A 122,309-nucleotide genomic window follows, 5' to 3' on the forward strand; every position below is an offset into this window, starting at 1 on the left:
ATTTTATGAGACCCCGAACACATCAAGATCAACAATAGTCTGTCAAGTGATATGGTGTGAAAAACATTTCAAGAGGGAGACTGGAGAGTTGCAGCTGCTGCCTTCAAAAAGACAAGACAGGGCCAAGGTCACAGCTGTGACATCTCTTTATGATCACTCATCACTATTTACAGTTACTGTAGATCTATACCCTCGGCCCCAGGGCTCTTAAAATTGTTCGATTGTTTTTTTTTTAAGGCATTGTCATTTCCATCTCACTTCATGCTGTCATATACTGTTACTGTACATTAGTAGAAGAAGACTGGTCCAATCTATTGTATCTTGACACTCTTGACTTTCTTTGCACAAAATATTTCTGGATGTATTTTATGGTAATGCCTATAATCACCCTTAGGCTAAAAACCTTTTTTATTCTTTGAGGAGTCAATCAATGAGTTCCCTTGACATTCTAATTTTGAGGAGCAGTTTCTCTGCCCGGGGTTACAGCTAATCAATCAGAACTCCTTATATGAGCTATCCGGGAAGGTTTTACTAACCTTGAAGGCGCATAGCACAAGCTAACATTCGTTACGTCTGCTCTTCATTATTAGCACCCATGAAGTTAAAGTGCATAATGTGGAACATCTTTGAGAAAAAAAAAAGTGAAACATTTTCTTTACTCTAGAGAACCTTTTTATGAAATAGAAAAGATAAACACCCCATTCAAACAATGGTAGGGAAAACTCAAAGTGTGCTGGCTGTGTCACTAATATTGGCACACTGTCCTGTAAATCAGTATTAGAACTCACAAATGAGAATTTCTTATTCTAAATTGTCGGTGATTTTAACTCTCGACTTTAATGTCAAACATCCAAAGAGACCTGAAGGCTAACCTGGAAAAGTCTGGGATCATGGTTTGAACTTGTACCATATGCCGTACACTGAACCGAGCAGTGCGTCATGGGCAAAGGCCATGGAAGACACCAATCTTGAGGCAAGCATATAAAAAGGAACAACTATGGTTTGCCAAGGAGTATCTGGACAAATCACAATCCTGCAGAGAAATGGTTACTGGACAGAAGAAGAAACAAAAATAGACCTTTCTGGCAGTTTATGCAAAAAATGAAGGGTACCAATACTGATGAGCAGGACCTCCATATCTCCACACAATAAGTGAGGTATATGAAAGCATGGATCTGCCAATGTGAAGTTTGTTTTTTAACCGGCATAACCATTTAAGGAACCTTTTTCAAATCTGGTTCAGACGTAGACTTCCCTGCAGAATTGTCATGCACATTGGTTTTTTTGGGAGGGGTAATTGCCGTTGCAACTGGAGTGCTATAACGTCAATGCCAGCACATTTAAAAGACAAAATTATAAACATAAAAAAGGAAGAAATAAATATAGTGCCTTTACAATAAATAAAAAATACAAATGTAAAAAAAACAATTTATAACTGAATAAAATTTAATTCACTTTGACCTTCACTGCTAGCTTCTATGCAAAAGCAGCAGAGTGCACGAGCCGTTGCCACAACATTGTACGTTTGAGTACAAAGATAACTTGTTACATTGCTCTTTGCTACCCCTGGGAAATTGTAAATTCAGAGGACAGCTTGGGGACACACGTTGACTTGATGTATTTTAATTGCTCCTCTGATTCACAATGACAGGTGACCACCGTAAATGACAATGTACATTGTGTTTGATCGGAAGAAATGTTGCGAATCACACCACATAATATACACACACAATAATGTACAAAAGGATTCTGGTATTTTCAAACATGAGAGCTCATTTGTCAGAGCAACTAATGGAGAAAAATGGCAACCAGGAAGTGAAATCCACACTGAACATTTGCAACATTGGCTGCTTTCCGTTTCAGAACCATCTTTGCATCTTTAAATGCTTGAATTTGATCACCTTTGTAATAAAACAAAAATTATGTCAGTCTTAGCCTGTATCCAGACTATAGCACTTGTTGCCTTCCATCCAAGGTCTCATACCCAGCTGTCACCAGTACTTCTAAGTTTGAGTTTTATAATGAGCACATAAAAGAAGGTGTGAAGCACCTTGTCTCACTTGAGTATGAAACACGAGCCCATGAAGCTATTAATAGTATTTGTTCTTTACAATTGTGAAATGTGGCTTTCAAGGGGGTGTTGAATTCAGGTGGAGGCTCACTGGACTTGATCTTTCTTTTGTCTTGGCTTTTCCTTCCCCATTGCTTAGTCCACGGACCTCAGTGTAGACTCAAGATATCTGTCGAGGAAATGCAGACCAGGAGAAGCAAACATGGTTAAGGTAATTCAATTAAAAGATCATTTTGCTAGGATGATAATGTGCAATAGTTGATGTTATTTTGACAAAATGTCTTATTTCAAGTCGGTGTCTCTTCCTTTCAGCACTCTTGAGAAGACGATGATCCAAACAGACAAAGAAAATCACCATTGATCTAAAGGTTAGTTGTTTTAGTTTGTTATAGCTTTTATTCAGAAAACTAAACAGAAATCAACCATGAACTCATTAGTGTTTTCACACCTAGCAACTTATCAAGTTAGCAAGTGCCCTCTGCTGATTGAATTTTGCAACATCAACTGAATTTTCATTAAATGTTCAGTGATTAAATGTTTTACACCAGAAAAATATAGTTAAATGTTTGGCATCAAAATATGGTGTATAATGATATTTTTAGTTGTAATTGTTAAGGATGTGTTCTTGTGCAACTTTGTATTATTCATACCTAGGGGGTGTAAATTGGAAAAATAAATAGGCAAAAGATCTATTAGTTTTGTATCTTAATTTATTGTAGTTTTCATCAATACATTGCAGAAGAATATATGTATTTTTAAATATGCAGGTTTTCAAAAACATTTACATGTATTTCCTTTAAGGCTATGGTATACTAATACTGTATTTTAATGAAACCTCAAGGTGGCACTCTTGGAATAAAAGTAGGGTAAATGTTTACTGGATATAATGTTCAGATTTGATTTGATTTGATTATTTCACCAAGTACATAAATCAATATTCATTACAATTTCGTTTTACATTATGTTGTACATGAAAACGGAGGCAGGTTGATGTATAGACCAACACAAAATGGCAAAGTATTGTTAAGTTGGGGGAAAGATACATGGTTTTCAAATAATTTTACAAATTCTCTGTACCGCTTATCCTGACAAGGGTTGTAAATCATCCACCTCTCCCACTTAACTTAATGTTGGTAAGGCAGAAAGTAGCCTAAAATAATTGATCAACAGCAAATTTTAATCAGAGCTGGCTTCATGTGTCCCTTAATGTATTTTGAATTAAAAAAAGACTTTTTTTTCAGATTTTGAGAGATGTTCATGTTTGTTTTTAAGTTTGACCTATGAAAGCTTGCGGATACAGATTTTATGTTGTAATTTATAGCAATGATGGAAAGAACTGTTGCTAAATCTAGCCCTTAAATAATAAATATTACTTACTTATTATTCAGGCAGGGGGAGAACATGCAGACTCCACTCAAGGAGGACCAGAGGTGGAATCGAATCCGCACCCTCTAAACTGTGAGGCGGACGTTCTAACCAGTGCCCCACCGTGCTGCCTCATATTATTATATAAATTTTATTATTATTTTGATATTATGAAGACCTGATCTGCGAGAGGAAAAACAAGGGGTGATTCGCAATTAGGGCAAAAAAATAATATTGAAAAGTTTAATTGCATCTCTCGTTAAAATATTTTGTAAAATGTCTTCACCAGTGTAATTAAATGCTCATAGTCAACACTTAAATTCCATCCAAGCAGTTAGCCGAACAATCCAAATTATTCCTTGCTATATGGTGGCATCACAAAAATTTTCATTTTTATTTAACTTTTATTTAACCAAGTAGGTCAGTTAAACATGATATCCATTAATTGTAAACTGTTGTCAATATATTTAAAAAAAACGAGATCTTTTAGATGCACACTCCAATTTATTCTACTGACCAAAAACATGCTTATGGAGACATTTACATAACATTCAAAACATCAGAAACAAAACAGCAGAAGATCCATCATGCGGTTGGGGTCACTCTCGATCAAAAGCTTTCTGTAAAAACAAAGAGACAAGAATGCTTCATAAATGAGTGTGGTCCAAGTTTTAATATCTGGTAACTCATTATTTGATCAATGTAATATACTTGTGCAGCTTTGAAATGAAATGTGCAAAATCAAAAAGATGGGTCACTTAGAGTGTGACTTAAATCTACTAACCTTTGAGCCAGCATCCCGACTCTTGGCACGTAACTTGTTGACTTGAGACTCGGCGATGTCAGCTCTCTCCTCAGCTTCATCAAGCTCATGTTGAATCTTACGGAACTTGGTGAGGTTGGTGTTGGCTTGTTCCTCCTATAGAAAATGACAAGATTATGCTCATAATTGTGTTTCTTTTGTGTAAATTGGCTTTAAATTTGGTTAAAACTGACTTTGTTCTACTTACTGCATCCTCAGTTGTTCTCTTGTAGGCTTTGATCTTAAGTTGAAGCTTATCCACCAGATCTTGAAGACGCACTAGATTTTTTTTGTCTTCTTCTGTCTGTTGAGACACAGTATTTTTATTTGATTTATTTACTTGACAACTTTCAAAGTTTGGTTAGTTACCTGGTATGTAAGTTCTTTGATGCGTCTTTCATACTTCCTAACACCCTTGACAGCTTCATTAGCCTTTTTCTGTTCAATGTCCACCTCATTTTCAAGTTCCTTTACCTACAAAATGGAATCATCATAAAACCCAATCATCTCTGAATTTCCTGACATTTGAATGAATCGAGATATTGAGGTAATAATTGTTACCAAATTGTGTGGTATACTCACCCGAGTCTCAAGCTTCTGTATTTGCTTTTTCCCTCCCTTCATTGCAATTTGTTCAGCTTCATCCAGTCGGTGCTGCAGGTCTTTGATGGTTTGCTCCATGTTCTTCTTCATACGCTCCAGGTGAGCACTGGTGTCCTGCTCTTTCTTCAGCTCTTCTGCCATCATGGCCGCATCGGTGATGGCCTTCTTGGCCTTCTCCTCAGCATTCCTGCATTCCTGGACGGCATCTTCTACTTCCGTCTGAAGCTGGGAGGTATCTGCTTCCAATTTTTTCTTTTGGTTTATCAGAGCAGTATTCTAAATCAACAAAAAATATATAAAAGTAATTATTTAGTAGTGAAAAGAAAGGTAGATTTGTAGATGTCACATGTTGCTCTCACTTGTGAGTGCAGCAGCTGCACCCTTTCGCTAACATCCAGCAACTCTTGCTCAGCAAGTTTGCGACTTCTCTCAGCTTGTTCGAGAGCAGCCCTCAGTTCCTCCAGCTCGGTCTGCATCAGGTTGTTCCGTCTCTCCACAATGGCGATGTTCTCTTTAAGATCATCATTGGCACGAAGAGACTCATCAAGTTGGAGTTGGGAATCCTTGAAAATGGAAACCCAAATGTTAAAGTGTGTTTTTGAAGGGGAGTCAGGAGGGCTTTTTCTTCGGCCAGTTCAAACCTTCAGATGCGCATGAACAGATTTGAGTTGCTTCTGTGCTTCGGCTGCCTGCCGGTTGGCTTGACTTAATTGGATCTCCATTTCATTGAGGTCTCCCTCCATCTTCTTTTTCAAACGAAGGGCCTCGTTCCTGCTTCGGGTCTCAGCCTCAAGGGCGCTCTGAAGGTTGTCCACGACCCTCTGTTGGTTTCTCTTTGCTTGCTCCAGCTCTTCATCTTTTTCAGCCAGCTTGCGCTCAATTTCAGCCTTCACTTGACTGAATTCAAGCTGGACCCTGAGAATTTTTCCTTCCTCATGCTCCAACGTGGCCTACAAAGATAAAATATTTTGGTGTTGGTGCACTATTCACACTACTCATCATCTATTCATGATGAAATGAATATAATATTTTTTTAATGCAACACAACCTACCTCTGCTTCTTCCAGAGCAGTTTGGATGTCAGACTTCTCCTGTTCCAACTGCTTTCGAATCTTCTCTAGCTCATGGATGCTCTTTCCACCCTCACTGATTTGTTCAGTGAGGTCAGATATTTCCTCTTTGCATTGAAAAGAAATAAACTGTACATGAATATTTTCTGAAAATATTTCAGACAATTTGAAGGACAGAATTTCTGTTAACTGACCTTGCAAGTTCTTATTTTCTCTCTTCAGAGTCTCAAGGTTCTCGAGGGATTCTTCGTAGGAGTTCTTGAGTTTGAAAAGCTCTGTGCTCAGAGATCTTGCCTCCTTTTGAGAACTTTCTAACTCTGTTTGAGACTCTTCGTACTTCTGTTTCCACTCTGCCAAGACCTGACAGATCATGTTTTGGTGATGTGTTTATTCAAGAAATGCAAATATCATCTTTTTGAGCTTTTAGTCATGTTAAAATAGTAATTAAAATTAGCATTTTACTCTTGTTAAAATTCCTCTGATAGCACATCTTGCTTTGGTACCTTGTCGAAGTTTCTTTGCTTCTTGTCCAGAGCAGCAGCAGCAGCATTTGATCTCTCCACATCCACCATGAGGTCTTCAATCTCATTTTGCAATCGGTGTTTTGCTTTCTCCAGAGAGGAACATTTGGCATTCACTGCTTCTACAGCTTCCTCGGCATCCTGCAGACGCTGGGCCAGCTTCTTCCTGCATTATGATAATTTATTTTAATTCTACTATAAAACTTAAAAAAAATCTTTGAGTATATTTTTTTCGTACTTAGCCTCCTCCAGTTCTTCAGTTTTCTGGATGGCATCAGTTTCATACTTGGTCCTCCACTGAGCCACCTCAGAGTTGGCCTTGGACATGCCGCGCTGCAGTTCGGCCTTGGCCTCTTGTTCTTCCTCATACTGCTCTCTGAGCAGGTCGCAGTCGTGGCGAGAAGACTGCACAGCATGGGCTAATGCGTTCTTGGCCTAAAATGAAATACGTACAGCTGGCTGTGACTCACGTTGTAATGTATATTACTATTCTCATCACACAGCTACCTTGACTTCCTCTTCCAGTTGCCTTTTAAGGTCTTCAATTTGTTGAGTGTAGGACTGCTTTCCTCTAGTGAGTTGTGACACCAAGGAATCCTTCTCCTCAAGTTGCCTTGCAAGTTCACCTAATTTTCACAGAGCAATGATTTGTGTTTTTGTTATTACATTTGATTATAATAGAAAATGAATTCAACAAACAATACCATTTTCAGTTTGAAGTTTGGCTTTGTGCATGGTGAAGTCATTGATGGTACGCTGTCCCTCTTCTGCTTTTGTTTTATATTCACTCATCTGGTCTTCCAGAGACCTGCACATTTTCTCCAAATGACTCTGAAAACAACCGATTAGAGAAAGGCTATGAAATAGGTGATTCAAAGCGAGCAAAAAAAAACAATTACTAACCTGTCATAATAATTACAGTACCTTTGCCTTAACAATATGTTCCATATTGGAGACAACATCATCCAGTTCCAGTCTGAGTTCACTCTTCTCCTTCTCCAGTTTCTGCTTGACTCTCTGTAGGTTGTCAATCTGCTCCCCCAAGTCAGCCACACTGTCAGCTTGTTTCTTTCTCAGAGTGGCCGCAGTAGCTTCATGCTGCAGCGTGGCCTCTTCCAGGTCTCGGCGGAGTTTCTGGAACTCAGCCTCCCTCTTCTTGTTCATCTCAATCTGGGCAGATGTTGCTCCACCAGCCTCCTCTAGTCTCTCACTGATCTCCTCCAGCTCTCTGGCCAAGTCTGCCCTCTGCTTTTCCACCTTGGCTCGAGCAGCTCGCTCTGCCTCGAGCTCTTCCTCCAGCTCTTCTATGCGGGCCTATATGCATGTGAAGTCAAGTGCCAAACCGGATGTTTAAGCTCAAGACCCAAAATATGATTGCGTTGTTCAGCAGACAACAGATTTTAATTAATACAACAACAAATATTGATCAAAAGGCCAATTGTACCTGCAACTCCTTCAATTTTTTCTGGAGCTGTGTACTCATGGCTTGCTCATCCTCTATTTTGCTCAGAAATTGATTAATTTCAAAATCTTTCCTGTGAGTGGACATAAACATATTTCCGTCACAATATTTAAAACATAATTGCGTGTTTGTTTTTTTTTTTTAAAAACCTGGAACCTCTTACTTTTTCAGCCTCTCTTCAAGTTGTTGCTTGTCATTTTCTAAGTCCATAAGACTCTCTTGAGTTAATTTTAAGTCCCCTTCAAGCTTTCGCTTTGCCCTTTCAAGGTCCATTCGCACTTTTTTCTCTTGCTCCAGGGATCCTTCCAGCTGTTGGCAAGTATTCACAATTAATTTGATTAGTTAGCACTGATTATTGAATTACATTTCATGTTGAATCTCACATCATCCACTTGCTGCTCTAGTTTCGACTTGGCCTTGGTAAGAGTGTTGACTTTGTCTTCTTCACTCTGAAGGTCATCCAGTGTTTGTTGATGAGCTTCTTGTAAGGCTTTCTTCTCTTTGGTCAGCTTGGCGATAATTTCATCCAAAGCAGCCATTTCCTCAGTCAGGTTCTTCACCTATTCATCGAAATATATTTTTAGTTGATTCATGATAGTCTTCAGGACATGGACTGTCGAGGTTGTACCTTGTTTTCAGTGGCATGTTTCTCCTTCTCCACTTTAGCAAGGGTTAATTCTAAGTCATCAATGTCCCTCTTGAGCTCAGAGGACTCATCTTCCAATTTTCGCTTCTTGGATGTTAGATCGGCATTCATCTCCTCCTCATCTTCTAGTCTTTCTAACAGTTCTTTAATTTTTGCCTCCAGCTGAATCTTGCTCTTAATCAGCCCCTCACATCTTTCTTCAGCATCACAAAGATTATCTTGCTCCTTTTACAAAAGACACAGAATTGATTAGTTTGAACAGTTTGCACATTAATTCTAAATCTGTTATTTTGATGATAGATTTTGAACATACAGCTTGAACTTGTATCTGTAGGTCATTTTTCTCTTGGAGAAGTGAGACCATTTTCTCTTCCAGTTCTTTTTTCCGTGCTTCTGATTTTGCAAAAGCTTCTTTTAATTTGGTAAATTCTTCCTTCATGTTGGCCATTTCTTTCTCAGTCTCTGCTGACTTCAGAAGGGGTTTGATCTTAAAGAACATCTTCATCCAGGGCCAATTTTTGACCCCCATGAAGGCACGGATGTTCCATTGGATAACAAGTAGTGCATCCCTGTGACGATATGGCAGACAGAGCAATCAAAGTGGTTTTGTCCTGAATCACTCATCTCGGTCATCTATCAATTTAAATATACCCATACAGATGAAAACTTTGTCAGACCTGAATACCACATACCTGCGTTCAACAATTTTCTGGAATTCAATTCTTGCCAGAACACCACGTGACCTTGCCTGGATTCGGGTAATTATCAGAGCTAAACGATCATCTCGCATCTCTTCAAGCAAACCAAGGAGCCCTGCTTTGAAGAACACCTAATAAAAACAAAACAAAACAAAACATAAAAACATCTGCAGTTTTATTATGTGTATGCCATGAGTAAATTCTACCTTGGTGTGCCCCAGTTTGTACTGGTTATGATCGATGTCCAAAGAGCCTAACAATTTCTCAGCTGCTTTCTTGTTATCAATGAACTGTCCCTCTGGGATAGAACTTGGGTTTAGGATGCGGTACCTTAAAAGAAATTGAGTCTAAGTTAAAATGACTGACTTATATATTTTGCGCGAATGTGTCTGCAAAGAGTATTACATTTAAGAGAACGGATAAACCCATTATGTAGACTCTTTATTAACAATACCTCTGTTTGAAATCTCCATAGAGGATCCTGTTGGGGAAGCCCTTCCTACAGATTCGGATGCCTTCCAGCACACCGTTACAGCGCAGCTGGTGCATCACCAGAGGGTTCTCCATGGCTCCAGGAGTCTTGGTCTCATTGGGGATGATGCAACGTACAAAGTGGGGGTGAGTAGACCTCAGGTTGGTCATCAGTTTGTTCAGATTCTCCTAATAATGTGGAGGGATTCATCATGGGTTCAGAAAACATATTGTCATCATTTATTAGAATTTAAAAATACTGCACAAGGTACATTGTAAGATTACCCTATGTAAGGCAGATACTGTTTGAAAGGATGAACCTTTCTTCTTGGTACCTTTACCCTTAGTGGCAGGTTCTTGAGGGGAATAAGATATGATGGTGTTATTGATCATTTTATTTGAGATAAAATTATCCAATCCACTGACTGATAGAACAACAAGCAACAAATTTATAAAATACAAACCTGAGTCCGATCCTGCATAATTTGCAAAGAGGAAAGCCAGCATCTTAACGGTTGATTTCTGGTAAAGCCCAACAACAGTTTCATTTAGAGGATCCTTGTTCTTCACCAGCCAGTTGTTGATATTGTAATCAACAGTGCCAGCATAGTGCATCAGGGCAAAATGGGCCTCTGGTCTCCCTTTGACTATTCTGGGCTTCTGGAAATTGTTGGATTTCCCTAAGTGGTTGTCGTAGAGCTTAGCTTTAAAGGTTGCATCGCTGGCTTTGGGGAACATGCACTCCTCTTCAAGGATGGACATGATACCCATGGGCTGAGGAGAACATGACATTTTAGATTTCAATGTTATGTCTGATCAGTCATAGCCTCTCAGAAAAGTGTCTCTCACCTTTTCAATTAGGTCAATACAGGCCTGCAAGTCCATTCCAAAATCTATGAAAGTCCATTCAATGCCTTCTTTTTTGTATTCTTCCTGCTCCAGCACAAACATGTGATGGTTGAAAAACTGTTGCAGTTTTTCATTGGTGAAGTTGATACAAAGCTGCTCGAAGGTGTTGAACTGAAATAGAAAACGAACAATAATGTAACTGAATGTCATCTTTGTACAAAGCAATACAAGACAAAGCTCACATCAAAGATCTCAAATCCAGCAATATCCAGAACTCCAATGAAGTACTGGCGAGGCTGCTTGGTGTCCAGCGATTGGTTAATCCTCATCACCATCCACAGAAACATTTTTTCATACACTGACTTTGACAGTGCACCAACAGCATAGTACACCTAAAAGTAAAGTAAGAATTTGTCTTGAAAGTAAGATTTAAAAAAACAAAACAAGACAAAAAACACTTTACCTGGGCGACATTTTGTCCCTTAGTTACCCACTCGTTTCCTACTTTAACTCTTGGATGACAGAGACCTTTGATGAGGTCAGCAGAATTCAGGCCCATTAGATAAGCAACTTTGTCAGCATCTGGGTCAGAGAATTTAATGGTCATCAATAAAGGAGCCAGTGCCTCACAATGCTGAACTTTTTTTTCTGTTGTATCACTTTATGAGATTTTTTTTTTTTACTAATACGCTCACCTTCAGTACCATCAGCCTCTGCCTGTTCTTCTCGTTGCTTCTGTTTAAACCTCATGTTACCATAGTGCATAATGGCACCTATTAGCTTATAAATGCTGTTCTTTTCTTCTTGGGTGAAGCCCAGCACATCAAATGCATCCTGGTGAGCAGAGAAGAAAAGGGATGTGATTTTTTTCTGCTTATTTGGTCTGATACTGTGAATTTAAAAATTCAGCCCACGTCAGTGGCCATGAGTTCCTCAGCATCATTGATGGAAGCGACAGTTGTCTCTCCTTGGGAGATGAATGCATAGTCGTAGGGGTTGTTGGTGATGAGCAACATTTCTAAAATGATATCGCACAGAAACCATCATATTTATTACAGTGCTCCTATAATAATGTCAAACTGTTTTATTCTCTGTAATTTGTTACTTACCCAGAAGTTCAGGTTTCACCTGAGACAAGATCTGGTAGAAAATATGGTAGTCTCTTTCAGCTTTGAGTTGGAAGGTCACACGAGACTTTTCCAAAAGGTCTAATAATAATAATAATAATGGAGTGTTATTGTGATACAGTAATTTGTCATTGTAAATAGTTCCACTCACAAGTTTCGATATCAGCAGAGGCCAGCTTTCCTCGGTTGTCAAAATGAATTCGGATGAATTTACCCTACATCAAAAAGAACCTCTAAGTCTCATGTTTTGAGAAATGACATTGCACAACCACTCACAAATCTGGACGAGTTGTCATTTCGGATGGTCTTGGCATTTCCAAAAGCTTCCAGAGCCGGGTTTGCCTGGATGATTTGATCCTCCAGGGTACCCTAAGTTATCAGATAAGACGAATAGCTTGTTATCCAGAAATCAAGTCAGACATTGTTTCATAACTATATATAGTTCATTTACACAACACATGTGAATTCAGTGAAATTAAAAAAAGAACATGTCACACAAACCTTCTTCTCAGCAGCTGCATCTTTCTTTCCACTTGGAGCCGCAGCAATGCTGGCAAAGTATTGTATTACTCTCTTGGTGTTGACAGTCTTTCCAGCACCGGATTCTCCACTGAGTTCAATCGTGACATCATCAGTTTAAAACAAGACATCGAAACCTTTTTAACTAGTACTTAAGAAATGTGTTTTCTGTGACTTACGTGATAAGAATGGACTGGTTTTCCCTGTCTGTAAATCAAAAAGCTTCCTTTCAATCATGGCTTTTACATTAATGCTTGAAATGTAGATTTTGTACCTGCCAGCATGTACTGGTAAGCGTTGTCAGAGATGGAGAAGATGTGAGGAGGAGCTTCACTCCTCTTCTTTCCTCTGTAGGCAACAACCACCTCTTGGTTGTAGACTGGCAGCGCCTTGTAGGGGTTGACAGTCACACAGAACAGCCCGGAGTAGGTCTAACAAAAAAAGTAAATAAAACCTTTTAAATTGCGTGACATCAAGAAATGACAGGAAAATGAAGATGATTATCTTACATAGATCATCCATGCCGCGTAACGCTCTTTGAGGTTAAACAGCACAGCGGGCTCGTGGAGAAAAGTGAACATGGCCATGTCTTCAATTTTATCAAACTTTGGCGGGTTCTGAGGATGTACGTCAATCTCCTTCACTGTCACAGTCTGGAGACAGATAAGTGTAAATTCAGATGTAATACTTTCTCAACAAAATGACTTTGAAGGAAATACCTTTCCAAACTCGGTCTCAGCAGTGACCTTGTCGCCATCTCGACTCTTAATAGATGCCTTGACGAACTCAACCTCAGGGTCAGGAACAAAACATTCCTTCTTCATGTCAAATAGACGAGTCTGAGCCTCCAAGCGCTCCCTGTCTGACTTTCTCAAATAAGGAGCAGCCGACCCAAACTCTCTCATAGCAGCGTCGCCCATTCTAACCTGTTTAACATTAATATGGGTATAAATAATACAATATGTATAGATATAATGTATAATTCAACAAATATATACAAACTGTCATGATAGTCAAAAGTTGTCAATTTAAAAGTAATTACACAGTGAGATTCAAATCAAATAAATACAACACACATGCCTAAAAGTTTCAGTTACTTATTTGATTGCTAAACTTTACATAGTATCAATAATATTTCATGTAAAATATATGTTAAAAAATATAAAAATAAATCACCCTTACCTTGGGTGCTTTGCTTGAAGACAGGAATTGTGTTTAATATAACCTAATGAAGAAAGCCAATCAACTAATGTTATGAAGAGCACAGTAATATGTGAAGAATATTAGTACTAGGTAAGATTCTTCGCTTACCTGTTGGCTAAGTGAAGCGAGGAGGCATGTCCTGTACCTTACAGCTGTCACCCCTGCGCTAATAAAGGGTGTTTGTCTGCCAAATATGGGATACAATTTTGGAGAAAGGTTGCACAATATAAAAAGCTTTCTCTTAATTGGGCGGGATGCTCTGCTGCTATTCGTTGCTTTCACTGGGGAGGGAGAGAGGTGAGGTGTCAATCATAGACCGGCTTGACATCATTTAACAGAACACAACAGAATTGCATTCATAGGTGATTATCAAGACTATGTAGGTGTGACATAAAATTATTAAACAACACAATCAGGGTTTACTTATTCATACGGTATGTAAAGTCCAATAACAGCAAAACTATAACAAAGCTCAAGACAGCCATCTTTAATTCTGTTACAAATCCAGTCAAAAGCTGAATTAGCGCAACATATGCATCATGGTAAATCTTATAAGTGCCCAGTCAGATACATTAATGATTACGTAAATGAATTTATTTTTGTTTTAGGTGTTTGTCATTTTGGAATTTATCTTTTTTTTTTATTATTATTGAATCCAAGATCTTCCAGGAAATGAGATTTCAAACATTCAGCTGGGGACGCCTCATCCAAAACGTTTACTGAAAGGTCAGTCACGAAGGTGGTAGCAACACGTTTGTGACACACTTGTGAGACTGAATTGTTGCAGCTGTCGTTGAGTGAGGCCTAAGGTCATGGAGTGACTTCACTCGCACAACTGCTGATCCCTGAGAGGTGTACACCCTTTATCTCATTCTGCCGTCATAGCATTGTTCTTTTTCCTTTGGCCTTGAGGACAAAGTTAACCGTGTGAAATTCTTGTCTGGATTGTTTGTCCCTGATTGAGAAACACAACAGCTGCCAGCTTTCGTGATGGATGAGGGTTAACAGGTGCTCAGAGAATACATCTCATCTTGAAATGTTATTATTCATTTTTGAAATAAGAATAAACTTACCGTTTTTTCCCATGTATAATGCGCCCCCATGTATAATATGCACCCTAAAAATGGCATGTCGATGCTGGAAAAAAGCCTGTACCCATGTATAATACGCACCCAAATTTTGATTTTTTTTTTTTTTTTTTTTTTTCCTTTTCCCAATGATCGTCACACACGCATCTGGGTGTGGTGAAATTTGTCCTCTGCATTTGACCCATCCCCGTGTGATTTTGATCCATCCCTTGGGGGAGAGGGGAGCAGTGACCAGCAGCGGCGCCGCGCTCGGGAATCATTTGGTGATCTAACCCCCCAATTCCAACCCTTAATGCTGAGTGCCAAGCAGGGAGGCAATGGGTCCCATTTTTATAGTCTTTGGTATGACCCGGCCGGGTTACTTAAGTCCGTAAACGTAAAATTATTTCAGAAAAAAGATCATCTTTGGGAACAACCGGATGTTATTCTGCCGGTCAGTATCACTGCGCATGCAGTAGCAAACTCGATAGCGAAGAAATATGTGAGACTCTCAACGGGATCACCAATATTTGAGTGATGTTCCAGTTATTTATCACAATTAGTTTACCAAGTCTGTGTTTTGAGTTCCTCCAATAAACCCTGGTCCAAGCTGCACTTGGTCGCCCCGCTCCTTTTCACACTCCATCCGTGACAAGATTTTCTTCAAAAATTGTTGTACCATGATTTTCTTCAAAAAAAAAAAAAATTGCACCCCAGATTTTAGGACAATAAATTACTTAAATTTTGCGCATTATACATGGAAAAAAACGGTAATACAATATCAAGAAATTAAATTAATTATTTTTATTTTCAAATTAAATTAATTCTTAGCACACCAGTATTCAGTATTTAGTTATACAAAGCACTAACTCATTTAAGTGCAAATTTTTATTATTAGCTAGATACACCTTAGTCAATCCCTGGTTTTCTCCTTCACTTTTAAAGTTTGTCAGTGCACAGCATAATATCTGGTTGAATTTGTTTTTTTCCTTTGTTGGCCTCATTCTCAGCTGTTTTACACATCTTCGCCGCTGATATCTCACCTTCAAACCTTGATTCCCTTCCGACGGCTGTGTGTGCACAAATTTAGACTCCCCCATGAAAGTCATATGTAGAAGACGCTTAAAGGTAACAACAGTCCAAATCTAAGCAGGAAGGGAGAAGCTCTTGAATAGCTGTGTGCATTTTATGTTAAGAATTCAGAAGCAATAGTTCTCCGTAATTGTTCTGAACATTTTGTGCAGACTGGACTCGGCAAGATTAGGATCAACAAGCAGTGGGAGACAAGTCTGATGGCCAGCTTTATCTGATCTCTGCCAGGAATGGAACTTCTGCACTATTCCTTACGGTAGAGTAACATATTTTGTTTTTTTCAAGAACTGTCCAGTATTTGCATGAAGTGTTCTTTAGATAATTTTTAACATGAATATTCTTCATGTCAACTTAATTATCATATTACCTTAGTTTATGTACTTATTTCACCAAATGTAGCCACAAATTGTTTTCTCCAAAACATTCTACAAGACTATAAATTGCACAAATGCCTCAAGATGCACCTAATACTATTTTTTAAATGTATACATTTTCTGGTCATTTTGTAAAAGTTAATTAAAAACAAGCAGCAAATTAAGCAGCAAGCTTGTGTGGCCTGAATTACTTGGACCTTTTCTGTTTTCTGCAAATACTATAGTGAAATCAATGCCTTGAGGTGCAGTGCATTTCCATCACACAATTACCGTTTTTTCCCATGTATAATGCGCAAAATTTAACTAATTTATTGTCCTAAAATCTGGGGTGCGCATTATACATGAGTACAATTTTGTATTTTTTTTTTATTTTATTTTTTTTTTGAAGAAAATCATGGTACAACAATTTTTGAAGAAAATCTTGTCACGGATGGAGTGTGGAAAGGAGCGGGGCGACCAAGTGCAGCTTGGACCAGGGTTTATTGGAGGAACTCAAAACACAGACTTGGTAAACTAATTGTGATAAATAACTGGAACATCACTCAAATATTGGTGATCCCGTTGAGAGTCTCACATATTTCTTCGCTATCGAGTTTGCTACTGCATGCGCAGTGATACTGACCGGCAGAATAACATGCGGTTGTTCCCAAAGATGATCTTTTTTCTGAAATAATTTTACGTTTACGGACTTAAGTAACCCGGCCGGGTCATACCAAAGACTATAAAAATGGGACCCATTGCCTCCCTGCTTGGCACTCAGCATTAAGGGTTGGAATTGGGGGGTTAGATCACCAAATGATTCCCGAGCGCGGCGCCGCTGCTGCTCACTGCTCCCCTCTCCCCCAGGGGATGGATCAAAATCACACGGGGATGGGTCAAATGCAGAGGACAAATTTCACCACACCCAGATGCGTGTGTGACGATCATTGGGACTTTAAAAAAAAAAAAAATTTTTTTTTAAAAAGTCAACATTTGGGTGCGTATTATACATAGGTACAGGCTTTTTTCCAGCATCGACATGCCATTTTTAGGGTGCGTATTATACATGGGGGCGCATTATACATGGAAAAAAAACGGTAAACCTTATTGCTGTCTAAAAACAACAAATAGATTGAGTGTGCAGGTCTATTTCGAATAATTTGACCCCTTGGGGCTAAAGTAGAGCTAAATAAAATAATGCATGAAAGTGTCTCAATAACAGTCCTTCAGTATAAGTTGCTATGCACCTGTCCAACATCATTAGATTGTCTCTTCTTGTACTAGTCAAAGTTGTGAGCACAATTCTTGAATTCTTGATTCATGATATTGAATGAAAAGATCTTTCTGACTTATACTTTATGCCTCCAGGTGCTTGTTGCATTGCCTTAAAATAAAAAAAAGATTAAAAAAAGCAATGAACATACATTTTATTGCACATTTGCTTTATTCTACAGATATTTTAGAGACTGTTAACTACAGATAACCCCAAAATTGTTGCATGGTTGTCTGTGGGTTTCACTCCTCATCTAGTCCTTTCTGTAATGAAGAATAGACAAAGTAAGACAATTTAGTAACAGATAACAACACTCAATAATAAAGAACATTTCAAAGCCCTGTAAAAAAAAAAAAAAAAAAACCATTTCTCTTGTGAACAGGGGTGCCATAAGGAGGAGAAAAATGATGTCCATGGAGCCCGTGATTGACAGCGGCCCAAGAAAACCCTTCCATCCATTTTAATGTTTGTCCTCATTCGGGTCATGGGTGAGCTGCAACCTTTCCCATCTAACTTTGAGCGAGAGGCCCAGATTGTTTGCCGGCCAATCACAGGCCATTACAAACCGTTCACACTCCTATTTATAGTGTCTTCAGGTAACCTAACGTTTGGGTTTTTAGAATGGATAGAAAGCTAGCGTACCCTCAACCCTTGGAAATCTGGAATGCCAAAAATAGAATGTACCGTATTTTCCGCACTATAAGGCGCACCTAAAAACCTCAAATTTTCTCAAAAGCCGACAGTGCGCCTTACAATCCGGTCCGCCTTATATATGGACCAATATTGAGCCACTACAGCAGGCGTGTCCAAATATATGGATTTATATATGGACAAAGTTTTAAAATGGGCCATTCATTGAAGGTGCGCCTTATAATCCGGTGCACCTTATATATGGACAGAGTTTTAAAATGGACCATTCATTGAAGGTGCACCTTAAAATCCGGTGCGCCTTATAGTGCGGAAAATACGGTAAGTGAAACCAGGATGGTTTAGACTAAAAATACTTATAGTTTCCTCCGAAATATCTGATTTAATAAATAAACTCCTCAGTTGTCTTATTACATCAAAGACCATCGAGAAATATGAGTTGCAATTTTGTGAAGACAGTCATCCATTACTTTTTGCCTAATAACATAGAAGCATCCTTTACCTTGGCGCCAACATCACGGCTTTTAGCACGCAACTTGTTGACCTGAGATTCAGCAATGTCAGCTCTTTCTTCAGCTTCATCGAGCTCGTGCTGCAGTTTACGGAACTTGCCCATATGAGTATTGGCTTGTTCTTCCTACAGGGATCCATGCAGAAAAGCACACGACACAAAATTATACACAATATAATCAATGAATTTTAACTTCATGAGGGTGTTGTTGCTTTAGTATGATGTCATTTAATTGTGAATGAGCAGAGGCTTATTGGCCAACATTTTGAAAACAACTTACAGCCTCCTCAGCAGATCTTTTGTATGCTTTGACTTTCAGTTGGAGTTTATCAACCAGATCCTGGAGGCGCACAACATTCTTGCGATCTTCCTCCGTCTGTAATTATAAGGACTAGGTAAGACACTCAAGTTCTCTCAATTTCTTTAATTCTAAGTTTGTATGAAAATAAACATTGAAAAATGTGTGAGGCATCAATGATGGATATCAATGATGGAATATATTTCAGTATTTAAGAAACTGACTGTATAAAGAGGCTTACATGCTATTTGAATTTATAATGTTTCTGCTACCTGGAAAAAAAAAGAAATCCCACCTGATAGGTGAGTTCCTTGATGCGCCTCTCATACTTGCGGATTCCCTTTATTGCTTCGCTGCTCTTCTTTTGCTCAGACTCCACCTCGTTCTCAAGCTCCTTCACCTGAAAGCAAAAACGTATTTTTAGCACTATAACAGGGAACTTGGTGAGTTAGGGTGAATCGGCTGAACTCTCGTGGTTCGAGGAAGTCTTACCCTGGCCTCGAGCTTCTGCACCTGCTTCCTCCCTCCCTTCATTGCAATTTGTTCAGCTTCGTCCAAACGGTGTTGCAGGTCTTTGATGGTTTGCTCCATGTTCTTCTTCATACGCTCCAGGTGAGCACTGGTGTCCTGCTCTTTCTTTAGTTCTTCTGCCATCATGGCGGCATCGGTGATGGCCTTCTTGGCCTTCTCCTCAGCGTTCCTGCATTCCTGAACTGCTTCTTCTACTTCATTCTGAAGCTGCGATGCATCATTTTCAAGTTTCTTCTTCTGATTAATCAGACCGGTGTTCTGTAAAATTGTTTGGAAAGTAAATAAGTGCTGTTGCAGAAAGTCATCTGTTAACCATTTTGCTGAAATAATAAAAGTCTCTCACCTGTGAATGCAGCAGCTGCACCCTTTCACTGACATCCAGCAACTCTTGCTCAGCAAGTTTGCGACTTCTCTCAGTTTGCTCGAGAGCAGCCCTCAGTTCTTCCAGCTCAGCTTGAATGAGATTATTACGTCTCTCCACAATAGCAATGTTCTCTTTGAGATCATCATTGGCACGGACAGACTCATCCAGCTGAAGTTGGCAATCCTTCATGGGACAACATCAGTCATAATTAGTAGTCTGTCGAATATTTTGTGAAAATGTGTTGCTCCAAGATTACCTTCAGATGTGAATGAACAGATTTGAGTTGCTTCTGAGCCTCTGCTGCCTGCCTGTTGGCTTGACTTAGCTGAATCTCCATCTCATTAAGGTCTCCCTCCATCTTCTTCTTCAAACGAAGGGCCTCGTTTCTGCTTCGGCACTCCGCTTCCAGAGAACTCTGCAGAGTTTCGATAGTCCTCTGCATGTTCCTCTTGCACTGCTCCATCTCCTCATCTTTCTCAGCTAGTTTTCGCTCAATTTCAGCTTTGATCTGATTGAACTCAAGCTGGGCTCTTAGAATCTTACCCTCCTCATGCTCCAAGGAAGCCTGGTAGACACAAGAATCCACTGAAGTAATTCACGATTGACATTAAGACGGTAATGTGTTGCTCTCGGGTAAGATTTCCTAACCTCTGCTTCCTCTAGAGCAGACTGGATCTCACTCTTCTCCTGGTCCAATTGCTTTCTTATTTTCTCCAGCTCATGAATATTCTTTCCACTCTCACCGAGTTGCTCAGTGAGATCAGAAATCTCCTCTGTAGAATATCAAGCACCATTAGGGATAAATATCTACTGTAAGCACAATCCAAGTAGAGCATACCCTGTAAGTTTTTGTTTTCTCTTTTCATGGTCTCCAGATGATCCAGAGACTCTTCATAGGAGTTCTTCAGCTTGAAGAGCTCAGTGCTCAGAGCTCTGGCTTCCTTCTGGGAGCCCTCCAATTCACATTGAGATTCCTCATACTTTTGTTTCCATTCAGACAAGACCTACCAGGAAAGAAAAAAGCCACATTGAGGAGGCATTTTAATGAACATACTGCTAACAGCTTTGTATTCACCAACATAATCTTGTATTATGAGCTCTGTTCTTTATACTAATACCTGGCATATATTGACTGACCATCAAATATTTCTGGTTTCATTCTCGTATTTTAAAATACTGTATTTGTGGTGTTCAAGTTTCTCCTGACAACTCTAAGTTCATGTTTTCATTTACTGTCAATGAACTGTATGGTTAATTAAAATGATGATTGATTACTTTATGGTTAATTCCCTTCCTCATCAAATTATATCCATCAATTCATGGGTCTCTGAGTTAGTTAACTCTCGATTTTAATTTATCGAACTGCCATGCATGAAGACAGACTTATTCAATTTTGTGGTCTGCAATTACTAATGTTGCCTCCGTATGAACACTTCACCTTGTCGAAGTTTCTTTGCTTCTTGTCCAGAGCAGCAGCAGCAGCATTTGATCTCTCCACATCCACCATGAGGTCTTCAATCTCATTCTGCAGTCTGTGTTTTGTTTTCTCCAGAGAGGAACATTTGGCATTCACTGCTTCTACAGCTTCTTCGGCATCCTGCAGACGCTGAGCCAGCTTCTTCCTTTAGAAATCATTTAAACGTTATAAATGTTATTGCTTCCATTGTTAAAATTTTTCATTCAAAACGATTCAATTAATGGCTGCTCATTTATCCAACAAATAAACTTTTTGTTCGTCTTACATTTTAGCTGGAACATAACACAAACAAAAAGCTGATCTGCCAGACACAGTGAAGTCATGGTGAAATGATGAGTCACATTTTAGTCAAGGTGGATCAAACGCTTACTTAGCCTCCTCCAGTTCTTCAGTCCTCTGGATGGCATCAGTTTCATACTTGGTCCTCCACTGAGCCACCTCAGCATTGCTCTTGGACATACCACGCTGCAATTCAGCCTTGGCCTCTTGTTCTTCCTCATACTGCTCTCTGAGCAGATCGCAGTCGTGGCGAGAAGATTGCACAGCATGGGCTAAAGCATTCTTGGCCTGTGAGAAAAATATTTTATAAATATATGGAAAACAATTACGAAACTACAAATCTCCATCTTACTTTAGTTTCCTCCTCCAGTTGTCGTTTGAGGTCTTCAATTTGTTGTGTGTAGGACATTTTTCCTCTGGTAAGTTGAGATACCAGAGACTCTTTCTCCTCAAGTTGTCTTGAGAACTCGCCTAACGTTATGGCCACATGTTTCATTAATGTCTGAACATAGTGGTGAAGAACAGTTTTAAATTAAAACAACACAATGACATACCATTTTCAGTTTGAAGCTTTGCTTTCTGCATGTTGAAGTCATTGATGCAACGTTGGGCTTCTTCAAATTTGGTCTTGTATTCATTCATCTGATCTTCTACCGTTCTGCATGTCTTCTCAAGTGTTGTCTGCAATTGCAATTTTTATATCAGTACTGTATCACCTTAAACTTATAAAATTGAAACTTAAGAAAAATGTTCAGCTAACTTTTGTTTTGACAATATGTTCCATATTGGAGACGACATCATCCAATTCCAGTCTGAGTTCGCTCTTCTCTTTCTCCAATTTCTGCTTGACTCTCTGCAGGTTGTCAATCTGCTCCCCCAAGTCGGCCACACTGTCAGCTTGTTTCTTTCTCAGAGTGGCCGCAGTGGATTCATGCTGCAGCGTGGCCTCTTCCAGGTCTCGACGAAGTTTCTGGAACTCAGCCTCCCTCTTCTTGTTCATCTCAATCTGGGCAGATGTTGCTCCACCAGCCTCCTCCAGTCTCTCACTGATCTCCTCCAGCTCTCTTGCAAGTTCTGCTCTTTGCTTCTCCACCTTGGCTCGAGCAGCTCGCTCTGCCTCGAGCTCTTCTTCCAGCTCCTCAATGCGGGCCTGATTAAACATTATTGGTTAGTCGTTTTAGAAAACTTCAAATTTCAAACCATTACCTGAAACATTTGTTACCTGAAGCTCTTTCAGTTTCTTTTGAAGCTGAATGCCAATTGCCTGCTCATCCTCTATTCTATTAGTGAGCTGGTTGACTTCAAAGTCCTTCCTGCAATGAAATATTTATCATTAAATAGTATAGGAAACAAAAGTTTCATTTGTACCTTGGCTATATATTCTTTGAAATAATAATTGCAATGGTATTTACTTTTTGAGCTGCTCTTCCAGTTGCTGCTTGTCATTCTCCAGATCCATGAGGCTTTCCTGGGTCAACTTTAAGTCTCCCTCCAGTTTCCTCTTTGCTCTCTCAAGATCCATTCGAATCTTCCTCTCTTGTTCAAGGCTTCCTTCAAGCTATTAGGAAATGCATCCAAAACCTTTAGCTCCAAGGTAGCAGTAACATGCCTTTCAAATAAATCATACTCAAGCACATACATCATCAACTTGCTGTTCAAGTTTTGACTTGGCCTTGGTCAGAGTGTTGACTTTGTCTTCCTCACTCTGAAGGTCATCCAATGTTTGCTGGTGAGCTTCTTGTAAAGCCTTCTTCTCTTTGGTCAACTTGGCAATGACTTCATCCAAAGCTGCCATTTCTTCGACCAGGTTTTTCACCTGGAAATCATCGTGATAATTCATAATTAAGTTATTGTAATTTCTATTTCTCATCTTTCTTGTAGGACATAATCAAGCAGTTTTCATACCTTGTTCTCAGTGGCGTGCTTCTCTTTCTCCACTTTAGCTAGAGTTAACTCCAAGTCATCAATGTCTTTCTTCAGCTCGGAACACTCATCCTCTAACTTCCTCTTCTTTGCTGTTAATTCAGCGTTCATCTCCTCCTCATCCTCCAGTCTTTCAGACAACTCTTTGGCCTTTGCTTCCATCTGGATTTTGTGTTTGATCAACCCCTCACATCTTTCTTCAGCATCGGCAAGATTATCTTGCTCCTAATTTAGAAACACAATGTCATATATTTTTATATAACTGATTATTTCTTAAAAGGTGAATGATGATATTAAACTTACAGCCTGGACTTGGAGCTGCAGGTCATTTTTTTCTTGGAGAAGAGAGACCATTTTTTCCTCCAGTTCCTTCCTCCGAGATTCTGACTTTGCATAAGCTTCTTTCAATTTCAGGAATTCTTCCTTCATGTTGGCCATTTCTTTTTCTGCCTCAGCCGATCTCAAAAGAGGTTTGATCTTGAAGAATAGTTTCATCCAAGGCCAATTCTTGACCCCCATAAAGGCACGAATGTTCCACTGGATTACCAATAATGCATCCCTGTCAAAGATCATCCATTGTTTTAACTCTTTGTTCAAACATTTGCACAAATATTAAAACAATCTGTAGCCCTAATTCCTCGAACCTCCTCTCAACAATCTTTTGGTATTCCATTCTTGCCAGGAGACCTCTTGATCTAGACTGGATTCCGGTAATGATGAGAGATAAACGGTCATCCCTCATCTCCTCGAGTTGCCCAAGGAGACCAGCCTTGAAGAACACCTTTTGAAAAATGTAAATCAATGTTACTATCTAGTTCATTAAAATTTTCAGAAAGATATTTATAGTAGATGTTAGGTGTAATGGTCCTATACTAACTACCCTTTATTATCAATGTTAGGAAATAATCTGAATGATGTTCATTTTTATTATGCTAAAATAAAACAATAATTATACAATAAAATTTTGTATTCTTAATGCTTTAACTCAAATATTAGATAAATGTTACACTAAACAGTTACATTGTTGTGACGCATTTGGATTATGTGCATAGATTGAAAATTCAAAAAAAATACTTTTGAATTCCTTTATAACTTGCCTTTGTGTGTCCAAACTTGTATTGATTGTGGTCAATATCCAAAGACCCAAGAAGTTTTTCTGCGCCCTTCTTACTGTCGATAAATTGACCCTCAGGGATAGCAGCAGGATTCAAGATCCGATATCTAAAAACACATGGATCAAATAATAATCCCTGTGAATTTCCAATTTTGGCGGGGATAAAAGTTATCTGGTGCTACCTCTGTTTGAAATCTCCATAGAGGATCCTGTTGGGAAAGCCCTTCCTGCAGATTCGGATGCCTTCCAGCACACCATTACAACGCAGCTGGTGCATCACCAGAGGGTTCTCCATGGCTCCAGGAGTCTTGGTCTCATTGGGGATGATGCAACGTACAAAGTGGGGGTGAGTAGACCTCAGGTTGGTCATCAGCTTGTTCAGATTCTCCTGTGAAGGTAATGATACAATGTTTGCAACTAACCTGGGTGATAACTGTAATCAATTCTTCATTGAAAAGCAAGTTTCTTGTACGTATACTGACCCTATGCAAGGCCGACACAGTCTGAAAAGATGAACCCTTCTTCTTGCTTCCTTTGGCTTTTCCACCATCTGTTAACGAGGGCCAACTTTAAGTACCCTTTTTAGCGACACAAGCAAGAATGGGTGGGGTGGATTGAGTTCAATTTTACCTGCGGTTGAATCTGATCCAGCATAATTCGCAAAGAGTAAAGACAATAATTTGAGGTTAGATTTCTGGAACAGTCCAACAACAGTCTCATTTAGAGGATCCTTGTTCTTCACCAGCCAGTTGTTGATATTGTAATCAACAGTTCCAGCATAGTGCATCAGAGCAAAGTGGGCCTCTGGTTTCCCTTTGACTATTCTAGGTTTCTGGAAGTTGCTGGATTTCCCGAGGTGGTTGTCGTAGAGCTTAGCTTTAAAGGTTGCATCGCTGGCTTTGGGGAACATGCACTCCTCTTCAAGGATGGACATGATACCCATGGGCTGAGGAGAACATGACATTTTAGATTTCAATGTTATGTCTGATCAGTCATAGCCTCTCAGAAAAGTGTCTCTCACCTTTTCAATCAGGTCAATACAGGCCTGCAAATCCATACCAAAATCGATAAAAGTCCATTCAATGCCTTCTTTTTTGTATTCTTCTTGCTCCAGCACAAACATGTGATGGTTGAAAAACTGTTGCAGTTTTTCATTGGTGAAGTTGATACAAAGCTGCTCGAATGTGTTGAACTGAAAGAGAAAGCGATTAAAAATTTAACCAAATGTCATCTTTATACAAAACAATACAAGACAAAGCTCACATCAAAGATCTCAAATCCAGCAATATCCAGAACCCCAATGAAGTACTGGCGAGGTTGCTTGGTGTCCAGAGATTGATTAATACGGATCACCATCCACAGAAACATCTTCTCATACACTGACTTGGCCAGTGCACCAACAGCATAGGAGACCTAGAAAAAAAGAAAAAACAAGTAATGAGTCCACTTATGGTGTGTGATCGTAATCAGGTGAGCTATACACCGTACTGTAGTAGAAATCATGTTTTGCAGCAAATCATACAATGGGTAAGCTATAGTGTACAGTCCTAATGCTACATACATCTTGATTTTACTAGACCAAAAAACATTTCCACCACTTTTGTAATATTTACCTGCTTATCATTTTGTCCCTTGGTGACCCACTCATTTCCCACTTTAACTCTTGGATGACAGAGACCTTTGATGAGGTCAGCAGAGTTTAAGCCCATCAGGTAAGCAACTTTGTCAGCATCTGAAGAAATTAAGTATGAAAAATCTGAATCATTTTTTTTTCCATCTTAATTAATCTGTTTTTGAAATCCAGTCAATTTTACCTTCCGTGCCATCAGCCTCTGCTTGCTCCTCACGCTGCTTGTTCTTGAATCTCATGTTACCATAGTGCATGATGGCACCCGTAAGTTTGTAAATGCCATTCTTCTCCTCTTGGGTGAAGCCCAGCACATCAAAGGCATCCTGAGATTAATATGCAAATGATTTTGATTGCCTGTCTCGATATGATTTTTTTTTTCTGCACTACCTCAAAAAATAGTAATACTGGAAAATGTAACAAGCAATATGTTTGATTTTCTCACATCAGTGGCCATAAGCTCGTCAGCATCATTGATAGAGGCGACAGTTGTTTCTCCTTGGGAGATGAATGCATAGTCGTAGGGGTTGTTGGTGATAAGCATCATTTCTACAAGAGTGGGAAAAAAATATTACTTTTTGAATCATGCACAGCAAAACAAGCCTTAGTCAGCTGTTTTTATTTACCCAAAAGCTCAGGTTTTTTCTGTGAGAGAATCTGATAGAAGATGTGGTAATCTCTTTCAGCCTTAAGCTGAAAGGTGACACGGGACTTCTCCAACAGATCTATAGACGCATATTGAAAACAGGTGTGACAATAAATACATACATACATACATACATACATACATACATACATACATACATACATACATACCGTATTTTCCGCACTATAAGGTGCACCTAAAAACCTCCAATTTTCTCAAAAGCCGATAGTGCGCCTTATAATCAGGTGCGCCTTATATATGGACCAATATTGAGCCACTAGAGCAGGCGTGTCCAAAGTCCGGCCCGCGGGCCGAATGTATATATCTTATATATGGACAAAGTTTTAAAATGGGCCATTCATTGAAGGTGCGCCTTATAATCCGGTGCGCCTTATAGTGCGGAAAATACGGTACATACATACATACATACATACATACATACATACATACATACATACTAGCTGTTGCTATAATCGATTATATGTATGAAGTGTTACCAACATGTCTCAATATCAGCCGATGCAAGCTTTCCACTGGCAGCAAAGTGGATTCGGATGAATTTACCCTGGTTTAAAAAAAAGAAATGTGTTAAAGTACAACACTTAGAGTACAAATACTTTTTTTTTTTTTTTATTACTTTTTATATTTTATAAGTGAAACTTACAAATCTGGAAGAGTTGTCATTTCTAATGGTCTTGGCATTTCCAAAGGCCTCTAAAGCTGGGTTAGCTTGAATGATTTGATCCTCCAAGGTACCCTGGAAACACAGTAATCTTATGGAATGCAATACACAAGAAAAAATTATAGATTTACAATTTTGCAAAATTAGGATAGACACCTTTTTCTCAGAGCCTGTTTCTTTCTTCCCACTGCCAGCTGCAATGCTGGCAAAATACTGGATGACTCTCTTGGTGTTGACAGTCTTCCCAGCACCAGATTCTCCACTGTGGAAAAAGCATGCGAAATTACACTGACATTTAATCAACAATGTCTTTAATTATGTCTTCCAAATGAGCAAACAATAATACCAGTAATGATGGCATTATAGATTAAATTCAGGCCTCATTCTGCTAATAAAGCCTTACAAAAACCAACCAAGAACTAAAATCCAACTTACGTGATGAGAATAGACTGATTTTCTCTGTCTGGAAAGGACATACAAGAGGGATTTCAAAACTACGTAAACAATCTCCATAAATTGTGTCCATCATATTGATATGAGCATAGTCCATAAAAATCTTTAATTACCAGTTAACATGTACTGGTAAGCGTTGTCAGAGATGGAGAAGATGTGAGGAGGAGCTTCACTCCTCTTCTTCCCTCTGTAGGCAACAACCACCTCTTGGTTGTAGACTGGCAGCCACTTGTAAGGGTTGACAGTGACACAAAACAGCCCAGAGTAGGTCTGGCAAAGACAGACAAAAGGTAATGGGATGGTCTGCTATCACTGGCACTTGAAGCTGACATCGTTCACATAGCTTTCAAAGCTCTTAACTCACATAGATCATCCATGCTGCGTAACGCTCTTTGAGGTTAAACAGCACAGCGGGCTCATGAAGGAAAGTGAACATGGCCATGTCTTCAATTTTATCAAACTTTGGCGGGTTCTGAGGGTGCACGTCAACATCCTTCACAGTCACAGTCTGAAGACAAAGAAAATTCAATGATTTTAGCATATTTTCAATACTATATTATATTATATTTACTATAATCAACAAAACCATCATTGCGAGGCCATCATGGTTTGCAACTTAGTGTGTTTGCCTGTCATTAAAGTAAGCCACTCCTTCTTTGGAGGCAATTAGATGGACAACAATTTCATTCATTTGTAGATTTTTTTTTCATTTAAACTGGAGATTATGTTGAAGTAGACAGTGGTAATCTGTATATAGTACATAAAGATGATTTGACAGACATAGATTAAAATTATTTATGTGCAGCTTGGAATGGGACGATCATCTGCCTCCTGTCTTTTCTTGTTTAGTTTCTCACTTAATAGGTAGCTTTCTTCACCTCTGAGATTTTGGGTCCTGCCAGTATGACTGACCTTCCCCTTTGCAGTTTGAGCGGTGACTTTGTCCCCCTCGCGGCTGGTGATGGAAGCCTTCACGAACTCCTCCTCAGTGTCAGGAACAAAACATTCTTTCTTCATGTCAAATATACGAGTCTGAGCCTCCAGACGCTCCTTGTCTGATTTCCTCAGGTAGGGGGCCGCTGCCCCAAACTCTCTCATGACGGCGTCACCCATTTTTAAGCTTGCTTAATACAAAAGGAAAGCAAAAATAGAGTTAAGCATTGTAAATTGTGGTTAGAAGAAATGTTGGATTTAGATTAATACTTACTTTTTTAATCCGTATAGAGAAGACTGAGGTGCTACGGCCCTGGATGGAAAAATAGAGCGCTGAAAGTGACTTATAATAAATATGATGAGAGTCAAACGGTGAAGCCTTACCTTGTGATAGAATGGTGACCTACTGTGGGTTCCACAATCAGTTCCCTTTATAAAGGAAGCCCCCTCCGCCATATATGGAGGATGCTTGTTAGGCCCAAGAATGCTATTGTGTCCGAGTTGGGTTGGTCAGTTTGAGGGTAAATGAAGGGCAGAGAGCAATATAGAAATCAGCGGGTCAGAGTCTTATCAGTGTCGGGGTCTCCTGACGAGGCCATATTAGGAGCTCATTGTAGGCTGGTGATTAATCATAGGTATCCTTAAGCAGCCAGGGAAACACGACTCGATCCGTAAATAGACACGAGGAGGAATTCTTTTGTCATCGTCCCAACATGCAACTGTTGGCTGGGGGAACAATGGATGTTGGGTAGAAGACCAGCATCCTCAAGACTTACTATGAATGTAGCAGTATTCAATTGTTTTCATCTGGGAACAAATGGACTAAATTTACTTGCATAATCCTTTTTTTTTTTTTGTATATCGGCGTCCTTTCATACAAACAACATAAACCACGGAAAGTAGCTCAGTAGATCTCCAAAAAACGTTATGCTATGAAGGGGTCTCAGTTACTCAGGGGGCTTAAGTGGTGTCTGTAATGTAATGTGGTGAGTTATCATAGGAGGGCCACTGTTGCAGTATAAACAGCATGAGATGGTAAGTGGGGGAGTTCTAAATAAAGAACGTTGGTTTGTGTGATTATCCAGGCGACGAGTGTGAGGCAACACAGACTAAAATCTTCAGTCGGAGACATGCCTGAGATTCACTGAAAGGCTGTAATGATGACAAATAACAGTGGGCTGTGCCAGTATGACAGACTCCACTGAAATGCCAAGGTCACAATAGAGTAGCCATCGAAAGATAACAGTGTGAAATGCCTTCTTAAAACCTTGCACTGATTGAGGAGAACAGCCACAGAGGCTTTGCTTGCATCAAGGATAACAACAGCACATGTTGGCCACACACACACACACACCCAGCCTGTTTCACATAAATACACTGAGAGTGACAGGTAGACGGCATTCCTCCTTACATTTTTATATTCCAGATTAGATGCCAGTCTCTTGAGAAAAAAACTAAGAGAGCATCTTTTAGCGAACTCCCCTCATTTATTTTGTCTTGATTTCTTTTTTGTCCAATTTGAGAACCGGGTGTGTGGTCTTGGTTACCGTAATTTTCGGACTATAAGTCGCGGTTTTTTCATAGTTTGGGTGGGGGGGCGACTTATACTCAGGAGCGACTTATATACATATATATGTTTTTTTTCACTTTTTTGGGCATTTTATGGCTGGTGCGACTTATACTCCGGTGCGACTTATAGTCCGAAAATTACGGTAATTTGATTTTTATGTACTTGACTGTGTTTAGGGACAGGTTACACAACATTGTTTTCAACTGAAATGGCTTGGCTGTTCTATTACATTATTATTATTATTTTCCAATTTGAGAACCGGGTATGTGGTCTTGGTGAATTTGATTTTTATGTACTTGACGGTGTTTAGGGACAGGCAACACAACATTGTTTTCAACTGAAATGGCTTGGCTGTTCTATTACATAGCAGCATTTGGAAACATGAAAAAGCAAATTTATGAGAATCAATCAGAGGGGCTGTGTGAAGTTAAACAAATGGAACTGAAGTGTTGTTTCGGCTGTGCAAGTGGGATGTTTTTGTTCCCCCTCACCGAGTGATTATGAATGTCTGTGACTATCGACCAGCACAAAATCAGATGGGATACTCCAAAGGATTATAGAAATTGGATGAAAAAAAAAAAATGCAAAGAAGTAAAACTCCTCCAATTTATCTCACCAACCTGCATCATAGATGTGTACTATAACAGGAACTGGACAGACAGTCCTAAGCACCAACAATCACAGTCCCTTCAAAGGTTAAGAGATAAAAAGAAGGTCAACAACTGCTGACAAGTGCTGAGATTATTTCTGTTCAAATAGGTGAGCGGCCCTCTTCCTGACAGCTGGCGTCAGGTTGCCAAATGGAAGCGAGAAATTCTTTGCAGCTGCTAAAAACCAAGTGAAGATATGTCTGATCATAGGTCAAACCTCTACTCATTAAAGGAGGCATACCTTGTTTATGCCATAACACATTTACGTACATCATCTCCTTAAACTTTAAAAAGGAGGAGCCCTCAAAAATAGAGGCGTGTACCATAGATCATTTTTCTTTTTAGCAGGAATAAGAACATAATCATATCATTTTGAAGGTTCAAATTTCTTTTTTGGTCAGTCTTTGGTGTTCTTCACTTGGGCCAAGACTCAGACGTTCTAAAACTTAATGCTGTTAGTCCTTAACACATATTGTTCTCCTTGTTATGTCGACGTGTGAATTTATTTTCATTAGCTCTTAGAGACGTGATTGCCACCTCGAGGATCCAAGGACATGTTTTGTAATGAGATACTAAAGGCTCCCAGAATGTCACACCAAGAGTGTCTGGGGTCTCCTCTATCAAATGATTATTCAGTCTCCAGCAGAAATTAAAATGACAAAGACGTGACAACAACGTCACCAAAAAACGGGAAAAAAATCATTCCATACTGACATTTTCGTCTTATTAAAAAATATAGCTATCGCTGTGTATACTGCAAAAATAGATCATCTGTTTAACATGTTGGTAAAAGAGATTTTAAAAACTGATTTCATTTCATCAAAGTATGATGATTAGGCATACCGGTAATTTAACACACAAATCGATTCACTGAAATCTGCCATCATAGCCATTTGGGGAAACAGGCAGACCTTAGCGGGGATTCACTGAGCAGCTGCTTAGGATTATATGTGCTTTATTGTTGACCTTGAGGCCCTGGCAGATGGGATTTCATTAACTCTATTTTAAGATCAGGAGATTTGTGCTCCCCTTTACTTAAACTCGGGCGTCTCGACGTCCAAAACTGAAATGAGTTGTCTTTTTCCATTCAGATCTAATAACAACTAATAAGAACTGATCCAAGAGTTAGACGCTTCTGTACCAAAACCTAAAGCGTGTTGTTATTTTTTAGGTGTGAGGTGCAAAATGCACAATAACTACGTATGTACTTAAGTGTCTACATGCTGAAATATAAATTACATTCTGAGTTGCAGAATTTATTATATCAACAAGGACATGATGTCCTTTTTATTTTATTTTATTGTAATGCCTTGTAGCCAAATTCCTTCTGTAAAACACAAAGATTATTAGATTATATTGTGATTGGTCAAGGATAACTCGTGTCGGGCCGAAGCCTTGTTCTGTCTACCTCCAAAATAGTCACTTTTCAGGAGACCCTAAAAACACCATGATTATTTAACTGTTAAAGTTGCATGAACAAAGACAGCAAGCCATTTTCAACAATTTTGAGTGGTCAGTAATCTGTATGTATAACACCCACACAAATCGATTGACTAATATTTGAAAAAATATTAAATTGACCAAATTGTGTTTTTTAGGTTTTTGTTTTTTGTTGTTTTTTTGGGGAGATGGGGTGTTGTTGTTTTAGAAAGGGAGCGGCGATTTTGGAATTTTGCAGGTAGTCAACCCCATTTTTTATGGAATATTTTTGTCAATATTCAATTTCATGGCAGGTTGGAGCTTTGTCATCATTTAGTTAAAAAACATTTGGTTTGAAAATTATTATTTTCCAACCTATTTCAACCTATTGACATGTCCAATACTACATATGACTAAACAAATATATCAACAGTAAAACTCAAGTATGGCAAGAAAATGACAACTACAGTAGAGGGGTGGTGCAATGCTTGATAAGCTTTTATTAGACACTACAAGTAGTGAATTGTGAGGGAGTGTTGAGGGAATCTACATCACACTGCAAGCAAAAGGTTTTGCTGAAGACTCCAAACTTCACTCCTCCTCAAAGCCTTTCTGTTGCAGCCGGGGCAAGTTGGAGATTGGGGGAACAAAAAAAACAGCTATGAAGTCTTTCGGATTAGTATTGCTTTAGTTTAGTACCACGAAGCAATATACAGTATTGAACAATCGACTACAATCATATGAGGTGCTGAAGTAGCGTGTTTATAGTAATGACTCAATTTTAAAGCAGCATAGAAATTAAATGCAGCATGTGTAAAGGCCGGGCAGTGTATCAGCTGCAGGGTGCATCATGCATCAACCTTGGGGCCAGCATCACGGCTCTTGGCGCGTAGCTTGTTGACCTGAGACTCAGCAATGTCAGCACGCTCTTCAGCCTCGTCCAATTCATGCTGCAGCTTCCGGAACTTTCCCAGATGAACATTAGCCTGCTCCTCCTGTTTTAAATATAGGAAAATAGATGTTTACGGGCTGATGGTAGGGGGAACAAGTGCATGTTTTCCACCAAATGTATTCACACATACAGCCTCCTCAGTAGCTCTCTTGTAGGCTTTGACTTTCATCTGCAGCTTGTCTACCAAATCTTGGAGACGAGCAAGGTTTTTGCGGTCTTCCTCAGTCTGTCAAAATCAGAGCAAAGTTTAGATCATTTAGAAAGAGTGTGTCCCTGTGGTAAAGAGAAGTGCCTTAATCATCAAACCTGATAAGTGAGTTCCTTGATGCGTCGTTCATATTTCCGCACACCCTTCACAGCTTCACTGCTCCTCTTCTGTTCCATTTCCACCTCACTCTCTAGCTCTTTAACCTAATCAAGGACAACCATCTTTAAAAAATATATATATTTGACCATACGAAAGCAAGTTTGAACAATTTTGTGGGAATATTGTTGCTACGGAAAACAATATTTCCTAAACATTTTTGTGACATATTTGCAGGCCCTACTTTATTGTATAAATTATTGGCAGAATCGATGAAGATTGATTACAACGGTAGACGAGCAAGCAGTTGATTCAGTGCCACCAGTCTGTGGCATAAGTCCACAAACCAAGACAAGCTCTCTTTTTCTGATGTGCAACTACTGTATTAGGATTGGAGGCACTGTAAGTCATGAATGCTACCTTGTGGGGAACAGCAGTATTACAACTAATGGCTGCTCAGCTATAGTCAACATGTTTATTTATAAAAATCAATCTAAGACCATACTAATCCTGCCAGTTGCCTATCCTTGCAAATGAAATATAGATACACAATGAATGAACAAAGCAAACCTAAGTGACACAAATCAGAAATTGTCTTACACTCACCCGAGTCTCAAGCTTCTGTATTTGCTTTTTCCCTCCCTTCATTGCAATTTGTTCAGCTTCATCCAAACGGTGCTGCAGGTCTTTGATGGTTTGCTCCATGTTTTTCTTCATACGCTCCAGGTGAGCACTGGTGTCCTGCTCTTTCTTCAGCTCTTCTGCCATCATGGCCGCATCGGTGATGGCCTTCTTGGCCTTCTCCTCAGCATTCCTGCACTCCTGGAGGGCATCTTCTACTTCTGTCTGAAGCTGGGAGGTATCTGCTTCCAGTTTCTTCTTTTGGTTTATCAGAGAAGTATTCTAAATCAACAAAAAGGGATTATGTAGTAGCAAACAGAAAGATGGTAGATTGGTAGATGTCATGTGTTTCTCTCACTTGTGAATGCAGCAGCTGCACCCTTTCACTAACATCCAGCAACTCTTGCTCAGCAAGTTTGCGACTTCTCTCAGTTTGTTCGAGAGCAGCCCTCAGTTCTTCCAGCTCAGTTTGAATGAGATTGTTACGCCTCTCCACAATAGCAATGTTCTCTTTAAGATCATCATTGGCACGGACAGAGTCATCCAGCTGAAGTTGGCAATCCTTCATATGATAACATCCACCATATTAATTTTAGCAACCAGTCTGTAATTTCTTGTAAACCATGTCCATGAGGTATTTTTACTAGTTTACCTTCAGATGTGCATGAACAGATTTGAGTTGTTTCTGAGCCTCAGCTGCCTGCCTGTTGGCTTGACTGAGTTGAATCTCCATTTCATTGAGGTCTCCCTCCATCTTCTTCTTCAAACGAAGGGCTTCGTTCCTGCTTCGACACTCTGCTTCTAGAGAACTCTGCAGGGTGTCGATGGTCCTCTGCAGGTTCCTCTTGCACTGTTCCATCTCCTCTTCTTTCTCAGATATTTTGCGCTCCATCTCTGCCTTGATCTGGTTGAACTCGAGTTGGACTCGCAAAATCTTGCCCTCCTCATGCTCCAAGGAGGCCTATGATGGATGCCAATTTTTTTTAATCATTTGTACAGTTGGGAATGGTTGTAAAAAAAACACACAAAGAAACCAAAGTTTAAATGAGCTTGTACCTCGGCTTCCTCAAGACCAGACTGAATTTCACCCTTTTCCTGCTCCAGCTGTTTACGAGCTTTCTCCAACTCATGAAGAGCCTTCCCTCCTTCACTAAGTTGCTCAGTGAGGTCAGAAATCTCCTCTATTAAAAGGGATTTGTTAACAATTAATTGGTTATTTAAAAACTAATTTATATATCATCTGCGTAGGGAAGCTTCCCTTATCTTACCCTGTAAATTCTTGTTCTCTCTCTTGACAGTTTCGAGTTGATCAATGGACTCTTCATAGGAATTCTTTAATTTAAAGAGCTCAGTGCTCAAACTACGGGCATCTTTTTGGGCACCCTCCAGCTCACACTGAGATTCCTCATACTTCTGTTTCCACTCAGACAGAACCTGAGAATTAAGATGTAAAGCAAAGATTGTAATCTATTCATGTTGCAAGAAAAATATTTGAACTTTTGGAATTCCATGGATTTCTGGATAAATGGGTTAGAGAATGTGATTTGATCTTCACAATTTAAACGAGCTGTTTGTTTATTTTTGTGACTTAGAGCATATTTTGTGACCTTATAGAGAAGTAGAAATTCTATGGAATTCTAAAGGGTTCACATACTTTTCCTTGGTACGGTTTATAGGTCCTAAAAAGATAGTGGGATGATGTAAAAATTATATATGTACTGACCTTGTCAAAGTTTCTCTGCTTCTTGTCCAGAGCAGCAGCAGCTGCGTTTGACCTCTCAACATCCACCATGAGATCTTCAATTTCATTCTGCAGTCTGTGTTTGGTCTTTTCCAGAGAGGAACATTTAGCATTGACTGCTTCCACAGCTTCCTCTGCATCCTGCAGACGCTGAGCTAGCTTCTTCCTGCATTTTGAGCCAAGGTCCTTAGTCTACTGTGACACTCTCTGTGTTACTGTTGAATATACAGTTGTGTTTTTAACTCACTTAGCCTCCTCCAGTTCTTCAGTCCTCTGGATGGCATCAGTTTCATACTTGGTCCTCCATTGAGCCACCTCAGCATTGCTTTTGGACATGCCACGCTGCAATTCAGCCTTAGCCTCTTGTTCTTCCTCATACTGCTCTCTGAGCAGGTCGCAGTCGTGGCGAGAAGACTGCACAGCATGGGCTAATGCGTTCTTGGCCTAAAATGAATCGACTGTTTCAAAGTGGTTCTTTGCAGACACACAGTGACATCATTTAAGTGTTCTGCAGTATTTTCATACCTTTATTTCTTCCTCCAATTGTCGTTTCAGATCATCCAGTTGCTGGTTATAGGAATTCTTCCCTCTTGTCAGCTGAGAAATGAGAGATTCTTTCTCCTCTAGCTGTCTGCAATACTCATCTAGAAAGGTATTGTGCATTTCTTGATTCTGGATTCCAAAATTTTCATATCTATATCTCTAATATTTCTCTCTGTGTGGTTCTACTGACCGTTCTCAGCTTGGAGCTTTGCTTTGTGTGTGCTAAAGTCATTCAGGGATCTTTGATGTTCTTCACATTTATTCCTGTATTCATTCATTTGATCCTCCAAAGTTCGGTTAGTCTTCTCCAAATAAACCTACGAGAAGAAAATTCTACAGGTCACGATCGTTTGTCACTGTTCATTTTGTGAACAAAAAAAAAAAAACAGGTGACAAAAATGCTCTTACCTAACCTTCAGATTCAGGTTAACAGTCTGCTGACAAAATTCTTATCCATGTTTATGTTGAATGTTGCAACTCTGTTAATGTTGCTTCTGGTAATGTCAAAACATGACTTACCTTAGACTTTACAATGTGTTCCATATTGGAGACGACATCATCCAATTCCAGTCTGAGTTCGCTCTTCTCCTTCTCCAGTTTCTGCTTGACTCTCTGCAGGTTGTCAATCTGCTCCCCCAAGTCGGCCACACTGTCAGCTTGTTTCTTTCTCAGAGTGGCCGCAGTGGCTTCATGCTGCAGCGTGGCCTCTTCCAGATCTCGGCGAAGCTTCTGGAATTCAGCCTCTCTCTTCTTGTTCATCTCAATCTGGGCAGATGTTGCTCCACCGGCCTCCTCCAGCCTCTCACTGATTTCCTCCAGCTCTCTGGCCAAGTCTGCCCTCTGCTTTTCCACCTTTGCTCGAGCAGCTCGCTCTGCCTCGAGCTCTTCCTCCAGTTCCTCGACACGTGCCTGTTGGTTTTAACAGTGAAATATTAAATAATAATTCTCAATACCTTTCATGACTAGTTGCGCAATTTTTACCTGAAGCTCTTTCAACTTTTTCTGTAGCTGCATTATTATGGATTGCTCATCTTCAATTTTCCCAGTCAGCTGACTAATTTCAAAGTCTTTCCTGAAATACACATAAAGAAGGATTATTAAGGCTTCTTAATCAGTATATTGGTCAGGCAATGGTTCAATGGATTTCTACTTTTTCAAACGTTCATCAAGCTGCTGTTTCTCATTTTCTAGGTCCATAAGAGTTTCTTGGGTCAACTTTAAATCTCCCTCAAGCTTCCTCTTTGTTCTCTCAAGGTCCATTCGAACCTTCTTTTCTTGTTCCAGAGACCCTTCGAGCTTAAAGAAATCACGAAAAAAACAGATGTTGATATCTGGCAGTACGTATATTAGTAATTATTAAAAATTAATCATTTGAAATACATACATCATCCACTTGCTGCTCCAGTTTTGACTTGGCTTTGGTCAGTGTGTTGACTTTATCTTCTTCACTCTGAAGGTCATCCAACGTTTGCTGATGAGCTTCTTGTAAGGCTTTCTTCTCCTTGGTCAGCTTCGCAATGATTTCCTCCAAAGCTGCCATTTCTTCAGTCAGGTTCTTCACCTATTCATAGAAATATATCTTTAGCTGATACATGATCATCTTCAGGACATGGACTATCTGGATTGTACCTTGTTTTCAGTGGCATGTTTCTCCTTCTCCACTTTAGCAAGGGTTAATTCTAGGTCATCAATGTCCTTTTTCAGCTCGGAACATTCATCCTCCAGCTTCCTCTTCTTTGCTGTTAATTCAGCATTCATCTCCTCCTCATCTTCCAGTCGTTCGGTTAACTCTTTGGCTTTTGCTTCCATCTGGATTTTGTTTTTAATCAGACCCTCACACCTTTCCTCAGCATCACAAAGATTATCTTGTTCCTGCAAAATGATCATTGTTAATAAAAACAACCTTCATGTATGGTTAACATGTTACATATACTGTACTAACTGCTTGAACTTGAAGCTGCAGATCATTCTTCTCTTGGAGAAGGGAAACCATTTTCTCCTCTAATTCTTTTCTTCGTGCTTCAGACTTTGCATAAGCTTCTTTCAATTTCAGGAATTCTTCCTTCATGTTGGCCATTTCCTTTTCTGCTTCAGCAGATCTTAAAAGAGGTTTGATCTTGAAGAACAGCTTCATCCAAGGCCAATTCTTGACTCCCATGAATGAACGGATATTCCACTGGATCACTAGTAGAGCATCTCTGGATTTTTTAAGCACAAGTATCGGCTATGTTAATACCATATGAAATAAAACACTAATCTTTTCTATTATTATTCTAGTTTGTGCCAGTTTCAAAAGCAAATACCTGCGCTCCACCATCTTCTGGTACTCCATACGAGACAAAAGACCACGAGATCTTGCTTGAATGCCAGTGATGATTTTGGAGAGACGCTCATCTCTCATTTCCTCAAGTAGACCCAAGAGTCCGGCTTTAAAGAACACCTGTCAATGTCATAGCATACGTACATGAATTTCATTTCTATATAGGAATAATATTCAATGATCCGTAAGAAGCAGAAGAACCAAGAGTCGTACCTTAGTGTGACCAAACTTGTATTGATTGTGATCAATATCCAGTGACGCAAGGAGCTTTTCACCTCCCTTTCTGCTGTCAATGAACTGTCCCTCAGGAATGGCAGCAGGATTCAAAATGCGATACCTATGAAATCAAATTAGGTCCATTTGAGCCATTATTGTATAGAAATATATTGTATGTAATACCTCTGTTTGAAATCTCCATAGAGGATCCTGTTGGGGAAGCCCTTCCTGCAGATTCGGATGCCTTCCAGCACACCATTACAGCGCAGCTGGTGCATCACCAGAGGGTTCTCCATGGCTCCAGGAGTCTTGGTCTCATTGGGGATGATGCAACGTACAAAGTGGGGGTGAGTAGACCTCAGGTTGGTCATCAGCTTGTTCAGATTCTCCTAATAATGTGGAGGGATTCATCATGGGTTATGTAGCAACCAATACTTTTCATGTCAAATCATTGTTAAAGATTGAGGAAATCCGGAAAAATACCCTATGAAGGGCAGAAACAGTCTGGAAAGATGAACCCTTTCTCTTCTTCTCCTTCTTGCCTTCACCACCTTCAGCCATAGCTGTTCAGGGCAGATTAAGACATTATAATAATGTTTTTAATTTGATAAAATCACAAATGTAATTGCCGGTACCTGAATCTGATCCAGCATAATTAGCAAAGATTATCCCCAATAATTTGAGGTTAGATTTCTGGTAAAGCCCAACAACAGTCTCATTTAGAGGGTCCTTGTTCTTCACCAGCCAGTTGTTGATATTGTAATCAACAGTGCCAGCATAGTGCATCAGGGCAAAATGGGCCTCTGGTTTCCCTTTGACTATTCTGGGCTTCTGGAAATTGTTGGATTTCCCTAAGTGGTTGTCGTAGAGCTTAGCTTTAAAGGTTGCATCGCTGGCTTTGGGGAACATGCACTCCTCTTCAAGGATGGACATGATACCCATGGGCTGAGGAGAACATGACATTTTAGATTTCAATGTTATGTCTGATCAGTCATAGCCTCTCAGAAAAGTGTCTCTCACCTTTTCAATTAGGTCAATACAGGCCTGCAAGTCCATTCCAAAATCGATGAAAGTCCATTCAATGCCTTCTTTTTTGTATTCTTCTTGCTCCAGCACAAACATGTGATGGTTGAAAAACTGTTGCAGTTTTTCATTGGTGAAGTTGATACAAAGCTGCTCGAAGGTGTTGAACTGAAATAGAAAACGAATAATAATGTAACTGAATGTCATATTTGTACAAAACAATACAAGACAAAGCTCACATCAAAGATCTCAAATCCAGCAATATCCAGAACTCCAATGAAGTACTGGCGAGGTTGCTTGGTCTCCAAAGACTGGTTGATTCTGACTACCATCCACAGGAACATCCTCTCATAAACAGCCTTGGATAGCGCTCCAACAGCATAATACACCTTCAAGACAGCAACCGAGCACAACATTATGATAACTTGCACAATCTAATTATTAGATTAGATTCTAATAGAACCCAAAACTGCGGTATCAAGAAAACATCAATTAGATGTATATCTTTTTTCCTTCAATAGACAAAGAACAAGTTGAATTCCTAGATTTCTTACCTGGGCGACATTTTGTCCCTTAGTGACCCACTCATTTCCTACTTTAACTCTTGGATGACAAAGACCTTTGATGAGGTCAGCCGAGTTCAGGCCCATTAGATAAGCTGATTTGTCAGCATCTGAAGGCAAAACTCAAATTAAGTCAAACTTGTGTAAGATTGATCTGACTTGACAATGGTTCGCTCTGACCTTCAGTGCCATCAGCCTCTGCCTGTTCCTCACGCTGCTTCTGCTTAAACCTCATGTTACCATAGTGCATGATGGCACCTGTCAGCTTGTACACAGAGTTCTTTTCCTCTTGTGTGAAGCCCAACACGTCAAATGCATTCTGTCAAAGAGAATACAAGCATAACCATTTTAATGATAGATCATTTATAAGATGTTAGGTTGAGACATAAGTACCGTATTTTCCGTACTATAAGGCGCACCTAAAAACCTCCAATTTTCTCAAAAGCCGACAGTGCGCCTTATAATCCGGTGCGCCTTATATATGGACCAATATGGATTCGTGGATGAGGACTATCTTATTAAAGTAAGCTTTACGTGTTTATTTTGTGTGTTGTGTGATATTAACGTTTGAGCAACGTTGACTTATTGATATATTGTTAGTTTTCACTATTTCGAGTGTTACTATATTGTGATTGCATTAACGTTTGAGCAACGTTGAGTTATTTATTCTATGCGCCTTATAATCCGGTGTGCCTTATATATGAACAAAGTTTTAAAAAGGGGCCATTCATTGAAGGTGCGCCTTATAATCAGGTGCGCCTTATAGTGCGGAAAATACGGTAATAACATCCAAAATAAAATAAAAGCCTGACATCTGTTGCCATCAGTTCATCTGCATCGTCAATAGAGGCCACTTGTGTTTCCCCCTGAGAGATGAAGGCGTAATCATAAGGATTGTTTGTGATCAGCAGCATTTCTGAATGAGAAGGGGTGTGAGACAAGGGCACAAGAGTAAGACAGTTGTAAAGCAGAGTGCATGAAACACAACAAACAGAAATTGGCCTTATAGTGTTTCAGCCAAAACTGACCCAGAAGTTCTGGCTTTTTGTTGGACAGAATCTGGTAAAAGATGTGGTAATCACGCTCAGCCTTAAGTTGGAAGGTGACTCGAGATTTTTCCAGAAGGTCTAAAAGGATGGAAAGGGGATAATGATGCATTTGGTCAAATGGGCATTATTAAAGAGAGAATTATGTACAGTGTTTTTCTTACATGTTTCAATATCAGCAGAAGCCAATTTTCCTCTGGTATCAAAGTGAATTCGGATGAATTTACCCTGATTCATGGAGTTGGTATACATGTTGACATATTTAGTATTTAATAGAATTGCTATGTATTGTTACAATAAAAAAAAATACAAAAGCGAAGACTTACAAATCTGGAGGAGTTGTCATTCCTAATGGTTTTGGCATTTCCAAAAGCTTCCAGAGCAGGGTTAGCCTGGATGATTTGATCCTCCAGCGTCCCCTGTTGGAAAAGAGTATTAGGGTATGCTGATTGCATATAAAAAATTTACACACCCCCCCCCCCTCCGGTTCAACGTGAAGTTAATAAACCCTTTTATAATGTTGTTGCCCCATTTGCCATTTACATTTTAGAAGTCTAGGCCGTGGCATACACTAAAAATTACTTTTTTTTTTCAGGTGTTTTTTTTTTCCATTAACAGATAGGTAGCAATAATTATGTCCACATGTAATGAACAAAATTACCTTGCCTAACATGGCATTGTCTTATGTGATATTTTTTATATTAACATGTTAATATGTATCTATTTAATAAATTCTGGCTAGGAATCAAACATCTCAAACCTTTGACATAGCAAAATTTGTGTACCTTGTCTTTGACAGTGGAATCTTTTTTAACACTTCCAGCCGCAATACTTGCAAAATACTGGATGACTCGCTTTGTGTTGACAGTCTTTCCTGCACCGGATTCTCCACTGTAATTACAAAGTGTGCTGTCAGTATACCATACGTACATAGCTCTGAAACTCACCATTCATATTGTTGGGAACACATGCACTATCTTATGAGATGAAACACATGTTAATAATGCTCAGTTTTGGCTGACTAGTAATGTATTTTCAGGAAGTATTTATTCTACTGTACGTTTTATATTGAGTGATGTTCACAGGGTAAGAGAAGTAAAAAAAGTATTTATTTTTATATTTTTTGACCCTGTCATGTAGAAACAGTAACATTAGAAACAGTATTGAAGTTCTATACCAAATGAAATTATTGTACAGTACAACTATATTGTTACATGAATAGCTCTATCAGTGTCAGTCAAAACTGAGCATTTTAATTGCAGTTTTGGTACATCTTATGCATTGGGTCAAAATTACAGAAATAATGTTGAGGTCAACATGTTGATACTTATGAAGTAAATACTTACGTGATTAAAATTGACTGATTTTCACGATCTACAAAACAGGTTTTCAGAAGTTGTTAGTAATACTATTTGGCCAAAATATTGGCCAAAAGATTTGTAGACAGTTTGTACCTGCCAGCATGTACTGGTAGGCGTTGTCAGAGATGGAGAAAATGTGAGGAGGAGCTTCGCTCCTCTTCTTTCCCCTGTAGGCAACAACCACCTCTCGCTCGTAGACTGGCAGCCACTTGTAAGGGTTGACAGTCACACAGAACAACCCGGAGTAGGTCTAACGAAAAAACAACTTTTAAATTGCGTGACATTAAGAAATGACAGGAAAACGAATATGATTATCTTACATAGATCATCCATGCCGCATAACGCTCTTTGAGGTTAAACAGCACAGCGGGCTCGTGGAGGAAGGTCAACATGGCCATGTCTTCTATCTTGTCAAATTTTGGAGGATTCTGTTGCAGAATCTCGGAGCTTTTGACGGTCACCGTCTATGGAACACAGTATGATTGTATAACCGTAAAATGTGTACAATGTTTTTTATTTGATTGGGGTTTTTTTTTTTTTTATAAATCAAGCTTCTACTTTTAAGAGTAAAAATAGCATTTTTAGATTGGCTCAGATAATTTTCTAACTGCTGCTCACTAGTCTGGAGAATAGTTCTCGCTAACAAGAATACACTCATGAACTTTATCTTTCAAGTGTAACTTTAATTTGTCTTTATTTTTAGGCCACTGAAGAAGCATACTGGGAACCACACAGGTCAAACGTCCAAGCATGCTGGGTAATTAATGTCCGTGGAGTTTTAAATAATCACCTTCTCACCAAACCATATTTTGTCTCTTTCTTTTTTTTGTCAATGTTGGCAAAATTCAATTTGAGTAGCCATTAAGCTCACTAACCTTTCCATTTTCTGTCTGCACAGTGACATTGTCCCCGTCTCGACTTGTGACGGAAGCCTTTACAAACTCTTCCACCGCATCAGGGACGAAACATTCCTTTTTTATGTCGAAGGTGCGAGTGGAAGCCTCCATCCGCTCCTTGTCTGACTTCCGCAAGTACGGGGCTGCTGCCCCGTACACAGACATCTCTGCATCCCCCATAGCTTCACTTCAAATGAAGAGAATACGGACATCACAGATGGCAAATATTTCCCCTTCACACACAATTTAATGTTTTATGTTAATTACAAATATAAAAATATCAAACAACAATCATTTTTATTATTTGTTATCATTTTGAGATTTCATTATTTGTAATTAGAATTAATAATGGAGTCAAACCATTTAGATTCAGTGTATAATTTACCAATGCGTCCAACTCAGAGAAAGTCAGAAGTCTTGAGAATAAAAACAAAGGACTTCAGCTACAAAGAAAGCAAAGAGAATAGTTAGTTTTTTGTGTATATTTCTAAATTCCTTGTTTGTTTCACTTATATTTAAGCTCATGTTCTAAGAAAAGCTCCATTATATCTGAGCTTATTTTCTGATCATTAGCAATAGTGTTGTATGGTAAAAAATGGTAAAAATTGAGCAAACTTACAAGATCCAGGTGAGGAGGACACAGCTGTGCAACCTGCAGGGATCAAATTTATAAACCCTGATAACCCTGCCTTAATAGGCCACCACCCTAACTTACACACATACACACACACACACACACACACACACACACACACACACACACACACACACACACACACACACACACACACACACACACACACACACACACACAAACAGCTCTCCATCACTTGTGACATGACTCTACAGCTTTCATCATGTTTGGCTGACCCCTCACGCTCAAATAATGTGACTTTTTGGGAACGGCGCCAGGAACTTTCTCCAGCATAACTCATCTATGAGTCATCCAAAGCACACGCTCTCTCTCCCCCCACTATCTTTGTTTTGACCACGTTTGTCAATCAACTCTTCAGGGAAATCATTTTTTCCAAGTGAGGCTAAAACAGAATGGAAATTTCTATGATGATGCCTGTGAGAACGGACACACACTGTGCGTGCATAAATAGTGTACCCTCCATTGAGTAAATTATCTTCCAAACACTACCAACACAATTACCAATACACACACAATAAACACAATAAATAATTTCACTCCCACGTCTCTCACTTGCTGCTTGTTTGTGGATGCTTCGGCTTGAATTAAGGCCACTGAAGAACATTGCATTGCTTTTTTTTATTTTTTTTATTGAGTTTTTTGTATGAAATAAAATTTGCTGAAATTACATTACATCTATTTTTTGGGGAAAATGTCATTGTCACCATAAGAAGCAGAAAAGTGATGGCAATTATGAAAACATCAAAATGTTGTGGCCCAAATAGATTTTTTTTTTCTCTCACATGCCGCCAAATCCCTGACGGCGTCTCTATTCTCATCAGTGAGGGAGGATGTGGGAGTAAATGTTGACACCAGAAATCCTCCATGGTATGCATATGTGTTACTTCTTCAGTGCTTTCCGAAGCAAGTGTTGTGTTGTCATGTGTTAATTGACTTGCTAATCACCTCGCTCTGACAGCACTATGACAGATTTGAGAGGTCGGCCCAAATCAGTAATGGCATCATGTCCTTTTATTATACACAAAGTGCAGGCTTTCCTTTCTTGTTACTGTTTACATATTGCCGCTGACAGTTCTTCTGTCGTCAACTGTAATCCCCTCACACTGATGAAATAAATATAACTCATGGACATACTTAAAATGAATCCTGAATGATGCACATTTTAATATGTGCTACTGTTGAATGTTGGGCATGTCATACTTACACTGAGCTGTCCAAGTGCAGCTGAAAGAAAATATTGACCCTCATTTGCTGTAATACTCAACTTTAACCATAAATTGAATTACCAACGTGGTCATTTATGTATGATTTCAATTGTCTGTGTCTCTATGCAAAGTCATCAAGTCTTGTTCAGAAAACCAATGTTCAGAATGCAAAAAGTTATAATATCCTTCGATGTATCTTTTGATTGTTGATTGTTACGATGTTTTATTAGTTGTATTAAAAGTAGGGTCAGGGTTTCACACTAGGGTTAGTGTGTCTTCAACCAGTAGGTGTCAGTAATGCCCATTGAAGCTGGTGCCACCTCGCCGTAAAACAAAACGAAGAAGAAAATGACGTAACTTCCCGTTCACGAACGAGTCGTGAATTGCATTTCCCGTTCACCAATGAACGAATCTGTGAGTGAACAAATCAGTGAGTGAGTGATTCGCATTTCCAGTTCATCGTGAGAACGGATCAGTGAGGGAATGAATCCTGACTTTCCCGTCCGCGAACGAGTCAATGGGTCAACTGCCTTCATTCCCGTGCATCAACGGATCAGTCAGTGAGCGTTGCGTCAAATCCCACTTCTGACAAAGTTCTTTTACTGAAGAATCAATGAGAATCCGTAGTTTCGTTGAGAATCACACACTCGATGAATGTGGTAACTAACGCTGAACCTTATGTGTCAGGATGCTTGAGCAGTCTAAAGCGCTGTGTTCAGGGTGCAATCTCCACTGGAGGTGTGGGTTCGAATCCCACTTCTGGCAAAGTTCTTTTACTGAAGAATCAATGAGGATCCTCAGTGATCGTTGAGAATCACACACCTGATGAATGTGGTAACTAAAGTTGAATCTCATGTGTCAGGATGGCCGAGCGGTCTAAGGCGCTGCGTTCAGGTCGCAGTCTCCACTGGAGGCGTGGGTTCGAATCCCACTTCTGACAAAGTTGTTTTACTGAAGAATCTATGAGAATCCTTAGATTGTGATCATTGAGAATCACACACCCGATGAATTTAGTAACTAGCGTGTTTGCTCATGTGTCAGCATGGCCGAGCGGTCTAAGGCGCTGTGTTAAGGTCACAGTCTCCCCTGGAGGCGTGGGTTCAAATCCCACTTCTGACAAAGCTCTTTTACTGAAGAATCAATGAGAATCCTCAGTGATCGTTGAGAATCACACACCTGATGAATGTGGTAACTAAAGTTGAATCTCATGTGTCAGGATGGCCGAGCGGTCTAAGGCGCTGCATTAAGGTTGCAGTCATGATTGGAGGTGTGGGTTCGAATCCCACTTCTGACAAAGTAATTTTGCTGACGAATCAATGAGAATCCTTTGCTTGTGATCGTTGAGAATCACACACTCGATGAATGTGGTAACTAAAGTTGCATCTCATGTGTCAGGATGGCCGAGCGGTCTAAGGCGCTGCGTTCAGGTCGAAGTCTCCACTGGAGGCGTGGGTTCGAAGCCCACTTCTGACAAAGTTCTTTTACTGAAGAATCAATGAGAATCCTCACTTTGTGATCGTTGAGAATCACACACCTGATGAGTGTGGTAACTAAAGATAAGTTTTATGTGTCAAGAAGGCTGAGCGGTCTAAGGCGCTGCGTTCAGGTCGAAGTCTCCACTGGAGGCGTGGGTTCGAATCCCACTTCTGACAAAGTTCTTTTACTGAAGAATCTATGATAATCCTTTGCTTGTGATCGTTGAGAATCACACACTCGATGAATGTGGTAACTAAAGTTGAATCGCATGTGTCAGGATGGCCGAGCGGTCTAAGGCGCTGCGTTCAGGTCGAAGTCTCCACTGGAGGCGTGGGTTCGAATCCCACTTCTGACAAAGTTTTTTTACTGAAGAATCAATGAGAATCCTCACTTTGGGATCGTTGAGAATCACACACCTGATGAGTGTGGTAACTAAATATAAGTTTTATGTGTCAGGATGGCCGAGCGGTCTAAGGCGCTGCGTTCAGGTCGCAGTCTTCACTGGAGGCGTGGGTTCGAATCCCACTTCTGACAAAGTTCTTTTACTGAAGAATCAGAGAATCCGTAGTTTCGTTGAGAATCACACACTCGATGAATGTGGTAACTAACGCTGAACCTTATGTGTCAGGATGCTTGAGCAGTGTAACGCGCTGTGTTCAGGATGCAATCTCCACTGGAGGTGTGGGTTCGAATCCCACTTCTGGCAAAGTTCTTTTACTGAAGAATCAATGAGGATCCTCAGTGATCGTTGAGAATCACACACCTGATGAATGTGGTAACTAAAGCTGAATCTCATGTGTCAGGATGGCCGAGCGGTCTAAGGCGCTGCGTTCAGGTCGCAGTCTCCACTGGAGGCGTGGGTTCGAATCCCACTTCTGACAAAGTTGTTTTACTGAAGAATAAATGAGGATCCTCTCAGCGTTGAGAATCACACACCTGATGAATGTAGTAACTAAAGTTGAATCTCATGTGTCAGGATGGCCGAGCGGTCTAAGGCGCTGCGTTCAGGTCGCAGTCTCCACTGGAGGCGTGGGTTCGAATCCCACTTCTGACAAAGTTGTTTTACTGAAGAATCAATGAGAATCCTCAGTTTGTGATCGATGAGAATCACACACCCGATGAATTTAGTAACTAGAGTACCTGCTCATGTGCCGGGATGGCCGAGCGGTCTAAGGCGCTGCGTTAAGGTTGCAGCCTCCCCTGGAGACACACCCGATGAATTTAGTAACTAGCGTGTCTGCTCATGTGTCAGCATGGCCGAGCGGTCGAAGGCACTGCGTTAAGGTCGCAGTCTCCCCTGGAGGTGTCGGTTCAAATCCCACTTCTGACAAAGTTCTTTTACTGAAGAATCAATGAGAATCCTTTGTTTGTGGTTGAGAATCACACACCTGATGAATGTGGTAACTAAAGTTGAATCTCATGGGTCAGGGTGGCCGAGCGGTCTAAGGCGCTGCGTTAAGGTCGAAGTCTCCACTGGAGGCGTGGGTTCGAATCCCACTTCTTACAAAGTTCTTTTACTGAAGAATCAATGAGAATCCTCACTTTGGGATCGTTGAGAATCACACACCTGATGAGTGTGGTGACTAAATATAAGTTTTATGTGTCAGGATGGCCGAGCGGTCTAAGGCGCTGCGTTCAGGTCGCAGTCTCCACTGGAGGCGTGGGTTCGAATCCCACTTCTGACAAAGTTCTTTTACTGAAGAATCAATGAGAATCCGCAGTTTCGTTGAGAATCACACACTCGATGAATGTGGTAACTAACGCTGAACCTTATGTGTCAGGATGCTTGAGCAGTCTAAAGCGCTGTGTTCAGGGTGCAATCTCCACTGGAGGTGTGGGTTCGAATCCCACTTCTGGCAAAGTTCTTTTACTGAAGAATCAATGAGGATCCTCAGTGATCGTTGAGAATCACACACCTGATGAATGTGGTAACTAAAGTTGAATCTCATGTGTCAGGATGGCCGAGCGGTCTAAGGCGCTGCGTTCAGGTTGCAGTCTCCCCTGGAGGCGTGGGTTCGAATCCCACTTCTGACAAAGTTCTTTTACTGAAGAATAAATGAGGATCCTCAGCGTTGAGAATCACACACCTGAAGAATGTAGTAACTAAAGTTGAATCTCATGTGTCAGGATGGCCGAGCGGTCTAAGGCGCTGCGTTCAGGTTGCAGTCTCCACTGGAGGCGTGGGTTCGAATCCCACTTCTGACAAAGTTGTTTTACTGAAGAATCAATGAGAATCCTCAGTTTGTGATCGATGAGAATCACACACCCGATGAATTTAGTAACTAGAGTACCTGCTCATGTGCCGGGATGGCCGAGCGGTCTAAGGCTCTGCGTCAAGGTTGCAGCCTCCCCTGGAGACACACCCGATGAATTTAGTAACTAGCGTTTCTGCTCATGTGTCAGCATGGCCGAGCGGTCGAAGGCACTGCGTTAAGGTCGCAGTCTCCCCTGGAGGTGTGGGTTCAAATCCCACTTCTGACAAAGTTCTTTTACTGAAGAATCAATGAGAATCCTTAGTTTGTGGTTGAGAATCACACACCTGATGAATGTGGTAACTAAAGTTGAATTTCATGGGTCAGGGTGGCCGAGCGGTCTAAGGCGCTGCGTTCAGGTCGAAGTCTCCACTGGAGGCGTGGGTTCAAATCCCACTTCTGACAAAGTTCTTTTACTGAAGAATCAATGAGAATCCTTAGTTTGTGGTTGAGAATCACACACCTGATGAATGTGGTAACTAAAGGTGAAGCTCATGGGTCAGGGTGGCCGAGCGGTCTAAGGCGCTGCGTTAAGGTCGCAGTCTCACCTGGAGACGTGGGTTCGAATCCCACTTCTGACAAAGTTCTTTTACTGAAGAATCAATGAGAATCCTCAGTTTGTGATCGTTGAGAATCACACACCCGATGAATGTAGTAACTAGTTTATCTGTTGACGTGTCAGGATGGCCGAGCGGTCTAAGGCGCTGCGTTTAGGTCGCAGTCTCCACCGGAGGCGTGGGTTCGAATCCCACTTCTGACAAAGTAATTTTGCTGACGAATCAATGAGAATCCTTAGTGTTGAGAATCACACACCCGATGAATTTAGTAACTAGAGTACCTGCTCATGTGCCAGGATGGCCGAGCGGTCTAAGGCGCTGTGTTAAGGTCGGTCTCTCCTGGAGGCGTGGGTTCAAATCCCACTTCTGACAAAGTTCTTTTACTGAAGACTCAATGAGAATCCACCGTTTGTGGTTGAGAATCACACACTCGATGAATGTGGTAACTAAAGTTGAATCTCATGTGTCAGCATGGCCGAGCGGTCGAAGGCACTGCGTTAAGGTCGCAGTCTCCCCTGGAGGTGTGGGTTCAAATCCCACTTCAGACAAAGTTATTTTACTGAAGAATCAATGAGAATCCTTAGTGGTTGAGAATCACACACCTGATGAATGTGGTAACTAAAGTTGAATCTCATGGGTCAGGGTAGCCAAGCGGTCTAAGGCGCTGCGTTCAGGTCGAAGTCTCCACTGGAGGCGTGGGTTCAAATCCCACTTCTGACAAAGTTCTTTTACTGAAGACTCAATGAGAATCCACCGTTTGTGGTTGAGAATCACACACTCGATGAATGTGGTAACTAAAGTTGAACCTCATGTGTCAGCATGGCCGAGCGGTCGAAGGCACTGCGTTAAGGTCGCAGTCTCCCCTGGAGGTGTGGGTTCAAATCCCACTTCTGACAAAGTTCTTTTACTGAAGAATCAATGAGAATCCTTAGTTTGTGGTTGAGAATCACACACCTGATGAATGTGGTAACTAAAGTTGAATCTCATGGGTCAGGGTGGCCGAGCGGTCTAAGGCGCTGCGTTAAGGTCGCAGTCTCACCTGGAGACGTGGGTTCGAATCCCACTTCTGACAAAGTTCTTTTACTGAAGAATCAATGAGAATCCTCAGTTTGTGATCGTTGAGAATCACACATCCGATGAATGTAGTAACTAGTTTATCTGCTGATGTGTCAGGATGGCCGAGCGGTCTAAGGCGCTGCGTTTAGGTCGCAGTCTCCACCGGAGGCGTGGGTTCGAATCCCACTTCTGACAAAGTAATTTTGCTGACGAATCAATGAGAATCCTTAGATTGTGTTGAGAATCACACACCCGATGAATTTAGTAACTAGAGTACCTGCTCATGTGCCAGGATGGCCGAGCGGTCTAAGGCGCTGCGTTAAGGTCGGTCTCTCCTGGAGGCGTGGGTTCAAATCCCACTTCTGACAAAGTTCTTTTACTGAAGACTCAATGAGAATCCACCGTTTGTGGTTGAGAATCACACACTCGATGAATGTGGTAACTAAAGTTGAATCTCATGTGTCAGCATGGCCGAGCGGTCGCAGGCACTGCGTTAAGGTCGCAGTCTCCCCTGGAGGTGTGGGTTCAAATCCCACTTCTGACAAAGTTATTTTACTGAAGAATCAATGAGAATCCTTAGTTTGTGGTTGAGAATCACACACCTGATGAATGTGGTAACTAAAGTTGAATCTCATGTGTCAGGATGGCCGAGCGGTCTAAGGCGCTGCGTTAAGGTCGCAGTCTCCCCTGGAGACGTGGGTTCGAATCCCACTTCTGACAAAGTTCTTTTACTGAAGAATCAATGAGAATATGAGTTTCTGCGTTAAGAATCACACACTCGATGAATGTAGTAACTAAAGTTGAATTTTAGGTGTCAGGAAGGCCGAGTGGTCTAAGGCGCTGTGTTCAGGTCGTAGTCTCCATTGGAGGCGTGGGTTCGAATCCCACTTCTGACAAAGTAATTTTGCTGAAGAATCAATGAGAATCCTTAGATTGTTGAGAATCACACACCCGATGAATTTAGTAACTAGCGTGTCTGCTCATGTGTCAGCATGGCCGAGCGGTCTAAGGCGTTGCGTTAAGGTCGCAGTCTCCCCTGGGTTCAAATTCCACTTCTGACAAAGTTCTTTTACTGAAGAATCAATGAGAATCCTCAGTTTGTGATCGTTGAGAATCACACACTCGATGAATGTGGTAACTAAAGTTGAATCTCATGCGTCACATATTGGAATGCGGCCCCGAGGACTAGAGCTTGACACCTGTGACCTTTGACCATGATATTTCCCTAATAAAGTGGCCTGTTATTAGGTACACTTGAAAATGGCGGTGTACCTAATGGAGTGTCCGTCATTCCCTCGTTAAGTGCAGCTGCGTGAAAAGTTTTAGCTCCTGCAGAACGTGAAAGTGACCAAAAACTTTTCACGCAGGTGCACTTAACGAGGGAATCACACGGACACTCCATTGGGTACACCGCCATTTTCAAGTGTACCTAATAGGCCATTTTATTAGGGAAATATCAAACAGCAAACAGTGATCTTGGAAAACATGTTGGAATGCGGCCCCGAGGACTAGAACTTGACACCCGTGACCTTTGACCATGATATTTCCCTAATAAAGTGGCCTGTTATTAGGCACACCTGAAAATGGTGGTGTACCTAATGGAGTGTCCGTGTGATTCCCTCGTTAAGTGCACCTGCGTGAAAAGTTTTAGCTCCTACAGAACGTGAAAGTGACCAAAAACTTTTCACGCAGGTGCGCTTAACGAGGGAATCACATGGATACTCCATTTGGTACACCGCCATTTTCAAGTGTACCTAATAACAGGCCACTTTATTAGGGAAATATCAAACAGCAAACAGTGATCTTGGAAAACATGTTGGAATGCGGCCCCGAGGACTAGAGCGTGACACTTGTGACCTTTGACCATGATATTTCCCTAGTAAAGTGGCCTGTTATTAGGTACACTTGAAAATGGCGGTGTACCTAATGGAATGCCCGTGTGATTCCCTCGTTAAGTGCACCTGCGTGAAAAGTTTTAGCTCCTGCAGAACGTGAAAGTGACCAAAAACTTTTCACGCAGGTGCACTTAACGAGGGTAACTTGGAATACATATTGGAACGTGGCCCCTCGAGGACTGGAGGTCGACACCCCTGGTTTAAGTGAAAAGTGCCACACCCACCCTCACCCCCACTTTCTGATTGGCTGGTTGATTTGTGACATCGCTTGGACACACCACCATTGTCAGGTGTATCTAATAACAGGCCAGTTTATTAGGGAAAAATCATGGCCAAAGCTTAACTGAAAGTGAAAAGTGCCACACCCGCCCTCACCCCCACAAAATTTATCTTTACATTCATCGGGTGTGTGATTCTCAGCGATCACAAACTCAGGATTCTCATTGATTCTTCAGTAAAAGATCATTATCAGAAGTGGGATTCGAACCCACGCCTCCAGGGGAGACTGCAACCTTAACGCAGCACCTTAGACCGCTCGGCCATCCTGACACATGAGCAGACATGCTAGTTACTAAATTCATCGGGTGTGTGATTCTCAGCGCTCTCAAACTCAGGATTCTCATTGATTCTTCAGTAAAAGACCATTGTCAGAAGTGGGATTTGAACCCACGCCTCCAGGGGAGACTGCGACCTTAACGCAGCGCCTTAGACCGCTCGGCCATCCTGACACATCAGCAGGTTCTCTAGTTACTGAATTCATCGGGTGTGTGATTATCAGCGATCACAAAATCAGGATTCTCATTGATTCTTCAGTATAACAACTTTACCGGAAGTGGGATTCGAACCCACGCCTCCTGTGGAGCCTGCGACTTGAACGCAGCGCCTTAGACAGCTCGGCCATCCTGACACATGAGATTCAACTTTAGTTACTGCATTCATCAGGTGTGTGATTCTCAACGATCAAAGGATTCTCATTGATTCTTCAGTAAAACAACTTTGTCAGAAGTGGGATTCGAACCCACGCCTCCAGTGGAGACTGCGACCTTAACGCAGCGCCTTAGAGCGCTCGGCCATCCTGACACATAAGATTCATCTTTACATACCACATTCATCGGGTGTGTGATTCTCAGCGATCACAAACAGGATTCTCATTTATTCTTCAGTAAAAGACTTTGTCAGAAGTGGGATTCGAACCCACGTCTCCAGTGGAGACTGCGACCTTAACGCAGCGCCTTAGACCGCTCGGCCATCCTGACACATGAGCAGGTAGTCTAGTTACTAAATTCATCGGGTGTGTGATTCTCAATGATACCAAGCTAAGGATTCTGATAGATTCTTCAGTAAAACAACTTTGTCAGTAGTGGGATTTGAACCCAGTGGAGACTGGGACCTGAACGCAGCGCCTTAGACCGCTCGGCCATCCTGACACATGAGATTCAACTTTAGTTACTACATTCATCAGGTGTGTGATTCTCAACGATCACTAAGGATTCTCATTCTCTTCAGTATCACAAACTCAGGATTATCATTGATTCTTCAGTAAAAGACCATAGTCAGAAGTGGGAAAAATCAATGATAATCCTGAGTTTGTGATCGCTGAGAATCATCATCATCATCATCATCGGCGGTCACTCGAGACGAGTATGACTGTCTTCTTCTCAGGGCCGTCTACTTGTGGGTCCGCAGGTGGGCGTAGAGGCCGATCCGGGATCCACATATTTTTGTGCAGTGTGGGCAGGGGAAAGTTGTGGTGGGTTGTGGTCGTGCTGGAGCCTGTTTTTGCCTTTCCTTTCGGAGTTGTCGTTTGGTTTCTGCGACACGGCGGAGTTCGTTTTCGTGATGTGCTGCACCTTCTTGCACCGCTGCCCTCCAGCAGTTCCTGTTCAAGGCGATGCGCTCCCAGTCCCGAGATGTTATTTGGAATTTCTTGAGATTGGTCTTGAGGTTGTCCTTAAAACGTTTCTTTTGCCCGCCCGGGGCTCGCGGACCTCTCTCCAGCTGGGAGTATAACATCTGTTTGGGGAGGCGGGTGTCAGCCATGCGGATGAGATGTCCTGTCCATCGGAGTTGGTGCTGCATTATTAAGGTGGTGATGCTCGGTATCGTGGCTTCCTCCAGAACGCTGATGTTTGTGCGTCTGTCCTCCCAGTTGATCCTGAGTATTTTCCTCAAGGTTCTCTGGTGGTGTTGTTCAAGAACTCTTAGGTGCCTGCTGTAGGTTGTCCATGATTCTGCCCCATAAAGTAAGGTGGGGAGAACCACAGCTTTGTAAACCAGGAGCTTGGTGTCAACCCGGAGGTCTCTGTCTTCAAAGACTCTTTTCCGGAGTCTGGCATACGCTCCACTGGCACAGCTCAGGCGATGGTTGACCTCAGAGTCAATGTCCGCTTTGGAGGAGAGAAGAGAGCCGAGGTAGGGGAAGTGGTGAACATATTCAAGTGCAGTGTTGTCCACATTTATGATGGGCGGAGTAGATGGCTGGTTGGGTGGGGGTTGATGTAGCACCTGGGTCTTCTTGATGTTCACGGTCAGACCCAGGGCTCTGTATGCCTTAGCGAAGGAGTTCAGGATGCCCTGGAGGTATTCTGCAGAGTGTGCTGCAATGGCATTATCGTCTGCATACTGGAGCTCCACGACCGTGGTGGTTCTGATCTTGGTTTTGGCTTTGAACCTGTTAAGGTTGAAGAGCCTGCCATCAGTTCTGTACCATATTGGTGATCCCTCTGAACGCGGTAATCCAGTCGGGAGGTTTGAGGCAGGCTATGTTTAGATGGCCGAGCGGTCTAAGGCGCTGCGTTAAGGTCGCAGTCTCCCCTAGAGGCGTGGGTTCAAATCCCATTTCTGACAATGGTCTTTTACTGAAGAATCAATGAGAATCCTCAGTTTTTGATCGATGAGAATCACACACCCGATGAATTTAGTAACTAGAGTACCTGCTCATGTGCCAGGATGGCCGAGCGGTCTAAGGCGCTGCGTTAATGTCGCAGTCTCCCCTGGAGACACACCCGATGAATTTGTATGCTCATGTGTCAGCATGGCCAAGCGGTCTAAGGCACTGCGTTAAGGTAGCAGTCTCCCCTGGAGACGTGGGTTCGAATCCCACTTCTGACAAAGTTCTTTTACTGAAGAATCAATGAGAATCCTCAGTTTGTGATCGTTGAGAATCACACACCCGATGAATTTAGTAACTAGTGTATCTGCTGATGTGTTAGGATGGCCGAGCGGTCTAAAGCGCTGCGTTAAAGTAGCAATGTCCCCTGGAGGCATAGGTTCAAATCCCACTTCTGACAAAGTTCTTTTACTGAAGAATCAATGAGAATTTGAGTTTCAGCGTTGAGAATCACACACTCGATGAATGTAGTACCTAAAGATGAATTTCATGTGTCAGGAAGGCCGAGTGGTCTTAGGCGCTGTGTTCAGGTCGCAGTCTCCATTGGAGGCGTGGGTTCGAATCCCACTTCTGACAAAGTAATTTTGCTGAAGAATCAATGAGAATCCTCAGTTTGTGATCGTTGAGGATCACACACTCGATGAATGTGGTAACTAAAGTTGAATCTCATGTGTCACATATTGGAATGCGGCCCCGAGGACTAGAGCTTGACACCTGTGACGTTTGACCATGATATTTCCCTAATAAAGTGGCCTGTTATTAGGTACACTTGAAAATGGCGGTGTACCTAATGGAGTGTCCGTCATTCCCTCGTTAAGTGCAGCTGCGTGAAAAGTTTTAGCTCCTGCAGAACGTGAAAGTGACCAAAAACTTTTCACGCAGGTGCGCTTAACGAGGGAATCACATGGATACTCCATTTGGTACACCGCCATTTTCAAGTGTACCTAATAACAGGCCACTTTATTAGGGAAATATCAAACAGCAAACAGTGATCTTGGAAAACATGTTGGAATGCGGCCCTGAGGACTAGAGCTTGACACTTGTGACCTTTGACCATGATATTTCCCTAATAAAGTGGCCTGTTATTAGGTACACTTGAAAATGGCGGTGTACCTAATGGAATGCCCGTGTGATTCCCTCGTTAAGTGCACCTGCGTGAAAAGTTTTAGCTCCTGCAGAACGTGAAAGTGACCAAAAACTTTTCACGCAGGTGCACTTAATGAGGGTAACTTGGAAAACATATTGGAACGCGGCCCCGAGGACTAGAGCTTGACACCTGTGACCTTTGACCATGATATTTCCCTAATAAAGTGGCCTGTTATTAGGTACACTTGAAAATGGCGGTGTACCTAATGTAGTGTCTGTGTGATTCCCTCGTTAAGTGCACCTACGTGAAAAGTTTTAGCTCCTGCAGAACGTGAAAGTGACCAAAAACTTTTCACGCAGGTGCACTTAACGAGGGTAACTTGGAATACATATTGGAACGTGGCCCCTCGAGGACTGGAGGTCGACACCCCTGGTTTAAGTGAAAAGTGCCACACCCACCCTCACCCCCACTTTCTGATTGGCTGGTTGATTTGTGACATCGCTTGGACACACCATTAGGTACACCACCATTGTCAGGTGTACCTAATAACAGGCCAGTTTATTAGGGAAAAATCATGGCCAAAGCTTAACTGAAAGTGAAGAGTGCCCCACCCGCCCTCGCCCTCACAAAATGTATCTTTACATTTTCGATTCTCAACGCTCTAAGGATTCTCATTGATTCTTCAGTAAAATACCATTGTCAGAAGTAGGATTCGAACCCACGCCTCCAGTGGAGACTGCGACCTAAACACAGCACCTTAGACCGCTCGGCCATCCTGACACGTAAGATTCATCTTTAGATACCACATTCATCGGGTGTGTGATTCTCAGCGACAAACTCAGGATTATTAATTGATTCTTCAGTAAAAGACCATTGTCAGAAGTGGGATTCGAACCCAAGCATCCAGTGGAGACTGCGACCTAAACACAGCACCTTAGACTGCTCGGCCATCCTGACACAAAAAATTCATCTTTAGTTACCACATTCATCAGGTGTGTGATTCTCAACGATCACAAACTGAGGATTCTCATTTATTCTTCAGTAAAAAACTTTGTCAGAAGTGGGATTCGAACCCACGTCTCCAGTGGAGACTGCGACCTTAACGCAGCGCCTTAGACCGCTCGGCCATCCTGACACATAAGATTCATCTTTAGTTACTACATTCATCAGGTGTGTGATTCTCAACGATCACAAAGTGAGGATCCTCATTGATTCTTCAGTAAAAGAACTTTGTCAGAAGTGGGATTCGAACCCACGTCTCCAGGGGAGACTGCGACCTTAACGCAGCGCCTTAGACCGCTCGGCCATCCTGACACATGGGCATGTAGTCTAGTTACTAAATTCATCGGGTGTGTGATTCTCAATGATCACAAGCTAAGGATTCTCATAGATTCTTCAGTAAAACAACTTTGTCAGAAGTGGGATTCGAACCCACGCCTCCAGTGGAGACTGCGACCTGAACGCAGCGCCTTAGACCGCTCGGCCATCCTGACACATGGGCAGCTAGTCTAGTTACTAAATTCATCGGGTGTGTGATTCTCAATGATCACAAGCTAAGGATTCTCATAGATTCTTCAGTAAAACAACTTTGTCAGAAGTGGGATTCGAACCCACGCCTCCAGTGGAGACTGCGACCTGAACGCAGCGCCTTAGACCGCTCGGCCATCCTGACACATAAGATTCATCTTTAGTTACTACATTCGTCAGGTGTGTGATTCTCAACGATCACAAAGTGAGGATCCTCATTGATTCTTCAGTAAAAGAACTTTGTCAGAAGTGGGATTCGAACCCACGTCTCCAGGAGAGACTGCGACCTTAACGCAGCGCCTTAGACCGCTCGGCCATCCTGACACATGTGCAGGTAGTCTAGTTACTAAATTCATCGGGTGTGTGATTCTCAATGATAAGCTAAGGATTCTCATAGATTCTTCAGTAAAACAACTTTGTCAGAAGTGGGATTCGAACTCACGCCTCCAGTGGAGACTGCGACCTGAACGCAGCGCCTTAGACCGCTCGGCCATCCTGACACATAAGATTCATCTTTAGTTACTACATTCATCAGGTGTGTGATTCTCAACGATCACAAAGTGATGATCCTCATTGATTCTTCAGTAAAAGAACTTTGTCAGAAGTGGGATTCGAAACCACGTCTCCAGGGGAGACTGCGACCTTAACGCAGCGCCTTAGACCGCTCGGCCATCCTGACACATGGGCAGCTAGTCTAGTTACTAAATTCATCGGGTGTGTGATTCTCAATGATCACAAGCTAAGGATTCTCATAGATTCTTCAGTAAAACAACTTTGTCAGAAGTGGGATTCGAACCCACGCCTCCAGTGGAGACTGCGACCTGAACGCAGCGCCTTAGACCGCTCGGCCATCCTGACACATGGGCAGGTAGTCTCGTTACTAAATTCATCGGGTGTGTGATTCTCAATGATCACAAGCTAAGGATTCTCATAGATTCTTCAGTAAAACAACTTTGTCAGAAGTGGGATTCGAACCGACGTCTCCAGTGGAGACTGCGACCTTAACGCAGCGCCTTAGACCGCTCGGCCATCCTGACACATAAGATTCATCTTTAGTTACTACATTCATCAGGTGTGTGATTCTCAACGATCGCAAAGTGAGGATCCTCATTGATTCTTCAGTAAAAGACCTTTGTCAGAAGTGGGATTCGAACCCACATCTCCAGGGGAGACTGCGACCTTAACGCAGCGCCTTAGACCGCTCGGCCATCCTGACACATGGGCAGGTAGTCTAGTTACTAAATTCATCGGGTGTGTGATTCTCAATGATAAGCTAAGGATTCTCATAGATTCTTCAGTAAAACAACTTTGTCAGAAGTGGGATTCGAACTCACGCCTCCAGTGGAGACTGCGACCTGAACGCAGCGCCTTAGACCGCTCGGCCATCCTGACACATAGGATTCATCTTTAGTTACTACATTCATCAGGTGTGTGATTCTCAACGATCACAAAGTGAGGATCCTCATTGATTCTTCAGTAAAAGAACTTTGTCAGAAGTGGGATTCGAACCCACGTCTCCAGGGGAGACTGCGACCTGAACGCAGCGCCTTAGACCGCTCGGCCATCCTGACACATGGGCAGGTAGTCTAGTTACTAAATTCATCGGGTGTGTGATTCTCAATGATCAAGCTAAGGATTCTCATAGATTCTTCAGTAAAACAACTTTGTCAGAAGTGGGATTCGAACCCACGCCTCCAGTGGAGACTGCGACCTGAACGCAGCGCCTTAGACCGCTCGGCCATCCTGACACATAAGATTCATCTTTAGTTACTACATTCGTCAGGTGTGTGATTCTCAACGATCACAAAGTGAGGATCCTCATTGATTCTTCAGTAAAAGAACTTTGTCAGAAGTGGGATTCGAACCCACGTCTCCAAGAGAGACTGCGACCTTAACGCAGCGCCTTAGACCGCTCGGCCATCCTGACACATGGGCAGCTAGTCTAGTTACTAAATTCATCGGGTGTGTGATTCTCAATGATCACAAGCTAAGGATTCTCATAGATTCTTCAGTAAAACAACTTTGTCAGAAGTGGGATTCGAACCCACGCCTCCAGTGGAGACTGCGACCTGAACGCAGCGCCTTAGACCGCTCGGCCATCCTGACACATAAGATTCATCTTTAGTTACTACATTCGTCAGGCGTGTGATTCTCAACGATCACAAAGTGAGGATCCTCATTGATTCTTCAGTAAAAGAACTTTGTCAGAAGTGGGATTCGAACCCACGTCTCCAAGAGAGACTGCGACCTTAACGCAGCGCCTTAGACCGCTCGGCCATCCTGACACATGGGCAGCTAGTCTAGTTACTAAATTCATCGGGTGTGTGATTCTCAATGATCACAAGCTAAGGATTCTCATAGATTCTTCAGTAAAACAACTTTGTCAGAAGTGGGATTCGAACCCACGTCTCCAAGAGAGACTGCGACCTTAACGCAGCGCCTTAGACCGCTCGGCCATCCTGACACATGGGCAGGTAGTCTAGTTACTAAAGTCATCGGGTGTGTGATTCTCAATGATCACAAGCTAAGGATTCTCATAGATTCTTCAGTAAAAGAACTTTGTCAGAAGTGGGATTCGAACCCACGTCTCCAGGGGAGACTGCGACCTTAACGCAGCGCCTTAGACCGCTCGGCCATCCTGACACATGGGCAGGTAGTCTAGTTACTAAATTCATCGGGTGTGTGATTCTCAATGATAAACTAAGGATTCTCATAGATTCTTCAGTAAAACAACTTTGTCAGAAGCGGGATTCGAACTCACGCCTCCAGTGGAGACTGCGACCTGAACGCAGCGCCTTAGACCGCTCGGCCATCCTGACACATAGGATTCATCTTTAGTTACTACATTCATCAGATGTGTGATTCTCAACGATCACAAAGTGAGGATCCTCATTGATTCTTCAGTAAAAGAACTTTGTCAGAAGTGGGATTCGAACCTACGTCTCCAGGGGAGACTGCAACCTTAACGCAGCGCCTTAGACCGCTCGGCCATCCTGACACATGGGCAGGTAGTCTAGTTACTAAATTCATCGGGTGTGTGATTCTCAATGATCACAAGCTAAGGATTCTCATAGATTCTTCAGTAAAACAACTTTGTCAGAAGTGGGATTCGAACCCACGCCTCCAGTGGAGACTGCGACCTGAACGCAGCGCCTTAGACCGCTCGGCCATCCTGACACATAAGATTCATCTTTAGTTACTACATTCGTCAGGCGTGTGATTCTCAACGATCACAAAGTGAGGATCCTCATTGATTCTTCAGTAAAAGAACTTTGTCAGAAGTGGGATTCGAACCCACGTCTCCAAGAGAGACTGCGACCTTAACGCAGCGCCTTAGACCGCTCGGCCATCCTGACACATGGGCAGCTAGTCTAGTTACTAAATTCATCGGGTGTGTGATTCTCAATGATCACAAGCTAAGGATTCTCATAGATTCTTCAGTAAAACAACTTTGTCAGAAGTGGGATTCGAACCCACGTCTCCAAGAGAGACTGCGACCTTAACGCAGCGCCTTAGACCGCTCGGCCATCCTGACACATGGGCAGGTAGTCTAGTTACTAAATTCATCGGGTGTGTGATTCTCAATGATCACAAGCTAAGGATTCTCATAGATTCTTCAGTAAAAGAACTTTGTCAGAAGTGGGATTCGAACCCACGTCTCCAGGGGAGACTGCGACCTTAACGCAGCGCCTTAGACCGCTCGGCCATCCTGACACATGGGCAGGTAGTCTAGTTACTAAATTCATCGGGTGTGTGATTCTCAATGATAAACTAAGGATTCTCATAGATTCTTCAGTAAAACAACTTTGTCAGAAGTGGGATTCGAACTCACGCCTCCAGTGGAGACTGCGACCTGAACGCAGCGCCTTAGACCGCTCGGCCATCCTGACACATAGGATTCATCTTTAGTTACTACATTCATCAGATGTGTGATTCTCAACGATCACAAAGTGAGGATCCTCATTGATTCTTCAGTAAAAGAACTTTGTCAGAAGTGGGATTCGAACCTACGTCTCCAGGGGAGACTGCAACCTTAACGCAGCGCCTTAGACCGCTCGGCCATCCTGACACATGGGCAGGTAGTCTAGTTACTAAATTCATCGGGTGTGTGATTCTCAATGATCAAGCTAAGGATTCTCATAGATTCTTCAGTAAAACAACTTTGTCAGAAGTGGGATTCGAACCCACGCCTCCAGTGGAGACTGCGACCTGAACGCAGCGCCTTAGACCGCTCGGCCATCCTGACACATAAGATTCATCTTTAGTTACTACATTCGTCAGGCGTGTGATTCTCAACGATCACAAAGTGAGGATCCTCATTGATTCTTCAGTAAAAGAACTTTGTCAGAAGTGGGATTCGAACCCACGTCTCCAAGAGAGACTGCGACCTTAACGCAGCGCCTTAGACCGCTCGGCCATCCTGACACGTGGGCAGCTAGTCTAGTTACTAAATTCATCGGGTGTGTGATTCTCAATGATCACAAGCTAAGGATTCTCATACATTCTTCAGTAAAACAACTTTGTCAGAAGTGGGATTCGAACCCACGTCTCCAAGAGAGACTGCGACCTTAACGCAGCGCCTTAGACCGCTCGGCCATCCTGACACATGGGCAGGTAGTCTAGTTACTAAATTCATCGGGTGTGTGATTCTCAATGATCACAAGCTAAGGATTCTCATAGATTCTTCAGTAAAAGAACTTTGTCAGAAGTGGGATTCGAACCCACGTCTCCAGGGGAGACTGCGACCTTAACGCAGCGCCTTAGACCGCTCGGCCATCCTGACACATGGGCAGGTAGTCTAGTTACTAAATTCATCGGGTGTGTGATTCTCAATGATCACAAGCTAAGGATTCTCATAGATTCTTCAGTAAAACAACTTTGTCAGAAGTGGGATTCGAACTCACGCCTCCAGTGGAGACTGCGACCTGAACGCAGCGCCTTAGACCGCTCGGCCATCCTGACACATAAGATTCATCTTTAGTTATTACATTCATCAGGTGTGTGATTCTCAACGATCACAAAGTGAGGATCCTCATTGATTCTTCAGTAAAAGAACTTTGTCAGAAGTGGGATTCGAACCCACGTCTCCAGTGGAGACTGCGACCTTAACGCAGCGCCTTAGACCGCTCGGCCATCCTGACACATAAGATTCATCTTTAGTTACTACATTCATCAGGTGTGTGATTCTCAACGATCACAAAGTGAGGATCCTCATTGATTCTTCAGTAAAAGAACATTGTCAGAAGTGGGATTCGAACCCACGTCTCCAGGAGAGACTGCGACCTTAACGCAGCGCCTTAGACCGCTCGGCCATCCTGACACATGGGTAGGTAGTCTAGTTACTAAATTCATCGGGTGTGTGATTCTCAATGATCACAAGCTAAGGATTCTCATAGATTCTTCAGTAAAACTACTTTGTCAGAAGTGGGATTCGAACTCACGCCTCCAGTGGAGACTGCGACCTGAACGCAGCGCCTTAGACCGCTCGGCCATCCTGACACATAAGATTCATCTTTAGTTACTACATTCATCAGGTGTGTGATTCTCAACGATCACAAAGTGAGGATCCTCATTGATTCTTCAGTAAAAGAACTTTGTCAGAAGTGGGATTCGAACCCACGTCTCCAGTGGAGACTGCGACCTGAACGCAGCGCCTTAGACCGCTCGGCCATCCTGACACATAAGATTCATCTTTAGTTACTACATTCGTCAGGCGTGTGATTCTCAACGATCACAAAGTGAGGATCCTCATTGATTCTTCAGTAAAAGAACTTTGTCAGAAGTGGGATTCGAACCCACGTCTCCAAGAGAGACTGCGACCTTAACGCAGCGCCTTAGACCGCTCGGCCATCCTGACACATGGGCAGCTAGTCTAGTTACTAAATTCATCGGGTGTGTGATTCTCAATGATCACAAGCTAAGGATTCTCATAGATTCTTCAGTAAAACAACTTTGTCAGAAGTGGGATTCGAACCCACGTCTCCAGGAGAGACTGCGACCTTAACGCAGCGCCTTAGACCGCTCGGCCATCCTGACACATGGGCAGGTAGTCTAGTTACTAAATTCATCGGGTGTGTGATTCTCAATGATCACAAGCTAAGGATTCTCATAGATTCTTCAGTAAAACAACTTTGTCAGAAGTGGGATTCGAACTCACGCCTCCAGTGGAGACTGCGACCTGAACGCAGCGCCTTAGACCGCTCGGCCATCCTGACACATAAGATTCATCTTTAGTTACTACATTCATCAGGTGTGTGATTCTCAACGATCACAAAGTGAGGATCCTCATTGATTCTTCAGTAAAAGAACTTTGTCAGAAGTGGGATTCGAACCCACGTCTCCAGTGGAGACTGCGACCTTAACGCAGCGCCTTAGACCGCTCGGCCATCCTGACACATAAGATTCATCTTTAGTTACTACATTCATCAGGTGTGTGATTCTCAACGATCACAAAGTGAGGATCCTCATTGATTCTTCAGTAAAAGAACATTGTCAGAAGTGGGATTCGAACCCACGTCTCCAGGAGAGACTGCGACCTTAACGCAGCGCCTTAGACCGCTCGGCCATCCTGACACATGGGTAGGTAGTCTAGTTACTAAATTCATCGGGTGTGTGATTCTCAATGATCAAAAGCTAAGGATTCTCATAGATTCTTCAGTAAAACAACTTTGTCAGAAGTGGGATTCGAACCCACGCCTCCAGTGGAGACTGCGACCTGAACGCAGCGCCTTAGACCGCTCGGCCATCCTGACACATAAGATTCATCTTTAGTTACTACATTCATCAGGTGTGTGATTCTCAACGATCGCAGTGAGGATCCTCATTGATTCTTCAGTAAAAGAACTTTGTCAGAAGTGGGATTCGAACCCACGTCTCCAGGGGAGACTGCGACCTTAACGCAGCGCCTTAGACCGCTCGGCCATCCTGACACATGGGCAGGTAGTCTAGTTACTAAATTCATCGGGTGTGTGATTCTCAATGATAAGCTAAGGATTCTCATAGATTCTTCAGTAAAACAACTTTGTCAGAAGTGGGATTCGAACTCACGCCTCCAGTGGAGACTGCGACCTGAACGCAGCGCCTTAGACCGCTCGGCCATCCTGACACATGGGCAGGTAGTCTAGTTACTAAATTCATCGGGTGTGTGATTCTCAATGATCACAAGCTAAGGATTCTTCAGTAAAACAACTTTGTCAGAAGTGAGATTCAAACCCACGCCTCCAGTGGAGACTGCGACCTGAACGCAGCGCCTTAGACCGCTCGGCCATCCTGACACATAAGATTCATCTTTAGTTACTACATTCGTCAGGTGTGTGATTCTCAACGATCACAAAGTGAGGATCCTCATTGATTCTTCAGTAAAAGAAGTTTGTCAGAAGTGGGATTCGAACCCACGTCTCCAAGAGAGACTGCGACCTTAACGCAGCGCCTTAGACCGCTCGGCCATCCTGACACATGGGCAGGTAGTCTAGTTACTAAATTCATCGGGTGTGTGATTCTCAATGATCACAAGCTAAGGATTCTCATAGATTCTTCAGTAAAACAACTTTGTCAGAAGTGGGATTCGAACTCACGCCTCCAGTGGAGACTGCGACCTGAACGCAGCGCCTTAGACCGCTCGGCCATCCTGACATATGGGTAGGTAGTCTAGTTACTAAATTCATCGGGTGTGTGATTCTCAATGATCACAAGCTAAGGATTCTCATAGATTCTTCAGTAAAACAACTTTGTCAGAAGTGGGATTCGAACTCACGCCTCCAGTGGAGACTGCGACCTAAACGCAGCGCCTTAGACCGCTCGGCCATCCTGACACATAAGATTCATCTTTAGTTACTACATTCATCAGGTGTGTGATTCTCAACGATCACAGTGAGGATCCTCATTGATTCTTCAGTAAAAGAACTTTGTCAGAAGTGGGATTCGAACCAACGTCTCCAGGAGAGACTGCGACCTTAACGCAGCGCCTTAGACCGCTCGGCCATCCTGACACATGGGCAGGTAGTCTAGTTACTAAATTCATCGGGTGTGTGATTCTCAATGATCACAAGCTAAGGATTCTCATAGATTCTTCAGTAAAACAACTTTGTCAGAAGTGGGATTCGAACCCACGCCTCCAGTGGAGACTGCGACCTAAACGCAGCGCCTTAGACCGCTCGGCCATCCTGACACATAAGATTCATCTTTAGTTACTACATTCGTCAGGTGTGTGATTCTCAACGATCACAAAGTGAGGATCCTCATTGATTCTTCAGTAAAAGAACTTTGTCAGAAGTGGGATTCGAACCCACGTCTCCAGGGGAGACTGCGACCTTAACGCAGCTTGGAGAAAACGCGCATAAAAGAAGTGGTGTTTCAGTGAGTGGTTCTTTCTTTCCTTGGCCAATCGTAAATCTACATTCTGGCTTACATAGTTCACGCCAGGAGGGAGACGTTCGTTGGTGAACGGGAAATGCAATTCACGACTCGTTCGTGAACAGGAAGTTACGTCAGTTTGTTCTTCGCTTTGTTTTACGGCGAGATGGCACCAGCTTCAATGGGCATTACTGACACCTACTGGTTGAATTCATATGAACTGAAAAAAGAACGAATCGTTCACTGAACAGATCAGGTTTACAAATTTATGGGTACAGAGAGACCCTTAAAACTCGAGCCTAAAAGTCAGAAAATACGGGAGGATATGGGAAGAATTTTGCTTTATTAGATCTTTGAAGTTAAACCATATTCAGTGAGACTTTTGCACGATGTCTAAATACTAGTGTTTTATCATTTTCTTTGACTTTTATGTTATGCCATTGTAGAAATGAAAACAAAGGAAATATGTGATGATGTCCATACTATACAACCAAAATGTGTCAGAAAATGTCTTAGAATTTGTCAAATGTCACAAGTTAACATAACAAATCTATACACTTGTCAAATTATACGCAAAACTAACGGTGAACCTTGTCTATATTAGAAATTGATGTTTGGAAAAAAACGTTATTGCTTTACTTTGTCTTTCAAAACAAAAAGCATGTTTTCTTTCATATATAGATTTTTTATTTTATATATATATAAGTGAGTACATAATTTATTCTCCCTCAGTTTTGACATAGTTTTACACTTGTATGACATTTAAGAATGTTAAATTGTTACTTATGGCTGAGTTTAGGAGAATTTAATAAAGTTTTACATGGCAACAATTTGGCTCGAGAACAGGTCATTTCAATTCCTATTGTTTTCTATCTGTGAATGGATGAAAAAGGGCAAACAACAAACACCCAGAAAACAATTGTTCAAACTTTGATGATCCTCTATGCACAGGTCTTCTCTGACCTTGACATTGAGGACTCACTCCAAACAAAACAGCTGTTTATTTTTTGAGCATTTGCACATGTGACTGATATTTTTAAACCTTTGATATCATTCCTGACCACGGTTCCACAACATAGACACAGTACAGACACTCGTTGTGTATACTGGAGAGAATTCACTTATCAATGGCATTTACACCTGATAGCAGCGGGGCAGATATGAAGTAATTCCTCGAGTAGTTGAGCCAAACCATGAAGAGACAGTCATGGGCAGTGCAAAACAACAGCTGACATCTTGTTATATACACACACGGGTGCACGGGTGGCTTGCAATGAGCCTCATGACTGCATGGTGTGGCACTACTCCTCTGGAGAAGATATAAAAATGTGAACCCAAATATAGAAGATTAGCCTCTGTTTCAATTTTGACCTTCATTGAAACAAATGTTTCAAATAAGTTTTGACAGCTGTCCTTCTGTTTTTTCTCAATGTGAATATGGGACAATTGTTTACATGTTGTACAGGTTTACAATGTCATTGCTGGGAAAATTGTCAAGTAGCAGCATATTTTTGCACAGTTTATATAGTTATATTTTGCACAGTCTATATATATTTATTTTATTTTTTTCAATTTAAGATTATGTAAATACAAAGAGAACATGTTTATGAACAATCAATGAGAAGTCAAATGTAAAACTTTTATTAATTACATACTGTATATTAATGTATTATTGTATTCTACAACAGACTTTTTTTTATTGTACTCTTTGTGCCAGTTAAATTTATCTTCATCCATCCATGCTGGGTTTTTGTACACTCATCAACTGTCAATCACAGGTCTGACATAGGAGACTTCAATAAACATTCATTTTGGGACTGTGGGAGAAAACTGGACTACTCCAAAAAGAGGTCACTCATGCAAAAACAAGGTGTGAGATGACCCATTCAAAGGCAACAGTGCCAAGTACCACTCATCATCATCCACGCCCACCATCCACATCCACTTTCACTCCACTGTTGTTACGGCATGCAAATCTCTTACTGATATCATGAAATATGCCATTGTGTTATCATACTTGGAGGGTCATTTAAGTGGCCATGTGGGCAGTCAATTGCCTAACAGTTGATATCACTGAAAAAAAGGTTAGTATCAAAGATATGTAAATGCTAATTTCCTTAAAGTCCTTGTAAAATCATACAGTTGAGCAAAAAAAAAGAATGTTGAACAAAAAAAAATGTTTCTTAAAATGTTATAATATTCGTCTCACTTTGCCCACCCACCCACAAGGAGAAGCAGATGGACTGTCGCAGCTGTCGAGCTTCAGCGTGGTTGTCGGTGCAAAGGTTAGTGCTATTATTACACGCACGCATGCACACACACTTGATTTTAATAATACAACATTTGTATGACATGTTTAATTCTTAACTTCATGTGTGCTTTCTTCTTATGCTTGTACGTCAGATGAGATATACCCTACAATCAGGTTATTTTGACCTTTCTGTGATTTTCAAACCCTATGACATCCCATCTTCTGAATTATTATATTCATATTATTGTAGGGAATCTTCGACTATAAACTGTGAAGTTTGAGTTCTTTGCAATATCTGCGACAGCCGTTACGCAGCGACTGACTCACTGGAAATTATTGTATGAAGTCAACAGACAGCAGCTCATGTTACTGCTGCAGTTCAAACTGTTCTCAGACACTCTATACTGCTGCGAGTCAGACCTTCTCACCGGCACTTAAGAATTTCCCGGCTGGATTTAACTTCATGCACATATTTGGAGCCACAAACAGGTGGCTCGTTCAACTTCCTGCACAGTGGCAACCGACTGCACGACAGCTTCGAATCTGAAGGATCTGGACTCGGTCTTCAGCCAATTAGGATTGTATCTTAACTATTTTTACTATGCAAGTATTTTGTTTCTTACATCAAGGGAATAGCTTGGATTCAAATCTCGCGTGACTTGGTGCATGCTGAACAGGACTGTGAAGAATTGTATTCAAGGCAATTCCTTCTGTCTCAGTTATTAATACGTAGAGATGATCCTGAACACAGTTCTGGTGTTCCTGACGGACCTGGTCGCCCACTTGCTGGGAAACAATTTGTTCCGTCGACACTTCCATCTTGTGTTGTCTGCCACGGTGATGTTTGGCCCAGTGCTGAGTTTCTGGGTGTCCCAGCACAGCATCTTTGCCAAGAGAAGCCACTTCCTTTACAGGTGAGGCTGCTTCCTGTCTTCTTTTGCGTGATGCTTAGGGTGAGAAGGATGCTGTGACTTGTATTAACACCAACACAAGCTCATTTGCATTATTTTCACTCTTAATCTTGTTAGAGGAATTACAGAAGCGTTTATTCATCGGAACACCGGTGTACGCAATTTGCCACCAATCATCTACTGCAGATTAACATTTACATCTATTGACAATTTAGAGTCTTCAGAACCTAAAATGCATGTTTTTGGAACGTGAACCTCGAATCTTAGAACTGTGAGGAAGATATACAAACCACTAGTCCGCAATAGAGACTATTTCATTACAATCTTGGTTGCTGATTGATTGATTGCATTTTTCCAGGATGTTTTTGCGATCTGGTTGGGGATGGACGTGCATCTTCGTCGGCTCTTTTGTCTTCCTTCTGTCCTTCTCCTCCCGTCGTTCCCTCTCACTGTCACTCCGTCATCTGTCTCGACTTGGAGTGGCCGGTGGACTGTGGTTCATCTTCTGCAAACTTCTCGGCGTTCTCGAAAATGCTACAGGAAGCTGCTATGAGACCCTACCGGGCAGCCCGGAGAACGACAGTCACTCTCTCTTGGTGTTGCGAGAAGGTGAAAGCAAGACAGAATGCCTCAAAGCTGGAATGCTATGGAGAGGATATGAAGTTTCAGAGGATGTTTTCCTCCTGTGTCTCTGCTGCCTGCTGCTTGCTGAAGAAACAGCAGTGTTTGGACCTTACCTGAACCGAGGTGGATTTTCTGATGCCCCACTTAGGATCCTCTTCCTGTTCTGTGTTCTCCTGCTCAGCCTTTGGCTCTTCCTGCTCCTCTGTCTCCTCGCCTACTTCCCCCAGTTCCCCACTCAGCTATTAGGAGGGGCCCTCGGTTGTTTGAGTTGGAGGGGATTGTATCAAGGGTGGTACCGTCAGGTTCCCTGCTGGTACTGCCCTGGGAGACCTGGACTTGGACTTCTGAAAAACCAAGACTGAAGTGGAACAATCTGAGTAATTGCACAAGTGTAAACCTGGGTGATAGGATTCCATCCTAAGGTCATCATGTCTAGGCGATCTATTGACACGTCACTTGGTTGGTGATGATTACACAGATGGGCAAATACCCAGTTCCTCTGTACATCAATTATTTTTTGAGCTCTCGTCCCGCGTCCTCAAAATCGGCATCCGCTAGTAACGGAGAGAGGGGCCATTTTGTCACAGGGACAGAATGCCCACCTCCATAATTAGGGTGTTGTGCAATGTCAAAACGAGATGCAAAATTTAACAGCACTTCAAATGCCCCCCTTCCTTTTATATCATATAGTGCAGGTGTAAGAGTGTCAAGTGTGAATTAATATAAAACCTAAGCAAAGTATGTCAAGGAAAAGGGGTTGTTGAATGTGTAAAATGTTTGAAATAAATCCCAATTTGTCCACTTTGCATCAATAGTTGATGTGTCCTGACTTGTTGTGATCGAGCATTTTGTAGAGCATATCAAACTACAATTTGAGACAAAAAAAAATGTGTTGTGTGCCTCAGATCCCAGATGTATTTAAATGTTCACAATCAAATTTGTTTACTGGTCCCAAACCAGTGTTTGTGACACTAGTTTAACTCCGTTAGCTTTTGTACAAATGAAAAAACAATCGCTAATATTTGCTCATCATCTTTTCATACATCTCATTTTGTGTCATTTACATGCAACCGAATTTAAGTGCTAATTTGGCGAGGGTAATAATATATTTGGGTCTAATTTTACATCCATACCTTGCAATCCATTTTACCATCTCCATCCAAAGTGACCAGGCCTGGAGACCCTTTTGAAAGTGTTTTATTGCTCAAACAGTTTCAGAAAAGATATACCTATATGTACAAAATTCTCATTCCAATCAATATTTAGAGATGCTGCTGTGACATCCATCATTAGAAACAGGAATGTTGCATTCACACAACAAACGTGTTTGGTTTAAAAATCACTCCGGCATTCATATAACATCCCCTAGATTTAACCCTTATCTAAAAATTCCTTCATGAAAGCCTGAAAGAATAATCCTATGTATACATGAATTATGTACCATCCAGGAGTGACTATCTAAGGCTCAATGGGATCATTACGCATTTTCTACAATGACCATCGACATGAATCAATGCAACTTTTGTTGTGTTTGATGAGCACTGCTACAACAAATGTGAAGATCAGACAGGGTTCCCAAACTACCCACGCACACTGTGGCGTGAGGGGCAATGTCACTCCTTATAATGAGACTCTGAATCTTACCAACATGGTAAACAATAAAATCAAAGTAGACTCGTACTGTTGATGGTGACACTTTGGAGCTGTGTCTATGGAGTTGACAGATGAAACCACAAACAAAGGGGAAACAAGGACTAATTGACTTTCAAACAAGTAAGGGGATAGCAGAATCAAAGGAGTCCAGTGGCTCCCAGTGACTATCCATCAAGGCATCAAAGAACTCCTCGCTGCGTTGCATAAAATCTGCATTCCACTGGTCAACGTCACATTCTTGGAATGGCACTGTAAAACACCGAATAATAAGCACCATAGCAGAGTGAAATAAAACTAGAGGCCCTTTCTGTGAATACCAAATGTTACCCTAAAAAAATTTTTTTTTTCCTGCCGGTGCTATAAAAGGACTGATAAATAGGTGGCACTGAGAAAATAATTTATGCATTTTCAGAATTCAAAACAGATGGCCTAATTCATCCTCAAAATAGACCGCTTCACAACTTTGCTCTGATGTGCTTTGTCATGGCTTTGGAAATCCATCAATTGAAGTCAAATTAGAAGGATGGCACACATCCGACAGCCACTCCACGGCAGGCAAAACCTCAGAAGGTCAAGCATGTTAAGAAAGCTTATGCAAGAAGACAAGGAAAAAAAGTTCATGTCTCCTTTAAAGAGTTGCGGACTACAATCATTTGCATGCCTCAGGGGTTCATCTGAAAGGGCCAACTGATACATTACACAAAGTGAGAGATGAAAGTGTCTGTGTTACCTTCTGTATTATCCTCACCATCTCCAGTCTCTTCTCGACTCTGCTGAGGACCAATGAACATACAGAATATGATTATGTAAAGTCATGAACAGCATTATTGGTAAGAAAGTCAAAGAGCGTGATTTTAGCGGCTCTATTCCACAAATGCAATATTATTCAGACTGCCATGTTTCCGTCTACTGGGGGTGCATAGACCATATTATCGTTTAAAAAAATTGACTTGCCCTTTAACTTCTGTGTGCTCTAGATTTAATTTGACCCATTATACTTTCCTACTAAAGTTTAATGTTGGTCGTAATGAAGAGCCAAGTAGTTTATGAGGTGGTACTTTGTGTAAAAAGTTGGAGAACCACTGCAGAGACCATATTTCTGTAAGCGAAAACTATGCAGATACTTTGATGGTGTTAAACAGTAATTTAAGCAGCAGGATCACAAAACCTCACATACCTGCACGTCTCCTGTCACATCAGAAGATGGGGGCGGCAAACCCGTGGGAGGTGGTGGTACCATGTGGCTGGGTGGTGGGTATCCGTAGGAGCCATAGTTGTAGGTGTAGCCACTGTTGTAGCCGCTATTGTATGCCGTATTATTATAGCCAGAGTTGTAGCTGCCATTGTTGTAGTTGTTGTACTGATCGTAGCTGCCCCATTGAGAGTAGTAGCTTTGACCCCCGCCATTGGTGTTTCCAAAGTAATTGGTTGGCGGCTGGCTGTAGTTAGTCTGATAATTCTGACTTGAGCCCACCCAGGTGGTTGTCTTCTGGCTACAGAACAAACAGTTAAAAAAATAATGTTAATTTTAAAGAAAGAATTCTAAAGCATTGGTGTACTAAATAAAAGATTGACACTGCATGCATTTTGCCAAATGACTATTTATGAAATTGTGTTTTTCCACATTCTCAATATATAGGCCTATTCAAAATGAGGACAGCACACTGAGCTTAGCATGTCTGCCTCACAGCTCTGTGGCTCATAGTTAGTATCTTGGCTCTGGCCTCTCTGTGTGAAACTTGCATATTCTCTTCATGCTTGTGTGGGTTTTTTTGTGTTCCACACTGCAAGTTTCGGATGTAATTTTTTTTTTTTTAGTGTGAGCGTTCACATAATGTGACCTCCGTCTGTCTGCTGTGCGTCTCCAAAGTGCACTGAAGCGACAACGACACTCAGAACGTATTGTTTACAGATGTAAATGTGGTCCAGCATGTATGAGGAGAAGTGCGTGGAAAGAAAAAGTTAAAATGCAAACAATTTCAAAACAACAAAACTTGAGTAGCTTAACCCTAGATAATACCCCTTTTTAAAGGTTAAAGGCCATGTGTTTCGATATACCGTAATTTTCGGACTATAAGTCGCGTTTTTTTTCATAGTTTGGGTGGGGGGGCGACTTATACTCAGGAGCGATTTATATACATATATATGGGGTTTTTTCACTTTTTTGGGCATTTTATGGCTGGTGCGACTTATACTCCGGTGCGACTTATAGTCCGAAAATTACGGTAATAGTGTTTACGCACAGTGGAGTACTTTGATGAATGCGATGGCGTATTGGAGTATATGAGTATTTACATGTCAAATGATGATTAGCTTACCTCTTTGCCACCGCAAGGCTGAGTCGGAGTGCCTTCCCCGCAAGCACAATGCCCTGGCATTCCTCGATTGCCTTCTTCTGTTCATTTTCATCTCCAAACTTGACAAAGCCATAACCTCTGCAAGCAAACAACAGTCAGGACTCCTCTCAATGCCCCTGGACATTTGATACTTTTGAATTGAAAAGCAGCTAATATTGAGAACAGTATATAGATGGGTATTATTATAGTAGAACTGAAACTTGTGGTTTTACTTTTAACATGAAGTAGCATCACTTCAATTGTGAGTTGCTCTTGCTTAGCCTATATGGGGAAAACAATAGTTTTAGCATAAGACAAGAAAACATTTCTTCAGGCTTCTAGTGAAAATGTCATCAAGGTCCCTTGTGTTGTTATCCAGAAGCTACTAAACAGAGACAAAAATTATTGTAAATCACTATGAAAGCTTTGCAATTACACTGACCTACTGTGTAAAATCAGTCTACACCAGTGATTCTCAAAGTGGAGTAAGCGTACCAGTTCTTTCCAGTGGGTGGTATGCTAAATAATTTTCAAATGCAATCCAACATCATGGTGGTACTTGCAAAATATGTGCAAAATATTTTTGAGTGGTACTTGTGAAAAGTTTGAGAACCACTAGCCACATCCAAGTACAGATTTCATTGAAATGGAGTTGCAGTTGGGTCCTACTGCGAGTTGACATACTTGGAGTAGCCATATTGGTCTGTGACGACTTTGGCTCCCTTGCAGGAGGGAAAGTCCTTAAAGACATGGTGGAGCTGGTCATCATCCACCTCAGAGGATAAATCTCCAACAAACACTGAGAACTCTGGCCTTGGGGAAGTAGAAGGAAAGAGAAAAGTTTTTTTTTTTTTTTTTTACTTTGTCAATGCTGACAACACATTTGAACTAATCTCTACCTATTTTCAGGACATGCTGCACAAAATGAATCACTTGATCAACAAGAAGGACATAAGTGGTCAGAGTTCTCAAACTTACCCTGCCTCCTGTCGTTTCCCATAGGTGGCAAAGTTTAGCTTAAACTTCCGAGGCTGCAAATGGGAAAAGAGAACACACACTAAGCAAACCAGAATCGCTCAAAAATCCTGTAGTATAGCACTGATATTGCTGGGAATAAAGAGAGATGTTATTATGGTTATTTGTGTTTACATACCTCCTCCACCTAGACCAGCCTTTAGCCCATTCCTCTGTTAGTTGCTACCAGAGACTCTATTCACCAGCTTCAAACAAAGTTCATTCATGTACAAGCAGCCTCTTAGCAGCAGGTCGAGGGCAGTGGACAGCGGAACTCAGAAGCATGGCCCAGCTCACAGGGCCAACAGTAATTTGGTAGAAGTACTTTCATGCACCACTACACACTAAGTTTTTTCATATACCATGTGATTCATGGTTCAATCAAATATACTCACTACATTGTGAACATATGTCAACACAGAAAAATGCACACGTGTTATATTTGCCAGCAGAAAAGGAAAAATACCCCTACTGTACTACAGGGTCCAAACTGAAATCAAATCTTTTTACAAAGCAAACCACAATACAGGGACTTTTCTACTAGGGCTACAACTAACAATTATTTTAATAATCAATTAATCTGCAAATTAATCCACAAATCAGATTTGACAATGGAGTACAGTAATCCTAATAACATACAGATTACCACTGCGGAAAAGAGGAAAGTCAGTAGTATTCACACATACAATGGAGAAATGATGACATTCAGCAATTATTAAAGAAAAGGAATGTAAACAACTTGCAATGAGGGCATACCGGGTTTGAGCCAGGAACCAGTTTTCCATTTAGTCTTTGAACACAGCGGTCGACACTTGCTTCGTCTGCCATCTCCACAAAGCAGTAACCTGCAGAACCACTGAACAACACAACACAAACGTTAGAGAAAGGTGGAAAAATGTCATATGTTGAGACAATATGGACCTCTAGACTAGATTTCAGCAAAGCTCGAGGAGAAACCTGCGACAGCAAAGCCACAGGCCACTGATGTGTACTGTTATGTGTTTGGGGCCCTCTGGTGGGATGTGACAGAGTCACAGCTTAAGTGCAGCTCATTTCACTTTTAAATTAAGAATATGTGCATAAATATTTGTTTGGATGTATTTTATCAGATATTTTCTTATGTAACTCTCTAACACATTTTCACAGAATCATAGTGATGTAAAACAAAAATATTACACTGAATCGTGCATATTACCTTACAGGGTGCTATTAAATATATATATATTTTTTTTTTTTTTTGTTTTTTTTGTTTTGATAGACACATGTGGTCTTGATTGTAACGTTGATCATGATGGTAATACTTGGTGAGCTAAGTATTTTGGTAGATGACATATGTGGTTAAGAACCATTGCCATAAGAAATACTGTAACACGAATCTTTGAATATAGCCTACCCTGTTAACTTGTGAGTGATTATTTTTACTCCAAGCGGTGATTCCCCCATTGCAGTGAAGGCCTGTTTGACGAAGCTCTCATCCATGTACGGGTCCAACTATAGAAATGGGTGATAAAAAAAAAATGCAACAACTGTATGCTACATCAATTGCAGCAAAAAAAAAAACTTACGTCATGTAAACAACAATTTTAGTTAACATTACAAAACATGGGAATTTAGAATTGGCATAGCAAATGGTTAGAGCTACGCATCGAGATGAAGTGATTAAGTGTTTATTGTAAGTGATTAATTTAATTTAAGTGATTGGTCTCATACACAGAAAAAGCAATTACAATTTAACAAGACTGTGTCATGTTCGCCAGTGTCATGTTCGGAACTCGCTAAATTTAAAACTAGGCTAATGCTACAAACTGAAAAGACTTCAAGCATACATACATCACCCATCCAGAGACTCGTTTGTCTGTTAAACATCTTGTTAAATGAAGTGGGGGGAAGTTGACGTCCAAAAGCTTGATTTGGAACTCGATCGAGGGTTTATTTTCTGCTTGGAGGCTCCTTCAGTGTTTTTGGTCTTGTTCTTGCTCTTCTTCGTCGTCTTCTTCTTCTCCTTCTTTTTCTTCTAATCGACTTCTATAATAGATACTGCCATCTGTAGTATTGGAGCGGAACAGCACCAACGACAGTTTTTATTGATTGTTTTGACGCAGCCGTCAACTCAAAATTGACATTTTCAAAACACTTAACGCAGAGGGCTAAACACATGCCACAGAGGTCAAAACGACACATTTTGTTTGCAAAAAGCAATACCGATGCCAAAATATTAAAAATATGGAACAAAAGCCAATTTTGCCTTCAAAAAATCAAACTTTAATTCAAGTGTATGAGCACCTCCAATCAATCATTACTACAAAATACAGCACTCGTGTGAATCAGTGCACAATTGCTTGTCATATGACTGTACATGCCAGTGCCGTTTGTAGTCAAATTTGCCCTCTTGCAAAAAATGCATCCAGAATAAGATGTGCTTTGATATTTCTGATATTTTAATTTCTTTTTACAGATATTTTATTGATTACATTCTTTTTTGGGACTGTGTTTGACAAATAAAATATCCACACAGAGAATACATGGAAATAAAAATAAAAACATTACTGTGTGAGAAATTAGGAGGAAAAAAAAGTATTTTACAGTGAAGAATCCATGCTTGCCAAGAATAACACAGGTCTGAAGACTGATTGCTATATCCCAGTTTCTTCAAACAAGTCAAAGCAATCAATAAAAACTGTAATAAGATTGACGGGCTACACACCTACCGCTGAGGAAAGTAGGTCATGTTAGGAAACCAAGCCATGTTTGTCACAGCAGGGGGCTTGGATTAGGTGCTCAGGTGACACAAAGAGCTATGGTTGTTCAGGAAATATGCTCTGAAACTATTTCCAATCAATTTGATTTCTTAATTAGACTAACTTGAATGTGCATATTTTTTGTTTGTTTCGATGTTACTTTTTAGAATTAAATTTGACATACAAAGCTCCTTTAAAAAAAAAAATCAAGGAAGAGGTGTGTGAGAGAAAGGGAGGAGCTCTCAGGTTGGATTGGTAGAGAGGGTTATTGGTGATGTTTAGGTCAATGAGAGAAGCAGTGGGAATTAAAATACATTTGCAAATGAGGATGGCCCTCCAGCTCTATATGACAACATATAGGGAGCAGTTTGCCTCTCCTGGGAATGTGGAACGAATCCAACTTCAACCAACTTCTGCCCACAGAAGAAACAACCCGCACCCTCAACCGGTAAGAGGCTGAGTAGATGATTTCACAATAAAGGACTATAACATGGCTCACGAATTTAATACAATTTCAATTAACTATAGTTACTCAATATAATTGTGAGAACCTGTGTAAATCTGTTTCAATGTTGTCTCATTTTATTATTATGTAATAAACATAATGAAAAGAACAATATCTGTTAAGTCAAAATTTCAGATATATTCTACTCTGCTGAGGCAGTAGAAATGTTTAAACCCAATGAATCAGCTAACAAATACAGTAATGAAAGTATAATGATGTGTATATCTTTGATATATTCATTAGAAACTATCAATTGAAAAATAACTTTTACACACAGTGAAAAAGTATTTCTTATTGCTACTAAGTTGTCTTAGGTTGTTTTTGCAATCTCTGTATAATGTATATGACTTGGATATTTATTACTCCTTTATTTATGCTGTTGCCTTGGCAGGACTTTCTTTTCCCCCGTCTTTTTAAAAAGCAGAACAAACAGTCACACAAACCACTTACACCTTTACCCCCTGTGGAGGCTGGCTGTCAACCATTCCCCCCTGTCACACAACTGTCATTCTATAGCCCAGTAAGAACTTGTCCTGTCAGCCCTGACAGGATTGTGGGCTCAAGCAAAACACAGCACATGCAAGCCATAAACCCATCTGCAGTTCAAGAGCTGCCCTCTATTGCCCGGCAGCCGAAACTATCATATACCACTGGCAACTGCGTCAAGCTGAAGAAAATATCAAGGTAATTTTTTTTTTTTTTTATCTCAAACTATGGTTTTGATGGTGATCCAGATATGACATTTGACACACAAAAACAACAAACAAACAAACAAACCTAGTTTGTGCATCCAAACTAAAATTGATCAAGCTATTAATGACTATTTGTTTTATTGGTTTATCAACAGTGGGTGTGCCAGCTGTTTCCATGTGGTGAAGCCCTACCAAGCCAGTCACTATGTCATACACCCGCAGTTTCTATCTGAATGCCGCCATTAGGATGATCTTCAGGAAATACTTGATGAGTGGAGCATCCTAAGAAATATTTTACCACTTCTTTTTTTCGTGCAATAACAGTACAGTGTTGTTGGCTGCACAACAGAACATTTAACTTTGTTGCAAAATATGCAGTTAAAAATTGCACTTTACACTTATGTCCAAATACTGTCTAATTTTTACTTTTAAAAATATCAATTTAATATGAGATCATGTCAATGATTGTGTCTACTTCAAAAAGCAAAATTTCCTGTTATATAATGGACAATAATCACATACTAAATTAAAACAAACCATTAACTGCATAGAAATGTTTTATTTTCATCTTCTTAACTTTTGTATTCAACTTTTAATGTGTGGTATTTTCACCTTCGGTGTTCTGTTTGACTGTGTAATTGGTGATCAATGTGGAAATAAAGTGAAATGTTGAATGATATTTCAGATCAAGTTAATATAAAGGTTAGTGTATATTGCTTCTCCCGAGCTGCTTTAAAATGAACCCCAGATCAGAAGAATGAATACATGTGTACACTGAACAAGAGTGTAAAGACACCACCATTTCAAAGTTGTCATTTTGTTTAAATTTTATTTCTATGCCTCAGTGCAAGGTAATGATAACAAATTCAAACGTAAAAAAAAGAATTCAACCATCATCTGTAAGAAATTGTGACATTCATCGATGCAATTTTCCCACGAAGATGTACAAAAGCAGATGTGGACTTGTCGAGAATATTCCTTTCCATCTTCTTCTCGTATGCATCTATAAGCAAAGCAAAGTCTAATTAGCAACACAGGATATATGATTAGTCAACAAGAGGTTCCAGAGAAAGCCAACAGCTAGTCCTGAGTTATTAATATCCTATCAATATCAGAACATGATCTGAATGTTTCGCCCATGAGAAAGATACAAGGTGACTTGTACCACACGTGTTATAACATGTATTTTTATAGTGACAGCATATTTAGCCGTGATCTCTTGTCAGTTTCTAAAATTGTCCTACACGTGATATAGTCGCAAACGTTATTATGATGCTCATTGTAAATTCTGTAAAGTGTCAAACACACACCTTCCACCAAGGTGATACTGGCAGTCATAGAAAAATGTTCAGCCAATGAAGTTCATGACAACGAGATGCAGAACAGTGTGGGCGAACAGAAAGTCAGCAAAGGCTCTCTCTGGTGAGATGGACAAGAAGTCTCCTTTGTTGTGAGGGTTGATCTGGATACGAAGACACACTTGAGAGACATAAGACATACACAAAATTAATGAATTGTGTTACATATTCTCTGCAAATAGTTTAAGAACATTATTTCTGCATAATTTGCAAGGTACCAACAAACCAAGGGGCGGACCTAGCCTTTCATTGCCGTAAAAATGGCGACTATCGGTAAACTGGGTTAAGTTCGATTACAAAAAAAAATTCCATTCAGTGCTGGATAAACTATTTAATGAAAGTTTACCTGCGAGAATGAAAGAGCCAACGCATGAGATGAAGCCAGAAAGAAAACTGTTGAAGGGGAATGTTCCAACGAGCAGACAGTAAAGAAACTGCAGCGCTCCCGTCAGCATGATGTACAACAAATATGCATCCACCACTTTCAACTTATTGGGCGTCGTCGAGGTATATTCTTCAAGAAACCGAGAAATAACTGATAAAACTGAAGCCGACATTGTTGCGTTTCAATTATTTGGTCAAGTGCGCTCGTCAATAGCAGTGCAAATGATGCAGTTACGCTACGTGTCCGTAAAACACGGAAATGGTCATAGTGCAACAGTAAATGTAATCCGGTCACAACATTTAGTAGGAACGAAAGGACAACGATCAACGGCAGGATGCATTTGATGGGTCGCGCTACAAAGATGGCGTCATAATGGAGCACTGATGTGCCACTCTGACACATTTTAACAAAACTGTATTTTAACAACTCTCTTCTGACAAAATGATATTGAACATTCAAAATAACAATTCCACCCGCCTTTAATGAGTTGTTAATATGTTGCAGATTGTGGCATTACGGGAGGAAAGTTTGTGGTGAGAAACGCCTCCATGATTTTAAAAGTGACTGTCGCGTGAGCGATCTTTATATTTGTCAATCTTTGTCTTAGGTCAGCTGACCCAGGAATGCACAAGTTACCAAACATTGTAATAGGTAGCTCATGACGAGACAGTGACAGAAAGACGCATGCCCAAATAACCACAATAACTTTACTTAATTTTGTATGCAGTCACCAGGATACATCTATGAATGGATCCTACTCCTACGGCACCGGTAGCATTGCAAAACGATTGCGAGACAGAGTAAGAAATGTCACTGCTGTACTAGTTTGATTACGTCACAGACTGACAGGAGGAAAGACGCGTGTGAATGTTTGTGTTTTGTGTGTGAGAGAGAGACTGACGATGTCGATTCTTAGGGTTGATTAAAATGTGGGAAACTGGTTAATCATTTTGGTAATGGCCCCAATTTAATAGTGTTTTGAAATTTATTTTATGCTGTTTGTAATCATTAGCATTATACTGTTTTTCAGAATGTTCTTAAAGAAGAATTAAGCAAAAACTTTTCGGGGGTGAGGGCATTTAAATACCTTCTTTTTTAATTGATAAAATGCATCTATCTGTACGAACCACAACCTTTGAAATACCTCAAACCAAGATAAGCTTATAGAGCTGTGCTCAGGTTGAAGGCCATGGGGGGGTATACGTGTACTGATAGTGAAAGAAGAAATATGGTATTGTTTTGCAATATTTGAGCTCCCAGACAGTGTAACCATAAAATGGAACATATATATAATACTAGGAAAAGGTCAAATGTACTGAACAACATGCATATCATGTCCACTGATAATCATTTGCACCAAGAAGTACTTACTAGTTAAACTGTTTTTTACTGACAGCATGGGGCTTTGCCCTAATGTGATTTGTAGTGTAATCTTTGGACCTGCCCAAGTATTGAAGCAAAACATACTGTATACTGTAATGCTTTATTTATTTGTGTTTGCTTTGTATTTATTTATCAGGTCGAGTTCTATTTGGAGCTGGTGGCCTTCGTGGCGTCCAACGTCCATGTCTCTATTGAAGGCTACAGAGAGCAAGATTCTTAGTTGTATGGTCACACACCTCCCGACATAACACACCAATATTTTGTTTCTTCTCATACAAGTATAAAAGTTTGAGCATCTCATTAAACTTGCAGAGAGACGGAGAGAGAAATATGGAAAATGTATGGTTGTTGGAGAGAAACTAGTCTGCTGAGTACCATGCTATTGTGAAAGCAGATTGTTGTTGCTACATCTCATGTAGTATTAAATTGCAGTAGACTGTGGTGATGATTAACCTAGGCAAGTGTATCGCACAGCTTTCTTGACACCCTTCATAGATTTTTTTTTTCTGGTTGCAGGTATTCAAAATAATCTATGGGCCAGGTTTGTGACCCTTCCAACTCAAGATCGAATATGGACTCTGACCCTGACAAACAAAGTGGTTCCAAAGCCTGTAGAGCAAGGTAGTACCTCTGCCTATCCTTTTTTTCCCCATTGTTTGTCAGAGTGCAACAGGCAGCATTCTTTATGTATCTTCTCCCAAACACTTGCAAGTTGTTCTGGTTGACGTCTTCTCCACCTTTTACTGTATATGAAGTCAGAGAAACACCAAAACACCTCAAAATTGACATCACCTTTAGGGATTTTAGCTCAGCGTTGACATATCCTAGGGAAATTAAATTAATATTGAAAGATAATTGGTTTATTTATAACAAATTAAAAAATTTTGAAATTATTGAAAATTGTGATGATTCATATGCACCTGCACATGTCTTAGATTCCAAAATGCCGCTGGTGATGGTCCATGGCTTTGGAGGAGGGGTAGGCCTATGGATTCGGAATCTGGATGCACTGTGCCGGTCACGGCCTGTTTATGCCTTCGACCTCCTTGGCTTTGGCAGGAGCTCCAGGCCGTCTTTCCCTTCTGATGCTTCCAAAGCAGAAGAGCAATTTGTCAACTCCATAGAGCAGTGGAGAGAATCTGTTGGTGTGGAGAACATGATTCTGTTGGGCCACAGCTTGGGCGGGTACCTGGCTACATCCTATGCCATCCAATACCCTTCAAGGTAATTATAAAAGTTCTAGTATTTAGGTGGGTGGGTCATATAGATTGGGAGGGATTTTCTTTTTTTCCTAAATAACTCTGCCTAGAGCCCTCTGAGCTGGACTTTTCAAATAATCTTACAAATGCACTAGCAATAAGTCTTGCATTAGTGTTAAGTACTGTGTTCTCTTCCAGAGTGTCTCATCTTATCCTGGTTGATCCATGGGGTTTCCCTGAGAGACCGCAGATCCAGGAGAACCAAAGTCAGGCCACAGAATTGGTCAAAAGGCCATCCCCACCTAACTGGGTGAAAGCTATTCTTTCCGTAGTTTCCCTCTTCAATCCTCTGGCTGTCATCAGAGCAGCAGGTCCATGGGGTGAGACATAATCCCTATGCACTCGAATTCTATGTGGCATGTAACCCATCCTCTTACCTCACAGCGTGTTGCTTCTTCAGGTCCAGGATTGGTGAACCGATTTCGTCCTGATTTCAAAAGAAAATTTGAAGATCTGTTTGATGATGACACCATGACACAGTATATCTACCACTGTAACGCACAGCCGCCGAGGTATGTCGACACACTGTTACGTACAGGATGAGACCCAATATTCAATTTCTGGTCCTCATGCACACCCCCAATGTGCACCCCTCATTATTTTCAAAAGACTATTTCTTAATTTTTTTCACTTTTCTGTTCTCAGCGGCGAGGTGGGTTTCCGGGCCATGGCTGAGTCTTTGGGTTGGGCAAAGAGACCCATGCTGCAGCGAGTCCATCTGTTACCCAACTCCATGCCGCTTACCATACTCTATGGCGCCCAATCGTGGGTTGATAGTTCCTCTGGGGACAAAGTGGTCCAGGTTAGGAGTCCTGCTCACACCAAAGTGCTGGTAAGTGCAGCAGTTATCAAATTATCAACCATATATTGGATGTCGTGATTCAAATTAGTGTCACTTGACTCTAGTTTGTTACACTATTTATTAAGGAAACTTATGTTGCTTATAATGATAATTTTGTTTTTGTTCATCCATCAATCCATTTATAATATTGAAATTTGTTATACTCCGTAGCTGATAAATGATGCCTCTCACCACGTTTATGCCGACCAACCGGAGAAGTTCAACAAAGTGGTCGAAAATATATGCAACTCTGTTAACTGAATAGAGCTTGTGTGTAGTAATATTGAATGTGTACTGTGTACTGTATGCTGTGTATATATAAAGCCAACTTCAGAGGGTTTCTGTATCTTATATAAGTAGGAATGTTGTTTTGTCCTGTCCTTGTGTCATTGATTTCATCATAATATAAAAAGTCTGTTTCTATAGTAATGTCTTTTTATCTATTACCATCTTCTCTATTGAAATATAAACATATTTTGGTTCTCAGTGTGAATGAATAAGCAACCAATTATTTGTTTAGCATTCGCTAGATTTAAGCAGCATTTGACTTGGGTGGTTTATTACAGCTATGTTTAGCATTTCGACCATGTAAAAAGCATATCCTTGTTTTTCTTTTTTTTTTCATTTGATCTCTTGTTTGATTTCACTCATGACTGGATTTTCTACTTTGAAAACAATAAATGGTTTTAGTCCTTTGAGGTACTGTATGTGCGAAGAATATTCATGAAAAACCAACAAGGGTTTATGCATAATCCACAATCATAATATAGACTAAGAACTATATTTTTGTGAATAATCTAGTAAATTTGTGCAAAATTCACTTGCTTGTATGCTTTTGTGTTATGTATTGCCGTCTAAATTATTTAATCCACACCAGCTATGAGAAATTTCAAATTATTAATGATTGTTTTGATACCAGAACGTGTTTTCAGTGACCCACTTGAGAATTTGGCCAATTTCATCTTCTACCACTAGGTGACAGTGGCATGTTTCCTTTTTGTAAGAATGATAGGACCGGTGACTCGGGGAGGAAAAATAATCACGTCACCTTATATGGACTATGCATACTTGTATAACAATAACCGTAATTAAATACTTTACAGATTGAGATGTAACAAATGTATGCTGTCTATTAATTTGATCCAGGTTGAAGTGCAATATCTGGAGAACATTGAATATTGCTTACACAATGTTCAATGTTCTCAACAGAACATGTGTGAACATTGTGTACACATAGTGATGGATGACCTTATCTGAAAAGCTTGCTGTATGGAGAGTGAAAGAACTCAATTTAGCGTTTTTCGTGTTTGGGTATAGTTTTATCATCATCTTAGGCGATACAAAAAAAATAAATAGTAAAATGGTACTGAATCAGTTTCCTTCACATTTCATAGTGATTTCTGTGAGGTTAAATATACTGTAATAATAAAAAAATTAAATGTAGGTCAGTGTTTACCATTCTCACAGGGCTACCTGATGAGTCCACTTATCACCGTGATACAGTAGTGAGCTTACTTCATTGTTTGTGTGCACATGACCATAAATAGCCTATAATAGTGAAAATGGCAAAGATATGATGGATGGAACAGTACAGTCTAATATTCACGGGAATGAGACTTCTGCGGTTTTCCCTTTTGAACATTATATTGTAGCATTGCAAAGGTGTCTTTTAGAAAAAAAGCACAAGAGTAAACTGCCACTGAGGCCTTTCCTGTACTGAGATAATTAATGTAATTTAAAAAAAACGGGAAATTACAATGCATCCAAACCTTCCATGCTACATTCATTAAAGCCATTGTGAATTCCACTTTGTTCAATAACACTTTTCACATACTAAAACTAAGTTACACAGATTCGGTATAAAAGAAGTGTGAAATAAAAATGTTTGTTCAGTGAGTTTTTTTTCAGTGCTTCAAAAATTATTTGAAAAATTATGAACTTTCATAACAAAAATCCTCGTGCTGTCAACACTTAACACTGTGTGGTGTTTTTAAAGCAAAATATATTTCTCTTCTATGTTTTTCAACGTGTTGCTGCAGAGCACTACATATTTTAAGCTTCATACTGACTTCATATTTTATAGGCGTCAGTGACGAATATGACAATATGTGATGATGCCGGCTGCTTCTCACTGTTCAAGAACAATAATATCAGCCACTCCGTGCACTTGTGTCAGTTCTTTGCAGTCCAGAGATGCCACCAGTTTCCTGGGCCCGGGTTGAGTCGGGATGAAGTGTTCAGTCAATGTCACGGTGGAGTGACCACTGACGTCACTGAGATAGAAGAATGAGAAGTTAATCATCAAGTAAAATAATCAATAACAGGAAGTACAATTTCCACGAGATAAGGAGTCTTACCCTACAAACACTTCGTGGCCTTTCTGCAGGCCCAGTCCTTCCACTCTAAAGACCACGCCCATCAGCATTCCCGGCAGCGGGTTCGTGAATGTGATCTTGGCTGCCATTTCCTTACCAACCACAGCTTTCCCCAAAGGCTGCCGATCATAAATTCAGAATTTATATGAATTGATGCAAACATATCTGATTTGATACTAAAGTTAAGAAAAACTCACCGTGACGATGAGATCAGGTGTAAGGAGCCTGAAGGTGGTCTGGTTGGCTAACACTTGCTTGGTTTCATTGACTCTTCCGGACAATGTCAGCATCAGTGCTGCCTGATCCACCAGTTGGTTCTGGTATTGTTGATAAGGCAAAATCCACTCAATCTTTTTTTCTGTGTATAGACAGAGGAATGACTTAGAACATTCTCACATTAATCTAACCCTTGAAGAGTACGCGAGCCGCAGTCATGCATCCTTCAGCATTCTTTATTGCCCATGAAGATGTTACCACTGCCGAGAAATGAACAACCAGTCATCTTCTAAAACAGCATATTTGAACAGGCACGTCCTTTTTCACATCCACACACACAAATTGTGGCACTAATGTGATATCCTCTTGGCGACGAGTGCTTTTCAAGCATTGCTGTGACATTCTTTCTGTGGATGCTAAGCTCTTTTCTAGTTGAAAATTTGATTTACAGCACTAAAATACATTCACTGTGTAGTTCACCAGGTACGCTTGCACAATAAATGAAGAACCGCATGAACTGTACAAAGTACCTCTCCAAGCCGTACTACTGTAAATAAATATCACTAGGCTCTTAAAATAATGGTTTAAGTCATACTTTGAAAAAAAATCCATCCGTTCACTCGCCCATCTGTCCATCTATTGAGCCCTTGAGAGTCAATTTCTGTGAAAACTGACCTTCATTGGGCAAAAGCTCCACTGGCAACTGCTCCTTCTTGATGGTGCCCTTCACAACACCAGTGTAGTACATGACAGCCACGTGACTGTGGAGCGTAGTTTTACGAGGCTCAGAGCTCAGATTCTTCAGCACGATGCTCAGATGAGCGTCGGTCCCCATCCTGGGCCCCTCTCCCTCCATTTTGACTTCAATGCTGACGTCCTCTGCCATGGGTGAGGAGTAGACGAATGGCTTGCTGCCAAAACGACTCGCGGTCTCTACGGCGATACGCTCCTCCTCTGAACCTGGAAAAATGGGAAGAGAATGGGAGGAGATTATCGCTTGATATTGATCTTGAACAATTAAATTTAATGGTGACACCACTCTATGAGCATAGCACGAATAGAAAACCCGTACCTTCCTGATGTTTATACAAATGAGTGATGTCATGTCGCTCATCAGATCCAACTGCTTTTGTGCTGATACAGTGGCCAACAGCCTTCTTCTCACTCCGGATCTGGCTGAATGTACCATCGAGATTCCTTTGCCAGAAGATCCTGTCACTGTTGACCTAATAAAGGAGTAACATTCCAACCATCAGTGAACAGGGTTGACTTGCCTTTTATAGAGATGATGACGAATATAGAAAGTTTGAACATAATGAAGACTAGCTCACCTCTGCAAACACAAAAGGTGTGTCATGTTTGAGGTAGACCTGGCCAGAACGGATGGCGGTGACAGAGGCGGGGCCACAGCGGAAGGTACCCTGACTTGTCTCCTGGGGTGTGGAGTCAACAGCTTGCCAGCCCCCATGACCATGGGGCAAGTCTAGTCTGGCCATCCAGCAATCATTCCATACATGGAAATTCCTAAACACAAGGGTTGAATATAAATATGATTCTGATCAACTGTTAATCACAGGGTGACTGTTTTAAACATTGCAATTGAATTTTTATTATTTTCCTAGACTCGCACAGTTGGACGAGGAATGTCGAGCACCATTGTGTGACGGACTGCTTCTATTGAGAGCTGAAAATCTTCATGAACTCTCATTGAAGGAGCATGTCTACGGCCTGCCTCAAGTTCAAGGTGACTATTTCTCAGAATATCTAAATATAGCGGACTATTTTTATGTCCCAGGTCATGTCACATACCTCTTTCCATAACTTACCAGATAGAATCACTATTGAGGTAGTCGATTGGGTCCATATTCTCATCAAAATATACATCTGTTGTGAGGGACACATCAGTGTCATGAGCAGACTGGAAGTTGGTCACGCTGCGAGCAGGTATGCCAAGACAACGAAGTACTGCATACATAGATGACAAAAAAGAAAACTGTGATGTAGTTGTTAGAGAACTGAAGGGATGATTTAATATTTCAATTATGAGTCAGTTTTTCTGAACACATAAATATTTCGACCAAGGTGACATTTGCATGATAGTACTACACTTTGCTGGTGGAATGAAAGTGACTCATGTTGCTGTATGAGGGACCAAAGTAGAAGGTATGATGGGAATGTCAGTGTAAAGCATTTGGGGGTGTAAATCAGTTATGGCTATCAGTGCTTGGGTCAGCTGGCTATCATGTGCATGCACAAGCACGTGGTGCAGCCTAACAAGGCCTGGCAGAGAGAACACTGTGATTGTGGAAATTTTTTAAGTTGACTTCACATGGAAATGTTTCTGGACTGTAACCAAAATCTACAGCAAAAGAGAATTGCATCTTTGTAACCCAACTTAGAAGACAGAAAATATGGCACTGCTAAGGTCAATCCTGTCATCATGAAATATGTCTTCACACTTTCCTCCCTTATTTGCTCACCCACTCACCTGATGTTGTGACTCCAGAGAAGACCCAACATTGTCCATATGACACAGGCATTCCATTGGAAGAGTGGTATTTTTTCAGAATCTCCACACTGCTGCTCCACGCGGCAGGAGACACTCCATCAGAGTAGTTCCCAGACCAATTTCCTATTAGAACTCCATAATCGTCTTGTGCATTTATCTAAAAAAAAAAATCATATACCCAAAACAAAACAAATTTTATGAAGTGTTATGTATAAAAGTATGTTTATGAGTAAAGTCACTTACCATGGCTGATATGACCCTGACAACATTAACAGGATCCCCTCGACCAGATGGTGGCATGTCACTCTTCTCTAGAACAAATAGACATGCTTCCAAGATTCCCTCATGAAACTGCAGTCAAGAGACATATAGAATCGTTTTGTCATTTTTTTAATTAAAAAAAAAAGAAGCCAATAGAATTATGTCATCTTTAACACAGATGACAGTATTGATAATGCCAGAGTGAATCCCAAACCACTTTCCTTTGCCTTTTGATTGTATCACCAGAGCATGCTGAAGATAATTCATTTGAACCAATAAGCTAACCTGCTCTATATATATATAATAATAAAAGGTATAGTTTCATTTTTAGGAGTTCAAAAATAACAAACAAACCAACAAACAAATTGTGGGCCAATGACAAAACAAAAGTAAGATGGTACAAAACAGACAGAATATTTGTATTTTCAAAGCATTTGGACATTTTGAAATACAGAAAGAGGAAATACTGCAGTGATCAGGGTGTTGTGTTGTCCAGAAAGTTCCTACCTGACCAAAGTTCCATGTGCGAGCTCCAATTTGCTTCTCAGTTCCATAATAAATTCTTCCAGTGTCATTCAACACATACTCCTTCCTCTCCTCTTCATCATCCAGGAATACTGTGTCCTCTGAAAAAGACGACCATTTAAAACACCTGAAATATTTCCTTGAGATTATTATTATTATTATTATTATTATTATTATTATTGTAGTAGTGGTAGTAGTATAGTTGATGTTTCTCATTCACATTAGTTTCAGTTTAAGATTTAAACATTTTTGCTTGCTCCCTTTCAGTGAAAGAGGCCCTGCAAGCCTGGTCTATTCACCTCTTAAGTTACAACATCCCTCAAGAATGTGATTTTTTTTCACGAAAAATTAGGGTTTCAATAGAGCCAGGAAATGGTTCCCAAACATGGGCCCCAATTCTGCCGGGGCAGAGTTGGGTGTTTGTGCTGCACATTTGGCGTTTTTATCCCATCTCTTGTATCTCTTTTTGTTGCTACAATGGGTGGGAAACATAACGCGACAAAGATAGACAAGCATGACCAAAAAAAAAAGTGGAAGGAAGAGGCTTCCAGTCATGAGGGACAGCTAAGAGAAAGAGGGGAAGTTGTGTGATTGGGGAAGGAGGGGTTGAAGAGGTTGTGGGGTGGAGTAAAACTCTTGAGTTCTGGCAGGAGAACTGTATTTCTAAAATGTAAGTCAGAACAGAGACAGAAAAGAAGAAGATGAGGGCAGGGCTCTGAGGTGAAAGTTTGTGAGAAGTTCAGGTCAGCAGATGTGGCAAAACTATGTGGAGGAGGCTTAAGGAGGAAATCAAGTTTAGTAGGGGAGAGGACAAGTTAGCACCAAACTGTGTGCACTTGTATGACGGGCAGACAAGACTTTCACCATCTTACCTGCACACCAGGGGTTGAAGAGCATGATGATGTCCTTGCTGGAGGTGTAAATATTTGGGTTTTCATTTTTCAGGGTGCTGGTTGTGACTGTCAGACCATAAAGACCAATCACAGCATTGGCAGTAGAGCTGACAGACAACGTAAACTTGTTGTTATTTTGCTCTTCAATCTTAGCGCCCCACTGTTTATTATCCAAGGTATCAACCAATGGGATGATAATGTGGGTCCCTTTGGACACCAGTGGTAGCGGACCTACAAAAAAGATCATATATCAGGTTAAAACAGATTCGACAAATTCCTGTGCTGCAGTTTTTCAGATTTTCACCAATTATGCATAGAAAAAAAAATGCTAATCTATCCTACTATATTTTATTTATTTCTTCCTCAGCAAGATTGGAAATGGCGGCTGTTTCCAATGGTAACAAATAGCAGTAGTGCTAAATGAATTACAAAAATAATGCATTTGAAGTAGAGTTTTGGAGACAAGTTCAACTCATGATTTTAATCCAAGGTACTTATTTGAACTGAAAGTACATTTACACAAATGCATGCAGTTTCTGGGTTTCCACAAATTACCAAAATATAATATTTTCACAACAACATAGTATCTGTTTAGCAAGAATTATATTTGATTGATGTGTGAAAAGTATTACATTTCATTGAACCTTCACCTTCGGTACACAAGACTTAAAAATAAAACCTATCCCTTTTCATTACTGTCCAAAATTAGAATTACCCTACATGGCATTATTACATTTTCTGCCAGCTAATATTGAAACTCTTGATTTAGTGAAGTGAGAAAACAGGTAGCTGTCTAAGTAACTACCTCCCTTGTTTTCTTCCAAACTGTTTGCTTAGTGGTACTCGGTTGGACTGGATTCTGCTGGATTTGGTTACGTGAGGATCGAGCTTGTCAAGAATCCATTGTTCTCTATCTGATTCCTGACAAGACCTCACCTCCCTTCCTCTCCCATCACAGAACATTACTGAGAAAAAAATCAATTTTAAAAAAGTCCGCTTTATCTTATTGCTTCATCTTTGACTGAAAATCCTTACTTCTGTTTGAACCAGATAATGGGTTAGGAATAGAATGACAAAGTATTTTTCAAGGCATTGAAAGCTGTTCAAATGAGGATTTGTTTAAGATTACATAGATGGGATGGGTGTGAATTTTCAAATGTTTCTGCTGTGATGCAATGGTCACCATTCCAAAGAGTGTCGTCATGGCTATTTATTTCAAATACAGTCTCAGCCCACTGCCTCCCCTTTGCTTTAGTAGGCTTGACATGAAATCACATTTAGATTTTCCATATGAATATCTTTATCATGGTCTTGATTAATCCCTCTTAATTTTGTGAAGCTCCAACTCATAGCTTCAGAAGCGCTAAGAATAAAATTTGATTAAAATGAGGATTTGAATCGGACAATATCTCATAGCTTCCCAAGTAACATTTGAAACTTTATGACCACCATACACATTTAAATTTTTTGTCGTTGTCTCATACATACCTGTTCTCAGTTCTAGATGCAGCTTGTGAGTGTCAGCACGAAAGGGCCTGTTGAACTCTAGTTCTATTTGGAACGTCTGTCCTCTGCGGATGATCAGCTTTTCTGAGTTGTACAGGTCGGTGTGATGCTCCTGTCTGTTTTTTCCTGTTCTGGAGCTCAGCAGATCCACAGAGCACACAGACAACTTCATAACTGCGAAAGAAGGGTGGAAAAAGAAATGAAATGTTTGAGTACATTATTACAATTTTCACTGACCTCAAAAGTTAATCTACCTTCACTGACCTCAAAAGTTAATCGACATTACCTTCCATTTCGTTGGAGTCTCCATTTTCTGGCTTTGGTCCATCAAGTCCTGGAATCGGCGTGGGAGGGTTGACCAGTTCCACTTTATCCGTGACATCATAGGTGGTGATATTCTGGCATTTACAGCAGCATGGACACATTTTCCGAAACCAGCGGCGACAAGCACTGTCCTCTGGTTTTTTTTCCCCTTCCTTGTGAATGGACAATTCCACCTTGGTGGGTGGGGCTGCACCAGGAAAGCGCCCCATATCAGATGTGCCTCTTACTGTCAGCCTCTCACCTGGCATCCTTCAAAGGACATGGCATTCATTTATTTCAGTCAAGACAGAAATATTAAGTCACTGAATAGCTATTAGAAGCTATAGAACAAAAAAAAAAAAAATGGAATGTGAGATCATAAATATTATAGGCTACCCATTGTGACTGAAACAAAATCCATATGTATGTTTAATAAATTAGAAACAACTAAATAGCACATCATTTTGAATTAGAAAATTATACTTCACATTTTCAGTGCCAGAGGGGAAAAACAACTCAATTATTGCTTTGTGCCATCGTGTTGAAGTTGACATTATAGTCTCAAATTAACATATGAATAGGCCCTCTGTCCTTTCCTTTATTTTTTTCATCACAAATCAACATCTCCTCCTTTGCGTCCACAAACGTTGCATTCCACACTTTCCTGGCCTGGCTTGTGTGTGTAATCATATGGGCATTTATCACAATGTCACATTGTGTGGAGAACCAAGAGACAAAGCAGAATTTGGCCATTTAAGCTTTGCCTTTTGTTCTCAGCTTTAAATCGGGGTGAGAAATTTCAAAGTGGGAAAAAAAAGAAGCACCTTTTGCTAAAACAAAAGCCGAAGGGAAGAATGCCATTTCCTTTTATGTGTTTTCTCACATCTTAATGTTCCTTCGCCTCATCCTGAAAGTTATATTGACCATGATACACAGCAAAAAAATCCAAGATTAGTAAAAATGTTAAAGCACCCGTGGAGTCTGTTAGTGCTGGTAAAACACCCAGTAATGAGCAGAAATAACATACAAAGCTAACACCTTTTATGTAAACAATTGAGTGGTGCCATCATTATTCTAGTTTTTACTACGATTGCATTTTCACTAAACAAGTGACTGCACATCTTTGTAGTTATTCTGCAATTCAAACTTTAAAATCTATCATTAAAGCTACCATAGTTTACAACTATCACTGTTGCAAGGAAACAATCTGAATCCTATTTAAAAAAGAAAACTGTCACTGTGTAGTCAATGTGTCACTTTGCAGTCCTCACAAGTTTTATCTTAATTTCAACTGGGCAACATTAAAGGAAACGTACATTTCCAGTTTACATCATATTACGTACGGTACCTCAAACATCCCTTGAAAATCATAGTCATTAAAACATAAAATTAAAAAAAAAATTAAAAGTACTGTGCATAAAATATCACACAATGTTTAGTGCTTTGAGTAGTGCTATAATTGTACAAACACTATTATGGAAGGAATGGAGAAAAATAAAACTACTTTTTTACACTTTTGGGTGACCTGAGAGAAAGTTCACAATGAGTTAATGTACTGTTATTTGTTAAACATTAGCATGTGACTGCAGTTTGGAGGAAAGTCAATTATGGTGAAGTGATGTAATCCAGTTAAAAGGGCACAGAACAGCTGAGCATAACATAGGGTGTGATTTCTGAAGTCACAGCCACCCTTTAAAATATGTCCAAGTTTAAAAAGTTTTGCTGCTTGGTGTGTGGTTGCTCTCCCTCACATTCTGTGTGCGTGCGTGTGTGCGGACGTGTGTGTAATCTAATTTTTAACAGTGACTTCCTGAGTTCACCCCTCTGTTCCCAAATCCAGTAAATATTTGGAATAACCATCCAAAATCATTGTGATGGAGACAATAGGGTTTGTCAACTGCGTGAATAATATTTCAATTTGCCCTCTATCCATAACTACTGCCATCACCTATGACCTTGCAGCCTTCCTTGCTTGTCAGCTATTTTTGGCTAAATATAACAATGCAGTTGTTTGTTTATGTGTGCTCTGTGATTGGCTGGCAACCAGTTCAGGGTGTTCCCCGCCTACTGATTGGAGTCTGCTGGGATAGACTCCAGTACACCCACGTCCCTAACAACCTAATGATAATTATAAACAATTGCAAAATTGTGCCTCTCAGGCCAATAGTTGGATACGTGCCCCGAGTAAACCCATGTAGGCACGGGGAGAACATGCAAACTCTACACAGGGAGAGCTAGAGGTGGAATCAAACCCATCCCCTCTGTCCTTTGAGGCATACGTGCTAACCAGTCTTTCACCGTACCACCTCATTTTTGTTAGCATGTATACCGTATTTTCCGCACTATAAGGCGCACCGGATTATAAGGCGCACCTTCAATGAATGGCCCATTTTAAAACTTTGTCCATATATAAGATATATACATTTGGCCCGCGGGCCGGACTTTGGACACGCCTGCTGTAGTGGCTCAATATTGGTCTATATATAAGGCGCACCTGATTATAAGGTGCACTGTCGGCTTTTGAGCAAATTGTTTTTAGGTGCGCCTTATAGTGCGTAAAATACGGTACTTGAAATTATATACGTTATAACTGGAAAAAGTACTGATAAAAAATGTTTATCAGTATTTATACATTCGTGGAGGGATGACACAAGCAGTGACAAGTATATTTTACAAGTTGTCAGCTGTCCGTGTGAGTAATTTGGGGAAATTGCATGCATTGCTCAAGTGCATGTAATAGGTGTTACATTAAACATATAATGGTATAAAGCTTGTGAGGCCCCAAATGATGGATTTAGATTTAGAACCATCTACCCTGATCCCTGAAGCATAAAATCCGATTAACTAGTTTGAAATTAATTTCCACATCTTTTTTTCCTGCCGATCACTATAATGGAAGTCACATGTTCCTTTCTGCTGCCTGCATACACCCACTCCATCTTCTTTTCTCAGCGAGTTTATGTTGGCATGGCACCACAACTAGAATGCCAACTGGCTCCTGAGATAAGCGCCTAAAACTGTTCTGTTTTGTTGTCCCGAAACAGCATCATCTACACACAGGGCTTGTTCGTGTTTTGTTCTTTTTGTTTATCTGACAGACACCCCTTCCCTAAAAATAAATATAATGCTACAAGGAGAGTCACAACATGAAGTTATGAATCATGCATAATCAAGCAAAACAGATGTCATGTGCAGCCTGGTAGCCATCAAACAACAGGTCCGCTAGCCCAAAAATGAAACTTAACTAAAATCATCTGACAAAGCGTACCTAACACACCAAAAATGTCATCTGATTTTTGCAGAATGTGAAGGCTTCTTGTTTGTCAACTAACTGAGAGCTAATTTTGCTTGTGCTCACAAAAGCTTCACACTCTATTTTCTTTTAAATCTACAACAGGATGACTACTGCAATTTGCCCGAACCTTGTGCAAAAGTTGTAAAACTGTCCATTTCTTTCAGTGCCATTTCTCAAAGGAACCCCGCTGTAAACTAAAGGTCAAAAGGCTTCCCTTTCTCTTGTGGGAAAGGAAACCGTTATTTACAATTCTCATCTAGCCATGAACAAGATCAGTGAAGGAAAAACGAAAGTCTTACTTTGTCTGTGTAAGGATTAGTGGTGAAGAGTTTGCTTCTTATCCTCTCAAGAACCTTTTGGAAACTTTTCTCTCTACTATCACTTGCTCAGACAACCGAATATGACAGTCCAGGAATGTACTGCATGGGGCTTTAAGCGTTCACACACCCACTCTAACACACACTCCGCCCCAGTGGCCCGCAATGTGCGACTAAAGTTTCTCCCACTCCTCCCAAGATTTTTTTTTCAGCACTCAGCGCGATTTGGGTGTGTATTGTGTAAAACGGGACGTGGTCTGTGTGTGAAGCAGCACGTAATTTGAGTGAGAGAGAGAAGTTGTGTCATTAACATTGAGAATAAAAATACTAAAATTGAGGCCTTAAGTAAAAGTACCCTGTATCATTAACCAAAAGAAAATCTTGGCAGGATTCTCGAGGAATTCCCCAACTGTGTGTGTGTGTGTGTGTGTGGGTGGGTGTGTGTGTGTGCCATATAACAGTAAAACAGGATTAATCTTCCCTTTCACATTCTCACTTCCCCTCATTTGAGAATTAAAATAACATTTGCTGATCAGAGGTTTCACAAGGTTTCAGGTGAGTTGTGTATATGTGTGGTATTGCATCATTGATAATGATGTCAAAGGTCATTCATAAGTGAATAATTTTCTTTTAAGAAATTGCTGGGAGCAATAAAACAGACTCTTTTTATTCATTAGTATAGTTGATAGGATTACAGAGGATGTAATGAAAATTAACATCTCCCGCCTATCTTTAGAAATAAAACACTAAGCAATTTGAAAGTTGAACAGAAAAACTGCAACAACTAAAAAAAAACACATCTTAACTATTATGTAAGCATAAGGATCACCCCAAAAACATGCACTACACATAAGTCAAGTTTATTCAATACACATGACTCAAAAACACATTTGCCACTCAACATGCTTTAAACCAAACAATTTAAATCAAAAAACAGAAAGCGCTTCATAATGGGATTTGTCCTATTATGCATTTTCTTATGATAACAAGTCAGCATTTCTCTAATGAAATTGAAGCCTTGTTACAATATTAAGAAAAAAGAAAAGAAAAAACAGAGCCTGTAGAGTTTTACAGATCCAGCAGAACAAACAGCGGTGTGATGAATGGCAGGGTCAACATTCACAGCTTCTGGCGAGCAGAGTACGTGAGCAGAAACATAAAAGTGGTGAATTGAGCTCCCTGAGCATCTGAGGGTATCAGAGGGGAACAAAAGTTCTGACTGGCACTGTTGGGGAAACCATGTCGTGAAGTAATTCAAATAAAATCCATAGAAATAAACGCTGGGTAAATCAGACTGTCCTTGGTGTTAAGTTATCTCTGTATTGGCACTCATCAAAAAATAACCACACGCCTTTGAACACACCAAATTGAATTCCAGTTTCTTTGTGCTTCCACTTCAAAAAGAAATAAAGGAAAAAAAACCCTCTGTGATTGCAACATCATGGTAGCTTGCCGTGAAGAGGTCACATACTTTTGAATCCGTCACTCCCTTTACTGGCAGATGAATGTTAACTTGCTGTGGGTGATGATTCACTCGATTCATAACAGAGTGACATCAAGTCAGTGTGATTTCACTGGTGTGATGAAACGTGCCTGTGTGCATTTAACTCTACGAATCGTAACTGTTTGCAGTGTTCATTCAGTTTTCAGTGTGTGGCTGATTCCTGCGGATAGTTGCTATGGAGATTAAAACAAACAGACAAATGCATGAGCATATTTTTTTATCTTCCTGTCTGTTCCTGAGTGGTTCAAGGAAATATGTTCTCATGAAAAACTAGCATTTAGTACTAGGATTTTATTTTTTTAGGATTTTCAAGGATTTTTAAGAATAGTATTTCACCAAAAGAAAACAAAGACGGGCGGCTTTAATAGCAGAAAAATAAATAATTAATTGCACAAAAAATAAATTTACTGAATTTAAACATGTACAACATGATTTAAATGTGATAAACATATTTATATATATATATATATATATACTATATATATACACCATGTATTAGTTTTGCAAGGAGAAGAGAAAACGGGGAAAAGAATTATACTACATCAGTTTACAGCATTTTAATCACTATGTGTACATGATCTAATTAAAGTCTTCATTTTTAGTTTGTGTAGGTTTACTGTTTAAGCATATTTTAAAAAAAGGTCAGAACAAAAACATTAGAGCTTGTAATAAAGGTGTTACAATAGGGAAAAATAATTTCCATCTTTAATACGTAGTATAGAAAAGAATAGATGAATGATAGCTTTGGGATTAGCACAAAAACAAGGCATCGGTTTTTCGTTTCATCACGAGCGTGTAACAACTCAGCAGTGCCATTTGTACACAGAATGGAAATTCTCACATTGCTTGTTCTTATTTGAAAAGTGTCATCGTCTTATCACCACTGACTCAATCCCATTACAAAACACAGACTGTATACAGGGATATGTCATTTTTCACAGGAAGCATAATGATGATGTCAATCGGTGCCCGTCGGGGTGTTCCTTATTTACTTTTGTTTTTTGTTCTTATTCATTAACTTAAATGTACCCATATATAAACTCTAAACATATTTCAGCATATTTGAAACCACATACAAAGCATATATATAGAAGAACAGATTCACATAATAAAAAAAATAGTTTTTGGAATGGCTCAATGCACTGATGTGAACCTTGCAAACAACCACAACAGATGATTCCTAGTGTGCATAACATAACATTTAGAATTTAACCATGTTAAAAATGGTGCATAAAATAGCTTATTTTATCATCTGTTTGGCATGTAAGTGGTTAAGACATGCAACATCTGAATCCAACTTGTGGTCACGTGACCAGAGCGAGGTTTTCATAGTGAAACCTGCAGTCTGGAAAACAGATTTGAAGAGGAATTGGGATTGAAAAACATTACAAATTAAAACATGAAGCAAATCATCTGTTTTGCGCTTACCCTGTTGCCTTGGATCCCAGGTACGTTCTAATTGTTTATAACCGTTTTTTTGTTTCTTTTTTTTCTTACAAAGAAAACGGTGGTGAGCAACAAATCATGAGAAGACAAATAGTTGTCTTTTGTTAGCTATTGTGTAATATCTGCAAACAGAAATGTTCAAGTGTTCAAAGTCTGTTTTGTCTGTTCAAAAACTATAATTACTAGGCATAATCCAGTTCATAATACAAAAGGATCACCAGTATCATTTTTGCCAAATACAAAGTGAAACTGTGCAATGGTCAGAGCACTTCCTTTTTCTTCACTCCTAATCATGCAATGTTTTCTCGTGGATACAGGTTTCCCGATGAAAGTTGAATTTTAAGCAACACTAAAAGACATTTGGTTTGTCCACCAGGACTTCTTTGTGGTCTGATAACCCAGGACGAGGTTACAGTCTTGGAAGGCAATGACCTCATTATCCCATGTCATTATGAGCCTCAGCATGCCAGCTATGTGAAGTACTGGTGTCGGGGAAAGATGAGGGAATTCTGCTCAAGTTTGGCCCGTACAGATAACTCCCTCTCTGATAGCCAGTCTGAGGACAGCGTAAGTATTTTTGATGACCCGATCCAGCAGGTCTTCACTGTGGAAATGAAGAATGTAAAGGAGGAAGATTCTGGCTGGTACATGTGTGGTGTGGAGCTTGGTGGATTTTGGCAAGCGGATGCCCGTGCTTTCACTTACATTAAGGTCAAACCAGGTGAATGGAAGTTGTATTTAAATATCAATGTTTTATTTTTCATGCTTTTTTTTTTATTATAAGAAAATGTATGTTTTCTGCAGGAATGTCGGTAGTAAATGACAGGCTGAGCGAGGAGGAGGGGCAAAGTGTCACAGTTCAATGTCGCTACAGTCCAAAATACAGGTCTCTTTGCAATCCATTTAATGTTCCATTTGTACCCTTATTTACTCTTACTTAAATAAAATAGTTACTTGCGTGAATTAATTCAAACGCTAATAATTCCGATAGTTCAGACGTGGGCATGTTGCAAATTATTAACCAAGGTAAAGGGTTGAAAATGGCTTGCTCTTTTTCACGGTGCGATGCTAATGGTTGTATTTGTCAGTTGAAGACATGCAATTTTATTGTGAACCTATTTTGTTCGAAATAAAAACAACAAGCGAATTTAACTTTCTATGCAACCAAAAACATGTACCGTATTTTCCGCACTATAAGGCGCAGTGGATTATAAAGCACACCTTCAATGAATGGCCCATTTTAAAACTTTGTCCATACATAAGGCGCACCGGATTATAAGGCGCACCTTCAATGAATGGCCCATTTTAAAACTTTGTCCATATATAAGATATATACATTTGGCCCGTGGACCGGACTTTGGACACGCCTGCTGTAGTGGCTCAATATTGGTCCATATATAAGGCGCACCTGATTATAAGGCGCACTGTCGGCTTTTGAGAAAATTGGAGGTTTTTAGGTGCGCGTTATAGTGCGGAAAATACGGTATACACTTCATTCTTTCTGGTCCGTCATCAACAGAGGAAGTGAGAAGAAGTGGTGTAGGACTGGAGACCCAAGCTCCTGCCTGGTGACAGGTGCTGAGGGAACCTACGAAGACAAGTCAGTGGCCATCAAAGATGACAAAACTGGCACTTTCACCATAACCTTAAAGAAGCTGCAGATGAGTGATATGGGCTGGTACTGGTGCTCTACCGGACAACACCAGATGACAGTGCACGTGGAGGTCTTAAACCAACCATCAACTGGTAAATTGACAGCAAGTAAGAATCACATAAACTTCATGTGGATATTTGTGAGATCTCACTAGAATTTAGTTAAGCAGGCTTGGCCAGGTAAGTACTGGTTGCAGTCTTCACAATGACCCATTCAATGATGTCATGAAGCTAATATTGTAGACACGAGGAATGTGTATGTGTAGATTATTTGTCATTCAAGAAATAGTAGCGGCATATAGCAATTCAGCAAGTCTCATCTCCACACAATAAAAACATTTACAGATACCGCTTAAAGTCGTCAGTCTGAAAACTCACAGCTGTGTTCCTATTTCTCCCAGCAGCAACAGCGATGACTGTGACAACCTTAGCTCCAGCAAGCCTGGTGGTTGCAGATGCATATGCCCCCAAACCAAACACCAATGATTGCTGGATGTGTCAAACGTGAGAAAGGCAGAGAAACTATGCTTTTACAGATTTGAAAATCACTAGAAGTGCATTTGACATTTTTATGCTGGACAGTCTTGTGAATTTGTTGTGATTGTGTCTATGTTTTAGTTTCATCATGCAGTCTGTGATGACGTTTGCGTCATTCATGCTGCTCGTAGTCTTGGCTATATTAGCAAGGAAGATGTGGAAACATAGTAAGTTCACACCACATTCTTATTGAGAACAATACGCATCAAGAGAAAATTTCTTCAAAGGTCAATTTTACCTTTGACCTTGCATGGCTGCATGCGTGTTATCTGGTTTGCAATAAACATACATACATGAAGTATGATCAATATCTTGAAACTCCTACTCTGTTGATTTCCAGAACAATTTGCAAAGCTAAGACAAAATATGGAGATGAAGGCAAAAAATAAGGTAAGTCCTTATGAGCAGCACATTACATGACTTAGCGCTTTTCAAACACATAAGAGTGATTCATTCTTCATTCTTTTTTTCTATTCTCCAAAGGAGGACTATGGGAAAGTGACCAGCAAAATCCCCCCTGCAGTTTTCCTCAACATGAATTCAATGGATGCCCAAGTCTACTGAAGTAACATACCACAGTTTTTTTTGTTTTTGTGTTTCATTGTTTTCCCCCGACTGCCTGCAGCATTAAGCAAAAAATAGATTTTTACCTCCATATTTTCCTTTAAACTGCAATTCAACTCCACAACATAAAAAAAAAAATCAAGCCAGAAGAAGCGAAATAATTGCAGTAACAAATGTAACTCACAGCACTTCTAAAAGTGTTTGTCACAATGCATGTAAAGAACATCCTGCTGAAAATATGTAAAAAGAAATAAAGAAATGACTTGATGATGGGTTTTGGACTTCCTATATAATAGTGCCTTATTTAGACTTTGTGGCAACTGAGATCTCCCAAAATTCCCAATGGCCATCATGCCACTGGCCCAAGCTGTTATTGTTTGAAAAATGCCAATTGATGAATGAACCTCAATTCAAGTTCAATTGTTGTGCTGTCAATTCACCATAATGGTGGCTTTCTAATAAGATATGAGGTTTCATTATTATTGAAATCTCATCTCAAAACAATAATTTTGTTTTCAGCAGGTTAAAGGGTTAAAGATGCAGACATTTTCTTTTCTTAAAACACCTGCCGAGTACTGGTAGTTCGTTCCTCTTCGTTGCCCTAAGCAAAAGATGTGCTCTGCAAGATGAGCAACTCGGTCTCCTGAAATATACATCACTCCTAATGGAGAGAGAAAACAGTATACTGTGTTGTGATGATTGATTTTTTGAATATATAATTCATATGTATTTCATTTTACTTGAAAACTACGCTACACGTTGAATTCTTGCTAATCGCAGCCTCTTAAAAGAAGGCATAACGTGAGGAATAACAATTCCAAAAGATGAAACATCAATAATAAATAAATGAGTTAGAATCTAAATTAAATAGGTGAGTCTAGAGCCTCCCTCAAAATATCAGCAGTCTCTGTGGTCCAAATGCCCTCTGGCCAGAATGGCTGAATGCAGTATCTCCACAATTCTTTTTTTCTTCTTCTAGCTTTGGGAGCAATTAAAAAGCCGGTGCCAGAGGATTTCAGGGCCCATGAGGGTTAATATGATAAAAGCATATCAGATAGATATGATGGAATACTATGAAAGAACCTTTAAACTGATTCTGAAGCATGCGGGGTGCCAATGCAGTGATCTTAAAACGAGTATAATGTACTCCCACCCATTTGTCAGCACATGAGGTGCTGAGTGCTAGAGTAGTTGTAGGTTTAGTTCACTCTGTTTTTTATTTTTGGAAGATCAGAGAGCAGGGTATTGCAATAATCTAAAAGACAGAAGCTAAAAGTATGCACGAGAACCTCTGTGTTACCTTGAGAGACTCTGGATGAAGCTGTTTCAAAGTGTGGGACAAAATGGATCAAGTATTGAATTCATAATATCATTCAAGTCACATCATTCAAAAATCACAGATGACAAACGGAATCAGCAAAAAACATGAAACAAAAATCTGAATCTTTCCCTTGCTTCCTAATTGCACTAAATGATCAAGCTTTGGGATTCAGATTCATAATACTTTAGTTTGAATGATGCAACATCCCAATTAAAAGTGAAAAAACTGGAAATGTGTTTAATTTGCATCATCATCCCCCACAGCAATATATTTGGACTTCACGTATTGGATTTTTTTTTAAATTTCCTGGTTGAATTTCATAAAATGGCTGAGTAGTGATGTAAGTGAACAGATATATAATGGCCTAATTAGTACAACTTGCATACTGATAGACATAAAGTTAAAACCAACATCGCTCCACAGCAAGCCGCTTGGAGCTGCTGCTCTGCATGATTTCATGTAACTGTTCTAATTAGTGCTTTTCATGCATAATTTTCTGGCTGTTAAATCAATTATGGAGCTCTCTAATCAACAATAGCCACCTTCAGGTACTCTGAGCCTCAGACGTTGTAGCTGCAGACCCTATACGTATATATATGTACACACCTCAAATGTGACGGTGACAAAACAGAGTAATATTATCTTCTGAATGGAAGAGCTGCATGGAAAAAAACCAAGGTATAAATCTGTTTTGATTACTGCAGGATTATTTCATTTTTCCTTCCCATCGAGCCACAATGAAAGAGACAGGACCAAGGCCAGTCTGTTTATCTGGATCATATAAATCCATTCCATCCATGACAACCAGGGCTTTGGTGGACATAAATTGACATCAAATTACAGGGAGAAAGTATATCCTGCACGCTAGTATTCGAGGATATACTTTCAGAGCTCACTTGTTTACCGTATACTGTAGTCAAGTCTGAGCAATGGTGTTGCTGGGCTTCTAGTATTTATTTATTTGTATATTTTTTTTCAGTTTCTTTGTAGTCAGTGTCACTGCCAGTGCCTGCTGATGTGTTGTCAAACTTATACAATCCCTGCAAGCAGTGCCCTTTGAAAAAAGACAGCGGAATTGAAATGTCAGTCAATATCTTTCTGCGGTCCAACCATCAGGGATTTGCCACAAAGTGAGATTTCACTTGGACTCTTCAATCTTATTAACTGTGCAAACAACATTTTGCTTAATAGATTCAAAACACAAGTCTGGGTATTTAAGTATAAGGCATATTAAATAATTCTACACACTATTCCTTATTTTCAAGTCACTTTAAAGAGGCACGATTATTATAGTTCATAAGGAGAGTTGGTGCTTATATTGTATTATATTAAATATATATATAAGACAGTACAAGAGCAATCCCAGAAATAGTGAGGCAGGAGAAAAGACAAAGACAGCAACCCACTATATTCTTTAAAAGTTATTTTAATATTTAGAAATTGCAGAGCACTGTGACCTGTTCACACTACAATAAATTGGTTGTTACAAACGAATGCCAATGTAGTTATTTCCATCACTTTCAATTATACACGATGAAAATGTGTTCTTACAACTTGAATAAAAAAAGACATTAATTGGTAAAATGACATTTACAACAAGGACCACAAAAAACTAAGTTTTAATTTCTGCTATTATATTTACACAAAACATACTGACTACACAATGTTTGAGCAATGCAGTTGTTTCAGTTTCCCAGTCCATTCTGAGAGTATAGTTAAATACCAACTATGTCATATATGTATCTCCATGTTGATCTTTTTAAAGGGTCAATTCAGATATCGAATGTCGGAATTTGTAATAGTTTGACCCATTCATTGTCACATAACTAAATAAAATATGCGATGCGGGTGGCGCAGTAGAGCAGTGGTTAATACAGTTCAGAGGTGCGGGATTGGATTCCGGCTCCGGACTTCCCGTGTGGAGCTTGCATGTTTTCCTTGTGCCTGCGAGTCTCTTTTGGGTATTCCGGTTTCCTCCCACATTTCATAGACATGCGTGATAGGTTAATTGGGGATTCTTAATTGTCCTTAGGTGTGATTGGGAATGCTTGCGTGTCAGTGTGTGCCCTGGGATTGGTTGCCAACCAATTCAGGGTGTACCGCCTGAAGTCAAATGGGGTAGGCTCCAGAATAAACGGTTCAGTATATATCAGATATGTAATGTTCTCTTTTTTGCTTTTCCCTAAAAATCTGCATGATTTGATGCTTTCCATCACTCTACACATCATTCCAAATTGGTCTCATTTAGTGGCTTTGATAACATATTGTGTTTGTCCACTTAACAGTGGATTTCATAAGCAAGCTGTGATCCAAAAAGAAGACTCTGACTGAGGAAGACCTCCTCTTGATGCGTGCTTAATGGCCCCTCGCCGCCATCGCCTGGATTCCTCCTAACCTCCATTCCTCCTGATCTGGACAGGGTCTGAATCACTTGATGATCCAGCAGAGCTTCTTTCATGCTCTTTTGTTGGACATACTCTCCCATCATAGGACACCTCACCGAGGCGGACCCAACTGGCTTTGCACGGTTCAGCACGTACATCTCATGGCCATGGTCATCACTGTACTCCTCCAGCTGTGCAAAAGTGGTTGGTCCATCAGAGTAATCATTTACATAGATAATGCTCTCTTCTTTGCTGGTACAGTAGGATTCCACTTCTTCTTTATGGTATTGCTGATGACGGGTATAGATCATAACCAAGAGAAGAATAGCAGTAAGTGCGAGTAAGGAGATGCCAACAGCGATGGCGGTCTGTGTGGCCGGGCCAAGAGCACTAAAGTCCATGCTGTCTTGCTCATAAAGTGGCTCCTGGCTAACATCCACAACCTTTGGTTGGTAGAAGGAATTTGATGAGGATGAAACCGATGCGTGTGTGTTCAATTGAGGCCAGAATTGGGACGGATATGAAGATGAAGACATATTGACCGCTAAGTGAAATGTAACCCTTGCCACACCACCAGGATTCCATGCCTCGCACTCATAGCGACCAGCATGTGCTACGGTCACATTGCTGAGGAAGAGCATGCCGCTGCCCATATCTGGGTCGAAGCTGTCCCTCTCACCGCCCTCCTCGGTCCCACGTACAAGCCCTTTGAGTCCTCCAGTCTTCATCCCCCCGCTGCTGGGCAGCGCCGTCACCACTCCTCCAACGCCAGGTCGGAATAGTTCACCATTGGGCCCCAGCTCTTGAACCAAGCCTCGCGGGGACAACTGGGCCTTGCCGTTGGAAGATTTCTTCCAAGTTACCTGAGGCTGGGGATATCCTGAAGCTTGACATGAGACTCTGAGGCTCTCCCCGAGTCTTACAGTTAGATGACTCGGTTCAAGTTGTACGACAGGGGGAATGCATACCAGGCTGTTTGGAGCTACCTCCCCCAGGCTGAGGTGGGAAAGGCGAGGTGGCTCAGAGCACATTAATCGACGCTGCTCGGCTGTGCTTAACAGCCGCTGTCCGTCCTCACTGATCCATGTCCTTAGCCAACCGAGAGCACAATCACAGCGCCATGGGTTTTCTGCAGGATGAGAATGAAAACGGACAAGATGTGACTGAATGAGATTTCATCGTAACCCCTTACGCCATCTAACTGAAATGTACGTCTGTTTATTCAGTTCTTCAATGATCATATGAAGCCACCTTTGAACCTGATAATCATTTATTTTACCAAGGAGTTACTTTTACAATTCTATATGGACCACAGAAAGAGACAATAAAAACATTTTAGAAAAGCCAGAAATTACTCACCTTCGTATTACACCAAAGTATGAAAATGCTGCCAAGTTTTTATAACAGTAACAGTTTGAGGCTGAAACAGATTAATTGTTTTTCCAATGGGAAAATACATAGTTTCTAAGAGGTGATAAGAAGGGATAAACAAAGCTTCCACTCGAGAGACTATGCAAATTACAGATGCCTTTAGGATACATGTTGACAGGGGCAAGTTTAGACTGTCAAGGAGAACATTGTTTTATTTTAGTATTACGTCATGTTATTATGAAGAAATGCTTTGTGCTTTGGATTAAACTGCAGCAATGGCGGCACCCGTAATAAACTCATTGCAGGGTGGCCATTGTATCCAAGTTGGCAATTGTTTTTTGGCATATCTAAATCCTCCCAGTTGCCTCTGACTATTCCTCCTTTCATGGATTATGTAAATCTGATTTTGATTATACAGAATCTCACGAGTGTGAAGCGCAACAAAAACAATATGAAGCAGTAATGTTAATTTTGCAGCTGCTTTCCAAAATTATTTGTGATTGGTAATTTCATGACTAATAATGCGCTCATTCGTCAAACCTGTGACTCGGAGCACTTGCAGGCTGACAAGTGGCTGGAGTGTTGAGGCTCCCAAGGTATGGAGGTGATTTTGGCTGAGATCCAGTAGAGCCAGAGACGACAGCCCAGACAGAGCTTTGTCTGCCAGTAGCTCTATGCTGTTTTTCTGCAAGTGGAGTTCCTGGAGGCGCTACGAGGACAGTGCAGAAAACGACAAATGTGAATAGAAGAAACAAAAACAACAACCGTCAACAAATCTTCTCAGGCAACGAAAAATGTAACATCATGTCCTCACAAACTCACCAGCAAACCCCGGAAAGTGTTGTCCTGGACTCGAGTGATCTGGTTGTCTGCAAGGTAGAGGATCCGAACATGCTCCAGACCTTGGAACATCTCTGGGGTGATGAGATGGATGAGGTTTCCATTGAGAGCGAGCTCGAGTAACTGACCCTGACTGAGAAATGCTCCCGGCTCCAGAGCTGAAATGCTGTTATTTTGGAGGTACAGGTAATGGAGCCTGCCCAGTCGGGTCAGATCCTGAAGACGAATATGCACAATAGCATTGTCCTGGAGGAACAATGTCTGTGGGGTAGATAGGGGAAATTAAATTAATTACAATTAATAAATAGAGGGAAAGACCCAGACGCATTATTAAATTGTCAAAGAAATATAAGTTACTCTGCACCACTTTTGACTTACCGTAATTTTTGGACTATAAGCCGCACCGGACTATAAGACGCCCCAGCTAAAACTCGTGATTCCGGGTTCAAAATTTGCGAAAAAAGTCGCGGCTTATAGTCCGAAATTTACAGTATTTTCAATAATTTTGTTTATATATGCAAACTTTATTCTATACAAATCTAAGAAATATGTGAAAAGTCCTTTCTGGTTTGATGTGATAGTCAACAAACTGCATTCAATCTTGAAATGTTATTAATTATTTTAAATTGCTAATTACTAATAGCTAATTTTCAACACCAAAATCATTATAAGGTGTCAGCTATTTTGCCCAAACATGGACACGTGTTTGTATTAGCAAGGGTTTGTGCATGGCCAGAACATTGATTTTTTACCAGCGTTTGTTCAAGATCGCAAATGGTCTCGAAAACGCTCACCAGACATTCATCAACAGTTTTGACAGTCATCAACAGATTATGTTGTCGCAAAGGAATTTTGAACATGCTCAGAAATTGCAACCATTTTCAACCCTGACAAAATACTAACATTCGCTACGTGCGCAAACACTCTCGGCTCAGTGCGATTCGGGTGACTACAACAACAGAGACTTTGACACAAAGGTTAATGGAAGGAATTATTTCAGACATGGTTTTAGCAATATTAATGAGCTGCCTTAATGCTGGGGGCCTGAACCCATTAATGTGAACACGGGCTGATATTAAACATCTTGTTGACAGATGAGCAGAGGGTCACTTTCTCTGCTGATTGCCTCTCTCTCAGGCTTATGTCGAAGATGGTCACGGCAAAATGATCGACCACAATCGTTTAACTCAAATACATTAAAATGAATCACAGAGATATCAACAGATGGGAAATCACTGGTATGTTAATAGAGGTTCACTGTAGACTGAACTTGTCCGACTGACCTCAGTGAAAGAGGGGATGCCCTGTGGGATTTCTTTGATTCCAAAAGAGCCACATTCCACCGTCAGGCTGTAGCAGCGGCAACCGGAGGGACATCCTAGAGAAGGTTGTGAAACTGAAGCCAGGATCATCAGGATGTGTGTGGACAGCCGCAAGACGACCATGGTTGATGAACAACTGAGGATTTAACATTGAGAAAGGAGGAGCATAAACTGGCTTGATATTTCTTCTGTAAAAACTTTATTTAAATGCAGCGAGACAAACATGAACACATCTGCATAAATATTGCCTGCACATTGATGACATGCGAATCGAGTGCACACTCTAATGAAAACCGGTGAAAGAGTCTAAACGAATGTACCCTTGTACATCTTAAATACAGTTTGCTAACCATTGGATTCACCACTTTAAATTCAGTGCAATTCACCAGGCAGTATAATGAACAATTTTGACGCTTTTGTATATCATCTTAATAGATTGTCTATTTATGCATGTACTGTTGAGGTCGGGGTCCCTGATTTTCCAGTGGTTAGGATGCGTGACCTGGGTTCAATTCCCGGTCAGGGAACCATATGCACCCATAGGGGGGCACATGTCAGTGTCTCCCCTGTGCCGGTCCCAAGTCCGGGTGAATGCAGAGGGTTCCGGCGTAAAAACTGTGCCAAACACTTCTCACGCGAATCATCTGGACATCAACGGGTGTTTCGCTGTGGCGACTCCCTTCAGGGAAAAGCCGAAAGGAGCCACCACTGTTGTGGTAGGGGGATGTGCATAAATTGGCCAAAGAGGACTAATAAAAAAATTGATTGGGAGAGCTGCTCCACATGTCTAAGAAAAGGCCAGAAGCTATGATAGTGACCTTATTAAAGGTGAGATGAAAAACTTTGCAAAGACCTCTCTTTGTCTCTTTAGGGCATGCAATTTTTTATGGTAGCATTAAGACATATTAATTTTTCACTATGTTATACAGTGGTCACTTCACAGGGGCTATTTTCTCTACAGATGTGTGTGTGTGTGTGTGTGTGTGTGTGTGTGTGTGTGTGTGTGTGTGTGTGTGTGTGTGTGTGTGTGTGTGTGTGTGTGTGTGTGTGTGTGAGTGTATCTATATAGATATATATATATGTATATATATATATATATATATAGAGAGAGAGAGAGAGAGAGAGAGAGAGAGAGAGAGAGAAAGAAAGAGATATATACAATATATATATATATATATATATATGTATATATCTCTTATATACACAATATATATATATATATATATATATATATATATATATGTATATATAGGGGGCTCGGCCTCACAGTTAGGAGGGTGCTGGTTCGATTCCACCTCCGGCCTTCCCTGTGTGGAGTTAGCATGTTCTCCCCGGGCCCGCGTGGGTTTTCTCCGGGCACTCCGGTTTCCTCCCACATCCCAAAAACATGCTTGGTAGGCCGATTGAAGACTCCAAATTGTCCCTAGGTGTGAGTGCGAGTGCAAATGGTTGTTTGTCTCTGTGTGCCCTGCGATTGGCTGGCAACTGGTTCAGGGTGTCCCCCGCCTACTACCCGATGACGGCTGGGATAGGCTCCAGCACACCCGCGACCCCCGTAGGGACTAAGCGGTTCAGAAAATGGATGGATGGATATAGATATATATATTTCTTTATATATATATATGTCAAGGACAATCACCGTGCCTCTTGCATGCTCCGTTTATAGAAAATGACAAGAGCTGCTTTGATTGGCAGCGAATCAAGTCGGCTGTGCTCACGCCCACAACAGCACAAAATGCCCTTTTTCGAGTGTGCCCACACTGTGCCCACTTGCACAGGTCCACAAAAATACCACAACTTAGTTTAGTTTGTGCCTACAAAGACCTTGCCTCACACTGTCCACAAAAGTAGAGCCTCAAGACTCATCATATTCATACTCATTAAAATGACATTAAGCATGTCTTATTTGTAGTTGGGTAATAATCCAGAGCAGCAATGCAATATTGTAGCCCATATTTCAGTCTGACTACACAGCACTATTAAGAGAATAAGCAATGAACTGTATGCTAATATGTCATGTTATATTTAGAGACCATTTATGAGGATAGCCTGGATTGAGTACTCCATTGTGGTCTAATATCAATAGTTCAGTCGTCAGAGACACTAAAGAACAAAAGCAGCCAAGAGCTCTTGCCGTATGAAAAGAACGTATCGTAATTGTTCGATAGACAAAGGACAAAAATAGAATTTTAAATATGGCCTTGGACTGCCATTTAATTTTTTCAATGTTTTGCTCTGAGAGAGAAAGAGCGCTTTTAATTGCTTTGATTCACAATGAAAATGTCACAGGGCGATCAGAGAGCAAAGAAACTTTCGCCCCAGGCTGAAAAGGATGTATTTTGCCCGATAGGTGTTATTAGGAGCAAAACATCAGACAGAGCGGTAAATACAGCTACCACGTAGTCAGGAGAAACACATTTGAATCTCCATTGAAACATCTTTCACTTTGTGGAGTATGCACGTTTTCGAAACTAAATTGTGAGTGCACACCGCCTCTCACCAGTCAGCTGGGACAGCCTTCAGTTATCCGTGCCCCTAATGAGGACATGTGGAATAGAAATTGTATGAATGCATGGCTAGACATCAATGCCAACGACATCCTGCCAGGCAGAGCTTTTGGATTTAATTCCGCTAGTTTTTTCACTCTTTATGTTCTCAGAAAAGAAATAGATAACAAAAGTCAAAAAAGAATGTTCAGTGACTTGCCTTTCTAAATCAGCAGTCCTTGACTCCAGTTTTTTTTTTTGCTCATCTGTTCTACATTTATTGTTTTGACTTTTTTTTTGTTATGCTGACGTTGGGATTTCACTGGTGAGAGGTCAATTTGTTCATTTCAATTCCAGTAATCCTCTGCGGTACAGGCGTAATCTGCACAATCAGATGCTTGTTAGCTAAGCCGCTCTCAGCACTGTTGATGTTTTCACAGAGAGGTCTCTGTTGTTTGCTTTGAAAAATGAGGTCAACTGTATCTCCCAGCCGACAGTGTGAAAATTTAAAAGGAGGATTTGAGCTTAATGCTGTGTACTTAGATCTGCATGTTAAAAAGCAACCACTAGAGCCAGTCTCAAATGCTGAAGAAAAAAAATCAAATCCAAACAGCAACCCAACAAAGGACATCCATTTATTTTATGTACATGCATCCCAATGAGCAAAACAACATTTTGTATTGGACTACTGAAAAGCTTTGAACTCCTTTTTGTCATCACATCTTTTTACGATAATTCTTCTGTCGTGGCATTTTTAATCAGTATCACAAATAAACCCCAAAAGAGACTAATTAAACACACTTGCATTATGGAATTTCAACTTCAGATTCAAATGTTCTTTAAATTTGACACGTTAACCTGTCAAATGATTGTACTCCTGGTTTTCAAATGCACAATTATGCATTCAATAATGACATGCAGTGAACATGCAGGAAATTGAAGCAAAAAATGTGAGAAGTAGGAAAGATGTTTACGTTTCAAAGTGCAGCTGACAGCCACAGCGCTTGGGACAGAAGCTAAGTTCACGTATTGCTGCTGGTCAGCCTCATCTGTTGTTATGGTAACTCAGACGATAAGGGGAGAGTGTACCTTGCTGAATCAAACAACCAAGCGCATTCTCCGTGAGCTTAGGCAAAAAGCTGCATAGAAATACGAGCTGTCATTCCACAAAATTACTCACAGGAACCTCAAGTCTCTGATGACCGGGTGACAAATTACAAATTCTGAAAGTCTCCATCATTTCTCCATTCCTCTTTCTTTTCTCATCGCTTGTCCTTGTGGCCTGACTGACAGGTCCTAAATCATTTGTCTCACTGCGTCCTTTTGTCCACAAACACACGAAGGTCAAGGTAAGCTGGGACGACACTCTGGCCCAAACCAATAATAAAAAAACTCCCACTTTGAGTGATAGTCTCCACCATAAAGACAATAAAAACATCAACCATGTGAATGCCCATCAACATGCAGCACACATCCAAGGTAGCCTGTTACAGTTTGACTGACAGATCAGATAACACCTACACCCACACACAAACACCCACACACGCTGTTTATGCACTTGCACGCCACCAACAGCCAACATTATTCTCCAACACAAATCAGATCTGGAAGCAATGGATAAAGACACAGACACACACATTGGTAGGTCAATGGTCAAGAAAGCCCTGCTCAGTTAACAGCCCACCATTGATTTCTTTTCTCTTCACACTCCTACTCTGACAAGCTCGTTGCAGACATTGATTTGAAATTGCCCTTGTATATCACTATATGTGATAGTGAGAGATAAATGAGTGTATATTTAAATACAAAACATCTCCGGTGCTAATGCTTAATCTGTGTAAAATCCCATTGACATGCTAATGAGAAATATCATCAATGTCAAGGAGTGGTATTCAAAAAACAAATATTCATACTCACACACACAAACACACACGCATGGACGCACACTGTCATGACAACCCGTCAACCAGTGACAGTGATGTTTTTTTTTCGGGGGGCGGGGAGAAACAGTTTACAACTTTAACTGGCTGACAAGAATGATAGTATGCAGCAATTTATAGTTATTGACACTCACAGTTGCAGTCAGGACAGGAAGAAAACAGCGAATTGAATGGGTACACAGGAGCAGACAATCTCAGTTACATGATGTAGTCCAAGACAAAAATATGAAAAACTATTTATTTGCCTGTACATTTACACGATGTACACAAACAAATAAAATAGTGCAAGTCTAGTAGTAGTATGGTAAAGTAAAAGCGCATCCTTGTTGTGTCCCCTGAGGAAAAACAAATGTCCTTGTGATTAGGTGTTTGCATGGACAAAAGCTTTTTTTCCCCTGAGTCTGACTGGCAGATGAAATGACCTTCACTGTCCTTACAGAAGGGATCATCAGCAAAGTAAGTTTAGAAAAGTTAGTAACCTTCATAAATCCCCACAGTTCAGATGAATGTAGTAAAATTTATGTAAAATCTTATATTTTATGCCTTACAAAAAAAACTTGCACTATTGTTGGTATTGTTGTTTTGAGACTAGCTTAACGAGGGAAGCATTTTCCATCATTTAAGTTGTTCTATTTCCCACGCATAGCAGGGTGCTTTATTTGCACCAAACAAATACCAAAAACAATTTCTTCTACATCTGAAAGGTAATTCCACAAAATCTGTTATTTTGTACAACCCCAGTGAGGCGGCACTGTTGCTTGAAAAATGATTATCCCAAGATGGCGGACACCTTAACATATGATCTGGCCAATCATTGGTGTATATGTCTATGTTTTCACCGTAGGTTTTTAAGGAGATAAATGGTAAAATGTCAGTTATTCCACTCGGCAGCCACGTTTTTCACAAAACCAAATCCTAACACTAAGTGTTTGCCTCTTTTCAGAATTGATTTTTTTCACAAAGACTGACATTAGATTTAAGTAATACATATCCCCTGTTTGAAATGTAACCATCATGACCTCCTGCTCTTTCTGACACCAATATTTCTGTTTAAATATCAATGTCCTAAACGTTCTCCCACATACAAACACTGTTTCCAGTGTAAATGTTAAAGATGATTGACACAATCAATTAAAGCAATTGATTTTCATTTGTCGCTTTGTAGAATTTGGAGGATATTTACATATTCTTCTCATTTTTATCTTTGGATTTGCACACGGCTGTGTCTGTCCCATTGTGTGCCCGTTCTTTTCTGAGCAGCAGCATTTCTCACTGTAATTGATGGATAGCATCTGACAGATTGGAAGATAGATGAAGGGAAGTTACATCATCCCCCTTTGAGAAGTACAAATATCCCTTTCATTTTCTATTTTGTTTAAGGCATTCACACCTAACAATTAGCATTTAACTGATTCTCTTCAAGATCTAGCATTATTATGCAGTTTCATCTGGCTGAATCTAAACTGTAAATATGCTTTATTTTATGGGCTCTCTATTCACAGCACAGTCGTTACTCAAACAGGAGGAATCTGAAGTGTGTGCAAATTGTGTCCGAAAATGAAATTGAAAACTATACTCTAATAACAATTTTATTGCACGCTGCAGCATTTCAATTAATAGCGAGTGCATAGTACTGTGCACGCTTGATGACTAATTGTACTTTCATGGTAACATGACAGCAGCTGCCAGACATATGTTAAATAATATTGTCAACCAGCCTGGTGAATAGTTGCTCTGTCTGCCCGAAATGGTGAAAAATATTAGTCTTCCTCATGTCGTTCTTATTGGAGAGGAGCTTTTCATTCCTAAGTCTTCAGGGATTCGGTTTGCCATACACAACATCTGACATTTATTTCAGTCATCATTGTCTGGCAGATCCCCATGAAAAATCTAAACATCTGCAGGCATAAGGATTCAACTTGTCTGCTATACAAATCTGTTCATGAGACACCACCACCAATCCCTCCACCCCTTTGCCATCTCTGAGTTACAACAAACAGAGTCCTATCCCAGGGACTGCTGTTTTGCCCCATGTCCATGTTTCGAATAGCAATTAAGCAGAGTCATATGCATACCCTCTGTGACAGTGGCCAAGTGTGAGCTGCACTTAATGCTGAGAATGAGAAAATATGACCTTCGAGGCAGAGCATTTGCTTTCCCATGTGGGTTCTGAATTGCAATTTGGTTCCTTCTGCATTTAGCTTGTCATAGCTTTTTAATCCTGTCACATACACTGCATTGTGCACAACACTAAGTTTCTGTACTATTACTGCCTCATTTAGATTAAATTGCTCAATAATTTTTGTGGGGAAATTTTGTAAGACATTGTTGTCTTTAATGCAAGCCACCAGGCACAAATGGATTTGTGCTAAATGAATGAACAAAGTTGATGTATTAGTTTGCTTGTATTGTTTTTCTCATTTTCTTGAGAGTAACATAATTGTAATAAACTTGCAATTAGATCACATCAAAAGGCTTTTTCTGTACATCAACAAAAATGTTCAATATACTATATATATTAGGCATAAAGGTAACAGTTTGGAACTCTTTAGGGTTTGAAAAGGTTGGTGTTTTTGCAAACTGAACTAATTTAATACCAAAGGTAGAAGAGTCAAAGTGGCATGTACTCCTAAAGGTATTCTTGTCCAACTAGTTACTATAATCAATAACTCATCATTATTTTTTTCATTCGTTTTTGTCACTTTTCTACTACTCCTTGTGATAGTTGTCACATATACAATAATGATAATAATAATAATAATAATAGTAATAATAATAATAAAAGAAGAAGAAACACGCATAGGCTACATACACATTATGAATATAAAGGCGCAAAAAATATGCACTTTATAGTAAATCCTCAACGATCATATTACGTGTCCACCGCAAGTTTTTTTTTTTTAATCGCACTGTCGCACTTGACTATGCATCCTGCTACCATACAATTGCAACCTACCAATTCTCCGCGTGCAGGGGTCCTCGCTCTGGACACTTAAACGGCGAAAAGGGCATCAGACATTCTAAAGGAAGAAAGAAATCCGTGCATAAAGCACTGTTATGATGGCCGAGTTGGCGAATGTATTCCACACAGTGCGAATTCGTCCATAGGAATTGGACGCAGGGAGTAAGAAGCGCCAATGCCGGACGTCAGTGCTGGTGATGGTCGATTGACTCTTTTTACCTCCCCTCCTCCTTTCCCCCCTCTCTTATCTCGCCCACTGTGATATTATCTTCCAGCGATAACGAACCTAACTAATGCTTTTGTGTTGACTTAAATGTTCTACCTCTCAGTGAGAAAAAAAAGAGAGAGTGAAAGAGAGAGACGAGCGTTATTACTATTATTTTCTCATTCATTTTAAAGCATAGATTTATGATCCACTCAGCCTGGAGCGTTACTCCCCGGTTGAATTTAAAACAGTCGATAATCGACGCAAGGAGCTGAGGAAGCGTGCAGACATCCTGCAGTTGGCGCTGTTTTTATTTCTTTCAATTATCGTTGCATTTGATAAGTGAAATGCATTGTATTATTTGGAGAAAGATTTTGTATCCCCCAAATTTCGGGCAAATCTAATGTGCCGCTTGCAGCATTAAATGCAACATTGGATACACTATTACATGCAAACATGTTTTCTTTTTTACTGCAGTCTTTTGAAGAAAAAAATAAATAAATCAGTTTTAGATATTTTCAACTCGGGCACAAACTAATATATATATATATATATATATATATATATATATATATATATATATATATATAAACTGTCAGCGTGACTGACACCATTATGTTTTGGGTACGCTGGAAATGAAATGGAAATGAAAGCTGAAGAACAATTTATCTCAACCAGTGCAGTCTCAGTGTAATTTACAGCCAACCATATTGCTCAATCATAATGCTTTAAGCTGTTGGCTGACTATGGGCAAAAATAACATTTTATCGCATATTTCAACACCCGTGGTACTGATTACCCGGGATATGCAAAATTTAACTGCTTGGCTAAATTGATGGGACTGCAGTCCAGAACTCTGTTCCTCACAAACACAACCTTTGAGCGCAGCAAGATGCAGCTAAACCCTCTATCATGGTCCTAATATAGTAATTTAAATGGATTTTTCTGTGAATGTTGCATTTCAAAGAAATACATTTTCCTCTAGTCAAATTCATAAGACAGTAGAGTGCCCTTCAATCATTTTTCCATTTGTTCACATGGCCATCAATGCTCCATTGAGAGACGGTTCCTACTGCACAGTAATTTTGAGCTGTATAATCATTATGCGGTAGTTTTAACCATATCCAGCCCGTCCATTTGATCAAAATAACAATTTTAGAAAGAACATGCTAATTACGCATCAGTTTAAATAATCCTATAGTTAATGTGTTTCAAGGCATTGAATCAATCAGAGCTAGATTGTTCTGGTAAACAAAACAGTTCAGTTGGGATAGATTCAACGCCCTGACAATGAAATTACTTTTGATGAATGAGAACATTCATAAGCATTGATCAAAATATCACAGATATTATTCAGAGGCTGCTTTGGCTCATTGTAAATGGCGGCGGTCAATTAAAGAACAGTGACGGGTTCTCAATTACATTCCAACAGAATGTTCAGGCTCGAAAGGTTTTGCTAGCTTGAACCTAAAATGGATGCTCACTTATCTGTTACAGCTTCTCCAAATGGTTTGGAATTTTGCCATCAAACCATTTGCGAGGAATTAATTAACCCATTATAGTGTTAGCGCTACTGGAAAGTGGCACTGCTATGAATAACCACATTTCCATTCATTGTGGTCTTTACTGTACATACATAAATATATATATTTTTTAGCAGCTGGTTTGATGCTTTGTCTGAAAAGGTTTCCTTGCCTGAGGAGTTACATCTGGTTTCGAATTGTGTCTTGTGAAGTTAAGCATGACACGGTGTGTGAGTTCAAGCTTGATGTTAATAAGCTCCTCCTACCCCCTGGAGTTTGTTTTGACCCACATCAGTATAATTAACATCAAATGTCTATAAGACAGTCCTTTCTGTTCACTGTCTGACTTCACAGAAGCAGCATCCATTAGTATTCTTGTATTATATGCAGAGGAAGTCCTGTCAACATTTTATTTGCACATACAAATATATTGGTCCATAAACATGGACAAACAACAAGTTTGTGTTTTCCATTCGTTATAAATTGAATCGCTTTGCTGTTAGAAAGGGACAGCTAAAAAGTCTTTATTGCCTATTTTAAACCTTCAAATCTGCAGGGAAAGTGGTGCTCTCCCTCCAGTTGCTAAACTGTCGAGCTGACGAGCTGAGTGCACTTAAAGTAGTTCCATTCCTTTGTGGCCATTCTTAGAGAACAAAGGTACTCAGGTAAATGTGCGTTTAGATGGGTGTGTATGTGTGGTTGAATCTACAATACCGAAGGTTATATACAGTTGGACCTCTGAAATGGAATACAATTTTGTCATCAAATTGTTGGGGAGGAAGGAAAATGACTGTCAAGAGTACCTTGACAAAGACGTCGAGGAGAGATGGTCTTATTTCCCCCAAAATATTGCTGGCTCTTCCTGCATTGCTTCTCCTCCCTCATTGCCTCAGTCTCCTCATGTCCTCGATGGGATTTCTGGTGGGATGAACTGCCATGTAAACAGAGGAGCAAGGATCTATTAAATCATAAATACACAAATGAGATAATCTCTTAAACGAGGAGCCATATTTACTTCCGTTACTAAACACTGTACTGTTGCGCATGACTATCACTTCACGTACACGTTCCAATCAAAGACAGTTGATTTTGTAACATAAAAGATTACACAAAAATATCTGAAATAACAAAATATTCAATTGGGGCATCATATCCTGCAGGGTGAAAGGAGCCTTTTGATTAGTTCAAGTGTTGGATGTTGTTAGTTAGGTTAGATCACAGGTGTCAAACTCAAGGCCCGGGGGCCAGATACGGCCCGCCACATCATTTTATGTGGCCCGCGAAGACAAATTGTCTATCAAATTCGTGTGTCATTACTAGAATTGCAAATTGTCTTCACTTTTAATTTAATTTAATTTTTTTTAAATATTTGACCAGTTTTTACTCGTCTGATTGGAAAACGAGTTATTTTATTTATCAGTTTGTTTTGTAGCTTTTACTGTATATAATATGAGGTGCTCATTCATTTATTCGGGTTGATAGTCATAATGGCCCTCCAAAAGAAGCGATGACTACAATGCGGCCCGCGAAAAAAATGAGTTTGACACCCCTGCCTTAGATGTTTCCAGATTGCACATCCCACATCACCTTCATAAAGCCATACGACCTGGGATTACACTCCCACAATTAGTCATTCTCTGCCCTCATCCATAAGTGTCATGCTCCAGGATTCACCTTCTCATTAGCTTACACTGGTGCGCCAACAACTGATTCGTGTTTTGTTGACCCCTCATATCTGACGTTCTCTCGGTTGGCAGGTATCGTTATATATACACCGTCTCTCTGCTGTCAAATACAATCGTTTGAATGATTTACAAAACAGCAGCCAAAACAATACAATTTGATAGCTTGAATTATTTTCAGACAGACGGCGGGAGGAATAAAAACTAAACCAAACTGCCAGCAAGCTGCTATGATTTATGTGTAAATTATCTATTGTGTGAAACATTGGAGTACAATTTCCATATAAATGCAGATCGGGGAGGAGGGGGCAAAATAGCCTAGAAATTGTTTTTTATGTTTGCGCTGTGATCTGCATGGATTAAGGTGATAATAAAAAATCATATAAACAGTACATATAAATAGTACATATAGAGTGTGAAGTCCCAGTTACTTTAAAAGATCACTTTGAGCAAACCATCATAGAAATATTTCCCCATGCAAGTGGATGGATGTGTGTGTAGATGCTCACACACACAGTGACAGCTGTCAGTGATTTGTACTCACAAAAAAAAAAGGGGATTATATTTATCTGCAGAATCATATGAATCATTTCCGGGGAGGTTGCTTGGACTAACTGCACTCGGTGATTTGATGTCCAATCAAATCAATGGAAAAAGCACAACCACCAAAAATTACATCACAGAAATCAGAATAATAGCTCAGGGAACAATTGATTCTCAGAATGGTGGATCAAAATCTAGTGAACAGTCATTTGCAAAGCAAAACAAGGGAGACAGAGGCCTGTGTTATTTTTGGATTGTTGTAATTTACCCCCCATGCCACTCTAGGGATCCTTGTGCACAATAGGGTCATTATTGTTCGGAGTGTTCATTTGGAAGTTCCGGATGTGAGAAGGGCAAACGTTTTGGGGTTGCTGAAGATTGGAGCGGCATCAGCCACAGAGGAAATCCGAACAGACACCAGCGTCATCGCACCAGGAAAGACTCATCAATGCTTTTCTTTTTTGAATGGCCATTATTTTTTGGTGTACACACTAAAGGGTTCAGTAATGTAATGTGTCCCCAAATTACTTTCTTATTATTCACGTTTATTTATCTTGAAAATAGATGTCTCCAATATTTTGTTCTTTTCGCTTTTAACTACACTAGTCGCACTGGAAACTAATTTGAATATATATATTTATTATCATTCTTTTGCATCATAGGAATTCATAGATGGTGAAAGTGTATTGTAGGAAAAAGACTGACATTTTCCAGAAAATAAAATACACATATTACAATGTATAATGTGATGCACAGTGAAAACTTAAAATGTGCTCTTTGAGACTTGAAAACAAGTCAATTCCTGCGAATAATATTTTGGGAATAGCAAAAAATGCAGAGATAGATATCAAAAAAGGATGCTAAATGCGACCAAACTTCTCAGAAGGTAATGAGAAACGTGATATGGGAGATGGTAAATGGACCTTTTAATAGTGTGCTTGTGTGATTTGATGCTCTCCATTTAGACAGAAATAGTGCTGGCACAATCACACACACACGTACACACATAGAAACACACAAA

General features: G+C 40.5%; 10 protein-coding genes and 80 non-coding genes across 99 annotated transcripts; 28 read left to right on the forward strand and 62 right to left on the reverse strand.

Annotated features, from left to right (window-relative positions):
* Positions 1-3,918: 3,918 nt before the first annotated feature.
* LOC119137007 (myosin-7-like) lies at positions 3,919-13,130 on the reverse strand. The gene is made up of 37 exons (XM_037275952.1): positions 12,924-13,130; positions 12,714-12,857; positions 12,479-12,635; positions 12,384-12,411; positions 12,187-12,295; positions 11,962-12,054; positions 11,837-11,900; positions 11,668-11,766; positions 11,473-11,576; positions 11,254-11,392; positions 11,022-11,140; positions 10,801-10,950; positions 10,559-10,729; positions 10,174-10,483; positions 9,995-10,065; positions 9,693-9,898; positions 9,445-9,568; positions 9,233-9,369; positions 8,854-9,109; positions 8,523-8,765; positions 8,278-8,454; positions 8,058-8,203; positions 7,877-7,967; positions 7,357-7,746; positions 7,137-7,263; positions 6,940-7,058; positions 6,671-6,867; positions 6,415-6,598; positions 6,106-6,271; positions 5,894-6,018; positions 5,483-5,791; positions 5,201-5,404; positions 4,821-5,117; positions 4,608-4,712; positions 4,447-4,542; positions 4,221-4,355; positions 3,919-4,056 (listed from the first exon to the last, which is right to left on the reverse strand). The coding sequence occupies exons 1-37, from the start codon at positions 13,122-13,124 to the stop codon at positions 4,036-4,038; spliced, it is 5,814 nt and encodes a 1,937-aa protein (XP_037131847.1). The 5' UTR covers positions 13,125-13,130; the 3' UTR covers positions 3,919-4,035.
* Positions 13,131-17,340: 4,210 nt separating this feature from the next.
* Positions 17,341-29,178, reverse strand: LOC119137004 (myosin-7). Of its 2 annotated transcripts, XM_037275949.1 has the most exons (39): positions 29,063-29,178; positions 28,953-28,991; positions 28,658-28,869; positions 28,110-28,253; positions 27,859-28,015; positions 27,728-27,755; positions 27,449-27,554; positions 27,275-27,367; positions 27,112-27,175; positions 26,591-26,689; positions 26,410-26,513; positions 26,152-26,290; positions 25,951-26,069; positions 25,601-25,750; positions 25,359-25,529; positions 24,968-25,283; positions 24,820-24,887; positions 24,520-24,725; positions 24,321-24,444; positions 23,868-24,004; positions 23,527-23,782; positions 23,206-23,448; positions 22,940-23,116; positions 22,713-22,858; positions 22,523-22,613; positions 22,061-22,450; positions 21,855-21,981; positions 21,653-21,771; positions 21,392-21,588; positions 20,983-21,166; positions 20,383-20,548; positions 20,193-20,317; positions 19,801-20,109; positions 19,524-19,727; positions 19,142-19,438; positions 18,945-19,049; positions 18,632-18,727; positions 18,343-18,477; positions 17,341-17,455 (listed from the first exon to the last, which is right to left on the reverse strand). In XM_037275949.1, the coding sequence occupies exons 3-39, from the start codon at positions 28,856-28,858 to the stop codon at positions 17,435-17,437; spliced, it is 5,814 nt and encodes a 1,937-aa protein (XP_037131844.1). In that variant the 5' UTR covers positions 28,859-28,869; positions 28,953-28,991; positions 29,063-29,178; the 3' UTR covers positions 17,341-17,434. The 2 variants fall into 2 exon arrangements, with proteins under 2 accessions (XP_037131844.1, XP_037131843.1); XM_037275948.1 differs by having other exon boundaries at positions 27,275-27,554.
* A 3,610-nt stretch (positions 29,179-32,788) lies between these two features.
* Positions 32,789-44,553, reverse strand: LOC119137006 (myosin-7-like). The gene is made up of 39 exons (XM_037275951.1): positions 44,523-44,553; positions 44,289-44,346; positions 43,883-44,090; positions 43,328-43,471; positions 43,101-43,257; positions 42,993-43,020; positions 42,432-42,537; positions 41,973-42,065; positions 41,811-41,874; positions 41,629-41,727; positions 41,413-41,516; positions 40,781-40,919; positions 40,592-40,710; positions 40,277-40,426; positions 40,035-40,205; positions 39,650-39,959; positions 39,498-39,577; positions 39,198-39,403; positions 39,012-39,135; positions 38,782-38,918; positions 38,421-38,676; positions 38,108-38,350; positions 37,863-38,039; positions 37,629-37,774; positions 37,460-37,550; positions 36,998-37,387; positions 36,669-36,795; positions 36,461-36,579; positions 36,183-36,379; positions 35,918-36,101; positions 35,463-35,628; positions 35,251-35,375; positions 34,847-35,155; positions 34,553-34,756; positions 34,180-34,476; positions 33,576-33,680; positions 33,400-33,495; positions 33,178-33,312; positions 32,789-32,929 (listed from the first exon to the last, which is right to left on the reverse strand). The coding sequence occupies exons 3-39, from the start codon at positions 44,081-44,083 to the stop codon at positions 32,909-32,911; spliced, it is 5,820 nt and encodes a 1,939-aa protein (XP_037131846.1). The 5' UTR covers positions 44,084-44,090; positions 44,289-44,346; positions 44,523-44,553; the 3' UTR covers positions 32,789-32,908.
* A 2,067-nt stretch (positions 44,554-46,620) lies between these two features.
* On the forward strand, positions 46,621-46,703 carry trnal-cag. The gene has a single exon. It is a non-coding gene; the product is annotated as a tRNA-Leu (tRNA).
* Positions 46,704-46,799: 96 nt separating this feature from the next.
* Positions 46,800-46,882, forward strand: trnal-aag. The gene has a single exon. It is a non-coding gene; the product is annotated as a tRNA-Leu (tRNA).
* Positions 46,883-46,974: 92 nt separating this feature from the next.
* trnal-aag lies at positions 46,975-47,057 on the forward strand. Its single transcript has one exon. It is a non-coding gene; the product is annotated as a tRNA-Leu (tRNA).
* A 96-nt stretch (positions 47,058-47,153) lies between these two features.
* On the forward strand, positions 47,154-47,236 carry trnal-cag. The gene has a single exon. It is a non-coding gene; the product is annotated as a tRNA-Leu (tRNA).
* Positions 47,237-47,511: 275 nt separating this feature from the next.
* trnal-cag lies at positions 47,512-47,594 on the forward strand. Its single transcript has one exon. It is a non-coding gene; the product is annotated as a tRNA-Leu (tRNA).
* A 96-nt stretch (positions 47,595-47,690) lies between these two features.
* Positions 47,691-47,773, forward strand: trnal-cag. Its single transcript has one exon. It is a non-coding gene; the product is annotated as a tRNA-Leu (tRNA).
* A 264-nt stretch (positions 47,774-48,037) lies between these two features.
* trnal-cag lies at positions 48,038-48,120 on the forward strand. Its single transcript has one exon. It is a non-coding gene; the product is annotated as a tRNA-Leu (tRNA).
* Positions 48,121-48,210: 90 nt separating this feature from the next.
* trnal-cag lies at positions 48,211-48,293 on the forward strand. Its single transcript has one exon. It is a non-coding gene; the product is annotated as a tRNA-Leu (tRNA).
* Positions 48,294-48,662: 369 nt separating this feature from the next.
* Positions 48,663-48,745, forward strand: trnal-aag. Its single transcript has one exon. It is a non-coding gene; the product is annotated as a tRNA-Leu (tRNA).
* A 96-nt stretch (positions 48,746-48,841) lies between these two features.
* Positions 48,842-48,924, forward strand: trnal-cag. Its single transcript has one exon. It is a non-coding gene; the product is annotated as a tRNA-Leu (tRNA).
* A 266-nt stretch (positions 48,925-49,190) lies between these two features.
* trnal-cag lies at positions 49,191-49,273 on the forward strand. Its single transcript has one exon. It is a non-coding gene; the product is annotated as a tRNA-Leu (tRNA).
* An 88-nt stretch (positions 49,274-49,361) lies between these two features.
* On the forward strand, positions 49,362-49,444 carry trnal-cag. The gene has a single exon. It is a non-coding gene; the product is annotated as a tRNA-Leu (tRNA).
* A 193-nt stretch (positions 49,445-49,637) lies between these two features.
* trnal-aag lies at positions 49,638-49,720 on the forward strand. Its single transcript has one exon. It is a non-coding gene; the product is annotated as a tRNA-Leu (tRNA).
* Positions 49,721-49,813: 93 nt separating this feature from the next.
* On the forward strand, positions 49,814-49,896 carry trnal-cag. Its single transcript has one exon. It is a non-coding gene; the product is annotated as a tRNA-Leu (tRNA).
* Positions 49,897-49,989: 93 nt separating this feature from the next.
* trnal-aag lies at positions 49,990-50,072 on the forward strand. The gene has a single exon. It is a non-coding gene; the product is annotated as a tRNA-Leu (tRNA).
* Positions 50,073-50,168: 96 nt separating this feature from the next.
* Positions 50,169-50,251, forward strand: trnal-uag. Its single transcript has one exon. It is a non-coding gene; the product is annotated as a tRNA-Leu (tRNA).
* Positions 50,252-50,513: 262 nt separating this feature from the next.
* Positions 50,514-50,596, forward strand: trnal-aag. The gene has a single exon. It is a non-coding gene; the product is annotated as a tRNA-Leu (tRNA).
* An 89-nt stretch (positions 50,597-50,685) lies between these two features.
* trnal-cag lies at positions 50,686-50,768 on the forward strand. Its single transcript has one exon. It is a non-coding gene; the product is annotated as a tRNA-Leu (tRNA).
* A 93-nt stretch (positions 50,769-50,861) lies between these two features.
* Positions 50,862-50,944, forward strand: trnal-aag. Its single transcript has one exon. It is a non-coding gene; the product is annotated as a tRNA-Leu (tRNA).
* Positions 50,945-51,037: 93 nt separating this feature from the next.
* Positions 51,038-51,120, forward strand: trnal-aag. Its single transcript has one exon. It is a non-coding gene; the product is annotated as a tRNA-Leu (tRNA).
* A 96-nt stretch (positions 51,121-51,216) lies between these two features.
* On the forward strand, positions 51,217-51,299 carry trnal-uag. Its single transcript has one exon. It is a non-coding gene; the product is annotated as a tRNA-Leu (tRNA).
* Positions 51,300-51,565: 266 nt separating this feature from the next.
* trnal-aag lies at positions 51,566-51,648 on the forward strand. The gene has a single exon. It is a non-coding gene; the product is annotated as a tRNA-Leu (tRNA).
* Positions 51,649-51,741: 93 nt separating this feature from the next.
* trnal-aag lies at positions 51,742-51,824 on the forward strand. Its single transcript has one exon. It is a non-coding gene; the product is annotated as a tRNA-Leu (tRNA).
* A 93-nt stretch (positions 51,825-51,917) lies between these two features.
* trnal-cag lies at positions 51,918-52,000 on the forward strand. Its single transcript has one exon. It is a non-coding gene; the product is annotated as a tRNA-Leu (tRNA).
* A 1,465-nt stretch (positions 52,001-53,465) lies between these two features.
* Positions 53,466-53,548, reverse strand: trnal-aag. Its single transcript has one exon. It is a non-coding gene; the product is annotated as a tRNA-Leu (tRNA).
* Positions 53,549-53,644: 96 nt separating this feature from the next.
* Positions 53,645-53,727, reverse strand: trnal-aag. The gene has a single exon. It is a non-coding gene; the product is annotated as a tRNA-Leu (tRNA).
* Positions 53,728-53,823: 96 nt separating this feature from the next.
* On the reverse strand, positions 53,824-53,906 carry trnal-caa. The gene has a single exon. It is a non-coding gene; the product is annotated as a tRNA-Leu (tRNA).
* A 90-nt stretch (positions 53,907-53,996) lies between these two features.
* On the reverse strand, positions 53,997-54,079 carry trnal-aag. The gene has a single exon. It is a non-coding gene; the product is annotated as a tRNA-Leu (tRNA).
* A 93-nt stretch (positions 54,080-54,172) lies between these two features.
* trnal-aag lies at positions 54,173-54,255 on the reverse strand. The gene has a single exon. It is a non-coding gene; the product is annotated as a tRNA-Leu (tRNA).
* Positions 54,256-56,382: 2,127 nt separating this feature from the next.
* trnal-cag lies at positions 56,383-56,465 on the forward strand. Its single transcript has one exon. It is a non-coding gene; the product is annotated as a tRNA-Leu (tRNA).
* Positions 56,466-57,673: 1,208 nt separating this feature from the next.
* On the reverse strand, positions 57,674-57,756 carry trnal-uag. The gene has a single exon. It is a non-coding gene; the product is annotated as a tRNA-Leu (tRNA).
* Positions 57,757-58,028: 272 nt separating this feature from the next.
* Positions 58,029-58,111, reverse strand: trnal-aag. Its single transcript has one exon. It is a non-coding gene; the product is annotated as a tRNA-Leu (tRNA).
* A 96-nt stretch (positions 58,112-58,207) lies between these two features.
* Positions 58,208-58,290, reverse strand: trnal-aag. Its single transcript has one exon. It is a non-coding gene; the product is annotated as a tRNA-Leu (tRNA).
* Positions 58,291-58,386: 96 nt separating this feature from the next.
* Positions 58,387-58,469, reverse strand: trnal-cag. The gene has a single exon. It is a non-coding gene; the product is annotated as a tRNA-Leu (tRNA).
* Positions 58,470-58,565: 96 nt separating this feature from the next.
* trnal-cag lies at positions 58,566-58,648 on the reverse strand. The gene has a single exon. It is a non-coding gene; the product is annotated as a tRNA-Leu (tRNA).
* A 96-nt stretch (positions 58,649-58,744) lies between these two features.
* trnal-aag lies at positions 58,745-58,827 on the reverse strand. The gene has a single exon. It is a non-coding gene; the product is annotated as a tRNA-Leu (tRNA).
* A 93-nt stretch (positions 58,828-58,920) lies between these two features.
* Positions 58,921-59,003, reverse strand: trnal-cag. The gene has a single exon. It is a non-coding gene; the product is annotated as a tRNA-Leu (tRNA).
* Positions 59,004-59,099: 96 nt separating this feature from the next.
* trnal-aag lies at positions 59,100-59,182 on the reverse strand. The gene has a single exon. It is a non-coding gene; the product is annotated as a tRNA-Leu (tRNA).
* Positions 59,183-59,278: 96 nt separating this feature from the next.
* On the reverse strand, positions 59,279-59,361 carry trnal-cag. The gene has a single exon. It is a non-coding gene; the product is annotated as a tRNA-Leu (tRNA).
* A 96-nt stretch (positions 59,362-59,457) lies between these two features.
* On the reverse strand, positions 59,458-59,540 carry trnal-aag. Its single transcript has one exon. It is a non-coding gene; the product is annotated as a tRNA-Leu (tRNA).
* A 96-nt stretch (positions 59,541-59,636) lies between these two features.
* trnal-aag lies at positions 59,637-59,719 on the reverse strand. The gene has a single exon. It is a non-coding gene; the product is annotated as a tRNA-Leu (tRNA).
* A 93-nt stretch (positions 59,720-59,812) lies between these two features.
* On the reverse strand, positions 59,813-59,895 carry trnal-cag. Its single transcript has one exon. It is a non-coding gene; the product is annotated as a tRNA-Leu (tRNA).
* Positions 59,896-59,991: 96 nt separating this feature from the next.
* On the reverse strand, positions 59,992-60,074 carry trnal-cag. Its single transcript has one exon. It is a non-coding gene; the product is annotated as a tRNA-Leu (tRNA).
* A 94-nt stretch (positions 60,075-60,168) lies between these two features.
* On the reverse strand, positions 60,169-60,251 carry trnal-cag. Its single transcript has one exon. It is a non-coding gene; the product is annotated as a tRNA-Leu (tRNA).
* A 96-nt stretch (positions 60,252-60,347) lies between these two features.
* On the reverse strand, positions 60,348-60,430 carry trnal-aag. The gene has a single exon. It is a non-coding gene; the product is annotated as a tRNA-Leu (tRNA).
* A 96-nt stretch (positions 60,431-60,526) lies between these two features.
* Positions 60,527-60,609, reverse strand: trnal-cag. The gene has a single exon. It is a non-coding gene; the product is annotated as a tRNA-Leu (tRNA).
* Positions 60,610-60,705: 96 nt separating this feature from the next.
* On the reverse strand, positions 60,706-60,788 carry trnal-aag. Its single transcript has one exon. It is a non-coding gene; the product is annotated as a tRNA-Leu (tRNA).
* A 96-nt stretch (positions 60,789-60,884) lies between these two features.
* On the reverse strand, positions 60,885-60,967 carry trnal-aag. Its single transcript has one exon. It is a non-coding gene; the product is annotated as a tRNA-Leu (tRNA).
* Positions 60,968-61,063: 96 nt separating this feature from the next.
* Positions 61,064-61,146, reverse strand: trnal-aag. Its single transcript has one exon. It is a non-coding gene; the product is annotated as a tRNA-Leu (tRNA).
* Positions 61,147-61,239: 93 nt separating this feature from the next.
* trnal-cag lies at positions 61,240-61,322 on the reverse strand. The gene has a single exon. It is a non-coding gene; the product is annotated as a tRNA-Leu (tRNA).
* A 96-nt stretch (positions 61,323-61,418) lies between these two features.
* trnal-aag lies at positions 61,419-61,501 on the reverse strand. The gene has a single exon. It is a non-coding gene; the product is annotated as a tRNA-Leu (tRNA).
* Positions 61,502-61,597: 96 nt separating this feature from the next.
* trnal-cag lies at positions 61,598-61,680 on the reverse strand. The gene has a single exon. It is a non-coding gene; the product is annotated as a tRNA-Leu (tRNA).
* Positions 61,681-61,776: 96 nt separating this feature from the next.
* Positions 61,777-61,859, reverse strand: trnal-aag. The gene has a single exon. It is a non-coding gene; the product is annotated as a tRNA-Leu (tRNA).
* Positions 61,860-61,955: 96 nt separating this feature from the next.
* Positions 61,956-62,038, reverse strand: trnal-aag. The gene has a single exon. It is a non-coding gene; the product is annotated as a tRNA-Leu (tRNA).
* A 96-nt stretch (positions 62,039-62,134) lies between these two features.
* trnal-aag lies at positions 62,135-62,217 on the reverse strand. Its single transcript has one exon. It is a non-coding gene; the product is annotated as a tRNA-Leu (tRNA).
* Positions 62,218-62,310: 93 nt separating this feature from the next.
* Positions 62,311-62,393, reverse strand: trnal-cag. Its single transcript has one exon. It is a non-coding gene; the product is annotated as a tRNA-Leu (tRNA).
* A 96-nt stretch (positions 62,394-62,489) lies between these two features.
* trnal-aag lies at positions 62,490-62,572 on the reverse strand. Its single transcript has one exon. It is a non-coding gene; the product is annotated as a tRNA-Leu (tRNA).
* Positions 62,573-62,666: 94 nt separating this feature from the next.
* On the reverse strand, positions 62,667-62,749 carry trnal-cag. Its single transcript has one exon. It is a non-coding gene; the product is annotated as a tRNA-Leu (tRNA).
* A 96-nt stretch (positions 62,750-62,845) lies between these two features.
* Positions 62,846-62,928, reverse strand: trnal-aag. The gene has a single exon. It is a non-coding gene; the product is annotated as a tRNA-Leu (tRNA).
* Positions 62,929-63,024: 96 nt separating this feature from the next.
* On the reverse strand, positions 63,025-63,107 carry trnal-aag. The gene has a single exon. It is a non-coding gene; the product is annotated as a tRNA-Leu (tRNA).
* A 96-nt stretch (positions 63,108-63,203) lies between these two features.
* trnal-aag lies at positions 63,204-63,286 on the reverse strand. The gene has a single exon. It is a non-coding gene; the product is annotated as a tRNA-Leu (tRNA).
* A 96-nt stretch (positions 63,287-63,382) lies between these two features.
* Positions 63,383-63,465, reverse strand: trnal-cag. The gene has a single exon. It is a non-coding gene; the product is annotated as a tRNA-Leu (tRNA).
* A 96-nt stretch (positions 63,466-63,561) lies between these two features.
* Positions 63,562-63,644, reverse strand: trnal-aag. The gene has a single exon. It is a non-coding gene; the product is annotated as a tRNA-Leu (tRNA).
* Positions 63,645-63,740: 96 nt separating this feature from the next.
* On the reverse strand, positions 63,741-63,823 carry trnal-aag. Its single transcript has one exon. It is a non-coding gene; the product is annotated as a tRNA-Leu (tRNA).
* Positions 63,824-63,919: 96 nt separating this feature from the next.
* Positions 63,920-64,002, reverse strand: trnal-cag. Its single transcript has one exon. It is a non-coding gene; the product is annotated as a tRNA-Leu (tRNA).
* A 96-nt stretch (positions 64,003-64,098) lies between these two features.
* On the reverse strand, positions 64,099-64,181 carry trnal-cag. The gene has a single exon. It is a non-coding gene; the product is annotated as a tRNA-Leu (tRNA).
* A 96-nt stretch (positions 64,182-64,277) lies between these two features.
* On the reverse strand, positions 64,278-64,360 carry trnal-aag. The gene has a single exon. It is a non-coding gene; the product is annotated as a tRNA-Leu (tRNA).
* A 96-nt stretch (positions 64,361-64,456) lies between these two features.
* trnal-aag lies at positions 64,457-64,539 on the reverse strand. The gene has a single exon. It is a non-coding gene; the product is annotated as a tRNA-Leu (tRNA).
* Positions 64,540-64,635: 96 nt separating this feature from the next.
* On the reverse strand, positions 64,636-64,718 carry trnal-cag. The gene has a single exon. It is a non-coding gene; the product is annotated as a tRNA-Leu (tRNA).
* Positions 64,719-64,814: 96 nt separating this feature from the next.
* On the reverse strand, positions 64,815-64,897 carry trnal-aag. The gene has a single exon. It is a non-coding gene; the product is annotated as a tRNA-Leu (tRNA).
* Positions 64,898-64,993: 96 nt separating this feature from the next.
* Positions 64,994-65,076, reverse strand: trnal-aag. Its single transcript has one exon. It is a non-coding gene; the product is annotated as a tRNA-Leu (tRNA).
* Positions 65,077-65,172: 96 nt separating this feature from the next.
* trnal-cag lies at positions 65,173-65,255 on the reverse strand. The gene has a single exon. It is a non-coding gene; the product is annotated as a tRNA-Leu (tRNA).
* A 94-nt stretch (positions 65,256-65,349) lies between these two features.
* Positions 65,350-65,432, reverse strand: trnal-aag. The gene has a single exon. It is a non-coding gene; the product is annotated as a tRNA-Leu (tRNA).
* A 93-nt stretch (positions 65,433-65,525) lies between these two features.
* trnal-cag lies at positions 65,526-65,608 on the reverse strand. The gene has a single exon. It is a non-coding gene; the product is annotated as a tRNA-Leu (tRNA).
* Positions 65,609-65,694: 86 nt separating this feature from the next.
* On the reverse strand, positions 65,695-65,777 carry trnal-cag. Its single transcript has one exon. It is a non-coding gene; the product is annotated as a tRNA-Leu (tRNA).
* A 96-nt stretch (positions 65,778-65,873) lies between these two features.
* trnal-aag lies at positions 65,874-65,956 on the reverse strand. Its single transcript has one exon. It is a non-coding gene; the product is annotated as a tRNA-Leu (tRNA).
* Positions 65,957-66,052: 96 nt separating this feature from the next.
* Positions 66,053-66,135, reverse strand: trnal-cag. Its single transcript has one exon. It is a non-coding gene; the product is annotated as a tRNA-Leu (tRNA).
* Positions 66,136-66,231: 96 nt separating this feature from the next.
* trnal-uag lies at positions 66,232-66,314 on the reverse strand. The gene has a single exon. It is a non-coding gene; the product is annotated as a tRNA-Leu (tRNA).
* A 94-nt stretch (positions 66,315-66,408) lies between these two features.
* On the reverse strand, positions 66,409-66,491 carry trnal-aag. The gene has a single exon. It is a non-coding gene; the product is annotated as a tRNA-Leu (tRNA).
* A 96-nt stretch (positions 66,492-66,587) lies between these two features.
* Positions 66,588-66,670, reverse strand: trnal-uag. The gene has a single exon. It is a non-coding gene; the product is annotated as a tRNA-Leu (tRNA).
* Positions 66,671-69,016: 2,346 nt separating this feature from the next.
* Positions 69,017-71,447, forward strand: fitm1l (fat storage inducing transmembrane protein 1, like). Of its 3 annotated transcripts, none has more exons than XM_037275892.1 (3): positions 69,017-69,140; positions 69,826-70,020; positions 70,376-71,447. In XM_037275892.1, the coding sequence occupies exons 2-3, from the start codon at positions 69,842-69,844 to the stop codon at positions 71,001-71,003; spliced, it is 807 nt and encodes a 268-aa protein (XP_037131787.1). In that variant the 5' UTR covers positions 69,017-69,140; positions 69,826-69,841; the 3' UTR covers positions 71,004-71,447. The 3 variants fall into 3 exon arrangements, with proteins under 3 accessions (XP_037131787.1, XP_037131788.1, XP_037131786.1); XM_037275893.1 differs by lacking the exon at positions 69,017-69,140 and adding an exon at positions 69,147-69,595; XM_037275891.1 differs by lacking the exon at positions 69,017-69,140 and having other exon boundaries at positions 69,147-70,020.
* Positions 69,109-77,656, reverse strand: trnau1apb (tRNA selenocysteine 1 associated protein 1b). 3 transcript variants are annotated; one of them, XR_005100830.1, is made up of 10 exons: positions 77,475-77,655; positions 77,038-77,135; positions 76,401-76,500; positions 75,609-75,661; positions 75,315-75,443; positions 74,613-74,729; positions 73,472-73,787; positions 73,025-73,067; positions 72,002-72,543; positions 69,109-69,147 (listed from the first exon to the last, which is right to left on the reverse strand). XR_005100830.1 is itself a non-coding variant. In XM_037275890.1 (9 exons), exons 1-9 carry the CDS (start codon positions 77,508-77,510, stop codon positions 72,407-72,409), a joined length of 1,026 nt encoding a protein of 341 aa, XP_037131785.1. In that variant the 5' UTR covers positions 77,511-77,656; the 3' UTR covers positions 71,823-72,406. The 3 variants fall into 3 exon arrangements, 2 of the variants coding, with proteins under 2 accessions (XP_037131785.1, XP_037131784.1); XM_037275890.1 differs by lacking the exon at positions 69,109-69,147 and having other exon boundaries at positions 71,823-72,543; positions 73,025-73,064; positions 77,475-77,656; XM_037275889.1 differs by lacking the exon at positions 69,109-69,147 and having other exon boundaries at positions 71,823-72,543.
* A 2,724-nt stretch (positions 77,657-80,380) lies between these two features.
* On the reverse strand, positions 80,381-81,618 carry dad1 (defender against cell death 1). Its single transcript, XM_037275777.1, has 3 exons — positions 81,284-81,618; positions 80,890-81,058; positions 80,381-80,582 (listed from the first exon to the last, which is right to left on the reverse strand). Exons 1-2 carry the CDS (start codon positions 81,492-81,494, stop codon positions 80,928-80,930), a joined length of 342 nt encoding a protein of 113 aa, XP_037131672.1. The 5' UTR covers positions 81,495-81,618; the 3' UTR covers positions 80,381-80,582; positions 80,890-80,927.
* Positions 81,619-81,914: 296 nt separating this feature from the next.
* On the forward strand, positions 81,915-85,925 carry abhd4 (abhydrolase domain containing 4, N-acyl phospholipase B). The gene is made up of 8 exons (XM_037275776.1): positions 81,915-82,122; positions 82,842-82,927; positions 83,222-83,326; positions 83,641-83,929; positions 84,103-84,284; positions 84,365-84,476; positions 84,610-84,796; positions 84,977-85,925. The coding sequence occupies exons 1-8, from the start codon at positions 82,070-82,072 to the stop codon at positions 85,064-85,066; spliced, it is 1,104 nt and encodes a 367-aa protein (XP_037131671.1). The 5' UTR covers positions 81,915-82,069; the 3' UTR covers positions 85,067-85,925.
* Positions 85,926-86,105: 180 nt separating this feature from the next.
* Positions 86,106-97,119, reverse strand: tgm1l1 (transglutaminase 1 like 1). 2 transcript variants are annotated; one of them, XM_037275774.1, is made up of 14 exons: positions 96,988-97,119; positions 93,377-93,663; positions 93,073-93,264; positions 91,564-91,815; positions 90,674-90,792; positions 90,149-90,256; positions 89,885-90,062; positions 89,223-89,361; positions 88,728-88,920; positions 88,469-88,622; positions 88,072-88,356; positions 87,378-87,538; positions 87,163-87,299; positions 86,106-87,078 (listed from the first exon to the last, which is right to left on the reverse strand). In XM_037275774.1, the coding sequence occupies exons 2-14, from the start codon at positions 93,660-93,662 to the stop codon at positions 86,934-86,936; spliced, it is 2,349 nt and encodes a 782-aa protein (XP_037131669.1). In that variant the 5' UTR covers position 93,663; positions 96,988-97,119; the 3' UTR covers positions 86,106-86,933. The 2 variants fall into 2 exon arrangements, with proteins under 2 accessions (XP_037131669.1, XP_037131670.1); XM_037275775.1 differs by lacking the exons at positions 86,106-87,078; positions 87,163-87,299 and having other exon boundaries at positions 87,440-87,538; positions 88,068-88,356.
* Positions 97,120-99,822: 2,703 nt separating this feature from the next.
* On the forward strand, positions 99,823-102,847 carry LOC119137292 (CMRF35-like molecule 1). 3 transcript variants are annotated; one of them, XM_037276507.1, is made up of 8 exons: positions 99,823-99,957; positions 100,332-100,676; positions 100,760-100,841; positions 101,475-101,716; positions 102,010-102,112; positions 102,227-102,312; positions 102,486-102,535; positions 102,629-102,847. In XM_037276507.1, exons 1-8 carry the CDS (start codon positions 99,909-99,911, stop codon positions 102,707-102,709), a joined length of 1,038 nt encoding a protein of 345 aa, XP_037132402.1. In that variant the 5' UTR covers positions 99,823-99,908; the 3' UTR covers positions 102,710-102,847. The 3 variants fall into 3 exon arrangements, with proteins under 3 accessions (XP_037132402.1, XP_037132403.1, XP_037132404.1); XM_037276508.1 differs by having other exon boundaries at positions 101,475-101,701; XM_037276509.1 differs by having other exon boundaries at positions 101,475-101,701; positions 102,013-102,112.
* A 3,026-nt stretch (positions 102,848-105,873) lies between these two features.
* On the reverse strand, positions 105,874-117,603 carry lrrc24 (leucine rich repeat containing 24). 2 transcript variants are annotated; one of them, XM_037276505.1, is made up of 5 exons: positions 117,330-117,603; positions 109,909-110,083; positions 108,608-108,886; positions 108,326-108,494; positions 105,874-107,543 (listed from the first exon to the last, which is right to left on the reverse strand). In XM_037276505.1, the coding sequence occupies exons 1-5, from the start codon at positions 117,383-117,385 to the stop codon at positions 106,309-106,311; spliced, it is 1,914 nt and encodes a 637-aa protein (XP_037132400.1). In that variant the 5' UTR covers positions 117,386-117,603; the 3' UTR covers positions 105,874-106,308. The 2 variants fall into 2 exon arrangements, with proteins under 2 accessions (XP_037132400.1, XP_037132401.1); XM_037276506.1 differs by having other exon boundaries at positions 109,909-110,091; positions 117,330-117,601.
* Between the last annotated feature and the right edge of the window lie 4,706 nt (positions 117,604-122,309).

The sequence above is a fragment of the Syngnathus acus genome, chromosome 17 (assembly GCF_901709675.1).
Source record: "Syngnathus acus chromosome 17, fSynAcu1.2, whole genome shotgun sequence".
In the NCBI taxonomy this organism is placed as follows: domain Eukaryota; kingdom Metazoa; phylum Chordata; class Actinopteri; order Syngnathiformes; family Syngnathidae; genus Syngnathus; species Syngnathus acus.

Bases quoted from the DNA above. Each gene is read 5' to 3' on its own strand.
- abhd4 (XM_037275776.1), top strand. From the start codon at position 82,070: ATGGATCCTACTCCTACGGCACCGGTAGCATTGCAAAACGATTGCGAG. The intron at 83,930-84,102 runs GTAATTATAAAA...GTTCTCTTCCAG, and splicing joins GCCATCCAATACCCTTCAAG to AGTGTCTCATCTTATCCTGG. The intron at 84,797-84,976 runs GTAAGTGCAGCA...TATACTCCGTAG, and splicing joins CTGCTCACACCAAAGTGCTG to CTGATAAATGATGCCTCTCA.
- LOC119137004 (XM_037275948.1), bottom strand. From the start codon at position 28,858: ATGGGTGACGCCGTCATGAGAGAGTTTGGGGCAGCGGCCCCCTACCTG. The intron at 25,751-25,950 runs GTAAATATTACA...CTTTTTTTCTAG, and splicing joins AGGGACAAAATGATAAGCAG to GTCTCCTATGCTGTTGGTGC. The intron at 18,478-18,631 runs GTAAGTTGTTTT...GGATCCCTGTAG, and splicing joins AAAGATCTGCTGAGGAGGCT to GAAGAACAAGCCAATACTCA.
- dad1 (XM_037275777.1), bottom strand. From the start codon at position 81,494: ATGTCGGCTTCAGTTTTATCAGTTATTTCTCGGTTTCTTGAAGAATAT. The intron at 81,059-81,283 runs GTAAACTTTCAT...ATGTCTCTCAAG, and splicing joins TGGCTCTTTCATTCTCGCAG to TGTGTCTTCGTATCCAGATC.
- lrrc24 (XM_037276505.1), bottom strand. From the start codon at position 117,385: ATGCCCTTTTCGCCGTTTAAGTGTCCAGAGCGAGGACCCCTGCACGCG. The intron at 108,495-108,607 runs GTGAGTTTGTGA...CTGTCCTCGTAG, and splicing joins ACACTTTCCGGGGTTTGCTG to CGCCTCCAGGAACTCCACTT. The intron at 107,544-108,325 runs GTTTGACGAATG...CTCATCCTGCAG, and splicing joins GCAAGTGCTCCGAGTCACAG to AAAACCCATGGCGCTGTGAT.
- trnau1apb (XM_037275889.1), bottom strand. From the start codon at position 77,510: ATGTTTAACAGACAAACGAGTCTCTGGATGGGTGAT. The intron at 77,136-77,474 runs GTATGTATGCTT...CCATTTCTATAG, and splicing joins CGAGTCTCTGGATGGGTGAT to TTGGACCCGTACATGGATGA. The intron at 73,788-74,612 runs GTAAGCTAATCA...TTTGTTCTGTAG, and splicing joins AGCCTTGCGGTGGCAAAGAG to CCAGAAGACAACCACCTGGG.
- fitm1l (XM_037275892.1), top strand. From the start codon at position 69,842: ATGATCCTGAACACAGTTCTGGTGTTCCTGACGGACCTGGTCGCCCAC. The intron at 70,021-70,375 runs GTGAGGCTGCTT...GCATTTTTCCAG, and splicing joins AGAAGCCACTTCCTTTACAG to GATGTTTTTGCGATCTGGTT.
- LOC119137007 (XM_037275952.1), bottom strand. From the start codon at position 13,124: ATGGGCGACGCTGCTATGAGAGAGTTTGGGTCGGCTGCTCCTTATTTG. The intron at 12,412-12,478 runs GTACAAAATCTA...TTTGATTTACAG, and splicing joins TTACCAGTACATGCTGGCAG to ACAGGGAAAACCAGTCCATT. The intron at 11,577-11,667 runs GTAAGTAACAAA...ATATCATTTTAG, and splicing joins GGTGAAACCTGAACTTCTGG to AAATGTTGCTCATCACCAAC.
- LOC119137292 (XM_037276507.1), top strand. From the start codon at position 99,909: ATGAAGCAAATCATCTGTTTTGCGCTTACCCTGTTGCCTTGGATCCCA. The intron at 100,677-100,759 runs GTGAATGGAAGT...TGTTTTCTGCAG, and splicing joins TTACATTAAGGTCAAACCAG to GAATGTCGGTAGTAAATGAC. The intron at 102,536-102,628 runs GTAAGTCCTTAT...TATTCTCCAAAG, and splicing joins AGATGAAGGCAAAAAATAAG to GAGGACTATGGGAAAGTGAC.
- LOC119137006 (XM_037275951.1), bottom strand. From the start codon at position 44,083: ATGGGGGATGCAGAGATGTCTGTGTACGGGGCAGCAGCCCCGTACTTG. The intron at 43,258-43,327 runs GTAAGATAATCA...TTTTTTCGTTAG, and splicing joins ATGCGGCATGGATGATCTAT to ACCTACTCCGGGTTGTTCTG. The intron at 42,066-42,431 runs GTACACAAATTT...CTTTTCCAACAG, and splicing joins ATTCCACTGTCAAAGACAAG to GGGACGCTGGAGGATCAAAT.
- tgm1l1 (XM_037275774.1), bottom strand. From the start codon at position 93,662: ATGCCAGGTGAGAGGCTGACAGTAAGAGGCACATCTGATATGGGGCGC. The intron at 90,063-90,148 runs GTAAGTGACTTT...TTTTTTTTTTAG, and splicing joins TCAGGGTCATATCAGCCATG to ATAAATGCACAAGACGATTA. The intron at 88,921-89,222 runs GTAAGTTATGGA...CCTTGTGTTTAG, and splicing joins CTCAATAGTGATTCTATCTG to GAATTTCCATGTATGGAATG.